This window comes from Kogia breviceps, chromosome 7, assembly GCF_026419965.1.
Source record: "Kogia breviceps isolate mKogBre1 chromosome 7, mKogBre1 haplotype 1, whole genome shotgun sequence".
Classification (NCBI taxonomy): domain Eukaryota; kingdom Metazoa; phylum Chordata; class Mammalia; order Artiodactyla; family Physeteridae; genus Kogia; species Kogia breviceps.
Window position 1 is genome coordinate 18,926,934 of NC_081316.1, and position 140,509 is coordinate 19,067,442.

The 140,509-nt window shown below is 53.3% G+C and overlaps 4 protein-coding genes across 4 annotated transcripts; 1 reads left to right on the forward strand and 3 right to left on the reverse strand.

Moving 5' to 3' along the window:
* Positions 1-21,490: 21,490 nt before the first annotated feature.
* CCND1 (cyclin D1) lies at positions 21,491-33,898 on the forward strand. The gene is made up of 5 exons (XM_059068647.2): positions 21,491-21,862; positions 23,421-23,636; positions 24,160-24,319; positions 27,893-28,041; positions 30,565-33,898. Exons 1-5 carry the CDS (start codon positions 21,665-21,667, stop codon positions 30,727-30,729), a joined length of 888 nt encoding a protein of 295 aa, XP_058924630.1. The 5' UTR covers positions 21,491-21,664; the 3' UTR covers positions 30,730-33,898.
* A 9,115-nt stretch (positions 33,899-43,013) lies between these two features.
* Positions 43,014-50,591, reverse strand: LTO1 (LTO1 maturation factor of ABCE1). The gene is made up of 5 exons (XM_059068651.2): positions 50,405-50,591; positions 48,907-49,012; positions 47,730-47,800; positions 44,551-44,668; positions 43,014-44,264 (listed from the first exon to the last, which is right to left on the reverse strand). The coding sequence occupies exons 1-5, from the start codon at positions 50,452-50,454 to the stop codon at positions 44,196-44,198; spliced, it is 414 nt and encodes a 137-aa protein (XP_058924634.1). The 5' UTR covers positions 50,455-50,591; the 3' UTR covers positions 43,014-44,195.
* Positions 50,592-68,661: 18,070 nt separating this feature from the next.
* Positions 68,662-73,920, reverse strand: FGF19 (fibroblast growth factor 19). The gene is made up of 3 exons (XM_059069197.2): positions 73,668-73,920; positions 73,144-73,247; positions 68,662-70,247 (listed from the first exon to the last, which is right to left on the reverse strand). The coding sequence occupies exons 1-3, from the start codon at positions 73,906-73,908 to the stop codon at positions 69,933-69,935; spliced, it is 660 nt and encodes a 219-aa protein (XP_058925180.1). The 5' UTR covers positions 73,909-73,920; the 3' UTR covers positions 68,662-69,932.
* A 53,244-nt stretch (positions 73,921-127,164) lies between these two features.
* Positions 127,165-128,905, reverse strand: FGF4 (fibroblast growth factor 4). Its single transcript, XM_059068226.1, has 3 exons — positions 128,566-128,905; positions 127,849-127,952; positions 127,165-127,341 (listed from the first exon to the last, which is right to left on the reverse strand). The coding sequence occupies exons 1-3, from the start codon at positions 128,903-128,905 to the stop codon at positions 127,165-127,167; spliced, it is 621 nt and encodes a 206-aa protein (XP_058924209.1).
* Between the last annotated feature and the right edge of the window lie 11,604 nt (positions 128,906-140,509).

Genomic DNA, 140,509 nt, shown 5'->3' on the forward strand with positions numbered 1-140,509 from the left:
CCTGGATCCAGTTCATGGTGGAACACGTGTGCATGCTGGGAGACACGTGGCACTTCAGACTCAGATAGAAATCCCAGCGTGACTGGCTCCAGGATGGGGAGCAAGGCGGGGGACCAGGCGGCACCCCCAAAGAAGGGAGGTGGCGATGGAGCAGCCTGGAGTGCCAGGCGTCTTTCCCCTTTCAGTGTCAGCAGAGCGGTGACTCTCAGCCACCCCAGTTTCTGCAAAGTCAGGAAGCAAAGGACAGCAGCGAGGGGTGCTTCAGGGCTCTGCAAGCCCTGACCATGGCGTTCATTGTCTGAATGCATCACCGACGTGTTCATGCCCCCTGCCAGCGGAGGGCTGGGCACCGAGACCCCGAGCAGGGCTACCTCCTCCAGGGTTCCCTCAGGGAGGCCACCCGGCTTCAGAGGAACCAGAAAAGAAGTCAGACACAGAAAGTCTCTGTTTAAGAGCTCAGGGCCCTTGGCGTCACTTCACCACGGGAGCGTGGACCTGGGCAGGGAGGGTGCGGTAGCCCAGTGGGCAAGGAACAGAGAGAGGAGCCTGGGGGAGCCTGTCCAGTTCATCATGAGCAGATGGCCTGGGGCACCTTCTTGGATGCATGGACCATCCACGACTTTTCTGGGAGGTTTTTAAGATTTGTATTCACTCCTGAGACCATGTCCTCCACGAATCACATCCACAGGGAATCATCTAGAACGCTCCGATTTCAGGGCTCAGATGTGCATTTCTCATTCCTCGGGGGTGAAAAGATCACGAGGGCAGGGGCTCCCTGTAGGGAGTGGTCTGGCTGAGGTCTCCTTTCCATCCTTGAACCCTTCAGCCAAGGAGTTCTCTGACCAAACAGGGCTTCTCTCTGCCTTCAGCCGTGTCCTTGGTGGTCAGCGTTCCCTCGGGGCCAGGGTGGAGCAGAAATGAGGCAAGGTGTCTGGGGTCCGAAGAACTGGCTTTGAACTAGAACCCTGTCCCTTCTGAGCTCCACGTGTCTGAGACTCGCTGCTCCCCCCAACCCCCAGGGGACGTGGCCTAAGGCTGGTGACCCTGCAGGCTGGGAGACTTGTTGGCAGACTATTAAATTCAGTGGACCCCTTCTCAGAGTAATACTTATAAATGCAAAAGATAAAATGATAGGATGACAAAGGAAACTGCTCCAAAATCAGTTCATCAAATACTTTTTAAAAATTAATTTGTGATATAGAAACTGCCCTGCTTTACTGACACATAAAATAAACCCAGCAGTAAGTCTAGAAATTTCCATGGTTTTGGAGGGTGGATCAAGGCAAACATTTCTAGATTCATGCAAAAACCGTGATGCGATTTGAAACATCCATGTTCCGCTGGCGGCAAACCACTCGCTCTGTGGCTACCACTGTCTTTGGAATGCCCAACTGCAGCTGGAGGTTGGTGAAAATAAATGTGTAACTGGGACTTTCCCGGCGGTCCAGTGGTTAGGACTCTGTGCTTCCACTGCAGGAAGCGTGGGTTTCATCCCTGATCAGGGAACTAAGATCCCACAACACAAGTGGCACAGAGAGAGAAAAAAAAAAAAAATTAACATGTAACTTTTTCCATCCAAGCTCACAGACCCCGGATGAGGGACCTCTGACCCACAGGGACTGAGTTGCTCTTCACGGGATGGGAAACAGATGTCTTGCTGTCATCGTATTGGCCCGTCGTGTTGCCAAAACGATCATCATTTCACACGCCCTGGCGCCCAGGTTAAGCTTCTTTACCAGCAGGAAAGACACACTGGCACAGAAGTTTCCTCCACAGGACTGAGCTTTGATTTTGTTTAGCATCATGAGAATGGTTCCGCTTGAGGAATGTGGGGTCCCTTTAATTGACAGCAACTAGCAGAGGCCAGCTTGACACATAGAGGACGTTAGCTCCTAGGCAAGGGCACAAAATGAATGAATGAATGAGACGCCGGCCTCCTCAAGAAAGTTCTGGGGTCAGGGGGAGACTCCCCTGGCGGTCCAATGGTTAGGACTCCGCACTTCCACTGCAGGGGGCACAAGTTCAGTCCCTGGTTGGGGAACTCAGATCCCGCATGCTGTGTGGCAAAAAAAGAAGGTTCTTGGTTTACCGTTTAAGGGGTTCGATCCTCCCAGCTGGACTAGAGAACTAAAGAAGAGGCAGCCCACCCGGGCTGGGAGCCTGGCCTTGTATCGCAGAGTCAGAATCCCACCCCCACCAATAGGACTTCCTGCCTTCAGTCCTGTCCACCCCCTAAGAACTTTGCTCTACACGAGGACCTTGGGCATCCCCTCAGCATCCCTGAAATAAATCCCAAACTCCCTGGCCCGACTCCTTGCTTCTCTACTCTGGCCCCACCCACTCCTTGAAGTCACCCTTCTTGCTTCCGGCACCCCTACCCTCCCCACCTTTCCCCAGGGAACTCCACCCTCCTGTAAGTTCCAACCGCTCTCACTCGCAGGGACGTCCGTGCGCCCCGAAACCTGACTGCCCTCTCTTCTGTATGTGCCCTCTGACTCTAGATTGTTGCCCATTGTTTTGTGATGGGTTTCTATAGGAGTCAAGTGCCCACCTGGTTGGATGCTCCAGGCGGGGAAAAGGCGGTGGTACCCTGCCCAACACAGGGCAGGATACAGGAAGATGCAAGAATGTGCTCAGGTGAGTGACTGACCCAGGTTGCTGGGGGACCATGGCAGAAGGCACAGGAGAGACTGGAAAGGAGCGGGGGCGTCAGAGGGGGCCCCTGAACAAGGCGAGAGAGGGCAGCAAACACACACACACCCCTCTGAGGTCTCAGACCAGGGAATAGGGGGTCCCTGAGGGTGGACCTGCCATTCTTGGGTAAGCCCTCCTTACCTTGAAACCTGCAAAGCTATAAAAACCATAAGATACAACAAAAAAGCATCCCCACCACACACAGCCTCAGACAATTTTAAAAAAAAGAAAAAATCTTTGAATTTTCGACTGCATCTTTTCCAGAGGGCAGGGTGAGGGCCAGCAGCAGGTCCGGCCTGCCTGCAAATGGAAACTTTGCCGAGGAGAGGACGCTGTGGTCTGGTGACCCAAACAAGCCCATTTGCAAATTGGCAGGTGGAAGTGACCCCGTGGAGATAAACGGCTTGATCTGGGAGCATGTGAAAAAGTTGTTGAGATGTTTTTATTGAGTGCAAAAGCAAGAGAGGGGAAAAAAATCGTTAATAAACATTTTCCTGAATTAAGTTAGGCACAATGGTAGCATTTTAATAAAGCGACAACTTCCAGTGAGGTTTTTAAAACAGAGTTTTACAAGCTGTTTTTTCTTCCCTTTTTTTTTTTTTTTCTTTCTTGTTTTAAACCGTGCTCAGTGAAAAGCGTTCTAAATTACTGTTAATCACATTATTTTCAATTCTTGAACCGCGATTTTTTCCCTGTGCCTGGGGAGGCTCCATCTCCGAATTTACAGACGGGCCAGTTCCCCAAAGGGCAGCTGCTGCAATTCAACTCTAAGATTCCTTAATGTGAGTCTGCAGAAGCCATTTAACGATAAGCACATTCCCAAGGGCCCCAGAAGGCCTTTGATGGAAGGTCTAACGCTATGAGCGCTGGTGATTACTCAGAGGCCGGTCTCCACATCTCTCCCCCACGCTTAAGGCAAAAATGAGAAGATGAAGTGAGGAAAGACCCTTTTGTAGCAATAAACCACTTGAGACTAAGAGGCAGGCTATGGACTGAACTTTTATGTCCCCCTGAAATTCATATGTTGCAGCCCTAGGGAGATGTAAGTTAGCTGTATCTGCGTCACACAAGAGAGAATTTGGGAAGTTTAGACAGTTCTGCGATGGGAGAGAGGCCACTGGTCCTTGGGCCATCTGGTTCGCCGACAAGCTGCCCTCACTGGCCCTTTGAAGATGGAGCTGCATCCTGCCGAGCCAGCTGTGGGCCACCGGGATCCTTTGCCCCGAGTACACCCCCAAACTCCCTCTCCTCCGTCCCCCACCCTGGCACCCAGGTGCCACCCGGCCAGGTGGTGAGCTGCCACTTTTCTGAATGCCGTGGGGAACAGGGCAAGGGTCTTCCCCACTCTTGGAAAGCCCCCCCCCCTTTAAGTACAGCCCCATCTTGTCTACCGGGGCCAGCTGCCTGCAGTTCTGGCTGCTGTTTCCAGCCCCTCATGCAAACCCTGGCCTCCCCTGCCCTTGAGCCAATTCAACACTGTTCTAAAACCAGAGCAAATCAACCCTCCCCGGTGGGTGGAGAGGCCCCCATCTCCCTATCTCAAGGATTTGCTTGCCCTCTGGAAGGAGACGTAGGGAAGGGAAGGAAAGCTTTCGTTCCTTTGGATTCTTCTAGAACAGCAGGAACACAGATTATTATCACAATACACTAACCTCCCATATACGTTTGTCCACCTGCCTGAATCATGGAAAATTCATATCCTTCAAGGAATAAATAGTTCTTCTATTCAATAGACTATTATAAATATATATATATATATTTATATATATATATATATATGGGGTGGGGAATAAATTAGGAGTTTAGGATTAGCAGACACAAATTACTGTGTACAAAACAGGTAAACAAGGATACGAAAAACTATATATATATATAAAACGGAATCACTTTGCTGTAGACCAGAAACTAATACAACATTGTAAATCAACTATGCTTCAATAAAAAATAAATATATATATATGGTGTACACTATATAAGTATGACACAAATAGAGTTTTGAATCAAACGGAAAAGAACAGTGAAAATGTATAAGCTAGCCTCAATCATAAACATAGACCCAGAAATCCAAACAGTAAGGAAACCTAGCAAAATCCAATGAAGCCTGGAGTTTAGTTAACAGCAACGTCCCAATGTCGGTTTCTTGGCTTTGATGCACCAGCCGTAGTTATGTAAGATGTTAATAACAAGGACATTTCATGAGGGATATACGGAAACTCCCTTGCTATCTAAATTATTCCTAAATAAAAAGTGTATTTTTAAAGTCCCAAATACGAGCAGAGACTCTCAGCACTTAAAAGAAGGAAGTGTCTACAGCAGCCAAGTAGGGTTTATCCCATGCATAAGTTGGTGGCGATAAAGTAGGAAAATGATTTACCATATTAGCACAAGAAACAGTACAATGTGATTTAATTATCTCAGTAGACATCAAGGAGCCATTTGAAAAAAATCCCTATCTAAAAATTCGTATAACTAAACAAATTTTGTATTCTACACATGATGAAAATTGTGGATTTAAAACCAAAAACCAATATTACTTAAGAAATAAGTCACGAGCGTTAAAAATCATAATCATTCTGTGATGCATCCCATCCAGTCATCAATCCTAATTTTAAATAAAACTAGAAATATTGGCGAAAGCTATTTGATAAGGAAAAGAATAACATACAAATGCAGGAAGAGAAGACATACAACATCAGCTGTGCTGTGGTCATGAATATAAACCTAGGAAAGCAACCAGAAGTGCTAGTAAATTCACTCTGGAAGTTATGGTACATAAGGAAACAATGTTTACCAACTGTGTCTTATACGAGTATCAGGCAACCAGAAAGTGCATGTAAGATAAAAGAGATTTCAAAAGCAATTTCAAAAATCAAATAATTGAGTATCCATTTACCTGGGACCACAAAACACATGATAAGACCCTAATAGGAGAAAAAAAAAAAGGAAGGCAAAAAAGTAGAACTTTATTCTGCTCTTGAGGAAGAAGAAACAGAATAAAGGTGACGGACTAGCGGGCTAGAGCCAAATGTTAAATATTCAGGAAATTCACAAGCCATTTGACAAATCTCGTAGAGCTTGAAATCAGCCACGCCAGCCACACTGAGAGTATTTACCCCACAGGGGTCAGCAAGAACCACGAATCCGGGCTTTCCTTCCTGCAGAGCCGGTTTCCTGCACACCATCAAATTTCATAAAGGTCAAAGGTTTCTTACTGGTACTCTTAGCAATGTGATAAATTGTAAAATTCCAAAATTCCAGTGGAAGAGTGTATGTGCGCCTGTGAGCATGTATGCGTATACGTACATGTGCAAGGGTACGTACACTTGAAAAAATTAAAGTTAAAAAAATTTGAACTTGTATATAAACACAGAAAAGTCCGAAAAGATCTACAAAAAATATTATCAGTGCTATCCGGGTGGTGAGATTGCAGGTCCTTATATTTTTCTTATGTTTGTTTATTTTTATTTTCCATAACATATATTGCTTGTATGATGAGAAAACACACATTTTCAGTTTTTTCAGATTTGTTTTAACAAGCTAGAAGAAAATAGAATAGCATTTTTTCCCATCCATGTAAAGGAAACAAATTCTGACTAAAGAAATGGAAACATCTCATTGAAGACAAGAATGGAGGGTTTGAATATGTTAAAACAAACAAACAAACAATTTAAACCTCTCATAATCATATGTGTGATAAAATTTTTAAAAGAGCAGCAGCATTGGGAAAATGTGTACTGAACAAATAAAAAGTTAAGTCTCCATGTATATAAGGTATCGGTATAAAATATACAAGATGGATATCCAGTTTCAACGTAATAAGTGATCAGAGAAAAAAAAGAAGTTAAATTTATATGCCAGAAAATTTAGGTAACACATTGTCACATGGGAAAACGCAAAGCTTCTTCACTAGCAATTAAAGAAATAAAACTCTAAACAATACAAAAGGATTATTATACCCCTGTGAATCCAGCCAAAAGAACCAAAATGATAAGACTCTGTGTTGGAGGAGTTGAGGGAAAAGAGTACCTTTCTACTGCCTGCCATAATCTGGTTGTGTCTGGCAAGTATTCCGACAGCGCTTTTTGTCTTATTGAGAAAAAGAGACCAACTATTTATATTCTTTTATATCAGGTTGGAAAACATGTTCTGAGGCAGTGTTTCTGAAGAAAATTTCTGGAACCCTGTCAAACAAGCATGTTTCTACACTGCAGGACTTTTCAGTGCCTTTACACACAAGTGTGTACCACAAATCTCCAAGAGTATGTAGCATTTACCCAGTTCATCGGTCCCCAGAATCTTCCTTGTGGTAACTTTCCTAACATCCCCCAGAGCACTAGGGTACTGGAAATCAGTCTGAAAATAAGAGAAGTATTTTGTATAACGATTTTATTTATAAAAGTGAAAACTTTGAAAGAACCTGAATTTACTCCAGCATAGGAAACGTTGTCCGATTCAGCTGTATTTAGTAAGAAATCATCTGAGTGGAAGTTGCCTATCATCTGCCACACAGACAAGCAGCCTTTTTCAACTTCTAATTGAAATCATTGAGAAAGACTTGAACAGCACTAGAGCCCTGCGGCTTGTCACTAAAGCCCCATTTCCTCAGTTGCCATTGCTCTGGGGTCCCTGTTTCGTTGGGAAAACCAACCGGACTCCATTATCATCTTGTCCAGAGATGTTATCAAAAATCACATGTCCTGCTGCGGGCAAACCGGAAGGTATACTTAGCGCTAGATGTGTACGTATCTTGGTTAGCCTTCAGAAAGGGGAAGAAACAGAAGCCTGCTTCCCCATCGATGGTGTCAGTTCAGCCAGCTGACCCCTGATTAGATCTTTGTTTGAGTTAGGATCGGAAATTAGCACTGTATAAACTCATTCACGTCTTATTCGGTCTCATATTCTGCTGATTTGTTTGCCTTCGGTTTCCTAGAAAGCATTCCTGTTTGAAAATATCCACATGGAGGGAAAAAGGGAATTCACCCTACTTCGGTCACTGGCAGGGGTGGGGTTTGAGCCAAAGAAATGTAAGTGTAAAACCAGGGCATGGAAGACTCACCCACATATCACATATGTTCACAAGGCAATGGTGGTGAATGCAGCCCAGGGGACCCTGCAGGGACCGAGAGGGTGGACACCCATGGCTGTGGATAGTGATTCTTCCACACTACCCCCAATCTTCACTCCATCTCCCCCTCCCACCCATCCATCCCTCACCCCGTCCAACCACTTCCATCCCATGCCTCCCAATTTTCCCACAACATTTAACACACACAAACACACACTTAAAATGTATCTGTCTTCTCAGTAGCCTGACCTTGTGTATTCAGGAAGCAAGAGAAAGGTACCAAAGTGGTCATTAGCCAGAAAGGACCCATGTGTTCTGGCGACATTCAAATGACCTTGGCCATCAGGAAGACCTCTTGGGGCAAACCCCAGCCTGAAATGACCTGAAGGCCATCACTCTTCAGGCCAAAGACACATCTTTTCGCCTTCATCCCTTCATTCCTCATTCCTTGGTCCAACACATCAGTGCAAAGCCCCTCAGCGTGCATGACCCTAGGACAGGGTACGTTTTACGCTTCCCCTCCTGCCTTCAAAAGTTCACGGTCTAGGACATGGAGAACCTCAAAGACCCACATCCTGCAAAAATCAAGCCCGCCATCAGCGTGCGTTTAGAGCAACATGGCGCATACGAGACCAAGGACTTTTATTTCCAGATTTCCAAGGCAGCCACGAAAGGGCCAGTTTCCACTGCCTGTGGAGGCTCAGCCTTCCCGGCCTGTCCCAGCCACACAGGAGCCGAGTGCGTGTGCCACCAGCTTTGATGGCTGCCCGTGGGGGCCGTACTCCACGTCTAGTCACCAGCAGAGGTTTGCGAGTTTATCACATTAACTGTGTCTGACCCCCCAAATCCAAATTACAGGCCAAAGCCACCAAATTGTCTCCAATCAGAGGCCTCTTGCTCAAGGCCCTCACAAGCACCAATTCCCCTTAATCAGGACCCTGGGGGTGGGCCAGGCACTCTGCAACAAGCAGCACACTCATTTTTCCAACTTTGCAAAGCTCCTCGGCAGTCTCCCTCTAATTTTCCTGTTCGTGTTCTTTTGAGGAGGTTTTGTGCATGGCAAGCCAGAGTCCGACGGCAGACAGAACAAGAACAGCAACAGCAAAATGCCAAGCTGAGAGCCCTGGAGGGCCGCCAGCCCAGGCTCCATCCCAAGAGGTCCCCTGCGAGCTCCGCGTTCACGTGTCCCTCGTTGCCTCTGATCACGAGAAGCTTGAATCTATGAGCTCTGGCTGTTTGAGTGATTTCCAAAGAGTTACCTTTGCGGGCAGACCCCCTCCCTGCCTGCATCCCACCCCTGCATCAAAACTCGAAGTGAGTTTTCCAAGCTCTAAAGACTTCCAAAGAGACGGCTTCCCTGGGAGGCCAAACTGGGGTCCCTTTTCCCCCTGAGCTCCTGGGAAGTCCGGGGTGGTGGTGGGACGCGTTGGATGGTTATAGACTCTAAAGGAAATAACACTTTAGCCCAGCAATGTGGGCGGCCCCCTCTGCGTGAGAAGTGCCCGCGGTCGGAGGTAGCCATGCAGTTGACCGCACAACAGGCTTTGTGAAGGGGTTGCACGGCATTTGGGTCTTGCATGAAGGCCAAGCTGTAATGCACTTGGGGTGGGGGGACGCCACTGCAAAGGAGGCTGAATGCCAAGGGCAGAAATAGGGGAGTGGTGCACACGTGAAGGTTTTACAGGAGGAAAGAGAGGTAAGGGAGGAGAAGTTGACTTGGGCAAGGAGGGTCTTGGAATGCCAGGCTAGTGATTTGAGAATGTCTTCAGGGGGCCTTGGGGAGCCACTGAGGGTACCTGAGCTTGGAGTGGCATCATGAGATCGAGTCCTCAGGTGCGGCCCATAGGGTGAGTGGGAAAGGGAAGCAGTTACATCCACAGTGGTGTAACAGTCCTAACTTCAAGTCAGGTGATGATGGCAGTATCAACGAGTATCTTATTCACAGTGGTGGTTCCACTCGATGACGCAGCTTTACGGTAAGCCTTCAAGTCGGGTAGTGTCAGTCCTCAAACTCTGTTCTCCTTTAATATTGTGTTGCCTTTTGCCTCTCCATATAAAATTTAGAATCAGTTCGTCAAAATCTACAAGATAACTTGCTGTGGTTTTGATCAGATAGCACTCTATAGACCAAGTTGGGAAGAACTGACATCTTGACAAGATTGAGTCTTCCTATCTGTGAACGTGGAATTTATTTATTTTGCTCTTTGAGTTTGTTCATCAGAGTTTTGTAGTTCTCCTCAGATAGATCTTGCACAAATTTTGTTAGATTTATACCTAAGTATTTTATGTGGGGGAGGAGTGGGAGTGAGAATGTAAACAATATTGTTTTTCTAATTTCAAATTCTGTTCATTGCTGGTACATAGGTAGGCACGACTGACTCTTGTATATTAACCTTGGATCCTGCAACCTTGCTATATGCCTTTACCTTTTAATGTCCCAAGCTGGAAGTTTCACTCATCACTCTTACTCACAGCCTATTGGCTAGGACTAGTCACATGGCCATACAGCAGCAAGGGAGGCTGGGAAATGTAGTCTTTAGGTGAATAGTAGGTACCTAGTTAAAAATTCCATTTCTGTAGGGAATGGATCTCAGAGGACACAGTGATACCTGCCCCACAGCCTCCTCCCCCAGCAGTCTCTCCTTGAGTGATTCTGTCTATACAATGTCTATTTGTATACAATCCAGGGGTGGGACACTCTAGGTCTAGCCCCCTTCAAGGTCCCTTTATTTGTCCTAGTAGACAGCAGGCAACTGCTGGATCAGCACACACATGTGCCTCCCAAGGACCACAGAATTCTCAGGGATAATGTGGTCCAAGTCCACATCAAGGAGAAGACAGCTACCCCGATTGTTTCTTATTCACACTCTCAGCACCAGCCTTGCTGGTCACAGAGGAGAGATCATTTTGCACGTTAGGCTCTATCTGTTGGTCCCTCTTTACGTTTCCTCCTGCTTTCAGCCGATGCCCTGCATCTTAGGAGGCAAGGTCTGGGCCTCGTCCGCTCCGAAATGGTCACTACCCTGTGATGTTCACACTGGCTATGTGTTTACGAGCGTTGTTTCCCCTGGGACCCATTCAACTCTGCTTTAAAACACCAGCCTCCCACCCCTTTGTCTGCTGGAGTCATGTGAGAATTTAGGCTCCTCCTGAACTTGTACCTGGGATGCTCCTTCATGATGGGGAGGACCCCATGTGGCTACTGCCTGATGAACCACAGGGGGTCTGGCTTAGGTGTCCCAAGGACAGCAGGGGACCTGGGGGCCTGGAAAATGCCCTTGTATCTTTTGGAGTTGTCTCCGGTTGGCTTCTTTTTTCTGGTTTTAAGATAATATTTGTTCATAAGAGGTACAGTATATGGAAAGCACGTGATAGAATACAGAAGGAAGGGGAAAAAATCAGCCCTGTCACCTCCCCAAGGCCCAGCTCCTTCCATTTTGTCATATGTCCTTCAAATCAACTACTTAAGTCCTACAGTTGAGCTAATGCAGTACTGTACGTTTGTATCTTGCTTTGTTTCATTCTCTGAATACACCGTCCCTTATTATTGGGATGTTAATAATCCATTAATTAGTCCTTAATAATCCCTTAATAATCTACTGTCCCTTTTTATTGGACATGAGCTTGTTTCTAGGGTGACTCTTGTAAGTTTCATATTTGGGAGCGATGTCATAGGTCTTCATGCAAGCTGCAAATGTCCTCAGTCAAGGTGCCCTCCTCATCCTAGTTTTTGGTCTAACGCAACCGAAACCAATGCTGATGGATTTAAGCAGAAAAGGAAAACCAGGTGGAGAAAACAGGCAGCAACAAGGGAGGTAAGGCAGCGTGAATCCCAACCAGACCATGCTCCGATCCTGTCTCAGGAGGGGCCCATACCGTCCCCAACACCAGACCTGCAGCCAGCACGACTGCCATAGCCCAGACCCTGTCACCAGAGCCTGTGACCTCAGACATTGCTACCCCTGAGCCTGGATGCCCTGCCGGTCCCACAGAAGGGATTTTCTACCTCCTCTGATCCTGACCATCACCAGTCCCCAATGCAGCTCATTATCGCCTCTGTGGCAGAGGAGACAAAGCAAAGGGCCACTGCGTGGACACACTCCAACTCCCTCACCACGCGGGGTGCGGTGATAAGCTTTCTGTTCCAAGGTGAGTCAGCTGCCCTGGGGGCTCTGCAGGCCCAGACCTACCAGTCAAAAGAGAGAATAATCTTGGACATGCTTCCAGACTTTTCCCCTTCCTCCCTCTCAAGTTTGGAAGCTTGTTTAGGATTATTCTCTCTTTTGACAGGTGGAACCCCCTGGGTTACTACTGGGATGTTAAAGGTACGGGTTTATTGGGTAAAAGTCAGAGCTGACACACCCCGGATACCTTTCCAGGGTCTTGAGGAACGCCCCACCCTCACCCTGACCTTCACTGTGCATATGCCTAATTAGGACACGTAGCCATCCTATTGAGTTTCTTTCTTTCTTTCTTTCTTTCTTTCTTTCTTTCTTTCTTTCTTTCTTTCTTTCTTTCTTTCTTTCTTTCTTTCTTTCACATCTTTATATTGAGTTTCTTAATGTCATGCAAAAAAGGCATTTCTGGTGCATATTTGCTTATGGTTCCATGCTTTAGGACCTCCCTGTGGACGCTGTAGGAGAAAAGGTGAAAGAGAGAGGGCAAGAGAAAGAAGGGCAAGGCAGGAGGTTTGAAACCACTGAGAAACCCTCTTTAGACACATCCAGGTCTCCTCCTGGGTCCCAGAGAGCAAAAAACCCCAAGAGTGACCCTCCACCTGATTGCATAGTAAAGGTGATCCCTGCCACACAGAGAAATGAAAACATAAATGTTCAGGACAGCATTATTCTCACAGTCCAAACACGGAAGCAGCCCAGATGGATACATCAGATGTGGTACATCCATACAGTGAACTATCACTCAGCCACAGAAAGGAACGAAGTACTGATGTGCGCCACAAAACATAGATGAACCTTGGAAACGTCACGCTAAATGAAGGAAGACACAAAAGAACCCATATTGGAGGATTCCATCTACAGGAAACATCCAAAATGGCGAATCCACAGACACAGCGAACAGATTAGGTTTCCTGGGGATGGGGAAGGGGGTGAGGGGTAGAAGAAAAGGGAGTGTCTGTTAATGGGTTTGGGGTTTCTTTGGGGGTGATGAAAATGTTCTAAAATTAAACAGTGGTGATGGCTGCACAGCTCTGCAAATACACTGAAAATCACTGACTTATACACTTTAAGCGGGTGAACTTCATGATGTGTAACTTATACCTCAATAAAGCTGCTTTTAAAATAGGTGAACGCTGCAATTTCTGGGGGCTTCATGATTCGCCTTTTCCCTTGGGTTTTAGAGTCAGAGCCGGAAGTATCCCAGTTCTACCAGAGCTCATGACGCTGTGGGCCTCGATTTCCTCGTCTGTAAAATGGGGATGGAGTGACAGTCCTCAGAGGTTGCTGTGAAAATGACTTAGTTGTTTTCTATAAAGATGCTGTGCGGCTGTACAGGAAGAGGCCCGCGGGGTGCGTTCCTAACTTTCCTTTCTGCTCCCACCTTCCAGATTGCTTGACTCCCCCCTCCTCCCCCACTCCCCTGCATCGCAATCACACCTTCCTTGCCATCTTCCCTATCTTTCATCTCCTCTTTCCAAACAGCCTCTTTCTATGACCTTGACACTTACGTGGGAATGTGCTGGTGGGTGGATTCTGAGCTTGGCCTCATCAGCCAGTAAGGGAAAAGGCAGAAGGAAGGGGTGGGTGAGGCTAGATTCCTCTTCCCAGAGAGCTACTCTGACCTCACCCTCGTGGCCCCCTGACCCTGCTCTCTGCCCTCTGTGACCCTCAGTGGCTCCCTTCCTGCTGTCGTAATCCCAGTCTGGGAAGCGACAAAGGATCCCGAGACCTATTGTTTTCAATACCTCTAAAAGCACAGAGGAAACCACACATTCACCCAGGACAAAGCAATAAAAAGAAACTCTCAGATATTTTCCTCTATGTCTGGAAGGATATCAACTCGGCGTAACCACTTTGCTAATCTCACGTTGATTGAGCTTATTGGCAGTTACAGAAGATTTTGATTGAAAAACATGGGGAGATGAGTTGGTTGTGACTTAATGAAGGGGCTCCTTTTCATGCCTACAGTTTCCAGACTTATTGTGAGTCTTGGCTAATATGGCCTCACTCCCTGTGTGCCTGGATTTACCTACCCTAACTCGTTTAGCCTCTGTGAAAACTCTGTGAGGTCAACACTATCCTTACAGGGCATTAATTCCCTGGCGGTCCAGTGGTTAGGACTCCGTGCTTTCACTGCCGAGGACGCGGGTTCAATCCCTGGTTAGGGAACTAAGATCCTGCAAGCTGAAAAACAAAACAAAACAAAACAAAAACAAACAAACAAACAGAAACACTATCCTTATAGCCAGCCCTCGTATCCATGGGTTCCCCATCGTGGATTCAATCAGCCACGGGTCAAAAAATATTCCAAAAAAATTAAAATTCCAGAAAGTTCCAAAAAGCAAAGCTTGAATTTGCCTCCAGACAGCAACTATTACATAGCACTGACAGTGTTGTCGGTATTATACGTAATCTAGAGATGATTTAAAGTATACAGGAGGATGTGTGTAGGTTATAGGCAGACACTACACTTTTATAAATAAGGGACTTGAGCACCTTTGGATTGTAGCATCTGAGGGGGTCCTGGAACCAGTCCCCCATGGATACTGAGGATGACTGTATCTCCATTTTCCCCCAACCTGCTTTAAAGCATTCAGATTCTTTGCTTTTCAGTCAAGTGCATGCCCTGCACTTTCTCCTTTCAGGGTGTCACTTATGCTGTTCAAACATCTAGAACATTCTCTCCTCCCTCTTTGCCTTCCTCATTCTTGGGTGAAGCCTTTCTCTTTACCCCTCCTTAAAATTCTAATTGCAATCGTGCTGCTTGTGATTTTGCCCTGTCTACCTCTGGAAAGGAGTGAACAGGACAGGGATAGTGGTTGCCTGCAGAAGGCACCTGCCGACTTGGCCATGAACTTGCATTAAAAAAAAAAAAAAAAATGTCCAGGCATTATTCCTCAGGTCCCCAGTGGAAAGCCCTGGAAGACAGAGACCATAACTCAGTCATATTTGAGCCCTGTCCCCCTGCCCCTAAATATCTAACAAGGCCTGACACAAAGCAAGACCTTATTTGATTGTTTATTTTATACTTTAAGACCCGTATCATCTTTGTCCCTCTGTAGTGGGCTGAACGGTGGTCCCCAAGAGACATGGTCACCTCCTGACCGCCAGAGCCTGGGAATTTGACCTTATTTGGAAATAAGGTCTTTGCAGATGTAATCAAGTTAAGGATCTTCTTGGATTATCCAGGTGCGCCCTAAATCGGATGACGGGTGTCCTTATAAGAGACAGAAGAGGACAAGACACACAGAGAAGAGACGGTCCTGTGAAGACAGGGGCAGACACTGGAGTGATATGGCCACGAGTCAAGGGACATGGGAGCCCCAGCAGCTGGAAGAGGCAGGAAGGGTTCTCCCCAGGATCCTGCAGAGGGAACAGAGCCCTGCCAACGTCCTGATCTTGGACTCTGGCCTCCAGAACTGTGGGAGAATCCATTTCTGTTGTCTTAAGCCCCCCAGCTTGTGGTCCTCTGTTACAGCAGCCTTAGGAAACTCATACACCTCCTGACTCGCCAAAGGCCAAAGAAGGGTTGAGGCTTACGTTGGAGGGAGGAGCTCACCCATCTCACTCCACAGGAGCTCCTGGAACATTTTTTTGCCTGTTGGCCAAGCTGCCAGCACTAGTTGCGTTTTGCCCAGAAGCCTCCCAGATGATGCTTCCAGCTTCCTCTTTGGGTTAGAAAGGTGATTAGACAACTTGGTCCAAAGGAGCAAAGGAGAGTGGATGACCAGAGTCCTGGGGGCACCTGGATGCCCTCCAGACTGGTGGTCCAGGAGCCCTCTCTCCCCAGCAATCTCCAGCTGTAGCTAAATGTTTAAACCAGCCTCCCCCTGCCCTTCCCTCCTTGCAGGGACCCTGAGGGCAGACTGTGCCCTGGCCATGGACTGACACCGTCAGTGGCTTCGGGCTCTGCTTCTTGACACTCCTGCCCCTTTGCCTCTGCCAGTGTCACTGACCCGCTCGTTTGGTCAGTTTCACTTGTGATCGCCTCCCCCTTCTGTGAACAGGGCGACAGGCCCTGGGCCCCCCGCCATCCAGAGACCTGGGCAGGGCCTCAGGCTGTCCCCTTCCCTTGACACCCCAGAAGTCCTTCCTTTTGTTTCTGACCCTCATCCTTGCCTTGACACTTGTGCCCTTAATTAATGCTCTTCCTTTTTTAATCAACCTTTTTACTCCTTTTGCATGTTGAGAAGGAAGAAGGGAAGCTTAACGTGGTTAAACTTTTTTTTTTAATGCATGTTCTAGGATTTAAACCTCATGTCCACAGACAGCTCAGGAGAAGTCACCAAATAAAAGTGAATTTATAGACTATAAGGCCATTTTTAAATCCTCTTTCTGAATATAAACTGAAATGTTTAATTAATTCCACATACAGCATGCATCCCTCCACACAAGAACAAATACATGAATAACGCCTCACACACATTACCGTAATTACTCATCTCCACAGCCTTAGGAGATACGCAGTCATACCCGCTTTTCCAGGTGGGAGAGAGATTTGTCCATGGTTGCATGGCTACTGGCAGATGTAGGTCTGTGTGTGATACTCTTGTGCAGCCTCACAAATATGCTTGCAAACTTCCTGGCATCTTGAAAAGTGGTTTGGTATTGCATGAATCCTTGAAAAGTAGATTATTATCCTGATTTTAGAAAAAGACACCTCAGGATTTTTAAAAATAGTATAAGCAGCTTTATGGACGTTTCCTATGCTCTAAGGACGTCGTGGATTCTGTTTCCCAGTCTCACAGGGTATTGCACTGAGCCACCTACTGCTTTGGAATAATCAGAAAAAGGAGAAGAAAGCTATTAGCCGGCTGCAGCTCCTCCTTTTCGCTGTCACTGCTGGGAAGGCAGAAAGGTCATCGGTCCGGTTCGGTCACGTTCCTGAGATGGACAGTCGCCCCATTGAGATACCAGCGGGGCCTGAGCACCCTTCCTGCCTGTCTTTACAAATGAGTGTGTCATTACTCCAGCAGTACTTCTCCTTATTACGTAAAAGAGCAAAACCTCTATCTGTGCACCAGGAGTGGGCAGGTCGGGCGCACTCTGGGAGGTCCGCACGCGCTCCGAAGCTGGGGAGTGCTCGTCGCCTCTGAGCTTTACGGTAAGCGCGGCGCGCAGAGCGACCACGTGGCGGCTGAACCCAGGCCGGGCGGGAATGCGCGGAATGCGCGGCGCGGCTCCCGAGCCGAGGCTCAGGTTCCCGCGGCGCGCGCGCTCTCGCCTCCCCTCTCTCCCCAGCGGGGCCGCACCCCAGTCCCCAGCCCCGTGTCCCCGGACTCCCAGGGCAGGCGATCCTAGTTCAAGCACCCCGGCGGGGCGTGGGGACAGACCGCGGCCTGTCGGGCCCCTAGCACCCCGCACGCCCAGAACTCCCCAGCGGGTCCAAACCCGTGTCCGGCCGCCAGCCCCGACGGCGCGAGGCCGAGGGACCCAAGGGAAGGCGTGCAGGGCGTTAAATACGCAACCCCTCTCCCCGCACCTGGAACCTTACCCCGACCCCCACGGCAAGAGTCAAGGACCCTGGAACTCATAGACTGCCCGCAACTAAGACCACGGTCGTCCCCACACCCATCCCCAAGGCCAATTTGAAGGATGGAAACGTTTTCGGGCATTTCAAAGGCGCAAAGAAGCGGGCTGGAACGAACGAGGGCTCGGGGTCCTCTCCGCAGGCACTCTCCGGAAAAGGGCGAGGATGGGGGCTGGGGGGGCAGTGACAAGTCCTGGAGGCGACGGAAGGGGTACAGCGTGACCCAACTAGGGTCTTAGCGAGGGTCCTCCTGGGGGAAGGTTTCCGAAGGGGCCTCCGCAGCGGCGCCCCGCTCCCAGGGCAGAGGCGGGGGGGGGGGGCGTCTGCTCAACCACGGGTAGTCTTGGCCACGGGAGACGCGGGAGGGGTATGGCCTCCTAGGTCATTATCCCCACCTCCCGCCCGATTCCTTCGTCTTGGTTGGAGGTGGTTATCTATCTAATGAGCCTGGGCGCCCACTCCGCGGCCCTTAGTTAGAGACCGCGCAGGGGCCTGAGCCAAGAGGCCAGGCAATTCCTAGTGGACTTTCATATTGCTCAGGGCAGCAGGCGATGCGTTTTGAGGGGCGGAGGTCAAGGAGTTAGAATCTTCTTTCATCCCCAAGAGTGCACCTTCTCCCTTGGGATCCCAGCGGCGTTGCGGGAGGCAGCACCCTCCCCCCCACCCCCGCACACACACCTGTTGGGGTTTGCTTTCATCTCCCGCGCACACCTAGCCCACGGCCTTAAGAGCTGGGGGATGGGTGTCCCACCCTCGCAACCTGCCCGACCCAAGACTGGTGCGCAGGGGTCTGTGTGTGGCTGAAATTAATTGATCAGAGGCGGAAACGCACGTTCGGGGCTTGAGACGGTGGGAGATGCGCTGCCCCTTTTCCCTGCGTGTGCGTGTCCCGGGTGGGCCCGGGGCCAGAGTTTGCTCTCGGGCTCGTTCCGCAGCTTTGGGGGGCCGGGGATCCGCGCCGGGTACCCGGGGCGGAGCTACCTCAGTACGTGGACCGCCACACGCCCCCCGAAAGCGAGCAGTGTGGGGGAAGTGGAGCCCGAGCGCCCCCGGAACCCCGCGGTCCGCATTCGGAAGCGTTTTCCAGAACGACTTAAGGGCTTAACAATGGAAAACTCGCGGAGCTGGAGCCAAGTCCTTTCAAGTCGCCGCCAGGTATGCGGCTGCAGGTGACCCCACCTGCATGCGCGCGCCCGCCCGCCGCCCAGTCCTCTCGGGGGAGGGCGGGTGCCGGAGGTCGAAGCCCGTGGAAGGTCTCCACTGGGCCCCGTACCCCCTCCCCAAAGCCCCCGGCCGGGCGGCGCGCAGCCGCGGTGCGTCCCGAGGTCGGCGCCGCGGCGCGCGGGTTCCTGAATGAACGCGCTCCCTTCCCCCGCCTTGAATGAAGGTTCCCACAGCCAGGGACGGTGGCAAACGCGCCTGCCGCGGAATTCGCCCTTTGGGGCCGGCGATCCTCCCCGGCCGCGGTCACCTCAGCGGGGGACCAGGGGGTGAGGAAAGTGGGAAGATGATATAAGTTACTTTTGGATTTTCTTTCCAACCAGCGTGGTCTCCTTTCCGATTGGACCACTGGCCCTTTGTTCCACAGGGTCCCCAAGAAATAGCGCAGAGCACTTTAAATGAGCCCAGAACGTGCAGTTCCTGCTTCGCGGTGGGTATTTTAAAGGCCGTGAAAAATTAAAACTTAAACAGTAAAGTTTTTAAAAGTTGCTTTTCTCTCTGAAAAAAATAATTAAAATCAAAACTCTTCCCCCGCTCTCCTGGAAGCAGCCGCTCTCCAGGGCCCCGAGGCTGTTGGCCCGCTCTGAGTCTCCGGGGAACGCAGATCTGGGCTCCCTGAGGTGGGGGCTGGGCGGCTAGCGCTCCCCGCCGGGCCCCAAATTCCAGCGCCTCCCCCGCGGGTTCCTGGACGGCTCTTCACGCTCGCCGGCCGGGCTTGCACTTTTGCGCCCGTCCCTGAGCGGGGAAATCAACGGAGTTCCTCGTCGAGATCTGCCCGGTCCGCCTAGTAACAGCGCCGCGCCCCCATTGGCTCATGCTAATTCCAGTTTCCTCTGTCTTTCTCCCGGGTTAGGGGGAAGCTCCCTCCTGGACCCAGAACCCGTTCTGCCGGAGTGGGCGATCCTCTTTATGACCCGATGCCCCTCGACGTCGCCAGCCTGCCTCGGGCCGGGCCCGGGCGCACGCGGGGCTCGGGTCCCCTAGCCCCCCGGGACAGAAGCAGCCCGGTGGTAGCACGCAGCCCCATAAATCATCCGGGCGGCCGCCCGGTCGGGATTTTATGAATGAAAAAGCAGCCCGGCTGCCCTCGTGCGCGGGCTGATGCTCCGAGGCTCCGGCGTGCCGGGGGCCAACGCGAGCGTGGGTGCCCAGGGAGGGGGACACGGCGGTGGGTGCTCCCTGGTCGGGCCACCCACTGCTCCCGAGGCGTGAGCCGGGGGTAATTACCCTCCTGGACCCGGAATATTAGTAACCCTAAATCTCGGCGGGGGAGGGGGCGCGGGAAGAATCAGCCCTGAAGAGGGTGGGGGGGGGAGGTCCTTGTCCTGTGGCGTGCGCCCTTGCGAAGGGAAGGGGGCTTTTTAATCCGTTTTCTTTGAGCCTTTAACATTAGAGTATATGGTGGTTTGATGACACTAAACTATATTCAGAGGGAAGTTAATGAACAGTTTTCTTAATTGGGGGCAGGTAGAGTAAAAACTATTTTAAAAAGTATGTTAACACTGAGCAAAATGTCCTTTTATGTTAAAAATAAGCACCAAAGAGACTGAATCTTTAATTCAAAAAGAAGTTTTATATATTCTTTTATATGTCGTACAAGTGTGCGATAATATTGGGGACTCTCTTATAGCCACGAACATATATAGGTTTTGTTTAAAATCATCAGATCAATACACCCATTTCTTTAACTTGTAATTGCTCTGACTGTTGCCAGCCCCCGCCATCCCCCTCAGGCTCACGAATGCAGCCCCAGGGCAAGTTCTAAAGGTGAAGAGACGTCCACACCCCCAGCAAAACCAATTAGGAAGCTTCCGGTGGTCTTGTCCCAGGCGGAGAGGCGACTAATATTTCCAGCGATTTAACTTAATTTTTAATTTTAAAAAATGAGATAGGACAGAGACCACTATTTTGCAGCCTTCCTTTCAGGGTGTTTTTCTAGCTGCCGGGACAGGGCGGGGGTGGGGGGGATTGGGGACCCCCGCAAGAATGAACTGGCTAAGGTAGGAAGACAGCCCGCAGATTCCCCCAGGCGAGGAGGACAGGATGAAGGAAATGCTGGCCACCATCTTGGGCTGCTGCTGGAATTTTCGGGCATTTATTTTATTTTATTTTATTTTTTGAGCGAGCGCATGCTAGGCTGAAAGCCCTTTAACATTTTCGGGTTACCCCCTCGGGCATTTGCAGCGACCCCCCCCCCCCCGTGTGCGGGAATGAAGCCTCCACCAGGGTTGCCGGCTCTGCCCTGAGTCCCTGAATGTTAAATGGTTCCTGAAATTTACACGTGTTAATGAAAATGAAAGAAGATGTAGACGCTAAGATTCCTAGGCTGCCTCTCCGCCCGTGGGTGCCCTCGTGGCGTTCTCGGAAATGCGCCCATTCTCCCGGCTCAGATATAGGGTGTCACCGAACTCCAGAGTCCCCCCTCCATGCGGTCTCCCCAGGCTGCGTGTGGCCTGCCCGCCCTCCTAGCTGTCCCCCTCTGCAGAGCCACCTTCACCCAACCCCCCCAAATCCTGAGGGACCCACTCGGGGACGACAGGCCCCCCTGCACCCCTCTTCCCCGGCGGGGAGAAAGGCAGCCTCGGGACGATTTGCATTTCTATGAAAACCGGGCTTCGGGGGCAACTCCGCGCGGTGCCGGCGCGGCGCCTCCGGGATGGCTTTTGGGCTCTGCCCCTCGCCGCTCCCCGGCGCTCGGCGCCCGCGCCCCCTCCCCCTGCTCCCGCCCCCCCCCCCTTCCCGCTCCCATTCTCTGCCCGGCTTTGATCTCTGCTTAACAACAGTAACGTCACACGGACTACAGGGGAGTTTTGTTGGAAGTTGCAAAGTCCTAGAGCCTCCAGAGGGCTGTCGGCGCAGTAGCAGCTAGCAGCAGCGTCCGCGCGCTCCGGCGAGGGGCACAGCAGGAGCTAGAGCCGAGCGCGGACCCAGCCCCGGACCCACCGCCGCCCCAGGCCGCCTAGCCGAGCCCCAGCCATGGCACACCAGCTCCTGTGCTGCGAGATGGAGACCATCCGCCGGGCGTACCCCGATGCCAACCTCCTCAACGACCGGGTGCTGCGGGCCATGCTCAAGGCGGAGGAGACCTGCGCGCCCTCGGTATCCTACTTCAAGTGTGTGCAGAAGGAGATCCTGCCGTCCATGCGGAAGATCGTAGCCACCTGGATGCTGGAGGTGCGGGGCTCCGGGCGGCTCTCTTAGCACTTTGCTGCGACTTGTTGCGCAAACCCACTTTTCTTTGCCACTCATCGCCCTCCCTTCTCTCCCACCCCAACTTTTGAAGTTTGCCAGAGTGTTGCTAGGAATCGTAGTTCCGAAAATATATAGATATTCTGGGTATTTTTTGAACGAGGAGGGGGTGGGGGTGGGGTCATTGGATATTCCCTTGGGGGGCAGCGGTCGAGGAGGGGTACCTCGGGGGAAAGCCACGGCCGGGGCACCCCAGTTGGCTTCAGGGCTGGGGCCCGCAGGCTGGGCGCCCTTTGCGGCCCCCGCCTGGACCGCCACTGCTCAGCCCCCGCCTGCGCCAGAGCCCCGCTGCGCCTTTTCTCCCGGCCGCGCGGCCGCTGAGCCGCCAGCTCCAGAGGGAGGGGGCATAGATTTGATTTTTAAATTAATATCCATGGACACGTATGCAAGGGCCGCTCGTGCCAGTATTATGCGCCATCTTTGTTCTTTTATTGCAAAGCAAAAGTGTTTATTAATAATTGGGGGCAGGGTGGGGGTGGGGAGCGGCCGGCGAGGCGCTTGGGGCCGCCGCGAGGGGCCGTGCGGCCACCGGGAACCGGCGGGAGGGGCGAGGGGCCAGAGCTCGGGCAGTTGTGAGGGGACCCCGCTCGGGAGAGGGGGCCCCTTTGTTCAAGCAGTGAGTCCCGGGGCGCCCCGCACGGCCAGCTTGGGCCGGAGAGCACGCCGGGCTGCAAGGTCGCGTGGCCCCCGAGACGCTGGGGATTGAGCCTCATCTGCAGGGGTCTCAGCTTGGGGGACCTGTCCGGAGCGAGCCGGGGTCCAGGGGCACGTTTTCAGGCCTTCAGTGGGCTCCTGAGTGCACCGCAAGTATTTTAAAATAATTTTTAAAAGTGCGGCGTGGTGCCCTTGCGAGAGGGAAACAGCGCCCGCGCCCAGGGGGAAGGGGGGCCCTCGAGTTTGAATTCCTGGGGCTCTCCCTTGAGCCTGCAACGAGCTCCCGACCCCCGGCCTGGGTAAAGGACCGCCTGAGGGTCATTTTCAGGGGTTTTTTATGTACCCAGTTAATTTTTTTATATTTTTAAATATTTTTTGAAAAGATGACGTCTGGGGAAATGCGGCGCGGCGGCCTGGGACGCCACCTTTGTGTCTCGCAGGCGCTGCGAGCGCGGCGCCCATCCCCGCGGCCCGCCCCGCGGCCCTGCACCCCATTTGGTGCCGACCCCAGGCCTGGAGGGGTCCGGAGCACCCAGGCGGGCCGGGGTCCGCCGCCCGCGCGCCGCACACGCTGGCCAGCCGTGCCAGCTCCCGCCCGCACCGTGCCAGCCTTGCCGGGACTTTCCCTTTCAGTTTCGGGTGGGTGGGTTCGGGGGACTCTCGGGGAAGGGGGCGCGGCGGCGGCAGCTTCTGCCGCCCCCTGCCCTGCCCTTCCTCGAGCTCAGGGCCCCGCGGCCCTGGCGCGAGCCGGGTGGGGGGCGCGAGGTCTCTTGCAGAGGGGGCCGGGCGCTCGCGGTGGCGGCGGTCACGGCCCCCGGTGCCCCGGCAGGTCTGCGAGGAGCAAAAGTGCGAGGAGGAGGTCTTCCCGCTGGCCATGAACTACCTGGACCGCTTCCTGTCGCTGGAGCCCGTGAAAAAGAGCCGCCTGCAGCTGCTGGGGGCCACCTGCATGTTCGTCGCCTCGAAGATGAAGGAGACCATCCCGCTGACGGCCGAGAAGCTGTGCATCTACACTGACAACTCCATTCGTCCCGACGAGCTGCTGGTAACCCTGCGACCCCCACCGCCCCCGGATGCCCCGTTAGCCGTGGGACCCCGCGGGTGGGGGAGGTGCAGAGAGTCAGGGACCCCTGCGGGCCGCGGAGAGACCCTCTGCCCCCGGGGAGGGCGACCACACCGGTGGGGCCCCTCTCGAGGAGCGGACGGGTCCCCCGCCGCCCCACCTCACACTTTCTCTCCCTCCGACTCCCACCGCCTCGGCGCCCCTAGCGCCGCGAAAAGTGGGCGGCGCGCGCCCTCTAGCGGCGGCGGCGGCGAGGGGCCCGCGCGAACGACCAGACCTCGCGTTCCAGGTGTCGCGGGCTTCTGGTCTCCACCCGCGGAGGGTGGGCTTAATCAGGAACGGGAGCCTTTGCGAGCGGCACCTTCTCTGTTTGGATGTGGGGTTGCGCGTTGTCCCCCCAACTTCCCGGACCCTCCAACAAGCCCCATTCCTTCTCCTCGCCCCCTGTTGCATTGGGGTCCGCGCCTGCGCCTCTCTTTAAGCACGTGTCCCTCCATTTCCGCAGCAAATGGAGCTGGTCTTAGTGAACAAACTCAAGTGGAACCTGGCTGCCACGACCCCGCACGACTTCATTGAACACTTCCTCTCCAAAATGCCGGTGGTCGAGGAGAACAAACAGATCATCCGCAAACACGCGCAGACCTTCGTTGCCCTCTGTGCCACAGGTAGGGTGCTGGCCGGGCCTCTGGGTGCCCCTGTAGGAGCTTCTTGCCCTCTGCCTCGGTTTCCCCATCCGAGGACATGGTCCCCAGGCTCCTCCGCTCTCGGAAGCTTTCCTCTTTCCCTGTTCCGGGGAGCAGAGGGCTGGGCTTCTTGTCGGGGCTCCAGGGAGGGGGTGTGGGCTTCTGGGCCCGGGCAGCTGAGGCTGGGTGGCAGCCTGCCTGTGTCCAGCTGATGTGGTTTCTGCTCCCCACGCCAGGCGGGGGTCACTACATGCTGAAAGGGGTTGACTTTGGCAGTCCAGCATGTCTCCTCCCGCCCCCCCCCAGTCCTTCCCGTGTCCTCAAGGAGCCTGAGCTGCGGGGGCCCCCTCCTGGCCTCTCCCGGGCTGGGCCACCTGCCAGGGGCGCCTACAGGGGTGGGGAGCGCCGGCCGGCAGTGCCTGGACCACGTGCTCTGGGCGGCCAGCAGCGGCCCTCGTGCGGGGGCGGCCAGCAGAGGCGCTTGGCCGCCTGAGGCCCCGCCAGGGGCGCCGCAGGGCGGCTCAGCTCACCGCCCTGGGAGTGGCTTCCTAGGGGCCTGGGCTTGGGCTGCTGTGGTTGGCGGCGGCAGCAGGCCCTCCGTCCCTCCCCCGGCACCGCTCTGGACCGTCCCTGGGGGCCCCTCCCTGGCACAGCCCTCTCCGCAGCCCCCAGGCGGCCAGTCACTCAGAACCCAGTGAGACACACGGTGCTGCCTCCTGCTCGTCCCAGCCCTGCCCCTGAGCCCCTGCGACCTCTTCCTCCCCTCCCATCCCATGAGCTGGGCCCAGGACCCCTGGAGACCCTGATCGGAGGACCCTTGCCCCCATCCTGCCCAGCTCTGCCAAGGGCCACCTCTACCCCTGGCCAGGCCTCAGCCATCAAATCTGCCTGGGGCTCACTTGGCGCGACCTGAGGGCGACAGGGCACCAAAGGGGGGAGTTGGCATCCTTCACCCCCACCCCCCAGCCTGCCACCTCGTGTCACTCTCCTGATGTCTGGGCGCTCTGGTGGCTGGGAGTTCTGGGTTAGGAGAGCTGGGAAGATTCTGCTGGCCTCCCCACCCTCCTTTGCCTGCGCAAGGCGTGAACCCTTTTTCTGAGTCCTTCCAAGCAAGCCATGGGGTGGGGGGCAGACGAGAGGCCCAGATGAATCTGAGGGGTCAGGGCGCCCCCTCGCCAGGCATTCCTGCCCCGCAGCACCCGCCCTTGGGCGGGGATGGGGCGGCTCTCAGCCTCATCCCCTCAGCCTCCAGGGGCCAGCCCAGCAAGCAGGCAGGGAGGCATTCTCTGGCTGGGACGCCGCTGAGAAGAGAAGCCTCCAGGGACTTCCCGGCAGCCTTTTATGGAGCTGAAAGTTGTTCAGAGAAACGGCGAAGTCTCCCGCAGATAATGCAAAGAACACTTCCTGTGTGCACTCCCCCCCCAGGGTGGCTGGGGCAGCCTGGACCTCCCCCTCTCCCAGGACCCCAGGAAACGGGGTGTGTAGCCTGTGTGGGGTGCTGGTAGCACAGGAGCCGGGTGCAGAGGCTGTGAATGTGCTTGGTGCTGGCTGTCTAGCTACTGAGACTGTCCAGCACCCCCGGCCCGGGCACATCTCAGGTGAAGGTGGAGGCATGGCCGGGGGTGACCCAGCTTTTCACGTGCGTTCGCTTCGGTGGGCCCCAGTGGGGGACAGGCAGGCCAGAGGAAGGAGGGGAGCAGCACCCCACCACGACCGGGTCCTGGTCCGTTGGAACCTGACACGCAGCAGTGTCCTTAGTCACAACGGGGCCTCTCCAGATGAGAGCGACCTATTACAGCCTAAACACAAACGGATTTTGTGAAGTGGAGGCCTGAGTAAAAGTCCCGGGAGATATTTTGCCCTCCGTGTAGCAAGGGCCCCTTTGAAAGGTGCGGGGGGGGGGGGGGCAGCGGGGGAAGGGTGGCCTCTGCTCTCCCTGGTCCCTGCAGACCTGGGTTCCCAGGTGTGCATGGGGGCGGGAGGGGGCACGTCACCCATGCACAGAGTTGGGTTTTGCTCTGTTTTTAACCTGCGTACGGACGTGTGCACGCAGTAGAGCGTTTCTTGTGCCGCGGCCGGTGAGTTACCTCTCTGGGGGTGGCACGTAACTGAGCTGAACGAAGGGGCCTGAGCAGGGTCAGTGGAGTGGTGCAGCTCCGAGGCCCACCCTGGCCGTGGCCCGCTGGGCTCTTTGCAGCCGGGAGGTGAATAGGAACAGCTGTTGGAGCTTCCAAGTTGAAATATGCGAGCTTCTCATCTAAGCCCATAAACCTGCCAAGGTGCGCGCACACGTGCGTGTGTGCGCGCGCACAGAGCCCGTGTGTGGTTATTCGCTCCCTGTTGGACCGGGGTCTCGAGCTGCAGCCAGTCAGAACCTGTGCTCTGGCCGCGGCGATTTCTGTGCGGTTCTGATTGGCCTCAATGAAAACCTCCCATCCCGGGCTCCTGGCTCTCAGACTGGGTGGAACTTCTCCCGTTTTAAGGGGAGAGAGGGCGCGCCTTGTGAGGGGCTTTCTTTTTTAAGTGGTCGGAGCGTCCAGCAGCAGCTTTGTCGCCCCTTCAGTGTGGCTGCCTGGCTGCCTTTCTTCCTTCCCACCCCTCCGCTGGCTCTCGCACAAGAACAAATACGTGAATAACACGCCTCACACACATTACCGTAATTACTCATCTCCGTTGAATGAGAGGCCCTGGCTGTTTATTCTCAGGGATGAAGTCTCAGGCCAGTAGGAGGGGCGGGGGGTGCCCCGGCCCCCGGGGGCCGCACTCCCTTTGTGCCCAGTCCCCTCCCACTCAGCTCACTTGTCCAGTTCCAGGGCACAGGATGAGGTGATAGGGGAGCCGGGTTTCTAGGGCCCGGCTCCACACTGAGAGGCCCCCTGGTTCAGATGCTGAAATCGATGGCCTCCCCTGCCAGGAGTTTCTTGTTGGGAGCGACAGAAAGGCAGCCTACAGGCGCTGGGTCACCTCTTCAGTGTCCTTACGTCCATGACGAGTGCGCCGCCAGGAGGGAAACCAGAAGTTCCCATGTCAGTGAGCTGCCAGGAGGTGACCCTGGAGCCCACCTGCCCAGAGGTGCAGGGTTTCCCAGCAGTTTGCGGAGAGCTGCCAAGGACGGGCAGATGAAGTAACGCTATAGCCCTGCCGTGTCCCTGGAGGCAGATGAAGTGGGGCTAAGCATCTGAGGGCAGTGGGGGGCTTTCCTGGGCCCATCTTCCCGTGTGCCAGACGGCCACTCCGTCTGGGACCTGGCAGTGCAGGTACTTGGGGTTAGTGTTGTAGGGGGCGTGTCCTTTCCTCGGGCTTTTGTGAATAAGTGATACATTCACAGGCTCACGTGCTAAGAGAAGGGAGTCAGCGATGACCCCTCTGCAGAGGCCACTGTGCCTCCTCCTCCCCCCCCCCCACCACCCCGTTGTCTCTGCTCTCATTGGCGCCCACTTCCTGACCACCCCCTCAAGATCAGCCATCTGTGGGGCAGGGGCTCAGGGGGGTCCAGGTCACAGGGTCCTGCTGCGTCCCCACTCAATACCCCTTTGCCTCCCTCCCTCTCCACAGATGTGAAGTTCATTTCCAACCCGCCCTCCATGGTGGCTGCCGGGAGCGTGGTGGCCGCGGTGCAAGGCCTGCACCTGGGAAGCGCCAACAGCTTCCTGTCCTATCACCGCCTGACGCGGTTCCTCTCCAAAGTGATCAGGTGTGACCCGGTAAGTGACCGCTCTGGCGCTGGCTGGGGGGGCCTGTCCGGCACCGGGTACTAGAAGCATCCAGGGCCTGGGGGTCCCGAGCTGCAGTCGTCTGGTGGGAAGTGGCAGGGGCTGGGGCCACGTGGGGGACAGGCAGCCACCTGCGTCCAGAGGCACAGGACCTGGCCGTGGCCCAGGCACACGCTGCCCGGGGGCCACTCCACCCCGTCTCCTGGGGGGCTCCTGTGGGAGGAGAAACACCTCCCAGAACTTGCCGATGAGCGGGAGGGTCCTCCCAGGCTTCTGGTGGCCCCAGGGGCGCCCAGGAGCCTAAACCCCTCCTGGGGTCGTGGCGGGGGGCCGTCAGGAAGAGGGGCCACACAGCAGGTCGGGTCAATGATCCGTGCCCTAATGGTGAGTGGGGTGAGGCCCGGTCGAGCTTTGTCTGGGCGACAGCATGAACGCCCGATAAATGGCCGCTTTACAAGGGCCCCTGTGAGGTCTCCCATCCACAATGGGCCTGGTACAGACAACTTGTTTTTATGACCACCTTTGAGAGGCTGCTGCTTTGGAAGCCGGAGTCCATTGTATCTTTTTACTTTAAAATGCCATTGTCTTATTCCCCATTCTTTCCTTTTCTTTTCTCAAAGAATTAAAGTAACAGTTACAAGGGTTTGGGGCTTCACCAAATTAGACCAGCGGGGTTGGTCACTGCCAGGCCCACTAGTGTCCCGAGTAGGAGCCAGTGACCACCTTGACCCCGATCCCCGGTCCAGGTCTGGCTCTGGCTCCGCTCGCTTCTCGAGCGCCCAGGAGGCTCGGGGAGGAAAGCTGGGTGTGAGATGGATGCCTGCCTGTCCTCTGCCAACGGTGCTTGGCCGCCAGCCCGCGTGACCCCCAGAGGAGGATGCCTTCTTGTTTGTAGGCACGGGCAGCTCGGTGGCCCCCTGGGAGGGGGAGGCATCCTCGCCTGGCTGCCAGGGCCAGCGCCATCCCCCAGCTAGAAATGCCACAGACAGCGCTGTCTACAGACAGTGGTAGGAAGTCGCTGTGTGATCCCTTATCTGAATAGAGATTATTTTAATTAGATCTGAAGCAAAATGCCTTACGGCTGAGGGATGGTGGAGCAATCCTTTGAGGCTGAAATTCCTTAGTCTGGTGACCAGGTGACAAACGTCGCTGAGCTCAGACGCAGCAGATCCTGGGCTGGGGAGGCCCCGGGGCTTGGCCGGGTCTGCCCTTCCCTAGAGCTGGCCCCTGTGGTCACTGTCTGCTCCTCGCAGGGTGAGACTGCAGTGCCAAGCAGGCTGCCGGGAGGAGGGAGCGTGGGCCGTGGAACTGGTGGATGCGCCGGGGCCTGCAGAGAGGGGAGGCCCCTCCTGTAGGCCTCTGCTCTCCGCTCCACAGCGCGGCCCCCCAAGTTACAGGGGCCAGCCACCCCCGGGGGGCTGCCTTCAGTGGGTGGGTGGAGGCTCTCGGGCCTCAGTAGGCCATGGTGGGTGTTTGGATCAGAGCCTAGGGGGCCGTCAGGAGTCTTGGGCCTCAGTTTCCTCCTCTGTAAAATGGGGCCTTTGGCACCTTCCCTACCTCCTCCTTTGCCGTGATGAATACTGAAAGGGTGGGTAGGAAAGCCCTCCCGCCCCATAAGCCCTGTCCCCTTGGGAGATCTCCAGGGATTCACTCAGAAGCCCTCTTGGCCTGGCTTCACTTCTTTGGGGCGGGGCACACCGTTTGCAGCCCCGTCTAGGAGGAAGTTAGCAGCGCCTTCCCCGTTCTGACTCTCGTTCCTGTGGGAAAGGCATGGGTCTGTTTCCCAGGCTGCCCTGGAGCCTTTCCCTGGTTCTAGAACAGAAGCCCCGTGTGGCATCCCGGGAGTTGGGACAGCCTCTCTGTTCAGATCCGGGAGCCGCGGCTGCCCGGCTGCGGGCGGCACCTTCGAGCTGCTGGGAGATTTGCCCGCGGTGGGACCAGGAGAGGCCCCCGGCCCCCGGGGTTCCTCCTCTCCATTGAACACGCGGGGTGGTCGCTGCAGGAGTTGTGTCTCCCAGGACGCAGGCCTGAACGGGAGAGGACAGGGATAAAGGCCCCAGGGCCGCCCAGCATTCATCCTCGGTCAAGCACGGCCTAACGCTTCTGACGGCCATTCATCACGGAATGCTGGGTTCACTGTGAGGGCTGACACGGCAGAGGTTAAGGCGGAAAAGCGGGGCTCAGGGGGCCTCCCCATCCTGGATCAGATGGCGCTGAATTCGCTGAGGGCAGCAGTGGGGCTGGTGGGACCCTGGGGCCAGAGATGAGAGCCCTGGTGAGGAGTTCCAGCGAGCGGCCGGGCAGGCAGGGGAGCCGGGGCAGGTGGGCTCACCGTGGCCTGGGTGACGGGGGGCGTTTCAGGCCGGGAGGCCGGCTGGCAGGCACACAGGGTCCACACTGTCGATCCTGGGCTCTGGGCAGCGGCTTCCCGGTTTGGGGGAGGCAGCGTTTCAGGTGAGCCCTGGGAAGGGGCCCCTCACTGCGGACCCCCTTCTGAGGACCCGTCTCACGCAGGACTGCCTCCGCGCCTGCCAGGAGCAGATCGAAGCCCTCCTGGAGTCCAGCCTGCGCCAGGCCCAGCAGCAGAACTTGGACCCCAAGGCCGCGGAGGAGGAGGAGGAGGAGGAGGAGGTGGACCTGGCCTGCACTCCCACCGACGTGCGTGACGTGGACATTTGAGGGCGCCGCGGTGGGGGAGGGGCCGGCCCGGGCTCTGCGGACAGAGCCGCTCAGGCCCGGCCGCCGTCGGAAGGCAGCCCTCCCCTCAGCGTCTTGGTGTTTTCCTTTGCTCTTTCTCCCTTCTGTCTCTGAGTTAAGCAAAAGAAAAGAAACGTCCCCGAAAACCTATCTTTAAGAAAAAAGAAAAAAAAAAAAAAAAAAAGGAGAGGAAAAAATAGAATTTGCATAACCCTGAGCTGGAGGGGGGAGGAGGGTTGTGCTACAAAAATAGAGGATTTATACCCCATAATCAACTAGTTTTTATATTCATGTGTTTGTGTCTCTGTGTTATAAGGATAGGCATTAACACAAGGAGCGAGTCTGCAGGGGAGGATTAGATTTGATTCTTTATGTGTTTCAAACAAACAAACAAAAAGCATAAAAACGTTTTAAAAAATATAGGAAAAAGTCCACAACCCATTTTTAAAGTAGAAGAGGGTTTTAGATAGAACTCTACCCGTGTGCTTTTCCTAAGGGCACAGCTTTAAAGCGGTTCTAGGCATCCTGTATCTCGCTTATGCATGTAGTCACTTTATAAGTCATTTGTTTATTTTATTTCGTAGGTAGGCATGTAACCTTCACCTTGTCAATGGCTGATGTAACCTCTCGGCTAGGGTAGCGTAGAGTTCGGCATTTTCAAGGCCTGATCCTCTTTCTGCCTGTGGACCAACCACCTGAGGGGTTTGTCGGGCGCCAGCCTGCGCCTCGGTGACGGAAGGCCACCTCCGACTCCTAGCGTCCGCTACTAGAAAGAGAAACCGCAATAGTGACCTAATATATTCTATTTTTATAATCTTCATATTTTTGTAGTTACCTGTTTATGAGGTGCTGGTTTTTCACCCAACAGATCTGCAGCCTGCTCACATCCAGGTGAAATCTACAGCTGTTTTTTTGTTTTTTGTTCCTTCTCAATATTCCAAAACCATTCCATTTCAAAGCACTTTCAGTCTCTAGGTGACATCTCTGTGTATGTTGTGTGTGGAGGGGGCGGGGAACGGTTTCTTAATGGAATGGTTTGGGAATATTCCAGTACTTGGGTGCAGACAGGATGGCGAGGCAGGTGCTTGTCAATATGGTGTTAGCGAAAGGGAGATGATGTTTTGGAGGGCTAGGTTCCGGTCAAGGAGAAGAAAATGTGCATTCATTCTCACACTGCCAGGATGATGTGTTCCTTTCCTTTTCTGTAGAGAAGTTGAAGTTTAGGAATCCTTCAGTGCCAACTGGTGTTTGAAAGTAGGGGCCTTAAAGGTTTACCTAGAGAACAAGCAGTTTCAGAGTTATCTTTAGATGTTTTGCAACGGAAGGTTTTTAAACACTAAAATATATAATTTATAGTTAAGGCTAAAAAGAATATTTATTGCAGAGGATGTTCGTAAGGCCAGTATGATTTATAAAGTAATGCAATCTCCCCTTGATTTACACACACACACACACACACACACACACACTTTTCTGCCTTAGATGTTGCAGGTGTAGGACAGTTTGTTAAAGTTAGGTCCTTTTATAAGAGAGGGAAAAAAATCCCGAGAAAAAAACACAAAGACATGGATTTGGCTAATTTGGCCTGATTGGCTTTTCGCAGAGTGAGCCAACTGGAGAGGTGTCAGAGTTATAAGCACAAATTGGGATGCTGGAAACAAGTTCAGTTCCAAGTTCAGTTCCAATACGTTCTCATCCCCGAACCCTCCTTTCAAAAAAGAAATTTAGCAACCGCTAGATAATTTGCACATCTTGGCTATGTACCTTTTTGTAATTATTCTGTAGGGAGTGTTGAAGGGAGCGAGGAGGTGAGGGAGGAAGTGTGCGGAGGGGAGGTGGGCGGGGACCACGTGAGGGACAGGCTGCGGCTCCATTTTCTTTATTCGCTGCTACCGATGACTTCCCAGTACAGTTTGGAAACAGATGCATATCGCTTCTCTTATCTTTCACATTGTTTTGCTGCTATTGGAGAATCAGTTGGTTTTTTTTTGTTTTACAATGTCATATACTGCCATGTTCTAGTTTGAGTTTTCTCATAGAAAAAATGTATTACGGATGCCTTTTTTTTTTTTTTTTTGGTAGTGTTGTTGGGTTTTTTTCAGTTTTTTTTTTTATGTGATCAATTTTGACTTAATGTGATTACTGCTCTATTCCAAAAAGGTTCCTGTTTCACAATACCTCAAGCTTCACTTAGCCATTTGCAGACCAGGTGGTCAGGCTCTGTCTGCTGCTTCGGCAGACAGACACGCGGACGAGATCCCAAAAAGGACCTGGTGGGGATCCCCACCCCGCCAGGCCGCATTCACGAGGACCCCCGGGCATCTCTGGAGACAGGCCATGTCCGTTTCCTTTGCCCTGCGCCTGTTATGCTGGACTCTCCATCTGACCTGGGATTTACCATCATCGTAGTTTTTACAGCCCATATCGTTCTTTGCGTATAGCTATGAAAGTTGCATTATTATTATTATTATTATTATTATTGTAACAAGTATGTCTTAATGTGCCACTGTGGTGCTGTGCTGTAGGACTCTGTCATTTGGCAGGATTGGAATCGCTTCTGGCCTGTGTCACAGTTTGGGGTGTGTTGTATCTGTTGTTAGTGTTCTGTTTGTTGTTCTGGTCATTATAGCAAAAATGCTCCTTTCAAGAGACTTCGAATCTCAATGAAGCCAGCCAGCAGTGCTGTGTGCCCACGAGCCGCCTAACACGCTGCCGAACCAAAAGGATTTGGATTTGCACCGTCCGCCCGCGGTGGCCCCAGGCGGGGCAGCCCGTGCGCGTCAAGGCCATTGGCAGGTGCAAACCCGCCCCGCCCCGCCCCCGCGGGAACACTGCTTCCGCTTTACCTCAACCATTCTGGCTGCGGCGTCTCTGTCTGAACCAAACGGGGTCCGTGAGGGACGGTCTGTCCGCCGTGGGGGGGTGAGATGTGTGCGCTCAAAGGCCAAAGGCCAGTGGCAGGTCCGGGAGCATGGGGAGTCTGTCCCGTGGCCAGCGAGTGGGAGGGTCCGGGCGGGCAGGCACTCGGGGGTCTGTGTGTGTTTCTGGTTGCACACCACGGTGTTTCCCAGCACAGATATGTAACCGGCACGTTTCCAGCAGGAAACAAGACAAACGTGAAAAGTCTAGAAATAAAATTGGTAAAACCCCAGTGCAGTGCCCGCTTGTCTGTTTCCTGGGGCGGGCAGGGAGCCAGGGCCACGCGCCCCAAGTTCCTTGGATGGGGGTGGCAGGCGGGTAGGGGGCCCGCCTCGGCCCTGCGGACACCGGGGCCAGGCCATCCTCTGTCATGGGGGTCTGCCCTGGGCACCGCGGGCTGTGGGGCGGCATCCGCGGCCTCCACCCGCTAGATGACAGGACCGACCCCGGTCGTGACAACAAAAATGCCTCCAGATGTGGCCAGCGGTCCCCTGGTGATGCAGAAGGAGGGTGTGATGCCCTCCCAGCCGGGAGGAAATCCGGACCAGAGGTCTGTAGTGGGAGAGGGCCGCGTGGACCCCCCCAGAGTTTGAGGACGGGCTTGCAGGCGGCCCCGACCACCTCAGACTACGGCTCTGGTCCCGGTGACATGACCCCCGTTGATCAGCCGCCTCCCAGCCCATGTCTGGCCAGTTCGCCCTCCCAGGTTATTTGCAGATGGGAAAGTAAATAAATGCGTTAACCTTCTTCTGGCGCAAACGGCTGTTTTTTGCTCTGTGGGTGAATCATGGCCCCAGGGTGCCCTGAGCTCGGGGCAGGGGGCAACAACGCCAGTGCCCGGGCAGCGGTCCAGTGACCTTTCACACAGGCCCCGGTGACCTGGGAGGCCTGGTGGACACCTGTGACGTCCACCTTTGGGCTCCAGATGCCTGCGAACTGGCCGCATTCCCAACGCCTGTGGAGGTGGGAAGTGAATCTTGGTCCCAGCTCTGCGGGGCCAGGGCCTGTTCCCAGAGCCTGGGGGTCCCCAAGGTGCCCTCACCCCCCAGCTGAGCATTCAGCGAGCGCTCCAGAGCCAGGAGGAGACCTGGGTCACACGCCAAGGATGGCACCACTTGCCAGGTCTGTTCACCGCAGCCCTAACGAAGTGCCTGCCGTGTGCCAGCCCGCCCAGGGGGCGTCCGCGGGGTCGGTGGGGCCTGTAGCTTCTGGGAGGAGGTGCGTTGTGCAGGTGCCGGAACTGCTGCCTCCCTGACCCAGTCCCTCGCCGGCTGGGTGGGGACGTGAGGCAAGGCCCCCGCCCCCGGGGTCTACAGGGTGCTCTGAAAGGGGGTCCCGTACAGCAGGGGACCGAGGGAACGTCGGAGCCTCGGGAGGTGCCCTGAAGCCCGGGGCCTGCGCTGCACCACCACGGTGGCTCAGCCCCAGGGACTCGCTAGTCTGTGTCAGCACCAGGGCCCAATGACTTTGAGGACCACGGGCGTACAGAGGGGCCCAAGCGAGGCTCCGACGCCGCGAGCGCCTCGGGGTGTCTTGAAGAGTGGGGGTGGGTGGGCAACACTCTGATCGCATTAAGTTCCAGCGAGAACCCGGGCAGGGGAAGCCGGGGGGCCGGCCTGCACTCCACAGGGAGCTGGACGCACGGGACGCCAGACCTGCGGGGCTGTTTGATGGTTTCTAACGTTGCAGGTGGAAAATCTATCTGTGGGCTGACAGGTCGGACAGTGGAAAGGAAGAGGGCATGACGGGGAGGTGGCCTTGTGAGGCACAGGGGGAGGAGGGGAGGCGGCCAGGGGCGCAGACGGGACCCAACGTACACAGAGGGTTTGGGCCAAGTGAGGAGGGGCCCGGAGCCCCCCAGGGCCGTCTCCCCAGCCGTGAGGCCCCCGGAGGAGGGGCAGCAGGCCCCTCTCAGTTATGCTGCGGGCCCAGACCTCTCCGACCGCCCACGTCAGCTCAGGCAGCCCCTCACGGGGACACCACCCCCCGCCCCGTGGAGGTCTGGCTGCCCTGTGCATATATCAGGAAAACAAAAACTGGCCTTTGGAGACAAAGCCTTCCAGCGTCCGCTCCACTGTCCCCTCCGGAAGCCCGAACGCCTGCTCTCACTCCAGCCCACGGCCACTCACCTGGGGCCTCCCTGCCTCCTGGCCAGTCTCCCTGCCCCAGGCAGGTCCACCACCCCCCTCTGCCAGAACCTCCTGGGGCTTCTAGCTCCTTCCGGCTCCATCCGCGGTCCTGGGACCTGGCCCATCTCTCCAGCCTCACCCCCGCCTACACCCCCCAGCCTGAGACTCCTCATTGCCCGAAGTTTCTGCCCAGGGGACCGCAGGACACACCAGACTACTTCCGGCCTCCAGTTTTGTGCTGGAGTGCCCACGCCCTGCTCTCCCCCAGGCTCACATAAGACTCTCTGCGGTGTTCTCCACCCTGCCCCAGACAGGTGGCTCTGGGGGTCCCAGGAACCATTACATGTGGTGTTTCCCCTCCGGGCTGTGAGCCCGTGAGGACAGCTGTCTGGCTGGTCCTTCGCTGCCCACGCCACGCACCCCACCTGCACGCAGCGGGTGCTGAGCAGCAGGGCCGCGTGCGGGCTGCGGGCTCTGTGAGCTGCCGAGGGCTGGGCCCTGCCTGACCGGGTGCGGTAGACAGACCCTGAGTTGTGAGGACTCGGGGGCCGGGGGGCTCCCCAGGGGCCGGGAGCACCTCATCGCCCGGACGAGGCCCGATAAGCCCCGGGACACAGCCTGGGCACTAAGGGGAGTCGGTTCCCTGCCGGAGCCCCAGATCCGAGGGGCCCCAGGGCAGGCGTGTTTGCAGAGGTGGGTACTTCCGGGACCCTGGGCGCCAGGCTCCCCACCTTCCCTCTGAGGCGTCCCTGCTGGAAGCCCGGCAGCAGCAGGGCTTGGCTGTCCCACCACGAGGCCAATCCCAACTCCGGGGGGGGCAGCCGCATGGGGCGTGTGTCCCGCACACTGGGCTGGCCTCTGCCCGTGCACGGGGCTCTGTCAGCCCAGGAATGCCTTTGATCCGGAGTTTATGCAGAGGGGACGCAAGCCCCCGGCCTCTAATCCGTTCCCACAGTCGCCCTGCCCACCGGCCCCTGCCCTGAGCCACACCTCGGCCCAGCAGACAATAGCCACGGCCGGTGGGCGGGCAGAGTCGGGACAGGGCCGGAGGCCCACATCCGGGGGCATTGTCACCACCACTCAGGCGCACAGGAGGATGGGGACGCTCTTGGCTCGAGGGCTGCCGTCGTCGGCCCAGAGCCTATCAAAGACGGCAGCGTCTGTTAATCCTTTCAAGTTTCAACTAGCAGCGAGACAGCCTCCCCAGGGCGGTCCCTCTAGAGCAGACCCGTCTAGCTGGAGGGTCGACCCACATTCTGGACCCCAAGCCCACCGAGCACGCCGGGCGGTGTTCCTTCGCTGGTGCCATCACAGGAGGACAATAGCTCAAGTTCACCCAGCACGTTCTGGGGGCCAGGCATTGTGCTAAGGGCCAAACACACCATTTCTCCCTGAATCTTTTTGTTGTTGTTGTTTTGTTTTGTTTTTACGGCTGTGCCGCAGGGCATGCGGAATCTTAGTTCCCTGACCAGGGATCGAACCCGCGCCCCCTGCATTGGGAGTGCAGAGTCTTAACCGCTGGACGGCCAGGGAAGTCCTCTCCCTAAATCTTGAAACAGCCCCCAGGGGTTGGTGACAGGCAGGGGACACACAGGCAAGGGGGCCCTGTGGAGCCCACGTTCCTCTCACAGGTACAAGTATTGCCATCTTCCAGGTCAAGGGTGGGCAGGCTTCTCACGGATTAGGGAGTGTTTGGGGCTTTGCTGGCCGTGGTCTCCATCCAGCCCCTCTGCTGCACTGCGTGGAGCAGGCAGCCTCGGAGGACAGTACAGCGGCAACGAGCACAGCCAGGAGGGATCTGGGCTGAGGGTGGAGAGCGCCGACTCCTGTTGGGAACGAGTAAACCGGGGCCCAGAGAGGTGAAGTAACCGAGCCAGGATCGCGTGGCGGGGAACTGACCGCGCCAGGCCAGTGGCCGAGTTTGTGTCTCTGGGGCCTGCCCCCCCCGGCAGTCAGCTTGGCTGCCTTGCTGAGAACGAGGTCTTCAAAAATGGGCTTGAAGAAAACGCACCAAGTCTTCCTCTGAGTATTTTCACCCAACGGTCAGTGTGTGCACTCGGGGCGGCCCGGCTTTGCCAGGAGGCTCAGGGGTCGAGGTCAGGTCCACCCACGTCCAAGACTTCAAGTCAGCGGTCCCTGCGGCCAGGGCAGCAGGTCTTGGTCAGCCGGCCTGGAGAAGGGAGGCCAGGCATGCTGGCAGTGTCGTCTGACGTGGTCAGTCGTTGTTTGAAAAACACTCTCTCACGCATGAGCCCGTTTTAGAGGAAGAGACCGAGGAGTTGGATCTCAGCTCTGCAACTTTCAGGCTGTGCGGCTTCGCCTTCTGGGCCCCAACCTCCTCAGGCATAAAATGGGGATAGTCACGTCTATAAGAAGGGCGGCTCCAAGAGGGCGTCCGAGCATCTGTGACACACCCAGCACGGAAGGGGGGCTCAGTCGATCTGTTCAGTGACCGCCTCCTGGGGTGACGCGAGGACCGTCCATGAGGCATTGAGCACAGTGCCTGGTGCACAGGCAGCGCTCAGTAAACGTCACCACACTGTCAGTGCGACCACCACCATCCCATGCCTCGTCCAGGTGTGCAAGGAGGCCCCCTGGTCCCCGGGGGGTGGTCGGGGCCATCCTTATGTCCCTCCTCTGGCAGTTCTTGGTCTTTGGGCCCCCCACCTGGTGTTGACAGCACCCAGATTTCACTCGGTGGGAACCACCGTTCTCAGCTCTGTGGCTCAGGGGGGACTGACCCCACCCCCAGCTCCAGGACAGGCGCCAATGGGCTCAAAGCCAACAGCACATCTGCCCCCCAGGACGAGTGGCAGGTTCAAGGGTGGATGTGAACTCTAACAGCCAACGAGACTCAGGGAGACACTTTCTGGAGCTTCTGGAAAAGGGAGAACTCCACTCTGTTCCTGAGGACTCCTGGGGGCTGGCACAGCCCTTCTGCCCTGATAGGGGCGTCCGTCCGCGGTGCCGCGGCCACAGGATGGAGGCCGAGCGTGAAGCCGGCCGTGCAGGAGAGCAAGGGGGGACCAGGTCTCCAGACGAGCTGCTGGAGACTACCCGTCACTGCCCCTTACTGTTTGAGTCCATTTGATATGAGTTTCCTAGCAGTTTCAAAGCTTCTTAACTATCACACCGTAGGTGTGTTTTCTACCTCTTCTAGATGTAACATGTATTATTGATATAAACAACAGGGGCTGAGACCAGGGGAGAGCTTCGAGCCAGCCTTCACCGGCAGACCCTGTCTCGGCCCCTGTACAGAGCCAGCGGGGGCCCCCCAAAGGCAGCAGCCTCTCGAGGGAGGGAGCCGGGGCCTCCTGTGCCTTGAGGCGACGGCGTCTTTCTGGGGTGTAGGTACCACCTGCCCCTCAGAGCAGCTGAGACCAGGGAGCTGACGCAAATGCCTTAAGAAGGAAGCTCCCCACACATCAGGCCAGGAGGAAGGGTCTGGACATCACCACGTCCTGCCTCTTCACTCAGCAGAGGACCAAACGACAGCCCAGACCTCGTTATCAGTGTCCTGGGGCTGCTGCTGTAACAAGCCATCAGAGTGGGTGGCTACATCCACAGAAATTTATTCTCTCACAGTCCTGGAGGCCGGGGCCGCGCTCCCTGCCCCAGATCTCATGGCTGCTGGAAACCCCCGGCGTCCCTTGGCTTACAGACGCCTCCCTCCGTTCTCAGCCTCTGCTCTCGCACGGCTGTCTCTCCTCCATGTCTCTCTTTACGTGGCATTCTCCTCTTCAAGGACACGGTCGTGTGAGACGTAGGGCCCCCTACTCTAGTACAACCCACCATAACGTACACCTGAGTCACAGCTGCCAAAACCCTATTTCCAAAGAAGGTCACATTCACAGGTACCAGGGGCTGGGACTTCGTCCCATCTTTGAGGGGACATGGTTCAACTCAACAGACGTGTCTGAGCTCTCAGAGCTGGGGAACCTGTTCGTGGAGCGCCCTGGGATTTCAGGGGCACATGCCCGCCAAAATTCATGGAAGTTCAATAAATCCTTGCTGAAAGGACGGAGACAGCCCGCCACTAAGTCTTCAGCTCCGTGGCCGTTTACTTGGGGTGTGGGGTCCCCTGGTCCATCACACTCCTGAGTGGGTAGAAACAGGACCATATTCAGGTATCGCTCCAACCCTAGTGACCCAAGGCCCACCTAATCTGGCAAAGGGCACCAGGGAGATGGGGCCGAAGCGCTGTCTCCACGGGGGCCCCCAAGGGACACACCAGCAAGGGGCTCAATGTCAGGTGAGGAGTTTAATCAGCCATCAGAGCTATGGAGAAGTTCACAGGCAAGGAGTGACTGTCCTTCTTGGGACACTGAAGCCCCCCTGAGCCCCTAAGTCCTGGTGGCTTGCATGGGCCCATCCCTCTGGGGGCCTGGCCCAGCACCAGCATGACTCTCGTGTCCTGTGAGAACTGAACGCAGTGCCCGCTCTTCTCTGATGGATCATCCTCGCTTGGGGACACGTTTCCTGGGCCGCAGACCGGTTCCTCACTTCACTCACTAAGGAATGGAATAACTGTGGAGTTAGGACGACCTCACCTGGTACTTACAGGTTTTGGTCTCTCCAAATTACGCTGTGTTTTCAGGTAGGGTGGAAGAGACATTCTCCACTGTGCTGAGCTCAAATGAAAGCTCACAAAGCGAGTCATGCCAAGGTCACCTCCTCCAGGAAGGCTTCCTGCCCACCTTCCCACTCCCTTGTCCCCCAGGCAGAGCTGAACGCCCCCCACCCCGCCTCCAGGCTCCCCATCCATCCCTCAGTGAGCTCCGCTCAGAGGGTCGAGGGCAGCTGATGGCCCACGCGGTCCCTGCCTCTCCTACTGCAGCCGGCGCAGGTCCCTTCCCGTAAAGCCGACGGTCAGCTAGACGCAAGACTGGTCACACAGACAGGCTGTGAATTATCAGGAAAATGAGACTCTGTTCTGGCTAAGAATAATTTAAGCAAACCCCTTGACCCCCGCCGTGCTTAGGCCTGAGGTCAGCCACTTACCGCGACCCTGGCACATCACTCAGCTCAACTGGGAGCCCCAGGCCCCCATCTGCCGGGGTGAGGGGGGCAGGCAGCGACCCCACCTCGTAGGCTTTGTGGACAACTTCAGTGACCCAAGGAAGGTCAAGGCAGCCACAAGCAGCCACTTGGTAAATAAGACTTCTTACCCCTTCCTCCAAATCACTTCATTCTTTTCTCACCACTGGGTAGAGAAAAACAACAAGCTGAACGTGAAGTGGGAGTAAGCGTCCGGGCCTGGGGTCTGGCCTGTGGGTGGGTGTTTCCCACCACCCAACACGGTGCCTCTGAGAGCACAGTTCCAACGCGGTAAGTGCAGGTGGAGGGCTGATTAGCCTGCTTATTCTCAATTACTAATGTTCTAAAAAATAAAATGAAGTAACTTCAACTTTCTTTTTAAAATAAAATTTATTTATTTACCTATTTATTTTTGGCTGCGTTGGGTCTTCGTTGCGGTGCGCAGGCTTCTCTTTGCGGTGGCTTCTCTTGTTGCGGAGCACGGGCCCTAGGCACGCGGGCTTCAGTAGTTGTGGCTCGCGGGCTCTAAAGCACAGGCTCAGCAGCTGTGGCTCACGGGCTTAGTTGCTCCGCGGCATGTGGATCTTCCCGGACCAGGGCTCGAACCCGTGTCCCCTGCATTGGCAGGCGGATTCTTAACCACTGTGCCACCAGGGAAGCCCCAAAGTAACTTCAACTTTTAAGTGAAATGGCCTCTTCTCTCCCAAGTCTATCCAGGCAGACTGACAGGGTGGCTATCACAGGCCACCCTGTATTCACCCTATGGCTGAATTATGTCCCCACCAAAATTCATGTTGGAGTCCTGCCCCTCAGAACCTAGAATGTGACTATAGTTGGAGATGAGGCCTTTCAGGAGGTCATCAAGGTGGGCCCCAGCCCAACAGGGCTGGAGTCCTTAAAGCAACACCGACACACACAGAGACGACTGTGTGAGGACACAGGGAGAAGACGGCCATCTACACACCAAGGAGAGGCCTCCGGAGGAACCGGCCGTGCTCACACCTGGATCTCAGGATTCCAGCCTCCAGGACAGGGAGACAGTGAATACCTGTTGTTTAAGGCACCCGCTGTGCAGCATTCGCTATGGCAGCCCTGGCTGACTAACAATGTGGCACAAAGTATGCTGGGAGTTTCCCACAGGGAAAAGCAAGTAGGCCAGAACCATGGGAAATCTACGAGCCCCTGGAAAGGGGCGAAATCCAACAACGGTTAATATCCAAGAGGACCAGGTGTAGCTGGACAGGGAGGGATGGGATGGGATGGGATGGGATGGGGGAGAGGGCAAGCAGGATACGTTTGCCTGCAAACAATGGAAGCCCTACCAAAGTGGCCTTGAACTAGGGCATTCGTCAGCTCCTATAACCGAGCCCGGCAAGCGGAGCGCCTCTCGGGGTTCAGTCAGCACAGCTGCTCGGCAATGTCCTCGGGCTGGGTCCTCTGGCTGGGCTCTGCCACGCCCAGGTCTGGCTTCATCCGTAGCTGCTTGCAAGCTGCCTGTCATAACTCCAGGTGTCGCATCCCCACAGGACAACTTCCAAAAGAGACCATCTCTCTCAAGAGTGACGTGACCTTTCCCAGAAGCCCTCGGGTGTCCTCCACCGGATCATCAGCCAGAAGAGCAAGCTCCCCGGACCCCATCGCTGGAGGTGGCATCACAGGAACAGAGCGGTTGTGACACGAACAGGGGCTCTGTCTGTACTGTAATCCAGAACATCTGTCTTGGGTGACCAAGGGGTCCTGGAAACTGGGTCTCATCCTCCAAGAAGGAGCCAGGCTGGCACAGGTCAAGTCCGGTGTCCAGGGTCCCTGAAGATGATCGATGAGGCAGCTCGGCCCCGCGGGATGGGGGAAAGGAAGTGGCTGCCGGCTGCTCTTGACACCTGGCATGGGAGAGGCTGAGAGGAGAGAGATGGAAAGGGTGGGGGCGAGTGAGGTTTGGGGCAGGAGAGGTCAGTGATAAACGCACGCGGTGGCTGGCCAGGGGCAGCAGGACCCGACCCTTTCCTGAACATCACGGGGCGCCGTCCTGTCGCGGTAGCTGCCTCCATGCATATTAATGAAACACGCAGACACAAACACAACAGAAGGCTGTTTGGTGCGACCCTGGTACCTCAACCCCAAATATCACGGAGAAAGGAATGAATTTGCTAGATGTTGCATCAAAAATGGTCCCAGACAGCCTTTTGCTTTAAAATATACGCTTTATTTTTTTTTAATCATAAAAATAATACATTATCCAAATAGATTGCTTAGGAAGCACAAAAATGCACCCAGGAAAAAGACAACAAAAGCACCCCCATCCCACCAGCCCGAGATAAGTGCTGCTGGTGCCTGTGACGAAGGCGCACCCGAGGCCGTGCACCGCGTACAGATGACGCCTTTTAAGTCCGGGCAGAAGACAGAAGAACTCACACTAGAAGGAAAGCTGCAGTAAGGCTCCAAAGTTTCTGCACATAGGACGGTGGCCTTAAGGGCCTCCTCCCCTTGACCATTTTTGAGGCTGCAGAGCCCCACCCACCCAGGGACACAGGAAAAGCTCGTCCCGGCTTCCTGGGGACAGGGCTGGCCTCTGCTCCTCTCAGCCAGACGCCCACGTCCATGGCCACATGAGTTGCCCCAGGGCTCCATGGGGCGTAGCGGGGACCTGCAGGCAGGGGCCCCGAGCCTGTGGGCGCGCCGTGCGTTCCAGAGCGGCACCAGGAGACGGGGCTAGAGTCCCAGCTCTGCCGCCCACTGCCCTTGGACCAGGCAGTCTCTTGGGCCTCAGCTTCCTCGTCTATAAAATGGGAATAACGCCTACCTCATGGGCTCCTGAAGGGACTAAATAAAACATGAGAAGCAGGTCACAGCACTGGCACATCTCAAGGGTCAAGAAATGTCACAGTACCCATCACTCCTTCCCATTAACCTGCTTCGTGTCAACCCTGTGGCTCTCATTTTTTTTAAAAAACTGTCCCTCTGAGCGCTGACCAAAGCCCGGGGCATAAAGGGGAGGTTTATCCTATCCAGAGCCAACCCGAGTCTATATCCAGCCAGGCCTGCCAGGTGACGAGAACCCGTGAGCCAGGGGCCTGGACCCTGGACCAGAGAAGGGCAGCCCGGTGAGGGCTCTGCCAGGGCCGCGTTCACGCTGCAGGGCAGACAGGGCCCAACAAAGGACGGGCCCATGTTGGGGGGCCCCGTGAGCGGCACAGAGGCCATCCAGCAGCCCTCGGGGGAAGGCAGCCCTGTCAGCAGCCAAGCTGGAACCCTCCCTGCAAAGCAATGAATCCCCCATCATTGTTTTGCCTTTAATCACATTTTTAAACACTTAACATATGAACATCTGTTCCCTGATGTTTCGTCTCTGTGGGTCTGTCATCCTCAAAATGAAAGTCCGGAATCTCCTGCACTAATTTTAAAGTCGGGCTGGACGTTTAGTAATGAACAAAGCTGAAAACACAAAAGAAAAGAAAGTGGTTTTTTAAATTAGAGCAGAACTCTCTCTCTCTCTCTAGTTGCAGCTCTACTTCTCTAGGTCACCACCCTTCAAGAAGTTCTCACACCTGTTCCCTAGATGGTCCTCGGTTTGCTTACATCGACATACACAAGGATTTGCTTTACTGACCATTTATATGTTACCGGTGGCCCCCAAACAATGAGCAAACTGAGCCCCCAGGGCTGCCCAGCTACATCTGAGCAAGGCACCCCGACCAAAAAAAACACACAGGACACAAACCTGCTTAAATTTCCCTCTAATTCTGTCTAAGTCTTCATGAAGTTTATCATAAGTAGGGTCATCATAAGGGAATTTCTGAATCATTCTAATCAACGATTCTAAGACCTTCATCTTTTTGCTGTAAAACACAGAAATAAAGATTTTTAGTCCTTTGCACACAACAGGCTCGGCTTACTAACAGCGATGCCGCTCGATGGCTTCAAAGTGGTGGTGCTGACTCCATCTGTCATCACACTGAACAACCTTTACTCAGCTGGCGACGTGAGCCTGCCCACACCCGCATCCGGACATCAAGAGCGAACCCACCTTACAGGGACGGCTCCATCCGGACCCAGCGGCCAAGGCAACGCCAACCAGCTCGGCGACCCGCCGGTCCCCAGGTCTGACCCCAGGACAGACAGAAGCAGACGGGAAAGAGTGCCGGGCACAGCCTTGCCTGCTCCGGACCTGGGGATCTGCCAGGATCCGCAATCTTCACGCTCACCGCCTCTGGGAGTTTCACAGCAGGTAAACCGGGCAGCCCCTGCCGTCCATAGGGCAGAAACCAGTGGCTGGTGTTTGAGTTCGCCCCCTCTCCCAGGAAGACGAGGAGCTCAGCTGGTGGGCGGCCTGGAGCACAACCGCCCCAGGGCGCTCAGGTACTCACTTCTCTGAGCCTCAGCGGCCTCATCTGTAAAATGGGGCCTTAACGGCCACACCTCCCAGGCTCTCAAGAGGATAAAGCCCAGAACGTGCTGCAGAGCAGGGGCTCGGTAAACGTCAGTCTCCTCGCTTCATCCCCTGACCACATCTGATGCCCAGGGTGTCAGGAGCATGCCAGATATCTGACCCCTGGCAATCCTGAAGGACTCGTCCTTAGGATGAAGCGACAGCCATTCAAAGTGATCAGGACCTGCTCACATCTGCGGTTTTTAAACCAGTTTAGAAGAATTATGATGGCCACCTCTTGGAGAAAATACAAAACTGCCAAAGGTCAGAGTGAGTTAATTAAAGCAACAAAGCACTTGGTTTCCAGGGAGTTGGAAGGCAGATGCCAACATGAGGGAAATGGCTGTACCTGCCACGATACAACGACTACCAGCCACTCCCAACTCTGCAAGCAGCAACAGGTCATTCCTGCCTTCCCCGGTCAGTGAAGCTACTCCAGACACACCCAGCCCGTCGCACGGTCAAAGCCAGTGCATGCCTGGAGGGTGTGACCCACTGGCGGCTGGTGTGAGGGAAAAAGCCTTCTCGAGACTGCGGAAGGGGCAGAGGATCGTCTCAGGGTGGGTCAGAAAGCTACGGTCACCTGACGGAAAGGTCGCCATCCTTCAGGCTGAGATACAGCGCTCCACACAGCTTCTCTGGTGTTAAAATTCCCTTAGCTCACTGAATGATAACACACACGGCAGGTGTTTCTCTTTTAACATCCTTACTTGAAACATAAAGAAGCAGATCCTCTGCCCGCCTTCTACCATTTTTTAAAAAACTGTAGACTTAGAAAATCCAAAAACCATTGCTCTAAGATAAAGGTTTTAGGTTGTGTTTCAAAGGGCTCCCTGGGCTCTGCTGGTGGGGTAGGGATGGCGGGGCGGCGGACAGACCGGGGACGAGGCTTTAGGAAGGGAGGGAACCCCTGCCCTGGGGTGCAGGTTGCCAGACCCCGGGTGCGAGACCTTTCACACCCAGTGCAGGGCCCTCCGTGAGCCGCAGATCCCGGTGTGGGGAGGAGAGGCTGCTGGAGCATTCCAAGTCCGTGCACCCCACCCCGCCTTCGTGGACCGGGAGTGGGGAGCCACGCTCCGCTCCTACCACCACCCAGCGGCGCCCGGGGCTGCCAACCACTGTCCCAACCTGACCGCCAGCTACCCGCCCGCTCCCACTGAATCTTCAGAGGAAAATCTCCCCAAGATGGCCCTCGGCTGATGGACGAATCCAGTCAACTCCCACATGCTCAGTGACGGGACAAGTCAGAGAGCAGGCGAGCCCACAAGCACCCAGACTCTGTCTTGAGCAGCCCTGACATTTCAATATGGCTGTGGCCCAAGTTCTAGAAATTCAAAATATTCCAAATAAGATGACAGGTCACGTGGACAGGGGAATGCCAGCTTCCCTGCTCTGTTATCCACTCTCCTGGCACCCCTCCCAGGCCAGGCAAAGCCACCAGACATCAAGATGATGCAGAGCAGCCGCCGAAGCCCAGTGTTGGCTCCCATGAGCAGCAGGACGGCCTTTCACATAAGGGTGCGTTTCCAGCTTAAGAGTGAAGACCGGGGGTGGGGACAGGGTCCCAGGGCTTCAGGAAGCAGCACCCAGCAAGAGCACGCTCCAAAAACTACAGATGGGCTTCCCTCGTGGCGCAGTGGGACACGGGTTCGAGCCCTGGTCCGGGAAGATCCCACATGCCGTGGAACAACTAAGCCCGTGCTCCGCAGCAGCTGAGCCTGCGTTCTGGAGCCTGTGAGCCACAACTGTTGGGCCTGTGTGCCACAACTGCTGAAGCCTGTGCGCCTAGAGCCCATGCTACAGAACAAGAGAAGCCACTGCAACGAGAAGCCACCACACTGCAACGAAGAGTAGCCCCCGCTCGTCGCAACTAGAGAAAGCCCGCGTGCAGCAACGAAGACCCAACGCAGCCAAAAATAAATAAATTATTTTTAAAAAGGCTACAAACACTACAAATAACAGCTCATGGTTACTTAGTGCTTCCAGGTACCTGACACCTGTGAAACACATGAAATGGGTCATTTCATTAGCAGACCTTTCAGCTACATTAAAAAACCCAGTGACAAGGGAGTCACAATTTCTGAGCCCTGATCATACCAAGAATGTTCTGCTCTGTTTGTCAGAAGCTCAGAGGAAAGATGAATGAGAAGGTAATATCATTTTCATCATGGTTTGACTGGCAGGGTAACTAAAGGCCACTTAGCGCCCTAAGGTCTCCAGGGAAAAGGCAGGGGGATCCGAGGACCCTTGGGAAGTAATAACAACGGATGTTCACCCAACACCAGAAATGCGCCCGGCGCTTTCTGGTTACTCTTTCCTGTAAACCTCATGCCAACATTTCAGGTTCGGCCTGGTTATTTCTCCATTTTACAGATGAGGAGACTGAGACACTAACCACCCAAGGTCAGAGTGAGCTGTGAAACCGGAACGTCCCGTCCAGCCACCACAGAAGAAAGAAGGCTCTGCTTTACCTGTCTTTCTCAGTGGCGCAGCCATGCAGGAGACATCTCCAAGCAAAGGCAAAACCTTGGTAGCACCCGATCTGTGAATTTACAGAAGAGTAAAATGACTAACCAACAGCTATACTTGATCTAAATATCAAGCTCTCAAAACAAAAAGGGGGGTGGGGGCCCAGAGGGCAGTGGTGCTTCTTCTCTTGCTGTTCTGCAAGCACCCATTGGGCACCAGGCTACAGAAGTTGGAGGTCAAGTCACCAGCGGGGCAGCCGGCCCCCAAGGTGGCCCCACTGGACCCCACCTCCCCATCCCCTGGTATTCCTGCCCTGTGCGGCCCCCTGACTGGATCGGGGTGACCTTGATGAACAGGAGAACACACAGGAAGAGGCAGTACATGACCTCTGAATCTAGGCACTAACAGTGTCGCCTCTGCCCTGCCGACGTGGGTCACCCGCACAGTGTCATGGGGACACTCAAGCAGCCCTTTGGAGAGGTCCACACGGTGAGGACAGCCACGTGAGCAGACATCTGAGAAGTGGCTCCTCCAGCCCCAGCAAGCTTTCAGCTGACTGCAGGCTGGCTGACTCTTAACTCCAGCATCCAGAGACCCCGAGCCAGAACCAGCCGGCTCAGCTGCTCCTGGACCATAGACCCTCAGAATCCGTGTGAGATAATAAACAATGGTTGTCTTAAGCCTACGTGTCTTGTGCTGATTCGTTTTGCAGCAACAGACACCTAATACGGTCCTGACAGCCTCAGACGTTACTGTTTAGGGCCAGTTACCTCAATAAGTGAGGGCCAATCTAGGTCGAAGGGCAGGAGGAAAGGAAAATCAGGGATTTTATGGAATTCCAACAGAAACAGAAATGGCGTGTTCTCACGTGACCCAGGGCGCTCACTCTCTGGGGGAGGATTCAGCTGGCTCAAGACACAGGGCAGCACCGTGACACTCGACGTCAACTGAGGTGAGGGGGGCCTTGCTTTCTCTTTCTCCAGCCCACCTGACTTCATCACCTCCACACAGCAACACCCTCTGCGGGTTCTGTTCCGAGACGATTTCTCCGTCAACGTTCTGTCTAGCCTACTGCCGTGTGAAGAGGCCTGAAGTGGTGGCTCGATCATACTGATCATCAAGGCAAATTGTCAACGGGAAGAGAAAAGGAGTCCTTTCTAAGTGGGGGGTCCCACTTACCTCAGATCCGATTTTAGCTCCATGTAACGTGCCATACTGTCTTCCTTCAATCATACCCAAACTACTTCCTTCTTCATAGCCTTTCTGATAACCTTCCCCGTGAAACCTGCAACAGAGAAGAGGAAGCGTGAGCAAATAAACAGGAGAAAGAGCATTCCTCCTGCAAAAACTTTCCTCTTCCACATTACCCAGACCAAGCAAGACAGACCTAGTACTGTAGGAAAAGAACAAAATTTAAGCCAGAAAACTTAAGTTCCAATCTCAGCTCCACCCCTCCCTAAGTCTCTCCGTCTGGCAAGTCGCTGTAATTCTGGAAGCCCAATGTACCTCTTCTACAAAGAGGAAGGTGGGCTAAATCGGTGATTCCCGAACCTGGCAGAATATCAGAAACACACAGGAAAATGTCAAAGATACAAATTCAGGGGCCTCACCCCTCGTATTCAGTAAGTCTGGAGTATGGCCCAGGAATCTGCTTTGCAAAATCTCCCCGGTAATTCGTCTGCAGCCAGGTCATCGAGCCCCAGTTCTGAGTCTGTAAGCTACACTGCTTGGTCAAGTGCTTCAAAAACACCAAAAACTCTGCAACATGTACCGGGCTTTCCATCACATCTCAGGAGACTAGCAAGGAGAAACGCCATCAGATGATCAAAAAATGTACCGTAACCGTGGCGCCTGCAGTAGCATAAAGGTTCTGACTTTGAAGGCCCAGCAGTGCAATTGGCACCATCATAACCTGCAGTCACCAAAGTGAAAGGGGTGTGCTGGAGCGCCCAAGTGAGGCCGAGGGGATAGCTCCCACTTACTGGCTGTGTGGCCCTGGGAGTGACCTTGCCTCCTCATCTGAAAGACAGGGTGAAGGATAGGATCCACTTCACAAATAGGGATAAAATAAATAACGGGATACGACGCTTAGCTCAGCGTCCAATTCACAGCAAGCTCCAAATAAACGTGAGCGACTGTTTACTGTTCACTCTTTCTTAACTGACATCTATTGGTGTCTCAAGTGGGCAGGGCACTGGAAGACAGGCACAAAGCAACCAACAGCTTCCTCGTCCCGTCCCCCCGGCCCCGAGTCACAGCCCTAGGCGCTCCCCGGGGGCTGAGGAGGAAAAAGGATGACGCCTGACACATTTAAGGGCATGTCCGTGAATGCTGCCGTATGCCCTACCACTGAGGAACAAGAAAAAGGGGCTGCGCCCAGATGGCAAAGGTCCGTCCCACCCGAGGAAGGGGCGTCCCTGGAGAAAGACAGTCACCAGGCCGAGCAGATGCGTGAGGCAGCCCCGAACGGGGAAGACGGGTCTAGAAGAGCAGCTGGGCACATAGCGCTCGCCCGAGAGACCGATGAACAAAGGAGAAACACCAGCATCTCGAACCGTCCCGCGCCAGCCGCCTTCTGAGCCATAGCGCGTTCCCCCCAGGGCCCGGGTGGCCGCCGCAACCCAGCGGCTAGAAGCAGACCTGCTCGGATGGGGGCCCGGCTCAGCCCCCTACCCACCTCTCATCCGCCATCACGATGCCGTCGAACATGTCCTGAGTCCCGGCCATGGCGGCAGCCGGCCCGCCTCCAACCCCAGGCCCTCGAGCTCCGGCGCCAAGCGCTGCGGCCGCAGACCCAGGAGCTCGGGCACGGACGAACCGCTTCTGAAAAGGCGAAGTCCACTTCCGGGGGCGGCCCCGCGGGGCAGGCCGGGTAAGGACGGCACGCAGGAGGGCTCAGCACGCGCAGGCGCGGGGCCAAGCCGCGTGCGCGGCGGCGGCGCTGGGCGGAGCTGGGCCAGGACGCGGCCCCGCCCCGAGGCCTCTTCGACTGGGTCCCGGGCTCCCGCCAGGGGTCAGCTGCTCTCCACCGGGAGCATCCAGCTGGCTGCCGGGAGGGGGGCGGGTGACCAGTGACCTCATTGTCACAAAACCAGGCAGATGCAACCGAACTGCCAAAAGCGGCTTGGAAGGAATCAGGGAAAAAAACTGGAAAAGTTACCAAAGAACCAACGCTTCCGGAGCCTCTGCCAGTGCGGTTTTGAGGGGAAATTTTCCATGAAGGGCAATTCCCGGGCTGGAGGCACGGCCCAGAGGAGAGTGGCCCGGTCCCCCATCGACCCCGACCCAAAGCCAGGGGCCACCCTCCAGGACGACGTCACATTTGAGACCCCGCCTACAATTCCATTAAATCCATGTTAACAGTAATCCAGGGACTGCAGGCCTTTGTCCAAGAAACGCAGGGCTGATCAGACCCCAGGGAAAGTGAAACAGCAGCAGGTGACAGGGAAACAGCCTGATCGTCTTAACACTCGCTGGGAAAGGCATTATACATGTTGAAACTTGATTGAAACTCTATAGTTTTTTTAAAACTGGAAATAAAAGTTTTTGTGTTTTTATTCTTGCAGTTGTTTGATTGTAAAGCAAAAGCAGAGTAATTCATAATTCACGTAGAGAGTCAAGAATCAGCACAGAAGGGTTCATGATTAAGAGCCACCTGTGCCCTCACTCCAGCTGGAGGCATCCCTGCCTCTTGAAAAAATTGCTTCTAGCTTTAGTCCTCCCATTTGTCATTGCCATGACAGATACTTCCTGAGCACGATTTTTTTTTTTTTCTTTTTTCCCGGTACGCGGGCCTCTCACTGGTGTGGCCTCTCTCGTTGCGGAGCACAGGCTCCGGACGCACAGGCTCAGCGGCCATGGCTCACGGGCCCAGCCGCTCCGCGGCACGTGGGATCTTCCCGGACCGAGGCACGAACCCGCGTCCCCTGCATCGGCAGGAGGACTCTCAACCACTGCGCCACCAGGGAAGCCCCTGAGCACGATTTTTTAAAGGTACTTCAAACTATCAGCCACAAAAGAACGTAGATATGAAATACCAAAAGCATTCCCATTAAAATCGGGAGTAAAACGAGAATGCCTTTATCACGTGCCCATTGAACGCATCTAGGAGGCCTAACCAACGCAATAAAATTGAGCAAAAAGTCTATCCAAAAAAAAAAAAAACAATCCAACAAACTACTCTTATTTGTAGGTGTGATGGTCCATCTAGAAATCCCCAGATAAGCATTTAAGACACTCTCAGAATTCGTAGTAGAGTTCAGCAAGTAGCTATATACATGAAGAATCGCCAAAAAAATCATTTGCTTTCTATTATTCTAACACTAATTGGTAGTAGCCTGAGCAGGGATGACTGGGGAAATCCACTTTACCAAGGTCACAGTAAATTTCTTAGAAATAACAAGATTTGAGCAGGACCTATACAAAGAAAACTACAGCTATACCACCACCCTAGATGGGAAGAAATGCAATACCAATCAGTTTCCACATGATCTGGGGAGAATGTGTCAAATTCTAAATTTCATCTGGATGAATAAATTGATAAGAATAACTAAGATGTTTTTGAAAGAGAATGATATGGAGGGCTTGCCATACCAGATTTGAAATGATAGAAGTCTCCATAAAAATATTGTAGCATATTGGTTCAAGAATAGACAGATGAATGAAATAAAGATGGAATGGCCTGGAAGAAGACTCTAGGAAATGTAAAACCTTTCCACATGATAAAAACACCACAAATTAATGAGGAAAGGGGATATGCATCAATCACTAAAATGGGAAAATTTGTGGTTTGGGAAAAGTCTAGTTCCATTTATATCTCATACCATTCATCAAAGTAGTTCCAAATGAATAAAGACTTTTTTAAAAAGACATTTAAAAATTTAGGTGGAACATTCAGGTAAGCGTGGAGATGCATTTTTTAAAATATTTATTTATTTATTTGGTTGTGCCGGGTCTTAGTTGCAGCAAGTGGGCTCCTTAGTTGTGGCAGGTACGTGGGATCTAGTTCCCCGACCAGGGACCAAACCCGGGACCCCTGCATTGGGGGCACGGAGTCTTATCCACTGTACCACCAGGGAAGTCCCTGGAGATGCATTTTTAACACATGAAAAGCCACAGAGGACATCACGAAGGAAAAACCAATGCAAATGTGGTAATGAACAAAATTAAGAACTAAAGAACAATCTGGGGATATATTGGTAATAAATTTTATAACTAAAGGAATAATATTTCTGGTTTATAAAGAACTTATTCAAATGCATAAGAAATAAATGCATCTTAACCGGAAAAAATGGGCCAAGGAATTGAATATATAATTCACAGAAAAGAACAACAGCTGACTAGCAAACAAAATTATAGCAAAGGCAGAATTACTAGTAGTAAAAGAATGAGAAGCAAAAGAAAAAGTTGAATCTTTTACCTTTTTAAAATTGTAAAAAAAAAAAAAATCATCTTTTTTAGAACGAAGATACTCTCAATGCCCATGGATGCCTAAGTTAAAGCTACCTTTTGGTCCAGCAGTTTGAAAAGATAGGAAGGGCATTTAAAATGTTTTTTACCCTTCCACCTAGTAATTTCACTTCTAGGACTTCAGTTCAAGGAAATAAACAGAGAAAAGTGAAATTTTTTTATACAACACTGTCCATTGCAGCATGATAGCATGATCTGTAAAAGCCAGAAAGAGAAACCAGCTTATGATGACAAAAGGGAGGCTAATGATACATATATGGTAGGATATTCATACGGAAGACTCTTAAGCAACCGCCAAAAATAATATTTGAAACAAGAGTAATGTCACAGAGAATGCTCGTGATGTTTAAGGAAAGAGAAAAAAACTCTAGTACACCTGAAACTAACATGATACTGTAAATCAACTATACTTCAATAAAAAAATTAAAATTAAAAAATAGAAACAAAAGGGGAAAAAAAGAAAAAACTCTACATACATATATTCCAATTCCATCGACATTAAACAATTAGGCTTTTAAAAAGACTAAAGTAAGCACACCAAAATGTTAACAGTGATTATATCTAGATTTTGGAATTACAGTAATTTTTAAATTTCCTTTTTTATTTTTTCTAAGTACTCCATGTTCGCACAGTGAACACGAGTGACTTCTATAAGAATAAAAACGTTCAAAAAATATATTTTGGAAAGATGAAATGAAATAGACTTTGTATTATTTGTCCTTTAAATATCTTTTCATTTTTAGCTTTTTTTTCTTTTTTTTGTAAGCAAATGAAATCACAAAACATTTGGGATGTAGGAAAAAGAGCAAAACAAGAAAGCAAATAAATCCACTCTCCCACCACTCTGGCCACCAATTCATTTTTGCTAATTTTGTTACATTTTTTCCTTTGAATTTCCACACAAAATAATCTTCATATATATACAACTTTATATCCTTCCCATACCCACTTCACACTGTATTACAAACATGTCCCAAGTGAGGGAACTGTTCTCTATTATGACATACATAAAATACATGTCCTGACCATAAACCTTATCAGCTGAAAGAAAATAAAACAAGCTATATTTTTTGGCATAGGGAAACAGATATGTGATGAGAGAAAAAAAAAGAGACCAATCACAACATAAAATTCGTGGGTATAAAGATTTGTACAGAAGACCACGAGTCAACCTCAAGCTTTTTAAAAAAGAGTGCAAAGCTTTGAAAGATTATATGCATTACAAATATCAACATTATTCATTTCACATTATTAGTTTGAAAATTAAAGCTTTAGAGGGTTCCCAAGCTGTGTTCCTAAAATATTGTTTTGAACACAGATTGTCTTAACATTGAAGGATAAGAGTTTGATTACATTATCTTGGATCTTCAATATTGTATTCAGAAATTGCTTCCTTTTGCAATGAGGGCCAGACTTTAAAACTAGGGCTTTGAAGGTAGAAAAAGGCAAAGTTTTAAAGTTCAAATATAATTTATTTCAAAAGCCTTAAGTAAGTTTCAAATTTGGTGCCCATGTTAGCAACTGAACCCATAAAAAGTAGGCAGGGGACTTCCTGGTGGCACAGTTGTTGTGCCACAACTACTGAGCCTGCCTGCCACAACTACTGAAGTGCTCTGCAGCAAGAGAAGCCACTGCAATGAGAAGCCTGTGCACCGCAACAAAGACCCAACACAGCCAAAAATAAATAATAATAAATAAATTTTAAAATATATATATCAACTAAAAATTTTTTTAAGTAGGCAGGAAAAATCTGAATTAATCTCTCTCCTTGTTATGTTAGTTTTTGAGAAAACTTTGTGATATTTCCTTGTGTTTATCTTAGGAACTGAAATTTCTCCACCTAATTGAATGGAATAAGAAATGATTTGTATGGGTACAATGAAAACTATCTAAAAAAGTTTTCAAAGGTATAGAGCTTTCTAAGCTTCAATTTTTAGTTCCCTCTTGAAGCTGCCTTGATTGCACTTATTCTAGTGGTTTCAAAACACTAATATTAAATACTTAATTTATAACAAAAGATACAAAGGAGATGGCATAACCAACTCCCAGGAATCTACCATATTAACAAATAAAACATAGTTTTAAAAATAGAAATATTTTGGGCTTCCCTGGTGGCGCAGTGGTTAAGAATCCTCCTGCCAATGCAGGGGACACGGGTTTGAGCCCTGGTCCTGGAAGATCCCACATGCCGCGGAGCAACCAAGCCCGTGCGCCACAACTACTGAGCCTGAGCTCTAGAGCCCGCGAGCCACAACTACGGAGCCCACGCACCACAACTACTGAAGCCTGCGCACATAGAGCCCATGCTCTGCAATAAGAGAAGCCACCACAATGAGAAGCCCGCGCACGGCAACGAAGAGTAGCCCCCGCTCACCGCAACTAGAGAAAGCCCGCGCATAGCAACGAAGACCCAACACAACCAAAAATAAATAAATAAATTTATATTAAAAAGATACGCTTGCAGGTTTCTTCTTCAGCCACCATAGGAGCAAATGACACATTTTGTGTTTAACTTGCTTTTTTTGTCCTAATAAAATGGCTGTGTTTCCAGGTTAAGCACTGTACAGCTATAGATCAATTTTTGTTTGGTTAGTTTTGGAGGCTGCCTAGTATTTCATGTGAATATAAAATTTTAAAAAAAATCAATTCCAATAAATCAGCATTTTCCAATAAGCTTTGATGAAGTTTGTTTTTCATTTTAGTTATATCCACCTGGTTCTCTTTGAGCTTGAGCAAGAATATGCAAACAGATCTATTTTTAAAACATTTTTATTGAAGTATAGTTGATTTACAATATTGTGTTAATTTGGACCCAACACAGCCAAAAATAAATAAATTCATTAATTAATTTTTAAAAATAGAAATGTTTTTAATGGAAAAGAATAGGAAAATAATATATATATGTATAACTGAGTCATTTTGCTGTACAGAAGAAATTAACACAATATTGTAAATCAACTATACTTCAATCAAATTTTTTTTAAATAGGAAAAAAAAGCTTATTGGAAAGTGCTGACTTATTGGAATTGATTATTTTTAAATTTTATATTCACATGAAATACTAGGCAGCCTCCAAAACTAACCAAACAAAAATTGATCTATAGCTGTACAGTGCTTAACCTGGAAACACAGTCATTTTATTAGGACAAAAAAAGCAAGTTAAACACAAAATGTGTCATTTGCTCCTATGGTGGCTGAAGAAGAAACCTGCAAGCGTATTTTTTTAATATAAATTTATTTAATTATTTTTGGTTGTGTTGGGTCTTCGTTGCTGTGAGCGGACTTTCTCTAGTTACAGCGAGCGGGGGCTACTCTTCGTTGCGGTGCGAAGGCTTCTCACTGCGGTGGCTTCTCTTGTTGCGGAGCACGGGCTCTAGGCACACAGGCTTCAGTGGTTGTGGCACATGGGCTGAGCTGTCCCGCAGCATGTAGGATCTTCCCGGACCAGGGCTTGAACCTGTGTCCCCTGCACTGGCAGGCAGATTCTTAACCACTGCGCCACCAGGGAAGTCCCCTGCAAGCTTACTGACTGGTTTTATTATATGTTCAAAAATAATCTGCAGGAGGGACTTCCCTGGTGGTCCAGTGGTTAGGACTCTGTGCTTCCACTGCAGGGGGCACAGGTTCGATCCCTGATTGGAGAACTAAGATCCTGCATGCCTCGTGGGGCCAAAAATAAGTAAAGAAAATAAATTAAGAACTACTTTAAAAAATAATAATGATCTGTAGGAACAGGGTCCCTTTCCTAGTGTAGATGAACTCTATCCAAGTCCTAGAGTTACAGAGCCCCTCTCTGGGGGATAGGATTGATGAGATTATAAGTAAGCTTTATTTTCTCCTTTATATGTTTTTATGAGGTTTTTTTTTTTTAATCACAAAGTAATATCACTTTTCATAATCAGGGGGAAAAGAAGGATTTCAGTTTCTTAAAAGGAAGTCATTAAATGACAATTCATTTCCAGGAAACAAACCTCCGTCTTGTTCTCTATTCATCATACATAAGTGAAAACACAGTTGGAAAAGAGGAGTGCTTTTCAGGCTTTCATCCAAGTTTGACCCCCTGGGGCAGGGGGCAGAGAATCCAATGGTTGAGGCCCTTGCAGGCTTTCTGCTGGATTCTCTTCTGCCCCTTCCCTGCAGGAGGCGCTCTGGAGCCTGCCTGCAAAGGGCCATTTTCCACCTGCCTCCCCAGGAACCCTCAGCAGCCACAAAGCAAAAGACCTGGGGTAGGGGTGGGGGCCTGAGCTGTGACTAGTGACCATGAACAGGGGTCCTCTGAACACCCACCTGCTACAGAAGGGCCCTGGCCAGCAGGGGTGAGCCTCTGCCCCGCCACCCCCAAGGCAGCAGGGATCCCTGGGAGGCTGAACGGCCTAGGCCAGTGCTGTGTGGGACAAGCTCTGAGATGCGGGTCATACTGTGTGACCCCGGCCCCCCAGCTTCTAATCACCCATCTTTCTGGCTTGGCTCCGGGATCCACAGGGACAGAACCATGGCTTCCCAATGCAGGAAGGAGAAACAGTGGTGGCCGCCACTGCCTTTCTGGAAAGGAGAGTCCTCCGAGCAGGCAGGGCCAGACTCCCTGCCTCCTTAAAGCCCGGGCCAGTCTCAGGGGAGTCACATGCTGATAGAGAAGCAGAGAGATTTGGGGAAAGTAGCTCAAAGATGTGGCAACAAGCCCTCCAGTGAGCGGGGCGTGGAAGTCTAAGAGGAGACTTACTTTCCACTCTTAACCCTTGTGTTAGTCAAGCTGGGCTAGGCTGGGCTGCGAAAACAAAGAAACACTGCCGTTGCTGTGGCTTAACCCGGGAAGGGTTATTTCCCACTTATGCAGACTCCAGTATGCGCCAGGCAGCGGTTTCTCCAAAACCGTGATTTTCAAAGTAAATAAAGTTTGAAAAGACAATATGAACGTTTGGGTGTTAGCAGATACCAAAACTGCAGAGCTTACTTTGCACAGGGTCTAGCACAGAGTAGATGCCCAAAAGATGGCTGTGGAATAAATAAGTGAGGGCATGCGGGCGGCTGAGAGGTACCCCCTCAGCTTTGGAGGGAGGAGGGGCCAGAGGCCACCATGGCTGTGTTTGTCCACGGCCTGCCCGGTCATCCCAAAAGAGATAAAGGGTTTTCTTTATCAGAGCTCAAAGATCTTTTACCAGGATGGGAGCCAGCCCTTCAGAGCTATACTACACCTGTGGTTGAGGAAGTAGAGCCCCAGACCAAGCCATGACCGGTCCAGGCCTGGCATGGTCTTCCAGAGAGGGGGTGTCCTGCCGAGGCCACGTGATGGACGAAGGCACAAGCCAGCTCTGCTCCGATCCCTAGCATAGGGGGCGTGTAAGACTCATGACCCCTCCCCCTCATTTGTAGAGACGTGGACGGATCTAGAGATTGTCATACAGAGTGAAGTAAGTCAGAAAGAGAAAAACAAATATCGTATGTTAATGCATATATGTGGAACCTAGAAAAATGGTACAGATGAACCGGTTTGCAGGGCAGAAATAGAGACACAGATGTAGAGAACAAACTTATGGACACCAAGGGGGGGAGGGGGGTGAACTGGGAGATTGGGATTGACATATATACACTAATATGTATAAAACAGATACATAATGAGAACCTGCTGTATAAAAAATAAATAAAATTTTTTTAAAAAAAGAAAAAGACACATGACCCCCCTGTGGAGGCTCTCTAAGGTCTCCACAGGGCTGACACCCGTTCCTTTCTTCAAAGGGGCCTCAGCTCTGAGCCTCCAGTGTCCGCCTCCAGGGGCTGTGGTCCCCCCTGGCTGGGGACCCCTCTCTGGACTTTTCCTCTACTGCACCAGCAGCCCTTCCCCCTCCACGCACCCCCCACCCCATTCCTCCCCAGCTGGAGGGTGGCATCCGGAAGAACCCCAGTCAGGCCCAGAGTGCGGTCTTGGGCAGCAAAGGGTGGGCAGTGCCCTCAACAGCCTTCCCTTCCCTCCCTTGCTTGGTGGCTGGTTCTGGTCCTGGAAACCAGCTTTTGCGGCATCTGAAATGCGGTCTCACCCACTGGGCATTAGTGGAATTCCCCTGGCCATGCCTCAGTTTGCCCATCTGTAAAATGGGAGGAATACTGATATCCACCTCGCAGGTTGATAAGAAGAAGATGAGTAGCTGGCACGCGGGCAATAGAATAAATTCATAACTATTATAAATACAATACATTTTAAATGTCGGGCTGCAGAAGGGATGGAGCCTTCCTCTCCTCTCGCACTCTCCCCGGGTCCACGATCCGAGGTTCTCCCGCCTCCCACGGGGGTCGTCTGCGAAAGAGGGCGGGTGGGCGGCGGCTGATCAACCAACCACAGGACGAGACAGAGGATGGGGAGCACGGGAGCCGCGAACACGCACCTCCGGGTCTCCAGCCGGCGCGGGGCAATTCGCACACCCGCCACCGGGGGGCGCCATTGCGCTTCGGACCGGCTCCCGCCCCACTCGGGCCGCCGCCGCCCCGCAGCCAGGGCTCAGGCACCCCCTCCCCGCTGCCCTCCTACGGGTTCTGGAACATTCTTCTCCGGAGCTTCCATTTCACCAGCCGGGACACCAAAACGACGATAAGGACCCACTGTGTGTCAGAGCCTCTTCGTAGGTCACCACTGTCGTTCTTAAAAGCAGCCTTGGAGATGGACTTTATCAGCATAACTCACAGAGGCTCTGGAAGGGTACGCGGCTTCTAAGAGGCAAACGTCACAGCCCGTTCACCGGGCAGACACCTCTGTTACAACCCAACTCAGCCCCTGCCTACCCATCCCCCACCAGGGACTGATCAGGGGGCCTTGGTCCACCGCCCCTGTCGGCTCGGAGCCCTCGGATCACATATGGGAGAAAATGTGGGCCAGTGACAGGTTACCCAGTTCTGATGGGAGAAGCGGGGTTACGGAGCCCCGCCTTCCAGGTCCCCCAGGGGTGCACTCATGTCCTGGAGCTTTGCCCCGCCAGGCGGCTTGAGTCTGGGCCCAGCTACCCGCCAAGGTCTCAGACTCCTTCATGGGGGGCTGGTGTTGGGGTCCAGGCTTCAGTATCAGTCACTCTACCTGGGGCCCAGGGGCTGTGGGCAGAACAGCTGACAAAGAGGTGACCCCCACCAGCCCTCGTGTATGGGGAAGCCCAGGCGGGTTGGCGTCTGCCGCGCTGTGGGCGTGGTACCGTCACCACCTGATCTCAGTCTCCCGTAAAGTAAATTGAGGTCGGAGGTGCTGATGAGTCCGAGTCTGTGCCCAAGTGTGTGTTAAAATTGCCCCTGGGTAGATACATTGAGAATGCAGTCTGGCAGCCTCTGGAAATGTTTGTAATGTGCGTGCCCTTTTATGCAATTCCTCGTGTGTCTGTCCATCTGTCGTGGGTTGAATGACGGCTCCAAGAAGATATGTTTAAGTGCTAACCCCAGAAGTTGTGCATGTGACCTTAGTTGGAAAAAGTGTCTTTGCAGATATAAGAATCTTGAGGTGAGAACACCCTGGACTATCCACATGGCCCTAAATCCAATGACAAGTGTTACATTGTAACACAGAAGAGGAGACACACAGAGGAGAAGATGAGGCAGAGGCTGGAGCGATGTGGCCACAAGCCCAGGGACACCTGAAGCCCCCAGAAGCTGGAAGAGGTAAGAAGGATCCTCCCCGAGAGCTCAGGAGGAAGCGGGGCCCTGCGGGCACCTTGATCTCAGACCTCTGGCCTCCAGAACTGGGAGAGGACAAATCGGCATTGTTTTAATCTCCTGGCTTGTGGTCATTTGTTACGGCAGCTCCAGGAAATGAACACAGCACCCTGGAAGATGCTTGCTGATGAGCACGGAGAGACACATTCAAGGATATCTCTAGAGTACTGCTGATAAGAGGAAAGGAAAGCATCTCAGCATCCGTGTGCCTCCACAGCCCGTGGTGTTGAGAGCAGTTCACGCGTAGGACGGAATCCTGTGTAGGAGGAAGCAGGCTAGTTTAGTTGCCGTGGTCAGGAAGGTCTGCCATAAAGTGAGAGGGTGCAGTCACTCCAGGCAGAGCCTAAGGGTGAGTGGTCAGGTTGGAGGAGGAGCCGTCAGGAGGCCAGAGAGGCTGGTAGAGGGATGGAGTGGGATGGAGAGAGGGGAGAGGGGAGAGGGGAGGGCAGGGAGAGGAGAGCAGTGCGGCGGGGGATTACGGGGGCTTGGGACCAACAACGGATGTAGCAATGCACACAGCCCGGAATGGGTGGGACAGTGAGCGGGGGTGGTGGGGGGGAGGAAGATGGACTTCTTTTTGCCCATGGAATTTGCTTTTTCCGTGCATCTTTATTAGTGTAATTAAATACACACCTTTTTAAAAAAATTTTTTTTTCCATATTTTTTTCACACACCTTTTTAAAAGGAATCTCATGTGGAAGCCAGGGACCCAAGCCTGCTCCCCCATTTTACAGGCGGGAAGGTGGAGGCCCAGAAAGGACCAGGCTCTGCTGCTGGTGTCATAGCTGTGGCCAGTGAGGACTCCTCACCAGGCTCCCCACTCCCCCTCTTAGCTGTCCATCAGCCCCCCACCCACCTGGCCTGGAGGGGGTGCGTGTTTGGCGGACAGCACTCCTGTAATGATGGCCCCCGCATTCTCTTCTGCACCCCGAGGCAGATGGAGCTTCCCAGGGACCTGCAGGACCCCAGGACTCTGAATGCCCCCCCGTGACTCACCCTCCAAGTTATACTTCTTCCTTTGGCCAAAAGGACCCCTCCTCACCTAGGTTTTCCCTCCATCACCCACGAGCAAGTGCCTCCAGGACGCAAGATGCTGAGTGAGACCCGGATCCTGCCTCCCCGCGAGCTCCTGGTCCATAGCCTGTGGTTCTGTGAGTGATACAGGCTGACATCACATCAGTGAGTCTGTGGGTATCCTGGGGCTGGGGGTACAGCGGGAAATGAACATTAAAACCTGCCTCATGGGGCTTAGGTGCTAAGAAAATGGGCTAAGTCCAGGTTAAATGCTCTCATCTGGACTTCATTCTCAGCAACGTATGTGGAGATATTTATTAGCTTGCTAAGTGTGCCGTAGTAAAATGATCCCAGAGATCTCACTCCTGGGCATACATCTGGAGAAAACTCTAATTTGAAAAGACACACGCACCCCAATGTTCACAGCAGAACTATTCACAATATAGCCAAGACATGGAAGCAACCTAAGGGCCCATCAACAGAGGAATGGATAAGGAAGATGTGATATATATATATATATATATAATGATGGAATATTATTATATTCGGCCATAAAAAAATGAAAGCATGCCATTTGCAGCAACATGGGTAGACCTAGAGATTTTCATACTAAGCAAAGTAAGTCAGAAAGAAAAAGCCAAATACCATATGGTATCACTTATATCTGGAATCTAAAATATGATACAAATGAACTTTACAAACCAGAAATAGTCTCACAGACATAGAAAACAAACTTATGATTACCAAAGGGGAAAAGGGGGATTAATTAGGAGTTCGGGATTAACATACACACACTATTATATATAAAATAGGTAAACAACAAGGATCTACTGTATAGCACAGGGAACTATGCTCAACATCTTGTGATAACCTATCATGGAAAAGCCTCTAAAAATGAATAGATAGCTATGTATGTATGTATAACTGAATCACTTTGCTGTACACCTGAAACTAACACAACATTGTAAATCAACTATATTTCAATAAAAATTTTTAAATGGGAGGCTTAAACAACAGAAGCCAATTGTCTCTGTTCTGGAGGCGGCAGGTCCAAGGTTTGATTCCTGCTGAGGCCTCTCTCCGTGGCTGGCAGCCGGCGTCTCCCATTTCCTCGTGTGGCATTTCCTCTGCGTGCAGAGATATATGTACAGGATATATATATCCTACAGTTATGTGCTTCCTGTACTTCCTTCCAGAGATGTCCCCTGCACACATAAGCCTCTGGGAAGGATGGCAGTTGGTGACATTTGCCTTAAACTCTAGATGGGAGGAGGAGAAGGCAAGGAGGAAACTTAAAGTTGTTAAGGAAGTTAAGAGGGAGGAAGGAAGGAAGGCGGGAAGGAAGTTTGGATGGATGGATGGATGGACGGATGGACGGATGGAAGGAGGGAAGGAAGAGGAGGGGGAGGAAGAGGAAAGATTGAGTTCTGTCTTAGTCCAGCAGGGCTGCCATATAACAGAATTTCAAAGACCAGGTGGCTCCAGAATGAAGGAGAAATAGACATTCTCAGATGAAGGAAAACTAAGAGAATTTGTTGACAGCAACCCTACCAATAAAGAATGGCTAAAGGAAGCTCTCTGGAGAGAAAGAAAGTAGAAGAAGGCTTGGAACTTCAGAGAGGAAAGCGCATCGGACTGGTCACACACACCGGGGCTAAATACACGAGACTATCTTTATCATGCGTTCTTTAAGATCCTATTTGGTCTGTGTTTTATTTCCGTCCTACCCCTAAAACACAGACCTACTAGAGCATGGACTTGAGGATATGGGGAGGGGGAAGGGTAAGCGGTGACAAAGTGAGAGAGTGGCATGGACGTATATACACTACCAAACGTAAAACAGAGAGCTAGTGGGAAGCAGCCTCATAGCACAGGGAGATCAGCTCGGTGCTTTGTGACCACCTAGAGGGGTGGGATAGGGAGGGTGGGAGGGAGACGCAAGAGGGAGGGGATATGGGAGCATATGTGTATGTATAACTGATTCACTTTGTTGTAAAGCAGAAACTAACACACCATTGTAAAGCAACTCTACGCCAATAAAGGTGTTAAAAAAATAAAAAATAAAGAGAAAGATCCTGTTCAGTGAATCAAAAACAGTAACATCTGACGTGGGACTCAACTTTTGCAGAGGGAAGACTTAAGACGATTTTACTTGGAAAGTGGGTGGGGGAGCAAAAGATGGAAGGAAAAGGAAGGTTCCTCTCCTCCACACTCAGAGTGTTAAGGGTCTGGTATCAGTAGGCAGTGAGGACTTGTGTGTGTGTGTGTGTGTGTGTGTGTGTGTGTGTGTGTGTGTGTGTGTGTGTGTGTTGGGACACCCAGAGCACAGCCGCTGAGAAAACTCTCTGTCCCCCAGTCCCCCTCCCGCCCCTCTCTCTCCCCTCCCCCACCTCTCCCTCCCCTTCTCGGTCTCTCTCCACCTTTCTCCCTGTCTTTGTCTCTCCCCACAGTTGCAAAAGATACACCTCCCCTCCCCATTCCCGGAGTTGAGCCTCCTCTCGGGTGCCTTGATAGTGGGGGAGGGCAGTCTGGTAGCGCAGGTAGGCTGTCCTGTCCTCTGTAACTAACTGGGGGGAAGCAGCTTCTGCATCCTGGGTGGCCCTATCCTCACCCACCTCTTAGACCTCCCAGTCTTTTGGATCCTTTCTAGGTGGCATGTCCTGATCCAGAAGAGGGAAGCTCACTCAATCTAGCCCTAAATGGTGAATGTAGGCATTTAGAGGGAATTCTTCTCCCCCTGGGTTTTCCTCTAGGGAACCAACCCCCCTCAATCCCAGAGCTTTGCGGGGCTGACTCTTCCAGGTGCTGGAGGAAGTGACATGGAGCTGACCCAGTCAGAGCATCCTGGCCCCGGCTGTGGAATGAAGATGGGACGTGCTACGGGTCCCCCAGACCTGATTCTGGGACTCCTGCTGGAGCTGTTGGTAGGAGAGAACTGTGTGTGACCCCTGCCGAGGCTGCAGGAGGACAGAAAAGAAGCCAAAGCTGCTGGGGACCTTCTTGTCATCACGAACAGGAAAGTGCCCGGAAACAGAGACAGAGACGCACAGAGACGCTGACGCCTGATGCTGGGTCTGGGCCCAGGCCCAGCATGCCACAGGCCTTGAGGGGGTGTAGGGATTCTCACTTTACAGACGGGAACGAACCCGAAGAAAGAATGGGATTCTCCCAAGGCTTCCCTGCCCCTGGGGTCTTTCGAATTCTGCTTCTGGGCTCTGACCACTGGACAGGCTTGTCCAAATGAGCCATTTTCTGCCCCTGGTCCTCCCTCCTTATTGGACCCCCATGTCAATGGTGTGGAGCTAAAGCAAGGGCTGCCAGATAAAATACAGGACACCAGTCACATGTGAATTTCAGATGAACAATGAATAATTTTTTAGTATGTCTCAAATATTGCACGGGACATACTTAATACTAAAAAAAACCAAAGCGTTGCTTATCTGAGATTCAAATTTAACTGGGCATGCTGAATTTTATTTGCTAAATTTGACAACACTATCTAAGGTAGGAAGGGAAAGACAGCAAGAGGGCAAGGCTACCTTCCTAGGGAGGTAAGGCAGGTGAGTGGATGCTAAGAGACAGACTCAAAAAAATATTCTTCCCTATCTCCTGCCAGAGTGCCCACATCTTCCATAGAGACAGTCATCATGACTCTTTGGTCACCAGGTCAAGTGAAAATGTGACCTGGAGGGAAAGCATATCAACCATCAACACTCTAGTGTGAATTAGTTTACAAGGTTGTGCATTTACTCATTGCCAGCTATGCTGTAGGGAGGAGGTTCCAGGGACGGAGGCTTTTCATTTTCCTTGTTTCCCTGTGGTCCTCAACCTGGGCTGCAGAGGAGAACCGCAGAGGAGTTTTAAAATTCCTACTGTCCATGAGAACAGACTGGTGGTTGCCAAGGGGGAGGGGCTTGGGGAGGGTCGGGGTGGGGGGAGTTCGGGGTTAGCAGATGTAAGCTATTATATACAGGATGGATAAACAACAAGGTCCTACTGTATAGCACAGGGAACTATGTTCAGTGTCCTATGGTAAACCATAATGGAAAAGAATATTTAAAAAATTCCACTTTGCTGTACAGCAGAAATTAACACAACATTGTAAATCAAGTATACTCCAGTTAAAAAAAAAATCCCTATGTCCAGGCCACACTCATTCCAATTAAACGAGGATCTCCAGGGCTGGGGTCTAGTTATAGCCCAGGGGATTCCAATATGCATCCTGTCAACTGAAAAAATGCACTACCTTAAAGTTGAAAATTATGTTTTATTCTGCGGCCTTTCTGAGGGCTTGAGCCTCTCAGATAGCTTTGAGGGACTGCTCCAAACACGCCCCGGCAAAAAAACCACAAAACCCAGGTAGTCACATCAAAGCCTTAGACATCAAAATACTACTGTTACTTAAAGAAAAACCAGACATGTCAAGTTAATGAATTTAGTGCAACATTTCTCTGTGCGGGGAGATGGAAGAGTCTGGGCTGATTGAAATCATTCCTTTGATGTGCACCTTAGCTCTCTAGGGCCCGCTTCCGGCTTTTCTCCATCCCGAATCCCCTTAGGGAGCACAGTCTGGGGAGGAGGCGACTGCAGTGTCTGAGGGCTTGATGGCCGCAACATCCTTTGTTTACTGATATGGCAGACGACATTTTTCATCCACAGCCAAATCTGAGAACCAGTGGAAATAATGGTTCAGGGTGGAGAGTTCTAGCCCTTGTGAGGGCTGATGTCGCTGGCAGCCCAGCATGTAACGGGATCTTGCAGACAAAATTCTACTGGATTTCCCCAACAGTTCTGCAAGGCAGACATTGTTCATCTCACCGTCAGCACCAGGGTGCAGACTCAGAGAGGCTACAGGACTGACTCAAGGTCACGCAGCAGGTTAATGGCCTGAGGATTCCTTGCTGGGTTGGCCTGACCCCATAGCCCTTCCCCCAGGCTGCCTCTGGGCTGTGCAACTTTGGATGCGTGCCTTGCCCTCTCTGGTCCTGGCACTTCCTCATCTGTAAAACAGGGCTAGAGGATGCTCTGTCAGCAAGCATCATGCAGTTGTGCCTGCCCAGGAAGGCTGGGGCGTTAAACAGTGAGGGGGCCTCTTGATGTGCAAATCGCAGGGGTCAATTCTGAGCGCCTTGGGTGTGACATCTGTGTGAAAGGTGGTTTAAAGGGTGGGGACCCCTTGCTGGTGGGGTAGGAGGTGCCCGGTGAAATGGTTTTCATAGACTTTAACAATGATCTCAATCATCTTAAGGGCCCCACCTAAGCACCCAGTAATCCCCTGCTGAGCGAGTGAAGAAGACACATGCCCACTCCAGGCAGTGTGCTACAGCTCCATTCTCATCCCACCCTCGGCCCATTTTACAGATGAGGAAATTGAGACTCAGCTAAGAACGAACAGCCCCCGGCAGTCTGTTGCCCAGCCTTCAAAACTTATCCACGCTGCATTTGTGACCTGGACAGCTTGAGGAGCAAACATTTGTGGTTTTTATGTTGTCAGAGAACAGGTTGTTTTTGCTTGGCAGTTGGTGAGGGGGCTGTATTTTTTATTTTGTAATAATTACAGATTCACCGTAAGCTGCAAAGTCGGTACAAAGAGGTCCCGTGTCCCCATTGCCTAGCTTTCCCCAAGGGCTGCTTCTTGAGTAACCTTGGTGCTACATCAAAAGCAGGGAATTGAGGTCAGTCAAAGACGAGTGTAGTTTTGGCATTTTATCATGCGTGTAGATTTGATGCCACCACCATCAGGGAGATAGGGAGATACAAAGCTGTCCCAGCACCACCTTTACATTCACACCACCCCTGACCCCTGGTAGCCCGTCAGTCTTGACTTTTTTTTTTTTTGTGGTACACGGGCCTCACTATTGTGGCCTCTTCCGTTGCGGAGCACAGGCTCCGGACGCACAGGCTCAGTGGCCATGGCTCACGGGCCCAGCCGCTCCACGGCATGTGGGATCTTCCCGGACTGGGGCACGAACCCGTGTCCCCTGCATCGGCAGGCGGATTCTCAACCACTGCGCCACCAGGGAAGCCCAGTCTTGACTTTTAATGCACATTTCAGCAGCTGAATCCATGTATCTGTACTTGCATTTAGGAGGTAGGTCCTGAATTAGTTGCCCCATGGAGACCGTCCCCCACCCCCCTTCTTCCTTGGTAACAGACACCCCCCACCCCGTTTGATCAGAATGGCAGTGTGCCCCACCTAACACTGCTTTCCCAGCCTGCCTTGCAGCTGGGGGTGGCCCTGGGATGTAAGTGGAATCTGCTGGAAATTTCTAAGAAAGCTTTGGCTTTGCACATGAGGCCAAGGCAGCAGAGTCCTTGTCCCCGGCTGGAGAACAGACAAAAGTTTCAGCTGAAGGCACACAGCCTTGCTGAGACCACAAAGCCACATGACAGAGACACCATGAGGGTCACAGAAAACAGCCTGGGTTATTGCTGGGCCGTGAATAGACATTACCACCTGCTTTGTTACTGGACAAAAGAAACCCTGTATGTGTAGGCCAGTGGTTCCCAATCAGGGGGTGATTTTGTCCCCCAAGGACACGCAGCAACTTTTGGACATTTCTGGTTGTCACGATGGAGGGTAGGGGAGGTTACTGATGTGTTGTTGAGTAGAGGATGGGGAGGCTGCTCATCATCCTAGAACATTCAGGAACACGTGCCCCCAAATATCAGAGTCCCAGACAGAGCCAACACACAGCCAAGTGCCTCCTCCCCTCCCCCGGCTTCCTCCCAAATATCCCAGTTCCACAAATATTCCCAACAATTTTTGATACAAAGTCTGCTTTAATGTAGAAAAAAACCATCGTGTACATACATAAATACCATTTGGGGGTATAAATAAAGTAAGAAAATAAAGAGATGTACATATCAAACACAATAAATTACTCATAAATATCACAGTGGAAACCAAGTGCTGGGGAAAGGACCTGATCTCCACGCGGCTTTTACAAGTTACTGGAGAGATGGGGGGCTTTCAGATCTTCCTTTTTCTGGCTTTGAGATGAAATGTTTGGGTTTACCTAAGGTGTGAGGCTGCTGAGTCCCAATTCACAGAATGACCCCACACCAGGGACCACGGGCTGGAAAAAGCGAAGCAGCTGCCGGAAGACAGCATTTTGCCCTTTTCAGGCCAACATCCCAGAGTGTGAGGAGGGAGTCAGCCCCCAAAGTGAGGGGAGAGCGAGGGATGAGGGGGGCAGTGGGGTTCCATCTCTAGGGGGCCTCGAGTGAAATCCACACAACCAGAGATCCCATTCCCTGGAAACCCCAGCGGCTGTGACAGGGACGGGCTGCTGGGACCAGCACTTTAGGGGGTAGGGAAGGAGGGGGGTAGACTGCCTTATCTGCCCTGGGCAGCTTGCGAAGGGGTCCCGTGGAGATTACCCATCCCAGAACCAGCCATAAGCAGGGAGTTCTCAAGATTTACACCCAGGCTGGAGGGGGCCTCTGCGCTCTCCCTGCTCCTGAAGCCTGGTGGGCAGTGCCTGCGCCCAGTTACTTCTCTGCCGGAGGGGCTTGGGGAGGGCCAGTGGGCCTCCTTGGCGTTGAGATCTGGAACAATTTTCACATGCCATAATGTCAAATTTACCTGGGGTTTCACCAAGGTGATCACCTGTACGTGAGTCAAAAATGACTGCTTTTCCTCTGGCTGCCCCTGCTAGAAAGGATGGGAGAGAACTGCAGAGAATGTCAACTTGGCATAAGAACGTTAGTGAGCTCCCCACCAGTGGAGGTATTCAAGCAGAACCAGGGCAGCACAGCGACTTGTCCAGCAGGGTTGGGGGGCTGGGGTAGGTAGCAGCTGGACGGGTAGGATGGAAGGCTTACAATTTTATGATCATACAAGTCTGTCCACTAGAAACTGGCACAGCCAATGTAAAACTTGGTCTATGTACAAGTTCTAAATGTTTCTTCCTAAAGCTAAATAGAACCTGGACTCAGGATCATACTTGTAGAAAACCCAGTCCGCAAGCACCACAGGCCTGGGGTCCTGGTCTCCAGGGGCTGGGGGTGGGGTGGGAGGAGGACAGAGCCTCTAGTTACTTATAGAAGCTGGGACTCTTCACCACTCCCAGTTTGGTGGCGAGCCCAAACGGGTCCATGCTATCTGTTTTCAGGGGCAAAGCAAACAAATCGGGCTTCAAGTGGTCCTGGATTTCATCGGGCTCTGTTGGGATGGTGGACAACATCGGGAGGAAGTGAGACAACGGCAGAAAACCCTTGCTTTTGAACAGCTGCCTCTGCCGGGCGCTGCTCAGGGAGACCGGGAGGTGGTGTTTCTTGGACCAGTACACGTTGTAGCCGTCCGGACGGATTTCCTCCTCAAAAGCACAATCCTCGGCCGAGTACTGACTCTGCAGAGCAAAGAGGCAGCTTGTAAGCGTCAGTGGGTGCCCAGCAGGGTGTGACACCGGCAGAGGTGGTAGAGAGACCAGAGCCAGGTGAGCATGCGTGCTACATACCGCCACTTGGGTCCACACCATTAGCCGTGTGTGTGTGTGTGTGTGTGTGTGTGTGTGTGTGTGTGTGTCTGTGTGTGTATCTGTGTGTGTGTGTGTGTACAGAGTTAAAGGTTATATAAAGCTTATAAACTATGAAGGTGTAAAAAGCACATATTTATATATATATGCTTATATGTATTTAGTATAATGTACATATACTTATATAAAGTATATAGCATGTGTTATAGTAATATACTCATTAACCATATTATTTTGTATTAATATATAATTATATAGTATTAGATGTGTATTAAATATAACGTTAAACATATATACTAAACATATACTTTATATATAAATATATAGGTACTTATATATATTTAGTATAATGTTATATACACATATACGAAGTAGAAAGCTTTTTGTTATATTAATATACTCATTACACATACATCACATTGTATTAGTAGGTAAATATTTAATAAATTATATCATATTAAATGCATGTTAAATATAACATTAAACCTATATACTAAACATATATTATACATATATATGTACCTTATTTACCTTTATACTTTGTAACCTTCAACTATACACACAGACTTCATGTGTTTTATGTATATTCTCAATATCTATATATACCTTACATAGATCCTTTATCTCGTTCACTAAATCACGTCACTTTTTAAACTTAGTCTTGGTCTGAGCAAAATATCCATAAAATCACAGCCATGACAGGCACACATGCTTCCCATCCCCTTACATTATAATTATTGCCATGAAAAAGCCCCTTGTATTCCACTGGCACACTGGGAGACATTGCTAAGCTAGGTTATCCTTTTTGGATCAGTCTTTTAATTAAGAATCAGGACTAATCCAATCTGGGGCCCAGATGAAAGAACCTATTCCCCATTTAGGCCCAAATGACTGCGGTTCTGAGCCTTTTTTTGTCTGGTGCCCTGGTAAGAGAAACCTCAGCCCTCTGGCTCCTTTATTCAGTAGCTGGGGCCCTCCAGGCAGCCTGCCAGGATCGGGGAGATAAAGGCAGCCCCCTCCCCCCAGGCCAGGAAGAAGCCGCCACCCCGTGGGTGGCCAGAAGGAAGGAAAGCAGTCCCTGGTTCCAGAACTCAGAGAATGAGCAAGTCGTGTCCCAAACTGGAGAGGGTCATTACATCTTGGGGACACAGAGGACAGCCAAAGGCGGGGAGCCAGGAGGGCTGGGGCCATAAACTACGCTGGGAGGCACCCAGTCTCATTTCTGCCCAAGCCTACAAAGGTCGCTGAACTGCAGGTGGGTGAGCGCTGTGCTTAGATAAGGCCCTGATAAGGCCTGCATCTAGGGAAGCAACCCATGCGGAGGAATAAGGCCACCAGACCGCCGGGGAAATGCAAATTGGTAAACAAGGGAATTGAAACCAAATGGAGCAGCTCCTTCACTCTGCTGATTCTTTGGGAGAAATTAGCATCTCATTTGCCATAGAGAAAATGAAATGATTTCCAGTTTCTAGAAGAATGTGGAATTTGTGTTTTTTTGTGTTTTTTTTTTTTTTTTTTTAATCCTCAAGTTTTGCTAAATCGTGACCACGGGATCGAGAGGCAGAACAGGATTTTAGGTGAGGAGACCCTCACCCCGCAGTTTGGACTGGAATGGTGGGTTAGACCCATCCGCCCCTGCCGCTCTCCCTCCAGCGGCGCCCTCACCCCACCCCCATAAGTAAACGTCACAAAAGTGGCAACTGCGGGTTTGGAGTCGCTTTGGGTATCAGCTTTCTTTGCCTCCATTCTTGTCCTTTCACGCAGGACTGCCATAAAGCCTGCAATAGGCAGGTTTATTTATCTATGGATAAACAATAAACGGGCACCAGAACCAGAAAATTGGGGGGACACAAAAAAAGATTTGCGCTGCGGAAAGGCGGGCATCTGCATCCGTCTCTTCTGGATGGTGGGGCATCCCTTGAGGAGTGGTCCCCTCCCTACCCCCCTGGCCCCTGCCCCTCCATCCCAGCCCCCGGCCCAGCGGGGCTGCATTGAGGCCCCACGCCAGGCCGGGACCTCACACAGCCTCCTCTGCGCGCCCGGGGGCGCGGGCTCCCTTTGAACTCTCCGCCTTTGTTCCGGCGACCAGAGACCCGGCATCTGCTCACTTCCTGCCCTGAGACCTCTGTGGTTACCTGGGCCTTCCCAGCCTGCCCCCCGCCACCCAAAAAAGCCTTTGCAGTTCAGGTGAGCCCGACCGGAGGATGAGCACGGCCACTGCAATATTACCCTAACGCGGCTGCAAAAATCAGTTTTTCCAGTGGATAAAAATTCAATGTAAAAAAACTCTTCGATCCCAAGTGCGGTTTTTCTTCTGACTTATTTGAAGGTTGACTTAAAAAAAAAAAACACAACCCAAGTTGTGGATATACCCTTCTTTCTTTCCTCCCCACCCCCTTCTTTTAAAATAATGCAGGGAGAGGGGGAGGGGGCCCGAGCACCACACAAGCACAGGCAGAAGCGGAAAAGGCCCGAGGGGGGGTGTCTTTCCCCGTTTAACGTCAAAGAGCCGAGAAATGGGTTTCCTTCGTCCGACTGGACCCGCTTTTGGTTCAAGTGGAAATGCAAAGGCGGGTCTCAAGCATTCTCCAGCCATAAACTTCCATATTAGAAAGTCGGACATTAGCTTAGTGCGGCCCTTGCAGCCTTCCCCTCCGAGCTCCATGGGGACCCCGGCGGAGGAAGCAAGGAAACCCTGGCTCTGATCCAGCGCGCCCCCCTCGCCCGCAGGCCCGCGCCCCAGCGCGTCCTGCCGGCTGGAGACACCTACCAGCCCTTGCATTTTGCCGTCGGCGCCCATGCAGAGGTACAGGACGCTGCGCTCGCCCTTGATGGCCACGGTACTGAGAGCGACTGCCCTGATCTCCATCAAACCTGGGCAGGAAGACAGCACAAAACTGCAGCCAGAGCCCGCGGGGCCCACAACACGTGGAAATGGTTGGTGAGTGCGCGGGCCCGTGCCCCCCCCCCCCCACATCCCCCAGTTCCTCTCGATGTCTGGGGGCCCGGGGAGGGAGTGGAACGCCTTTAGTGCCAAGACCTGGGGTTCCCGGGAGTGGTGGTGGGGTCCGCAGGAGCCGAGGGGGGAAGGGGAGGGTAACGCGTGGGTGCAGTAAGTCCATGCACCCATTCCCCCCTCCGCCAGATCCTCCCGCTGTCGGGGGGTCCGGGGAGGGAGTGGAACGCCTTAGTGCCAAAACCTGGGGTTCCCGGGAGTGGGGAGCTCGCGGGAGCCGAAGGAGGTAAAGGGAAGAAGGGGAGGCGTGACGGGTGGGGGACCCGGCGGGCACTCACTGTGCGCGCTCTGACCCGGCGCGCAGTCCACGGCCCCGTCTGAGTGGATGCGCAGGAAGCAGCTGGAGAGGCCCTGGGGGCCCGCTGTGTACAGGTGCCGCAGGCGGACGGACTCGCCCCAGCCGTAGTGCACGTGCGGCCCGGCGTCCGAGAAGGCTAAGGGGCGCCCGGCTGCAGCCAGCCAGAGGCCGGCCAGGACCAGGGCGCGGGCCACGGCGCACCGGCTCGGAGCGCTCCGCATGGCACCTCCCTCGGGCTTGGGGCTCGGGGCTCAGATCGAGCGGTGAGGGTGCGGGAGGCCGGGCGGCAGCCGGGAGGGCCTGCGAAGCTGAGCGTGCGGAGGCGGGGTGGGCGCGGCCCTCGAGACAGGAGGCAGCCGTGTGCTCCGGGAACGTGGGCGTTCGGCTCTCCAGCTCCGACGGCGCGGCGGCTCGAGGCCGGCGACCTTATATAGCGCGTCTCACCCGCGACACCAAGCATTTCTTATCGTGATTGCATCAGCCCTCCGCCCCCCACACACACCCACTCACACCCCGCCCCCGACTCAGCCTCTCCCTGGGCCCCGCCCGGGTGACCCCGCCCAGGCCGCCCAGATCTGGGGGAGGAGGAGGCCCCGCTTCGCCGGAGACTTAGGGGGAGCTCCTCCCCGCGGCGCGGGGGCGAGGCCTGCGGCCAGGTCGCTCTCGGCTGGGCGACGTTGGTTTTGCAAAGAAATCAAGGAGACAACGGAGCCCAGCCCCCAGGCCACGGGCTACCCGGGGAATGCGCCGGTCGCGGGGCGCTAGCAGGGGTGCGGAGCAGAATCCCGGGATCAAAGATCGGGGGGCGGGGGGGGATGGCGCTGAGCTTCCCGTCCTTTACTCCCGGTCGGAAAAGCCTCGCCTCGGCTTTGGGGTCCTCTCCCCGAGAAGTCCACATCCATTACTTCCCGCCAGGGTCCCAACCCTCAAAGCTCCAGAGCTAAAGCCGTCCACTAGAATTTTCCCTGCAGCTCAGACCCTCTCACGTTCTCCGGCTTTCTGTTCTCGCGATCCCTGCCCGCACCGACCCCCGCCTCCCCCGCGCTTTTACCCCAGTAAATTGTCCCCCGACTGGGGACCGGGCGCGACCTCCGCTCTCAGAGGAACAATGGGGTCGCGCGGGCGAGCGCTAGATGGCGCTTCAGCCCCGGGTTCGGCCCGGCTTGGCTCCGCGCCCCGTCGCCGTCCCGCCTCCTCCCGGCCCGGCCCGCGGCAGTCCCCGGAGATGGAGCCTGGAAGGGCCATCGTGGTGAAGGCGCCTTTCGCGGGCAGGGTGGGCTCGCAAGCTGCGGATCGGGAAAGTGACTCTCCAGGGTGCACGGCGCAGGGAGGCTCCTTTTTTTCTGAGGGGCCTTTTGCCGTAGGTCCGGTCCTTGGGTCCCTGAGCGCTTCTGCAGGGCCAGGGTGTGCTGTTTGCGGGGGTGGGGACAGGCACCAGCTGGGGAAGTTGGGGCCACTCAATGCAGTGGCTCCCGCAAACTGGATGGCTGTTCTGATGGGGCTCGTAAAAAGAAGACCGCGTCCAGAGAATGCCCGGCGGGAAAAAGAGGGGTCCTCCTAGGGGGCTTATGGCTCAACACATTCTTTCTCACTGTTCCTCCAACCCCTCCGCCCCCATCTCTGGGTGAGGGGCCCCAGGAGGCTGGTTTTGGGGAAAAGCCACACTGGCTGAGCTCAGGGGCGACGGGAGGGCAAACAGGGGAGACAAGGGAGAAAGCAATGCCAGGCCTAATGAATTTCAATGAGCAAAGGCCATGTTCATACCCCAGTCGGTGACTGGCGTTAATGACGGAGCGTGCAGAAAATGTCACCAGGAAAGTCTTTACAAAAAGACATCATCTCGAAAGCTTTATAGGCCGGGGACCCCCACGCTGAGTGTCTTGGTTCAGAAAGCCGCGGCTTCTGTTAAATCTAATTACTTCCCCCCTGTGGCTTTAAATCGACAGCGGCTCCTATTAAACTTAATTACCCTCCCCTGCAGCTTTCGCTTTAAAGATCCTGGATAAATGCAGGGCATTGAGGAGGATGACAGAGGCTACACTGGGAGCCGTGCCCCACATTGGGCTGGGGGAGGACAGGGTGGCCTCTGCTTCCACCCACACCGCTCCGCTGCCCCTCCTAAGGCTGTGGTGGGAAAAGAGAGGCCACCGTGATCCGGGAGCTCGGGAAGCTGGGAAAGTGGCAGCTTCCTACGCCCAGGCCCTGTTCTAAGCGTGTGATGGGTGCTCACCCCGCCTCCCCCGGTATTCTGCCCTCCCCCACTGAACAGAGAGGGGGCCCCAGAAAAGTGTCACAGTGACCCAAGGCTGCACAGCCTGTAAGTGGTGAACCTGGAATTTGAACCCAGGCCGTCGGGCTTGTAAATCTAGGCCAAGCTGCATCTCAGGGAGACAGTGTGGCCTCCTAGCAGGGGCGCGGGTCCCAGGGTCAGACCCTCTGCAGCACAGGTCACGCCCCGCTGCTCCCTGGACAGGTCATGAACCTGCTGGGCCTCTTGCCTCCTCCTGCCTGCTTTCAGCCTTGTCCTGGGTCCTACGGGAGAGTGGACAGATAGTGCCTAGGATATAGTTCATGGAGACGGACAGCCATCGCCTGAGGAGCTGCTGTGTACGTGACATTTCATGGTCAGAGCAATGGTCTGCGAGTTTCGGTGGTTAATCAGTGCTACACGTGAGGAAACTGAGGCTTACAGACTCGGCCAGACCTCCAGCCAGGGTATGCACCCAGGCGGTGGGGCGCAGAGTCTGGGCTGCTTCGCTGGTCCCCTGGCTCCGTGTGGTGGCCGGAAGCCAAAAAGGGCCGAGGAGAGGCGGCGCTGGCCAGCAGGGGGCGCTGCCGCTAACGGTGGGGCCCTCCAGGTGAGAGCGGTGATGGCCCAGGAGGTGAGGACCAACCAGCTCCCGAGCTGCTCACGGCAGACCCCCAGACCCCGACCCCTGCAACCCCCAGTGTGCTGGGTGGGGCTGATTTCCAGCGTTCGGGCTGCATTTGATTTGGTCCAGGTGGCTGGGCCATCTGACTCACCCTGGTGAGTGGAGCGGGCATGCAAGCAAGGCCCAATCATCTCCACGCTCTCCCAACCCACGCAGGGCCCCAGGGGTCTCCGGCCCAGATGGCCAGAAGGGCTTGGCGTGGCGGCTTTGTTCTGGATCTGATGTTAGCTGGGATCTTTTTTAACTGCCCTAAACCCTTCTCCTGGGGTCTCCCTCCTGCATCTGAGCTTGTTCGTGTTGTTCCTCTGATCGTGGTCAGTTTCCATTGTTTCTAAACCCACATCCCAACAGCTAAGAAAATCTCTTTAGCTTGACTTCCAGGCTTTGCATTGTGGAAGTAATCCCTTTTCTTTTCACTTTACAGTTAGAAATTTACGTTACAATGTCAAAACTGCCTTCTTAAACACACAAGCAATTCTCTGGGCCCATCCCAAATCCCCCACCCACGCCCCTTAGTTGAGAAGTACTTTGTAATTACAGAAACTTCTGGGTGTTGGTAAAAATCTTCATCAGAAAAAAAGAAGAACTTTGGGGACAGAAAGGATGGTGAAGACTTGGATGGGGGTGGCAGGGGCCGGGGACAAGCCACACAGCGAGTTCTTGGCCTCGCGGAGACTGGTACTCGGGGTGGGAGGGGGGGCACCTGAGTCTCAGCCTCATATTTTTGCTAGAATCTACTAGAACATGCATCCTTTTCCCCAAAGCGTTCTGCTTCACCAAAGCCCTTCCCCCCCGCCCCCATTAGGATCCTTATTCTAGAAACAGGGCATCCTGCTAACCTAGAAAAGGGAAGTCTTCTCTGAGCCTCAGTTTCCGTATTTGTGAAACAGAAAAAGGAAAGTTTTTAAACTCCAAAAGAGTTCATGTGAGAATTAACTCACATTAGAGATAAAAGATATCTCTATCAAACACGGGATCCATATTTACACAGAGACCGCCTGTCAAATGTAGGTGTATAACAGACGGGCTATATTTGCTACATTTATTATTTATTTTATTTTTATTTTAAAATTAATTAATTAATTATTTGGGGGGACTGTGTTGGGTCTTCGCTGATGCGCGCGGGCTTTCTTTAGTTGCGGCGAGCGGGGGCTGTTCTTCGTTGCGGTGCATGGACTGATCACCGTGGTGGCTTCTTTTGTTGTGGAGCACGGGCTCTGGGTGCGCGGGCTTCAGGAGTTGTGGCACATGGGGTCGGTAGTTGTGGCGCACGGGCTCGGTAGTTGTGGCGCATGGGCTTAGATCTTCCCCGACCGGGGATCGAACCTGTGTCCTCTGCATTGACAGGCGGATTCTTAACCATTGCGCCACCAGGGAAGTCCCTATTATTTCTTTTAAAATGTAATGGTACTGAAGAATTGAAATAAAAATATTATTTTAAAAAATCCCCGCAAAAAAGTAATGGTAATATTAAAGAAAAGACCAGTCTAACCTACAGTGACAAAACCTGGCCGGTGGTTGCCAAAGGCGGGAGAGGGGGTGGGGATCTACTGGAAAGGCCCAGAGGATGCTCTCTGGGATGATGGGAATGTTCTTTTTCTTGATTGCTATGAATAACAGGCAATGACATTTGTCCAAACTCCTTGAATGGTGCCCTTGAAATTAGGCGGCATTTTATTGTAAATTATGCCTCAGTAAAGTTGATTTTGAACATTTTCAGTGCAAAAGTCGTCCTTGTTCCTGGTTGAAAATTTGGAAAATACAGGAAAGCACAAAGGACAATTCTGAAACCTGGAATATCATGACTGCATTATAAGTCACTCTTTCTATTTGGGTGAATTTCTTCCTCAGACTTTTGAAAGTGTGTTCACATTTTTTTTTTAAGTATTTGAATTGTATCCTCCTGTTGCCCCACTTACTGTAAACATTTCCCGTGGCATTAAATGTCCTGCAGGCGGCCTCTCTCGGTGCCAGCAGACCTGAGTGGTGTACCATGGGGTGTGCAGTCTGTCCCCTGTTGCTATATATTTATCTTGTTTCCAATTTCCCCGTCCACATCAACCAGGGGAGGACATCTGTGGAGGCACATCTCACACCTGCCCACTCTCGGAAGGGGAATTACTGGGCCCCTGGTCTCTCTTCCCATGTGCGTTCCATCAGCGTGAGGCCGCTAGATCAGGGCAGGCTGCAGCGGCGTTCTCCTGGAATTCAGGAGCTACCCTGTCCTGTCTACCCTGAGGGAGGTACAGCTTCCTCCAGACATCATCGGGCGAGTCTGACACGGTGTTTAAGTTACGGCCACCACCAGCCATCACCCAGGTGGCAACAGCAGCTGGGACTGGCAGCCTCTCCTGCTGTTGATTCAGACACCCACCCCACCGACCCCCCCAGGGCCTGAGACCAACCCCCCACCCCCAGTTGGCCAGCTCCTCCCCCACCCCCATCGGACAGGGCCTGGGTGTGGTTGTGCGTGACTTTTGTCATTTGTGATGATAGGAGCTGGCAAGTTTTTCCTGGGGTTGATTCCTGCCCATGAATTCTGTTTTCCTCCTGCCTCCCCATCATCAAAACAGAAATACGTTCCAACGGAAAAGATTTGGACCCATCAGTGTAGCAATGTAAGAATGCAGCAACGGCGTAAATGTGACCCAGCGAAAGAAAACAAAAAGTAGCTTGATGAGAAAACATTAACTGTGCTGGTAGTGATGTCCTTCAGATAAAATATTGAAATTGGAAAGTACTAGGAGCCCAGACCTGCGATTGCCAACCCAGCCTCCACCAATTGGCTGTTCCTCGAACTTGATACACAAAGTGGGCTCACTTTGCTGTATGCATGTTATGTACCAGACGCTGTGCTGGTCATGATGATTATGATGGATGGGGATGGGGGTGGCTGACGCTTGTTAAGCCCTTAGTACGTGCCGAGAAGTGTGCTATAGGCACTTCATGTTTTTACATTCAATGTTCACAGCACCGATTATATTTTTATTGAAGTGTAGTTGATTTACAAGGTTGTGTTAGTTTCAGATGTACAGCAAAGTGATTCAGTTATACATATATCCATTCTTTTTCAGATTCTTTTCCCATATAGGTTATTACAGAGTATTGAATAGAGTTCCCTGTGCTATGCAGTAGGTCCTTATTGATTTCTCTATTTTATATATAGTAGTGTGTATATGTTAATCCCAAACTCCTAATTTATCCCTACCTCCCACCTCCTCCCCAAACTAACCATAAGTTTGTTTTCTATGCCTGTAAGTCTGTTTCTGTTTTGTTAACAAGTTCATTTGTATCATTTTTTTTTAGATTCCACATATAAGTGATATCATATGATATTTGTCTTTCTCTGTCTGACTTACTTCACTTAGTATGATCATCTCTAGTTCCATCCATGTTGCTGCAAATGGCATTATTTCATTCTTTTTATGGCTGAGTAATATTCCATTGTGTGTGTGTGTGTGTGTGTGTGTGTGTGTGTGTGTGTATATCTCACATCTTCTTTACCCATTTATCTGTCAATTGACACTTAGGTTGCTTCCATGTCTTGGCGCTTGTGAATACACAGCACCCATTTTATTTTTATTTATTTATTTGGCCATGCCTTGGGGCCTGCGGGATCTTAGTTCCCTGACCAGAGATCATACCCACTCCCCCTGCAGTGGAAGTGCAGAGTCTTAACCAGTGGACCGCCAGGGAAGTCCCAGCACCCATTTTAAAGATGCAGAAAGTGAGGCTCAGAAACTGTACTCTGCCCAGAGGCACAAAGCTAATAAAAGCAGAATTGGCGTTTGAATCCAGTTCTGTCTGAATTCAAGTCATAAAACTCTTAATTATTGCACTATATTTAGAAAAAAAAAAAAGAAGAAGAAGGAAAGAAGGGAAAACCAAAACAGACTCTCTCAGAAAGTTGAGAGGCCCGCCCAAATTCAGAGGCTCAGCCGGGGCCAGGACCCTGCCTTCTGATTTCTAAGCCCCATCACCTGCCTGGGTATTTTCCTGGAGTGGTCATCTGAGCCCCTGGGTTGATTCCCTGTAATACAGCAAAAGAGATTCTCCTCCCCCCCCCCTCCCCCCCCCGCTTCAGAGCAGCCCTGGTTCAGTCACACCTGTGTTATTTCTCGGTGCCATTATTGCTCTGTCATCTGTCTCCTCCTGGACACATCTCCGCGGAGGTGGGGGATGCGTCTGCGCGGTTGACAGCCGAACCCTCAGTGCCTCATGCAGATCCTGACACGTAGCGGGTGGCCAAGAAATATTGCGCGAATCATGTAAAGGAACCAGGAGGTGTGGATGTGGCCGTGAATTCACTGGGTTCGACACTTTGTCTATCCTTTCCTTGTTCATTCCAGCCATCCTTCCTTACACCTTTCCCTGGCTTTCATTAGCGTATTGACTTTTTGTTGATCTGCCAACCTTTCTGAGCACTTCTGATGGGTCAGACCTCATGTGCCAGAGCCACTTCCTGCCCTATGGTTCGCCAGAGGCAGGGCTCCTCCCCCGCAGCTGGGGGGTGTACTTGAGGCATCCAGAGATGCAGGCAGGGAGGCCCCACGCGGGTGTGGTTGGCATTTCAGTTGCAGGATGCTTTGGGCCAGCCGGGTAGCATAAATGTGAACTTCTCCAGAAGTCTGGAACAGGATAGCCCCCTGTACCGTAATTACGTTTCAGGGAGCACTGCTGGACTCTGAGATGCCCGCTGTCATTTTCATCGTGACCCTTACAATGCTGGAATTCCTCTTGGAGTGAAGTTGATAAAGAGAGAAACCCACCAGCATTGGGGGAGGAGGGGCAGCGACTTTCACCCACGATCAGATCCGGTTCCTTTGCCTCAGCTCACGTGTAAGACCTCATCTCTGCTCTGCAGTCAAGGCCGTTATCACACAGAATTCCTGCAGCAGCACTGAGAGCCAGCTGTTGACCCATTTGACAGATGAGAGACTGAGGCTCAAAGCCAGGCTGGCAGTAAAGACCCGCTGATGTGTAAGGGAATGGCGAGCAGCTTCCAGGAAAGGAACCGAATGAGGTCACCCAGGGAACAGGGCTCAGGGGTGGTCTCCTCCCACCTGCCCCGGGCAGAGTCCATCAGGAAGGACAGGTAGGTGTTCCCCAAGGCTGAGCTTCTATGGACATTGAACGTGCTGTTCCAGCTCATTTGAAATGGATAGGCTCAGAATTCTGGGCCTGGACAGGACCTTCAAAGACGATTTCCTAGAAGCCCCTCATCCCTAAATGAACAAAATAAGAACCAGGGAGGGAGGGACTTCCCTGGCAGTCCAGTGGTTAAGATTTCACCTTCCAATGCAAGGGGTGCGGGTTCGATCCCTGGTTGGGGAGCTAAGATCCCACATGCCTCACAGCCAAAAAAACAAAACATAAAACAGAAGCAAAAATTCAATAAAGACTTTAAAAAATGGTCCACATCAAGAACCAGGGAGGGGAAAGGATGGGCCCAAAGACATCCAGCCTGTGAGCAGCAGAGAGGGGACAGGAACACACTCTATTGTAACGACATTCCTTCCGTCCCAAAACACACACACACACACACACACACACACACACACACACACACGCACACACACTGTCCAGTGCAACATTGGATTTGTGATAAAGCCATTTGAAAAAGAAACCCCCCTACACTCTGAAAGTCCCTTATTAAAAACACCTGCCCAATTATATATCCAGAGAAAACCATACTTCGAAAAGGTACATGCACCCCAATGTTCATAGCAGCACTATTTACAATAGCCAGGACGTGGAAGCAACCTAAGTGTCCATCGACAGATTAATGGATAAAGATGTGATATATATTATATATACACAATGGAATATTACTCAGCCATTAAAAATGAAATAATGCCATTTGCAGCAACGTGGGTGGACTAGAGATTATCATACTAAGCGAAGTAAGTCAGAAAGAGAAAGACAAATATCATATGATATCACTTATATGTAGAATCTAAAAAATGATACAAATGAGGGAATTCCCTGGCGGTCCAGGGGTTAGGGCTTGGTGCTTTCACTTCTGGGGCCCGGGTTCAATCCCTGATCGGGGAACTAAAATCCTGCAAGCTGCGCTGCACAGCCAAAAAAAAAAAAAAAAAAGATACAAATGAACTTATTTACAAAAGACTCACAGACTTAGAAAACAAACTGATGGTTACCAAAGGGGAAAGGGGGGGTATAAATTAGGAGTTTGGGATTAATAGATATACACTACTATATATATTGATAAAACAGATAATCGTCAAGGACCTATTGTATAGCACAGGGACCTCTACTCAATACTCTGTAATAAGCTACATGGGAAAAGAATCTGAAAAATAATGGATATATGTATATGTATAAATAAATCACTTTGCTGTATACCTGAAGCTAACATGTTACAAGTCAACTATACTCCAATAGAAAATAAAAGTTATTTAGAAATAAAAAAATTTGTTTACATCTTAAAAAAAAATGTCAAGAGAAAGTAAACCTCTATAAAGGACATTACCGGGACCCTTAGAGAAATGTAAATGCAGACTGTCTGCTGGTTAACAGTCTGTGGTGGTTAAATTTCCTGGGTTTCTCCTTGTCTCGTGGTTCTGTAGAAAATGTCCTTGCTTGTGAAGTATTTAGAAACAAAACTGTCATACCCACAACTTTCAAATGGTTCCGAAAAACACATATGTAGGCAAGAGTAAGGATGCAAACGTGGCAAATGTGGCAAGTGTTGGTGATGCGGGGGAAGGGAGTATGGGGGTTTCTTATGCTGTTCTAGAAACTTCTCTGGAGGTTTGGACTGTTTCAAAATAAAAAATAGACATATATACACTAATATGTATCAAATAGATAACTAATAACCTGCTGTATAAAAAATAAATAAAATAAAATGCAAAAAAGGAAAAAAAAAATAGAGGAGAAAGCCCCACCCACCTGCCTGGTACCCGCGCGTGGCTTATTGTAGAGCCAGTGGCTGGTGCATCGGGAGGGATTTCCAGCCCCAAACCAGGTTCTCAGGTTTGTTCCTGTTGAAGCACAGGAAGAGCGCCGTGGGTTCATCAAGATCGCTGTCATCACCACATTTTTTGGAGCAGGAAACTGAGGCCCGGGAGGCCATGGGGCCGACCCACGGTGCCGCAGTGCAGCACCAAGTACGGTGTAGAGAAGTCGGGCTATTTGGGGCCTTCCAGGGGCGTGTCTCCTGGATAAACGGGAGTCCCGTTTTCTCCCTGATGTCACAGGATATATTTTCCGAGGCAGCCATTCCCTAGGGAATGACCCCAAAAGCTGTCCATTCCCTCAGGAGCTCTTCCCCCACCCCCTCCCTGCCAGTAGACAGTGGCTCAGTTCTCTCTTCAATCGGTAGCTTCCTGTCGGTCATAAGCAACTGCCATTTTTAAAAGTGGGAGATCATGTTTACAGACTTGGGGGCTGGGTCTCGTTCCACATGGGGGTGTCAGCCTCCTCTTTGAAGGGTTACCTGAGAAGCAAACCCGGGCCCAGGGCACACAGGGCACAGCCGTTTTAGGAATCAGAAGACGGTGAGAGGTCCAAATTGGGCCGACCGTTCCAGAGCCTTCTCCACCGTGCAGTGGAGTGCCAGCTCTGGGTCAGACACTGCGTGCGTGCACGTGCGTACCCGTGAACGTGCACGTGTGCGTGCGCGTGTGTGAGCGTGTGCATGTGTGTGTACCTGCGTGCGTGTGCGTGTGGGTGTGTGCCTCTGGCCTGTGCCTCTGGCCATGGCAGCCCTGAGGGTGCTGTCCCCATTCACAGCTGAGGAAATGAAGCTCAGACGGGACCCTTGCCTCCTTTACAGAACTGACCATAATCGTCATCAAATGAGTTTTCTGCCATTGCTTCCGTATGTCCCTCCGTCCAGCGTCTGTAAGCTCCATGGCGGGGCTGTGGAGATCTTGGTCAGTACCGTACCCCCAGGGCCCAGCATGGCCCTGGCATGTACCTGGCCTGATAAACGTCTGTTAAGTGAAAGAGGAGAGAGGGAGGCGGGTGAGGAGGAGGACGGATGAGAGCGGCGTCCTCAGCTCCCAGGCCTCCAGCCCTGCCTTTCTGGCAGGTCAGCAGAGACCAGAGGTATTTCTGTTTTGAGGCATTTAAACAGATGCTCCCAGCTCAGTTCTGGCTAGGGTTTCTGGCTGCACATACCACAGATCAAGGGGGTTGGAGATTCCTTCCAAAGGCTCCCGCTGTGTGCTGGGGACCAGCACTGGACCTGGTTTCCCCATCTAGGAAATGGGACAAGACCCAGCTGCAGTGGACGCGTGAGAACGGAGGGGCTGCTGGTGGCTCCCAGGGCCCCAGGGCGGGCCGGGCCACCAGGTCTGGGATGCAGGCACTGGGCACGTCTGGAGGGCTGGTCTCGTCGGCCCCAATCCAGACCTTTTGCTGCACTTAGGCTGCGACAAGAAGGGACCTTTTTCCAAAGTCCCATCCAGGGCTGCTCTGGACCTGGATGCTGCTAAGCAGCAGCCTGCCTCCTACCAGGTCACATGAGATGTTTCCGAGGGGTGGCCCTTGGCCTCCCATCCCCTTTGACTACAAGTCGCTGCAGCCCCCGACGGCCATTTCCAGGCACTTCTGCCGTGCCAGGCCCTACCGAGACCCCGGGTCCTCACTCTTACTTGAGGACACGGGTATCCCTGCCGGGGCCATGCCACTTCTAAGCAGCAGCCCGGGTCTCCGCATCAGTGTCCTGGGGCGCCCGTAACTTGTGTGGCTTTACACACACAAGTCTGTTCTCCCACCGTCTGGGGACCAGAAGCCCCAGATCCAGATGTGAGCAGGGCTGCGAGAGTCTGAGGGAGGGTCCTTCCTACCTCTTCTAACTTTGGGGGCTCCAGGCATCCCTGGGCCTGTGGCCGCCTTTCTCCGTCCTCTGCCTTTGTCCTCACGTGGCTTCTGTCTCCTCTTTTCTCTGTCTCAAAGGCCCCTCTCCCTCTCTCCTGTAAGGACACTTGTCCCTGGATTTAGGGCCCACCTGGATAATCCAGGATGATCCCATTTCAAGATCTTTAATTACACCTGCAAAGACCCTTTTTCTAAGGAAGTTCACATCCACAGCTTGCAGCTGGACATTCCCTTGGGGGACACCATTCAGCCCCCCATCAGCAGGCCCCTTGGTCAATGCTGTCCCAAGTGTCCCACTACAGCACAATGACCCCCAACCGAGACGGCTCCTCCTTTGCCCCGAGAGACAGGCAGTGGGTAGCTGGTCTCAGAGTGTCCTCCAGCAGAGACAGGGGACACACACACACCTGTGTGAGTGCACCGGGGGTGGGTCAAGGGGGCCTGCTGGAGAAGACATGCAGAGAGCCAGCAGACACGCCCCCAAGACTGGGGGCTGATCCTCCCGGCGGAGGGCCAGCGATGCTTCTCGACACTAATTCACTAAGGGGCTCCCCTCCAGCCACCCTGGGGGCCGATGGGCTCATCGGCCTGGCTTCCCTCTGGCCTGGCAGGTTCAAAATGCACCCTCCCGGACGTCCCTGGTGGTCCAGTGGTAAAGAATCCGCCTTTCAATGCAGGGGACACGGGTTCGATCCCTGGTCAGGGAACTAAGATCCCACATGCCGTGCAGCGCGGCCAAAAAAAAAAAAAAACAGTGAAAAAAAAAAAGCACCCTCCCCAGACCCCCTCCACCCCTGGCTCCAGCACACGGCTGGCATAGTCCCACCAGGCCAAACCCCACGACTGGAAGCTGGGCCTGGGCTTCCCATAGCAGGCGAGGCCTGGGGAGAGAATCCATGAGCCTGAAACAGTGGGGAGAGCTACATGCTCGATGTTAAGGAAGCAGTTAGGTGAGCAAGGGAGCCCCCAGCTGAAATCGTCACCATGGGATGCTGAGCGCGCAAAGCAAGGCGTCGGCTGGATGCAAAGCAACGCTCTGCTTTTGTAAAAGCCAGAAGGAAAGAAAAAAAAAGAACGAAAACATCGAGGTACATTAAAAGAAATAATGCACCCATTTTATTTCTATTTGCATACGTCTCTGCTTTTCCCTACGTTTTCTACAGTGGAATTGGATCTTCTCTATAATCGCAACACAGAAGCTATTGAATGGGCTGTTTCTGAGATGTTCACTCGGGCCGGCAGACAAAGGATTCCTGTGGCGTGGTTGAGTGACTCCGATCCGTGAGCGACCACATGCGGGGACGTCCGTGCGGCTTCAGTGGTCAAAGGTGTGCAGACGGCGCTGTCTTACACGTCCCCAAGTGTTACCTTCCTCCCAAACAATCCCTGGGCTCCAGCACAATGGCCTTGCTGCTCTGGCCCCACCAGCCGGAACCTTCCCCAGGTTTCCTTCGAGGGTCAGAGGAGCTGCCCTTTCTCGATGGAATCTGCTCCTGCCCGAGGCTCTGAGCTCCTCCAGAGCCAGGCTCTCCGGGCCACTTTTAACTTTGTCAAATGCTTTCGCAACGATGCCTCCTCCAAAGGGCTCCATGAAATTCTCGGAGACCTGTCACACCCAGCAAGTCGGGAGTGCTTTGATTTACGGGACAGATGCTTGCCAACTGCCACTTGGAGAGTCTGAGGGAGGCGGGGAGGAATTAAATAAGAAGAGGGGTGTCAGCTCCCAAAAGGTGGCATATCTCTGCTCTAATTCCTTGACGCCCAGTGTGGTTCAGAGGTCAGGGCTGTTAATGGGCAGGGAACAAATTGGGGGCTGCCACCTGTGGCTCTTCCAAATGGGGAGGGGGCACCCCCTTTACAGTTCAAGGGCCGGTTTACTCCAAGGTCGGCAAAGCCCAGGTGCTCCAGGCTCTGACATTGACCTGCTTTGGGATGCTCCCCCACCTCTCTGAGCTTCAGTGTCCTCACTGGGAATCAAGGCTGCTCTGAACAGGAAATGAAATGATGCCTGGAAACACCGTACACAGTGCTTGGCACACAGTTGGTGCTGCTATTTTCTGGTTCTGTCTGCCGTCAACCCAACCAAGCAATTGGAGAAAAAGCATTGCCCTCCCTAAGGGCTTCTTCCATTATGCAGATATTTCTAGGAAGGGAGGATTGGAAAGATACCCAGGCCTTAGGAGGCTTTGTTTATCAGCTTCCTGGTCTCTGTGAGTCGGGGGCCCTGGCACAAGGCCAGGTTGCACAGTGATATGCCTTATATGTGGAATGCCTTATATGCCTTATATGTGGAATCTATATGTGGAATCCACTGCTGCACAGTGGCCCAGGTTGTGCACTGCACAACTCCACAGATCCTGGGGTGATGCAATATGGCAGCGCTATCTGGATGACTGTGCTCAGCACAGGGGTGGGGGGTGGGGAAGAGAAGAGACGCCAGAAGACCTTCTACCCCAACAAAACACGACACAACGTGACTTCTTTATTAGTGTGTTCATTTACCTAGTATGCTTCCCCTGCTCATGGCTCACGAGCGCAGGGCCCTTGTCCACCGGAATATCGCTGTTTCTGCAGCACCTAGCATCCTCTTGGCACATCGTAGCTGCTTAGGAGATATTTGTGGCATGAATGAAGTCAGGGATGGGGTGGGGGGTGAAGGTGGGAAAAAGGGAAATTTACAAGCTAGCCCAACGTTCTGAGAAGCCATGGGTGGGCCACTTTCATTCTGCGTGCCCCCCACCCCAGTCCTCCCACGTAAGGTTTGAAGAAGCCGGGGGTTCGGAGCATGGATCAGGCGGGCTGTCAGAGACAACACAGCCACTGGCCTGTCTCTGGCCAGGAGGAAAGCAGTAAGATGGTGGCCTTGCTTTCCACCTGTGCCTGGGTTCTAAGTAGCTGAGGGAAGACCGTGTGACCCTAAACACTGACCCTCATTGCAGAAGTGTATGTATGGGGGGCTTCCAACTCAGGGCAAACACAAGCCCAGCATGGCAGGGAAACAAACCAGAGGAAATAGTCCAGTAGCACCGGCACTGGGTTGGGGAGGCCGGCGGTGGTCTCTGTCTGCCCTCTTCTCTTTCGTTTTTACCAATTCCCAAATTTTCCCTAAAGACCATGCACTACTTCTATAATGTTTTTTAAAAGACCTGGTTGGAAAGGAGGGAAAGATCATAGAAATGGGTAAAAATGGATATTCGGGTAAATTTGTTCTAGTCTTATTCACCATAGTAAGAAATGGAAACCAACCTCAATGTCCAACCCCTGGGGATGGTTTGGACCTCACAGCATGGGCGGCCGTGCCAGTCGCGAGCAAGGTGGGTTTGCAGAAGGCCACGGCACTTAATAATCCCAGGCTTCTGAACGACACCCGCATATGAGCCCGTTCTGATTATAAAGCAAACATGCCCATGGGAACCTAATTAAACAATAGAGAGGGCGTAAAATGAAGCATAAACGTAGTTCCCCTCCCACGCCCAGCAGTCTGACTTGCTAACAGATTTTGACAGAGACGTCGCCTTTCTGAAATGTTCTCTGCACACACAAGCGCTTATAGGGGAGCCTTTGGTTTTGCGTGGGCACACGCTGACCCCACGGCCACTTTTCAAAGATCTCTACATAGATGCTGAGCAAAACGTTGACTTAAAACACAGTTGGCGGGACTTCCCTGGCGGTCCAGTGGTTAAGACTCTGTGTTTCCACTGCAGGGGGCGCGGGTTCCGTCCCCGTCAGGGACCTAAGATCCTGCATGCCGCAAGGCACGGCCACAAAAAAAGGAAAAAGGTAAAAAAGAAAAACCAGTTGGCGTCATTCGGTAGTGTGGAAGCTCCAAGTGCGCTACAACCCGCAGTCCCGATGCCTGGCGCCATCGCCCTCCCACCGTCCCTTCTGAGCGGCTACGTTCCTCGAGCTGCAGCCTGAAATGGTCCAGATGTCTCTCTACAGGGAGACGGATGAATGGAGTGTAGTACAGTCGCACCGTGGGATGTCACACAGCAAAGGAGGATGAATGACCGCAAGTTCATATGGGGCCACAGGAGCAAAACTCACAAACGTAACAAAGAGGGAGAAGGCAGAGCACAGGGCAGCTGGCCTTAAGAGGTGTGTCCAGCTTACAGCAAGGAAGTTATTCTGGAAAAAGCGGAAGAGTGGTTACGTCGGGGAGAGGAGTCTGGGCTGGGCCAGCCAGAGGGCAGGAGGGAGGTTTCTGGGTGCTGAGGGTCTGCCTCTTGCCTGGGTGTTGGTTCTGTGGGTCTTTGCCTTAAAACTAGTAGTGAATCTGTTTCTGTTTCATAGATAAGTTCATTTATGCGGTATTTTAGATTCCGCATATAAGGCATATCACATGGTATTTATCTTTCTGTTTCTGACTTACTTCACTTAGTATGATCATCTCTAGGTCCATCCATGTTGCTGCAAATGGCATTATTTCATTCTTTTTTACAGCTGAGTAATATTCCATTGTATATATGTACCATGTCTTCTTTATCCCGTTCATCTGTCGATGGACACTTAGGTTGCTTCCATGTTTTGGCTATTGTAAATAGTGCTGCTGTGAACATTGGGGTGTCAGGTGGGAGAGGGATAAATTAGGAGTTTGGGATTGGCAGATATAAACTACTATATATAAAATAGATAAACGACAAGGTCCTACTATATAGCCCAGGGAACTACATTCAATATCCTATAATAAACCATAATGGAAAAGAACATCAAAAAGAATACATGTATGTATATGTATATATGTACATATATATATATATAATGTATGACTGAATCACTTGGCTGTACATCAGAAACTAACACAACATTGTAAATCAACTACACTTCAATTTTAAAAACTATTAGTGAAACTCTACTTTGTCTTTTATGCACTTTTTAGCATGTATGCTATTTTCCACAATAACAAGAAGAAGAAAGCAAAAGGCCCCAAGGAGAGACTCCAAATAGTAGCAGGCTTATCTTTTGAAGGTGAGATTCTGGGTAATTTCCACTTTCATGTTAATAAAATCATAACCATTCACTGAGTCCCTGACATCTGTCATCTAATTTAATCCTCACAACAATTTTGAAACTAGTTTTATGACCCCCCTTTCACACCTAAAGGACCTGAAGCACAGAGAGGTCAGCGGTGTTACACGGAGAGGTGGGATTCTCGCTCCCATCCTTCTGGGGGGCCAGGCACTTGGATGGCTTTACTTCAAAAATGACCGTAGGTGACTTCTGTCAACACCGCCAGAAAAGCTGGGCAGGAGGAAGGGCCACCGTGGCCCGGCCGAGCTGGGGCTCCAGGTGGCTGGACCTGGGCTTCCCTGGCTGCCCCGGTCTGGGGGCCAAATGGCGGGGCCACAGGGGCTAAGGGCTGTCCAGGGGTTGCTCCCTTTCTCGGTGCTACAGGCAGGTTGTAAAGCACTTTGGGGGCCAATTGGCACCAGGGCAAGGAATTGCACCCTTGAGGTGGTTTGTGACCCCATAAATTGCCCCAAGGTGGGAGGCAGCTGGGAGCAATGCAGCCAGTTCGCTGGGGGCTGTGACTCTTGAAGTGCAGCATTCCACAGGGCCCCGGCCCTCCGGCTCCTCCAGGAGAGACCCTGGAGCAAAGGTGAATGCGGATCAGCCCCCAGGGAAGGAGAATGGGAGCGCCTCGAGGCGCAGGCTGCCGAGGGTGGGCTTGTGGACCGGGAGCCTCCTGGGGGGCCTCCCAGGTGCCCAAGCTGAGGTTCCTTTAGGCACAGAGGTCAGAGGGGCCACCCCAAGCCACCATGCCTTCCAGGTGTGGACAAGCCCACCGGGAGCATTGGCTATGTTAACAAACAGGCACCTGCCCTGCCTGTCCGTGGAGTGCACGGAAATACCACCAGTGTCCGACTCAGTGCCCGAGCACCCGCTGTGTGCTGCGTCCCGGCCATCCTGACGTTTAAGGAATGGAGGGAGCCTTGCAAGCTCCTGTTTCCAAGGGGGAAACTGATGCCCAGAGAGCAAGCCTGGCTCACGGAGCCCAGCAGGGCTTGGGACCCAAGGCCGCCCTGCTCCTACCACAGCCAGTGCCCCCACTAGCCTGTAAGATGTTCTTGCAACTGAAAGAAAGGTATCCTTGTTGCACAGACGCAGCCCCACACTAGGCATCCAGCTGGGTGGCAGACCGGACTTCAGGCTGGACGAAGCCTTGTGCAGTGCACAACCCGCACAACTGTACAAGGCAGACCTGCCTGGCCTTGTGTGCAAGGTTGTACACTCGTGCGAGTTTGTGTGTGTGTGCGCGTGTATATGTGTGTGTGTGTGTGCACACTTCTCTGGACAGCCTGCTTGTCACTTTCATCAGATACTCAAAGGGGTCTGTGACCTCATAAATGAAGAAATATCTCCAGGGGCTTCCCTGGTGGCGCAGTGGTTGAGAGTCCGCCTGCCGATGCAGGGGACGCAGGTTCGTGCTCCGGTCCGGGAGGATCCCACATGCCGCGGAGCGGCTGGGCCCGTGAGCCATGGCCACTGAGCCTGCGCGTCCAGAGCCTGTGCTCCGCAAAGGGAGAGGCCGCGACAGTGAGAGGCCTGCGTACTGCAAAAAAAAAAGAAAGAAAGATCTCCAGAACACTGGGGCCCCCCAGCTGGCAGCTCCCTGAGCCCCACTTAAGCTCAACAAGGCTTCCCCAGCACAGTGTGCCAGGCCTGCCTCAGGCTGCAGACTCCCTGGGAGCTGATTCTTCCTTCCCCATCTGTTGAAAGAACAATGTACCATGTGTCATATAACCCTCAGAGCGACCCTGAAAAACCTCAGGTTCTGGGGTTACCCTCATTTTGGAGACAGGAGACTGAGGCTCGGAAGAGTGTGCGAACTTGCCCAGGCCCGAGCGGCAGGTGAGAGGTGGTGACAGCACCTGGCTTCTGCCTCGCATCCATAACCAAGGCCGCTGTGGCCCAGGCTGGGGTGCATGTCTGCCTGAGTCTCTGTACCCTGGGAACAAACACCTGCAGAGGCTCAAGAGGACACAGTGCCCAGCAAAACGCCGGCTGCAGCAAGAAGGCCAGAAGGCTCCAGCCCATGGAGGTCCCCCGCATGCCGCTTCCCTGAGCCCCTCCTGCTTGGCCGTTTATACTCAGGCCCTCGGGTCTGAATCACCAGGGTCAGGTTTAAGAGCTGAAGGTCAGAGGTTGCCCAGGCACCCATGCCAGGCCAGAGGGCTGACCTTTATGTGACCAAGTCGAAGGTCCCTGGGACCCAAAGAGGGGCTTCAGACCCTTGGCCGCCATGGGAAATGCTGCTTGGGGGTTGATCCTAATCACCCCTAATTTAGGGGCCAAATGGCCAATTAAGGGCCCGTTTGAGAGTCAGGGAAGCAGAAGATGAATGGAGCAGACAGATGAAGCGCAGCTGAAGCCCCGCCATCAGAGCTGGTCACGGGGTGCAGCCCAGGAGGGAGGGCAGGGCCTCCTCTCCTGGCATCAGGGGATCCTGGAGACCTGTTGTCCCCCCACCCACGGCTGCCGAGGGCCCCGTGGGCCACCAGAGTCCCGACAGCAGATTCCCGTGAGGCTCACTGCCAAGTGAGCCCCCTGCAGCCGCTTGGCTCCGGTGGTCCCCTCGCTGTCCGCTCACTGCGGTCTGAACGCCCACCCGGTGTCTCAGCGGCGCCCAGGCGGCCAGGTGCCGGGACTCTCCGTCTGGACAAAGCAGAGTCCCCGCCCTTGTGGGGCATCCGCTCTCACATGCACGTGAGCATGCGCGTGCGTGCGAGCATGAATGTGCGTGAGCGCGCACAGGCGCTCGTGTATGAGAGGATCCACGCGTGTGAGTGCGGGTTTGTGCGCGATTGTGCAGTGCACGTATGTGTGGGTGCGCGTGAGTGTGCAAGAGGCTGAATGGGAGGGTGTGGGTGCGAATGGGTGCGCCCACGTGCGCGTGTGTGGCCCCGGTGAACCCAAGAAACAAACAAGAAATACACGATCAGTGGAAACATCAGATGGTGCGGCCCCCTGAACTGGGTGGCTTCTCGCAACTGACTCTTGGCTGGAAATCCCGTGCCCAGGAACCGGGGACTCTGTGGCATCTGTTCCTGTGGCCCACTGGGCTCCCCGAGGTGGCTTCCACGCACAGGAGGCTGGGAGGCGCCCGTGGCCACCCTCGAGACCGGGTCCAGGTGCCTCAGCCCCGACGCGGCCCCCCTCCAGCTGCCTCCCCTCTGGGGCCTCAGCCTGCCTCCGCTTCTCCCCCCAGCAGCAAAGGCTCCTTGGACCTGGGACCTCACGTCCTGGGTGCTCAGGGCAGGGATGTGGGCCTCACTTCTGCAGGGCACTGTGGGCATCTTCGAAAAAAATCCACCCAAGCGGGGTGTTCCATCTACACCACAGTCCTGGGGCCCCTGGCGATGGGACACTTGTGCAGAAAGCTGGAGGAGAGGAGGGGATGAGCCCCCCAGGTACCCAGGGTGCCCGGTCCAGGGAAGCCCAAAGGTCCAGGATGGGAAGGAGCCGGGGAGTGAAGCGTGGGGGTGAGGGAGGGGGTCTCAGAGGGTCAAGTTCAGGAGGTAGCCAGCCCAGCCCCCCGGAGGGAATCCACAGGGAGTAAGTTCAGGTGGACGGGGCGGAGTCGGGGGTCTGGGGCAGAGGTCCAGCAAGCTGAGGGCTGAGAAGGGGCCACTGCATGTTCTGTAAACGCGGAGAAGCACAGGCAGCTACAGGAGGGGGTCCAGGGGCTAGTTTGTGCTTAACGTGGGGCACCTCAGAGCACACCTGCTGCTCCAGATGAAGGAGAAAGCTGGGTGCGGGAGATGGGGGGCAGGGAGGGAGCTGTGTCCTGGAGCCATCGGGAGGGAGGACGGGACAGGACAGGTGAGGGAAGGAGCTGCCACTGAGAGTGGCTGGGGCAGGTTGAGAGGCCTAGGGTCTGGGCCCAGAGGGAGGGACGGAGGGGCGTGGCCGTACACGGGTTCTCTTCCGAGGGCTCAGTGTTCTCCTTGAAATAGCACTCACGGCTATTATGTGAGACTGAGGAAAGGAGGCATGATGGGAAAGGCTCTTCTAGAAGGTTCTAGAGACCAGACAATTGGGCTCAGAGAGGTTGGGTCACTTGCCCAGGGTCACACAGCAAGGACGGTGTGTGGATTGGGTATCACTCTCCCGGCCTGGGGACTGTCCCTGGAGAGCTTGGGAGTGGAGCCTCAGAGGGATCGTGGCAGCCCCCCCGCCTCCCCCCAGCCCCTCCTCACCGTGTCCTTGCTCTTGGCGGGATCCCCGGCCTCCTCACCATCCACTGGGGCAGGGATGGGGACAAGTCCTGGCCATGGACCACACCACTCCCCGCCCCCTACCGCCAGCACCAGCCAAGCATGGAGGAAAGGGCAGACCCCAGCCCAGGAGTGGAAGATTCTGGGCACGCATCAGGTGAGGTGTCCTATGCCCCCCACTTCCTACAGATGCCAGCTGGCAGGCCCCTCCTTCATGTGCCAGGGGTCTTGGGGGCAGAAGCCACAAGGTATTCACCCAACCCGGCTTAGCCTGGTGCCGGGCTGTGCGCACAGTGCACTGGGTGCTTCCTGGTGAATGAACAGATGGATGGGACCGGGAGAGGGAGGGCTTGGCATCGAGGGGGGAGGGGCAGGCCCGAGCCCTGCCACACTGCAGCTGTGTAACTTGTCTCTGGTGACCAACTGTCCAGAGGGACTGAGGGGGTCCCCAGGACACGGACTCCGTTGCTAAGACCAGGACGAGTTAGTCACCCTATTGGTGACATCGCCAGGGAGCCGCGGTCCTCTCCTGTCCTGAACCAGGGCTGTGCCTGTGAGCCTCATACGCCTGCAGAGAGAGGGAGACCCTAAGTCCATCTCTATCCAAATAGGGGGGACCCCTCAGTCAACACTTAAACCCCAGCTTGGCCAGGAAATGCCGCCCCTGCCCCCCAAACACACCCACTCTTGAGCCTCAGATGAAGGCATTATTCTTCTACTTCTGTGGCAGGTGTCCCCCAACCCACCTTGCTGACAGGGGTCTCAAGGTAAAGTCCCAAGAATGGCCTTCAGTTCTGGCCGCTGGATGTGGGAGAAGGAGGCCAGGGCCCAGCCCCACATTCCAAGGACTCGGGGACCAGTGGGGTCCCCCATCCCTGCCTGTGGCTTTGTGGCCATGGGGTCTTATCAGTTGCTCCGTAATTGAAAGTGATTTGGTTTTGGCTGAAAGTAATTAGTTTTCAGGCTGATTTGATTATCTCCTGGGGGGGCTTCCTACCTGTCCCCCCAGGCTGCTCCCCATTACCATCAATTACCATAAAGATCCTCTTCAAAGGGCAGGCCCCTCCCGCCTGAGCCCCCACAGGCTGCAATAAACTTTCTGATGTTAAATGATGGCTGAAGTGTCAGACACAGGTGATGGGGAGCTGGGCCCAGGCCTCAGTGGCTTATCAGGGTGAGATGCCTGCTAATTGGGAACCCTGGCTCTCTGTGGGGTTTTCTACAGTCCTGCCCAGTCTCCACCCCGAGACTCTACAGGCAGCACCAAGATGACTGACCACCGTCCCCTACATTAGGCTCCTAAAGTGGGCAGGTCCTTAGAAATGGTCTCCGGAATCTTCTCAACAACCCGTGAGGCAGGGTAATTTGTACCCATTTCACAGGTAAGCAAACCGAGGCTCAGAGAGGTGAGAAGACCTGCCCAGGTCACCCAGAGAGGAAGTGGACGATAACAGGATTGAGAGCTGGGCCCGAAAACCCCCCATGCCATCACGAGACCATGAAAAAGTGAACTTCCAGGTGTGGTCCCAGTGGTTTCAGCCTTGGAGTGTTCATGGGACACCTACCGAGGGGACTCAGGCCCACGGCTCACCGGCCAGATCTGATAGTCCCAGCACCTCGCACAAACGTCTGGGCTCCAAAGAGCAGCAAAGCGTAAGAGTCTGAAGCAGGTGGGCCTCCGTTAACCAGACATGTCAGGAGTGTCCAGGACCCCCAGAGGATGGTGGCGTCGGTCCTCTCCTGTCCTGGGGCACGGCAGGCAGGCAGGCATCTAGGCGCTGGGAGGAGCTGCGTCTGTGCTGGGGGACAGCAGTGTCCAGGCCCTGCCAGCCAGTCCCCGCCCCACCCTCTCCGTGGCTGGCAGTGGATGGGTGATGACGTCCTGTGACTTCTCCCAGCTTTTCCAAGGCATTCTGCAGAAGCTGGAGGCCCCAGGCCGTTTAAATGTACAAACCCCAAAAATCTATCAGGAAAAAGAGAAGACAGAAAAGCTACCCTCTTTCTCCCATGGCCCCCCGAGGCCGCCCTCCACTACAGCAGTGGCTGTTTGGGTGGTACCAGGCAGAGAAGAATAAGGACCTTTCATAGCAGCACTGGCGGACCGCAAGCACGGTGGAGGAATGCAGAAGACGGTGACCTTTTGCAGAAATCCTCCCTTCCCGGCCCGCCCAAGACTCTGCTGGCTTTTCCTGGGGCTTTTCCAGGAGTTCCCTTGGATCCACTTCCTTCCCTCCATTTGGAACATCTGGGAGGGAGAGGCCTCTGTCTGGGGACCCCCAGACAGGGGCGCAGGCCAGGGACCCTCTCAGGTTTCCCCCCTTGACAGTGAATCAAGCCAACATCCGATGTCAGCTTCTCACCTGGGGTGTAGATGTCCTCCTGGCAGACCAGGCAAGACCTGCTTCTGCTGCCCACTTCCTCCCCCATCCAAAAGGAGTGTTCATGGGTGGGGGGTTTAGTTGGTGATGGGACAAAAGGGAACCAAATACACTTAGAGGTGATGTCCGATGCAGGATGAAATCACGGTTTCTTTGATTTCTTGACCAAACTCTTGGGATATTTATGGGATGGTTGATGTTTTGGTGATCTCTTACTATATAACAAACCACCCCAAAGCTTAGGGACTTAAAACATTCTCCATGTATTTGTTCGCTATCCTGAAATCTGGGCAGGGCTGGGATGGCTCCTGTCCGCTCCACGAGATGGGCCGGGCCACTCTCATGGGTGCCTCCATCTGGGTACTGGCAGGCTTCCCACTTTGTCAAAAGTATGCTCCACCACCACCTAACAGACATTGGGGAGCCCCAGAGGCTGTGCTCCCCCACTGCACTGCCCTTACATGGAGGGAGGGAGTTAGCATGAGGCTTACACAGAGAGGCCCACTATTGTCGGCTCTTGACCCCAGTGTGAAGGTCCAAAAGGCCAAAAGTAAGTGGGGCTTATGAGAATCAACGCCTCTCACCTTGGCTGCAAGGGTAGGAGGAGCCAGGGTGGGCAGATGTGGGAGGGGTCCCAATTCTAGCACCATCCATTTTCTGAAAGGTGGGTTGAATCCCTGCCTCAGGCTCTGCATTGATGAGGCTAATGTTTCTGCTCTGTTTTTTAAAGTATCCAAAATCACCAGGGCTTAAGTCAGAAGTTTGTTTCCATCTCACAGGACCATCTGAGGCAGGATGGCGGGACCGCTCAGTGGCCCAGGCCCCTTCCACCTTATCACTCCCCCAGCCTCAGACATTGCATCCTCATCTGTGTGTTGCAAGACAGTTCAGCCACTCAACCACATTTCAAGCAGTAGGATGCACAAATGGGAGCAAGGCCATCGCGAGAACATCTCCTGCTCCTTGATGATACAATGTAGAAGTTATCACTGTTCCTGGCCCTCTGGTCAAAACTCAGCCTCATGGTCATATATATAACTATACAGGAGGTTGGAAGATATAACCTTCACTCTGGGTGGCCTGGCGCCCAGCTCAAAGTGGGGACATCTATCCCTTTACAACAGAGGTGTATTTTGAATTACAGACCCCTTTAGCACCTGACAGATACCATGGACCCCTTCTCTGAATAATATTTTTAAATGTTTAACATAAATGACATAGACTGAAATTGGTAACCAATTATACTAAAATGCAGTTATCAAAAATATTTGAAATATACATTTGTGACATAGTAAAATCCATGTTACATTATTGATACATTCAATAGCAAGATCTAGTGGTGGGTCTCAGAAACAACATTTTGAAGCGGTAATGTGGATAACTGACGTTTCAAGATAATGCACCAACTACAATGTGACATGAAAAGGTCTCATGATAGCAGTAAGTGGTATTAACATATGGTGGTTTCCCACGTTCATAAATGAAGACACTGCTAAATTTCATTATGTTTAGCAAGAATCAATATGTCATCTTTTTCTCTTCCCAGGTCACAAGCCCCTTGAATTCCACCTACAGGTTCCCAAGGGAAGATCAGATGCTGGGGGACAGAGGACTCACCGTGGTTCACAGGGAGGTTCGAATGAGGACCCATCAGCTCTGCTCAGCCCTGGGATCTCAGAAGCCTTCTTAGTCCTGCAGGGCCTAGGCCAACCCTGGCTGGCTCATCACAGTCCTGGAGGCCAGAAGTTCAAAATCAAGGTATCGGCAAGGCCATGCTCTCTCTCGAGGCTCTCGGGGAAGGCACTTCCTTGCCTCTTCCAGCTCCTGGCGGTTTTGCCAGCAATCCTAGGCGTTCCTTGGCTTGCAGCTGCGTCATCTCAGTCTCTGCCTCTGTCATCACGTGGTGCTCTCCCAGTGTGTCTGAGTCTCTCTTTCCTCTTATAAGGACGCCAGTCATTGTACTAGAGCCACCCTACTCCACGATGACTTCAGTTTACTGCTTACATCTGCAAAGACCCCGTTTCCAAATAAGGTCGCATAAGGTCCCGGGCTTAGGACTCAAGCCTATCTTTTGGGGGACATAATTCAGTCCACAACGCCTGCCACGGACAGTTACAGAGGATCAGAGGAGTCAGGGTCTCCAGAGAGCTGCCTCATCTTACGGGGGGTTGAGGACTGCGGCCCAGAGCAGGGAAAGGACTGGTCCAAGCTTCCGAAACGAGTCAGTGGAAGAGTCTTCACTGCCTCATCCCCTGCAAGGTCTGTGAGGACAGAAATCTTTGCTAAGTCATTGCACTACCCCAGCACCTAGCACATGCCTGGGACGTAATTAGTGCCCAGTAATACTATTTGATGAATGAATGGATATCAGGTCCCTGACACACAGGCCAGTGTTCTTTTCACTGTCCCATGGCTGTTGACCTCATGTTATAACCAGCAGGTATTAACTACTATAATGCCAGTTTCTGTAACAAACTCCTAAATTTCGGAGGTTGAACATAAGAAAAGTTTATTTCTTTTTCCCCCGGCTGTCTACAGTACAGACTCCCCTGTGGGGATGCTACCTGATGACTCAGGGACCCAGGTTCCTTCAGCTCTGGGCACCACCCTCCTAGGAGAGGGATTAGCAAACTTTTTCTGTAAAGGATAGAGAGTAAATATTTTTGGCTAAATGAGCTGTGTTGTCTCTGTCTAAATTCTCAAGCCTGTGATGCATCAGGACAACAGCCATGGATGATACATAAACCAGTAGGCGTGGCTAGATGTGGCTGGTGGCAGACCAGAGCTGGGCACAGGCCAGAGTTTGCCAACCCCTGTCTTAGGGCCTCAGAGTGCTTTACTTTGAACAGGAAGAAAGGAAAAGAGGGTAGAGAAGGAACACCTGTTTCTTTTTTTTTTTTTTTTTTTTCTTTGTGGTACCCAGGCCTCTCACTGTTGTGGCCTCTCCCGTTGCGGAGCACAGGCTCCGGAAGCACAGGCTCAGTGGCCATGGCTCACGGGCCTAGCTGCTCTGCGGCATGTGGGATCTTCCCAGGCCGGGGCACGAACCCATGTCCCCTGCATCGGCAGGTGGACTCGCAACCATTGCGCCACCAGGGAAGCCCTCTTTTTTTTTTTTGGAACACCTGTTTCTTGATCATTGTGGCTTTTCCACTCACATTCATTGGCAAGAAGTATTCCCAGGGCTCCATCTAGATCTAGGAGAGGCTGGGAAATATGCTTGTGAGGGGACAGCAGCTAACCAGCTACAACTCTACACTGGAAAATGTAGCAGTCAGGAAATCCTGGGTTATGCTGCAGTAACAAACATCCCCCAAATCTCAGGTGCTTAAAAGAACAAACTGATCTTTCAAGGCCTGTGTCCTTCCACCGTTGGTAGGGGACTACTTATTCGTTGCTCAGAGACCCAGACTGTTGGAGGGTCCCCCCCGCATCCATGCGCCTCCATGATTACAGAGGCAGGGGCACTGTGAATCACTGGTTCTTAAAGCTTCTGCCTAGAGTGGCCGTTTTCTTGGACAGAGCAAGTCACGTGGCTACATCTGGGTTCAGATGTTACCAGGTTCCCAGAATGAGTGAAATGAGCAGCTCAGTCATGAGCACAGCGGGAGCCTGAATCTGCATGGGCATTGGGCTAGTCTAACACCAAACCCAGCAGCCACCAGGCTCTAGGAGGAACAGCCCAGGCTTCCTTGTCCTTGTCGTCAGAGATCTAGCTCTGACTGAGCTTCCAACGTGGGAAGAGCCACCAGAGGGAAGGCTGCTGGGAGCTGAAGACCCCAAATGTGGACAGGTGGAAGTCCCACCCAGGGCAATTTGGACTTCATCCTGGAAAGAAGGCAGCCCCCAAGGGATAGACACTGGGGAGAGGCATGACTGATTTTAAGAAGACACACTAGCCCTGTGACCAATGTCAAGGGTGAATTAGTTAGAATCTTTTCAGTCATAAGTGAAGGAAAACTCAACCCAAACCTTCAGGTCTGGTGTGTTCCAGGAGTTCAAGGGTATCCCTAAGACCTTATTTGTTTCTCTCAGTCTCTTGGTTCTGGCTCTTCTAGACTGGTTCCAGGCCCAGATAATCACTTCTAGATGGCACAGGCCCCGACCCCAGCGGACAGGGAGAGAGCACCTCCCCAAGTCCTGGGGTTCCCCCTGTTTCGACAAGCTTGGGTCACATGCCGTCTCTGAACCAATGACTGCTGTTAGGGAACTGGCATGTGCTGGTCGTCCAGGCCTGGATCCCATGATTTACCATGAAACTGAAAGTGGGGTGAAGGGGCAGAGAGTTTCCTTATCACATGAAACCTTAAAACAAAATTTCGCATTTGAAATTGTAGCTGTGCCCCTTTAACTCAGGGTCTCAAGCCTTTCCCTGACATTAGTTTACCGTCTGACATGTGGTACCATCTGATATACTATATGTTTGAAAAAACGTGTTCATTACTTGTCTTCCCCACCAAAATGTCAGCTCCTGGAGGAGCAGAAATTGCTGTCTGTCTATTCACTGCTGCAGTCCCACACGGTAGGTGCTCAGGAAATGACTGTCGAGTGAATGAATGAATGAATGAATGAATAGGAGCCTGCAGGCCCTAGGAGGATGATAACAGTGGCCTTTCCGAGCACAGCCTGGAGGCCTGGAGCTGTGCTAAATGCCGCGGGTCGACTGTCTCATTTAAGCCCCCAGCAGCCCTCCCCAGTTTCCGATGAGGCTCAGAGAGGCACCATCACCTGCTGGAGGACACACAGCATGTGCAGCCAGAGCCGCCTCGATCCCAAGCCCACATTCTCACCCATCACTCGCTGCCTCCACGGGAGCTCAACAGCTAACAGCAGGTGAGGGGTAGGATGGACCCACCCGAGGATTAGCCCCCCAAGAGGACCTTAAAAATGCATGCCCTTCAGGATTCTTAGAGACAGCTGATGGAAGTTTAAACCGGCACCACTGATTTGGAAAAACGATCTGGCGTTATCTGATCCAGGCGAAGGTGTGTGCATCTTTCCACCCGATGACTCAAACCCTAGGTGTTGGTGCCCTGGAGAAATCCATGTCCTGCAGACAGAGTTGCTGAGAAGAGAATAGGATCTGAGCGTGTTCCCCAGCCGCCCCCCCCCCCCCAAGCCACAACGGTGGTTATGTGGTTTGTGCTGTGCTCACTGGGCAGAAGTGAAAAGATGAACCTCCAGCCATCAGCAGGGCTGGATCTCACACACGGAATATCGCGTGAGAAAAGCAAGTCCCCAGATTCTGCATGCTGCTTACTCTAGGGGAGCCATGCCCCCAGCTATCGGCGGTATTTTGCTTGTTAAGCTTGGGGTTGTGTACTTGGGCATCTGCCTTTTTGCAGTTCTTTACACCTACGTGTGTACCACGTGCAATGTCCTGCGTATGGTCACCCGTCAGTATCCGCATGTGCCCAGGCCGCCCCCCGGACAGATACCAAAATCCTTGGATGCTCAAAAGGCCCTTATATAAAATGGCATAGAATTTGCATGTAACCTACACACCTCCTCCCGTATTCTCTAGATTGGGTCCAATACTGAACACACTGTAAATGCTGTATAAATAGTTGCTGGCATGCAGCAAATTCAAGTTGTGCTTTTTGGAACTTTCTGGAATCTTTTTTCTGAATATTTTTGACCCTCCATTGGTTGAATCCATGGAGACAGAACCCGTGATCCAGAAAGCTGACTGTACGTGGAAATGTTCGTGATTGAACAGATTCTGGTGGCACTTGTGGTCAGGCTTGTGTGTAAATCGCACAGGCGCGTGGGTTCCTGCACATGCCTTCGTGTGCACGCACGCATGTACCCTGGCGCTCACACACGTGCAGTCCAGCAGGGCTGCCGGCAGGCCGCAGCGAGTGTCCTAGGTGCTGCTGCCTCTCCATGCGTCCAGGCTTCCTGCTGCCCCCCAGGGATGTCTCAGGTCTCCCAGGCCCCGGGCCTGACGTACCTCGAATCCTTAGGCCGCTTCCCCCGAGAGGGGGTGAGGCCCCTGGGTGGGCTGCTGACTCGGGCCCTGGGCCGGCCGTCTGCAATCGTGAGCTTTGTGACCCTATGAAACAGGGCGGAAAGTGCAGGCCCTGTGTGTCCGCACGGGGGAGACACCGTGAGATGTGGAGAGGATTCAGACGAATAAAATGCCAGGCCAGCTGCCAGGGCACGTGGCCAGATTAGCCTCCCGGCTCCCAGGAGGCTGGACCCAAAGGCAAGTCTGGAGAACGAAGCCACCTGTGAGTGCGGCATCCTGCCCACCAGTGTCCACAGGAACACCTGGGTCTGCCTGACTCCCTGGAAGCCAGCCTCCGAGACGGCTGCCGGTGATCCCACATCCTGGAATCTGTGCTCTTGCAAGGTCTGTACGACCAGTAGAACATGGCAGAAATGACGGTGTATGACTTCCCAGGCAGTACGGCTGCTGCCTTCTCCTGGGTCGCTTGCTCCCCAGGGCAGCTGGCTGCCCTTCTGTGAGGTGACCCAAACAGCCCCACAGAAAGGTCCACGCGGGAGGAACTGAGGCCCTGTGTCCACAGCCATGGGAGTGAACCACCTGGAGGCTCATCGTCCAGCCCCAGTTAAACCTTCAGATGAGACTGTAGCCCCAGCCGACTGCTTGACACCAACATCGGGGGATGCCTTGAGCCAGAGCCATCAACTAAGTTGCTCCCACATTCCCGATGCAGAGCTGCCGTGTGAGGTACTGGACGGTCCTTGCTATTTTCAACCTCTAAGTCCTGGAGGTGGTCTGCTAGGCAACAGTAGATGACTAATACAGACACCCTTTCCGTTTACTGAACACTCACTACATGCAGAATGTTTTCATCCTGCAGGAGTTTCATCTTCACAGAAATCCTGAACGTGGATATAATGGTCCCCATTTCACAGATGAAGAAACCGAGGTTCAGAGAGAAGCAGTGACTTGTCAAAGTCTGCGCCCCGGGCAGGGGCACAGAGCCACACTTCAAACCCAGATCTGTCAACTCTAAAAGCTCTTTCCCTTATGCTCTGTCCCTTCCTTCCTCACTTGCTTTGGAAGCAGAGGGTGCTGTCCATCTACAAAGGTCACTGCCAGATGTCAGGCCTGGGTTTCTGTTGGGACATTTCAGTTGTGCAGAGGATTCTTCAGAGTATCCCATAACAAACCGCTGCAAAATTAAAGGCTTAAAAAATACAGAAACGTCCTCTCTCACAGTTCTGGAGGCCAGTCTGAAATCAAGGTGTCCCAGGGCCGTGCTCCCTCGGAAGGCTCTAGGGCAGTGTATTCTTCCTGTCTCTTCCAGCTTCTGGGGCCTCCAGGTGTCCCTGGGCTTGTGGCCACATCCCTCCAGTCTCTGTCTCCTCCTCACAGGCCTATTCTCTGTGTGTCTGTGTCTTCTTCTCCTTCATATCTCTTGGTCACTGGATTCAGGGCCCACTCTCTACCATGACAATTTCATCTTGGTCCTTACCTTAGTTTCCTCTGCAAAGGCTCTTATTCCAAATAAGGTCACATTCGGAATCTAAAAAAAATGATACAAATAAACTTAGTTACAAAACAGAAATAGGCTCACAGACATAGAAAAGAAACTTATGGTTCCCAAAGGGGAAAAGTGGGGCAGGGATAAATTGGGATTAACAGATACACACTACCATATATAAAATAGATAGGGCTTCCCTGGTGGCGCAGTGGTTGAGAGTCCGCCTGCCAATGCAGGGGACGCGGGTTCGTGCCCCGGTCCGGGAGGATCCCACATGACGCGGAGCGGCTGGGCCCGTGAGCCATGGCCGGTGAGCCTGCGCGTCTGGAGCCTGTGCTCCACAACGGGAGAGGCCACAGCAGTGAGAGGCCCGCGTATCGCAAAAAAAAAAAAAAAAAAAGATAAACAATGAAAACCTACTGTAAAGCACAGGGAACTATATTCAATATCTTATAATAACCTACAATGGAAAAAAATCTGAAAAAGAATATAGATATAGATAGATAGAGATAGATAGATAGATATGTATATAGTTTGCTGTATACCTGAATCATTGTAAATCAACTATACTTCAATTTAAGAGCAAACAAATAAGGTTCCAAGTGGATATGAATTTCGGCGGGGGGACATTATTCAACCTACGGCACAATTTTTTGGTGTTTCGTTGTATGTAAAATGCCAGCGCTTCTCAGTGAACCTGCAAGGTATGTTCTAGCATTATTTGGCACTGAGCGTTGTAAGACGACTCTGGCTCTGGGACCGGGCCCAGCTCTCCCAGCCAGCAGGTGGTGGAGTCGAGCTTTTTGCCCCAGGCATACCACCCCGTGGCCTCACAGGTGAGGCCGGGCATCCCATGCGCTCCCTGTCCAGGCTGTGGCCCGATGGGGTCCTGGCCTTCCCTGGACCTGCAAGAGCTCGAGCTGCAGGTGGCAGCTGGGGGGCCTCTCCAGGTGGGCTCCGAGGCCATCAGAACCTGGTAATGATCAGGGAGCTCTCCTCACAGAGTTCCTTAATGGTCCATTAAAAGCAAGTTGGGACCTCATGATTACAGGGAAAGTTCAACGGGCTTCCTCTTTGAAATACACAAAGCCTGCTCAGGTAATGGGCTTGAGCTGCAGCGTTTGAAGTGGCAGTCCTCCTGGGGAACATCTGGCAGGCTGGGCGGCCCACACTACAAACACTCCGGGCACAGCTGGCCCTCAAAGGCTGCCCGGGCCAGACACTGGGGCCAGGTTCTGCTTTTTTCTTTGGTTCTGACTCGCCCCAAACTCTTGGCTGTTCACTTGTACCTTGCTTTGGTGGGTGGGTGGGTGGGTGAGGGGGGGTGTCTTTCTTTTCATTTTTCCCTGAGCCGAACTTCAGAGAATATTAACACCAAAGAACCAGAGTTGCCTCATTAATTCAGGATTAGCGCTGAGAGAGGCAATTATGGTGGATTCTCACAACGGCTAAAAAAACCTCACAACAGTCGAGACCAGACAACTGCCCAGATCAGAGCCCCATTGCAGGAGTCTAGGCAATATTTTAGGGATCAGCAACCCCCCGTTTTCTAATCATCCATGCATTTAACAAATACTTATGAAGGGCCTACTATGTACCAGGTGATGGGGGAACAGCAAGTGCAAAGGCCCTGGGGTAGAGAGAGCTGGGAGCATTGGAGAGCCAGACGGAAAGGGCAGTGTGGCTGGAGGGTGGTGAGCAAGGGGGTGCAGGCGGGACAGGGGGTCTATGGCAGGGCCCATTCCCCCAGGATGCATGGGTCTTAGTTGGGCACCACTGGAGTTTGTGGGCACCAGAGGAATGACTAAAGTTTTAAGCGCATTACCTGTGAGTGTCTAGTTTCTCAGATGACTTTCCCGGAAAGCACCGTTGGACAGGGACCTCCAAGCAGGGGCCATGTCTGACTCTTGTCCCGACCCCCTCAGCAAGCATCCCCAGGCCTGGCACACAGTGGGGCCTCAGCACTTGTCAGATTAGTCAAGTCCACAGCAAGGGAGCAAGGCAGCAATGGACCCAGAAGTGTTCTCCAAGGTTGTCAGGGGACGAGGATGTGGCTGGTTTGGAGAAGACACAGTGCCTCCCTGGGAGAGCACCCTGGACTCCTCCGCGGTAATGCAGCCAGCATCACCTGTCAGCCCCAGCCGGCACAGACCAGCACTCTGCTGCCACCAAGGAGATCAGAACGGTGCAGGGTCATTGGAGGGAATGGAGCCTGGTGCAGAGAGGCGGAAGCATCTCTGTCGTCCTCCCATCTCTCCCTTCAGCCTCCCTGCCTCATTAAGTCTCCTGGGCTTCCCAGACCCTCACGTGGAGCCTGAGAATACACCCAGCGAGTGTTATGTTAGGTCCAACAGAGGCTTGAGTGAATGAATGAGTGAATGAGTGAATGCTGGTCTACGGAGGAAATTCATCCATCTTCCCTGGCCCTGGAATACCTTCCCCCAGTCTTTCCAAATCCCTCCTTGGCTTCTGGCCCTCCTGGGCAGGAAGGGACGGTGGCTAGGAGATGTGCAGCCCACTTGGACAGGGGAGAGGGTGCGTGCTGAGTCTCCAACATCTGTATCCTAAGATGGGCTGGCACTTCCGAGAAATCTTGAGGCTTTCTTCTTTTTCCATCTCTGAAATGTTTTCTGACTCCCAAAGTTTGCTGTGGACATTTTAGAAATAACTGAGTCAAAGGTGCACACATATACACATACACACACATACACACAAACACACACACACACACAAAATGCCATCTGTGATCCCCCCCAACCCAGAGACGGTCTCCATGAGCCTTTGGGAGTCTGTCCTTCCAGAATTTCTATGCATAATCACATCTATTTATATTTTCCAAACACCTTTCTGTTCAAACCATTGCTAACCTGTTCTTTCACTTAATGTCTGGGGAACACCTTTCTGCATCATTTTAATGTCACAGAATGTCAACTCCGAGGCATTCTCCATCCCCTACAGGTGGGCGCTGAGGTCATTTGTTTCTCTGGATGTAACAATTTTTCTGATTGTGGAAAATACTGGTAACACAAAATTGACAATTTCAACCATTTTAACGTGCATGATGGTAAAGGTATTGAGTCCATTCACAGTGTTGCACAACCACCACCTCTATCTAATTCCAGAACATTCTCACCTCCACAAGAAATCAATAACCCCGCACCCGGTAGCAGTCACTCCCTGCCCTCACCTCACTCAACCCCCAGCAGCCACCTGTCTGCTCTCTGCCTCTTTGGACTGACCTGTTCTGAACGTTTCATAGAGATGGGATCCTACGCCATATGGTCTTTTGTGTCTGGCTTCTCCACATAGCACAGTGTTTTCAAGGTCTATCCATGCTGTAACCTGTGTCAGTGCTTCACTCCTTTTGATGGCTGAGTAATATTCCATTGCATGGATGGACCAGATTTTGTTCCTCTGTCCGTCATTTGGGCATTTGGGCTGTTTCTTGCCTTTGATTACTGTGAGTAGGGCTGGATGAGCATCTGTGTACAGGTTTTCGTGTGGACGTAGGTTTTCATTTCTTTTCTTGTTTTCATTTCATATCCCTGGGAGTGGAATTGCTGGGTCATATGGAAATTCTACCTTTAGCTCACTGAGGAACTGCCAGACTGTCCTCCACAGTGGCTGGCCCGCTGCACATTCCCTGCAGCAAAAGTGTGACAATTTCCATGCCCTGATCATGACCTTGGGCTACCGGCCTGGAGGCTGAGTTGCAGGTTGGGGGAGGGGGGGAACATCTGCTTTCACCGCCACAAGCATGGTGGAGAGCGTCTCCAGAAAGACTGCTCCAAGTCACACACTGTCCTCTCAGGACCCCTCTGGGTGACAGGCATCTTGAGGGGACGTGGATAACCCTGGGGTACCTTGAGCACATCCTGCCCCTCCCGGGGACCTCATTTCAGCCTCTGCGCTGGTGCTGTACGTACGGAGTCTGCCTCGAAAGTCAGTGCTTCCGGGGGAGAAGTTGGAGGCTCGGGGCTCCAGCAGGTGACCCAGCTGGAGTCAGGGAGGCCGGCCGTGGCAGGTCCCCGGGGTGGGGTGGGGGGAGGCCCTCTGGGCCCAGACGTCCTGGGCAAGCCCTGGTCATGCTCAGAACGCCGCTTTCCGTAAGTCACTGGTGTGGAGGCTGGGAGGGGTCCCCAGCCCCTCTGGATGGGGTAGAGGGAGGGAACTGGAGCCGACTGCTGCCAGGGGTGACGTGTGAGGCGTTTCAGCGGACATTTCTCGAGTGTGGTACTCGGAGGATGGGCTAGGATCGTGGGAAAAGAGACGAAGAAGGGGAGTTTGGAGTCCTCCAGACAGGGAGTGAGGTGGAAAGATGCTTCCAGCACATCAGAGAACACCCCCTGTGATGGGGGTGTGGGCAGGCCAGGAGCCGGGGTGCCAGCCCGTGTCTGGGGTTGGGGTGAGACCCCTGAGAGCCCCGGGGATGAGGAGATACATGCGTGACACGCCCAGGAGGACCCATTACAGAGGGACGAGGAAGTCTCCCCCGTGGCCCTGAAGGAGAGCAGACACCAGAAGGGAGGAGAGGAGAGGGACATCTGGGCGGGAGAAGGGCAGGGCAGAGGCCTGGAGGTGGCCTGCGCCAGGGCAGAAGGCCGGGCTCTCTGGGGCCGCGTGTGGGTCCTGGAATGCCGGTCCGAGGCAGGCTTCCGGGCATCCCCTCGCTCTGCGCTGACAGCAGCCTGCCCTGGAAGCTGCGGTACCCGCGGCATGGCCCCGGGGAAGCCAGGGGAGGGGACGGGAGAGGGCCGGCCTGGGTGCCAGGAGCCAGATGACCTTGGCCACCTCTTCCTTCCTTCCTTCATGGCTGTGGCTCCCACCTGGGCCCGAGAGGGTTACTGAAGACTTTGTAGTTCAATAGGCCCTTTCATCTGCAGCCCTTGGAGGGCTTTGCAAGCCTGGCTTCATTAAGGCTCCCAGCACCCCAGCCTCCTAAGTGCTGTTTTGCCGCTGGAGAGCATACAGAACAGAGGGATTAAGTGATTTGTTCGAGATTGCACAGCAGAGCTGGGTAGACTCCTGTCCCTGGCGGGGGGGTGTCGGGGTGTATGGGGGGGTAAGGGTTGGGCACGCCCGGCCTCTGCCAGCAGCCTTCTCTCCTCTTGTTGAGTCTTGTCCCGCTAGGGCCCTGAGCGCTCAGCTGACGGCCCGCGGCCCCTGGACATCCACGCTGTCCCTGCTTGTCCGCAGCTATAGCCCACGGGCGAGCCAGGCAGGGGACCTTTCCCGGATGGGGTGGCCAAAGGCGAGGGTGGATCTCTGGGCCTGGAATCTGCTCCCACAGGGCCTACGGGGCCCCACAGGGCTGCTGCTGGCTCGGGACCTCTGGGCACTGGACCCAGCAGGGGTGAGGGGGCCGGGCAGAGAGGCATGGCTTAGGGGAGGGGAAATTCCTGACGTTCTTTCTTCGGGTCTGTGAGCTCATGAGCAAGTGTGGTGGGTGCATTTTACAGACCGGAAAATAAATCATTCATCGAAAAGGAGAGAAACAAATGCATTTCCAATCTGAACGGTCAGTGGCCATCAAAGTCAAGGACGGGGAGGCGGCCTGGCTGTCTCCACGAGCCGGACCAGCATGGGCTTCGCAAAGAACTAGCTCCCGGCCCGCCTACCTGCCCCACCTACCTCCCAGCTCTCCTCTGGTCCCAGCCACTGACCTGCTGCCTGCGTGACTTCGGGGGCCACCGGGCTGCTCTCTGCTTCCTGTTCCACCACGGCCTGTTCCCAGCCCAACGGCCAGAGGGACCTGCTGACAGTACGATCGCGTCGGGCTCCTGCTCTGCCCTAAATGGCCAGTGTCTCCCACGCCGCTCCGAGTAGAAGCCAACATGTACCTCTGCCCTCGGCTCCCTCACCGGCCCCCGGGCTTCCTCCTCTCGGCTGTGCCCTCGGCCTGGCACGCCCTCCCTTTAGGTCCACCTGCCATGTCAGTGCTCAAAGGCCTTTTCTGTTTCCCCAGCAAGGTCTTTCCCACCACTCGGATGAAAATTGCAGCCTCCGCCCCCAGCCCGTGCACACACTGCGGGCAAGGAAGGGCATTCCCCATGGCCCTTCCTTGCTATGTTATTTTCTAATTTGTCTTGTTTATTGTCTGTCCCCCAAATTAGAAATGTAAGCTCCTGGGGCCAGGAGGCTTGCACCTTCGCTAGAATAGAGCCTGGCATGCAGTGGGCAGCAGGAAATGTTTGCTCGATCCTGAGGGCCCCATGGCCCCTCAGAGGAGTGGGCAGCCCGAAGAGGAGGAGGTCCTCGGGATGTTACACTCAGAATCAGCTGTGGGGCAGTCGGCTCAGAATCATGAATGAGGGAGGTGCCCAGGGAGGGAAGAGAGGGTCAGGGGTGGAGCCAGACCCCGAACACCCCCGGGGCAGGCAGGACCACCCAGAGCCTCACCCTCGGGGCAAGGGAGGGTTGACTGTGGACATGCCTCGGTCACCACCAGTGTTTGGAGGACTGCGGTCCAGGCAAAGAGAAGGAGACTCCAGAAGACAAGATGGCAGAGGGGCAGGAATTAGCTGAGCTTTTGAGCGAAGGTCCCCTACGGCTGAGCCTGGGTGATCCCGGGGCGGGGAGGGGGCACTGAGATGGAGGCAAGCCCTCAGGACGCCTCCACTGGACAGCATCAGACATGTGACCCCAGGGCTTCTGCAACACGGCCCCTTGAGAAACGTGAATTTCTCCCAAGCTACAGTGAGTCGTGAAATGACTTAGTGCACAGCCCCTTGGTCAGGACCACCCCAGAGTGGTACCCCAACAGGTCAGGCAAACCCAAAGCTTGGGCTGGACCCTGCCCATCCCGTCCTGGTCTTGCAGGTCACACTCTCTCCCTGTAAGACCTGCCCTGGAGAAAGGGGTGGGGAAGAGGCCCTAAGGCCCCAGAAAGGAGAGCTGCGAATTCGGGTTGCCAGATTTAGCAAGTAAGAACAAGACATCCAGTTCAGTTTGAATTTCAGATGCAAAGCAAATAATTTGTTAGTATAAGTATTTCCCCAATTCAGCCTGAGTATATCGCATGCACTAAAATGTTTGTTGTTTACCTGAAACTCAGCTTTAACTGGGCATCCTGGATTTTCTCTAACAACGCGGGAGGGGCCGGTACACGAGCCCCCTGAGGCAAGAGATGGAGGTCCTGGAATTCCAAGATTTTCAGGGTCGGAAGCAGGTGGGAGAAACAACCGAGACTCATTTTACAGATGGGGAAACTGAGTCCTGCCTCCCTGCTCTCTGCACACACCCACTGCCTGGACGGAGTGTGGGCCAAGGCCTAGTGTGAACGGGACCAGAGACGGGGGCCCGGGCAGCCCCCAGGGACCCAGCTGCCTCGCCTCACACACCAGCTGGGTGAGAGCTCCCTGGGAGAGGGACTGCTGGCCAGGACCCAATGGCCGGCCACCCACCTGCCGGGCCCTGTCTGTCTGCCCGGCCTTGGCTCCTGGCCCCTGAGCCAGGCTTCAGGGTCCTGCGCCCCTCAAACCCTCTGCCCCTTGCTTGTCAAAGCCCCAGCTTCTGGGGCTCCCAGAGGCTCTGTGTTTGCACATGAATAGCTGGAGATTTCCTGAGACCATCTTGCCCCCAGAAATGCACATTTCTCACCAAAAGGCTCCAAGTCGGGCACTGCTGCAAGTGGCTGATCCTGTCCCCAGGGGTCTGCCTGGCTCAACCTGGGAATCCGCGGGAACCAGGACTGGAGGTCCCCAAATGTCCCCAGGGCCCTGCCTGGGAGCAGATCTTCAGGGCTAGGGGTGAACCATAGACTAGAAAGTGATGTGTCTCTGCGCTCATTCCTTCACTCAACAAACAATGGTCCTGCCCCTGCCGAGGGCTGGGTGCTCTTCCAGATGCTGGGGATGCAGGGACTTGCTCTCATGGGCTCGGAGTCAGGGGCGGGGGGCGGGAGTTGGACACGTGACACATGTTGGTTTGGTTTGCTTGGGGGCTGTCGGGGAACGTCCAGGAGGCTGCTCTAGCTGGGGTCCGGGAGGTGGCTTTCAGATGAAGAGAAACTCACCTGGAAAGCTCTGGGGCAAGGAAACTCCAGGCTGTGGGAGCAAGTGCAAAGGCCCTGGGGCTGGATGGTTTGGAGTGCTGCAGGAAGATGAGGGGCATAGGGTGGAAGGAAGGTGAGGCTGGGGAGGGGGCAGGGACCTTGAGGGATGGGTGACGCTGGCTGGCCGGATCTGCTTTCCTCTGCTTTATCTCTCTGCCCTAAGGGCACACACTGCCCACGTCTGGACTTGCTCCTCTGTCTACTGTGTCTGGGCCATGGCACTGGACGGGGTCAGCCAGGCCAGCCCTCTCTGTCTTCCTCCAGAGCCCAAGAGGCTGGCTCCTGGTCCAGCCAGGCTGGCCGAGGTGGGGATGGGCTTTTGCTTCCCCATCTGTGTTGGATTGAATGGTGCGCCCAAAGAGATATGTCTAAGTCCTAACCCCCAGTCCCCATGAGTGTGAATTTATTTGGAAATAGGGTCTTTGCAGATGTAGTTAAGGTAAAGATATCAAGATGAGATCATCTTGGATTTAGAGTGGACCCTAAATCCAGTGACAAGTGTCTTTACAAGAGGAGAGAAGGGGGAAACCAGAAACAGAGACCGAGGGGAGAAGGCCAGGTGACAAGGGAAGCAGATGCTGGAGGGCCGCAGCCATGGCTCAGGAACACCGCAAGGCCCCAGAAGCTCCAAGAGGCAGAAAGGATCCTGAATTTGGACTCTGGCCTCCAGAACGGGGAGAGAATAAACTGGTATCATCTTAAGCCACCTGGTGTGTCATCATTTGTTACAGCAGCTGGGGACGCTCATACGCCAGCCTTTGACCTCTCTTTGACCTGATCACCGGAGATGAGGCTCAAACACCTGTGACCCTCCTCATCTCTCCAGCCTGGACAATCTCTTGAGCCCTTCACTGGGGAGAAGGGGTTAAGGGGAGTCTAGGGTTAAAGAGATTTGGGGGTCAAGTGGGGCCCCTCCCACCAGCCAGGCGGGTAAATTTAGGCTGACTGTCCTCACCCGTGATGTGAGGTTACCGTAGCACACACTTCACAGGGTCTGCAGGGCCTGCCTCTCTGGAGGACCCCAAAGCAAGGATTTCAGCCAAGCTTCAGGGCTCTGCGATGGATGGCGGGGCTGGGCTCCGGTCATCCCGGGCAGCCCCCCAGGAAGGTGAGTGGGGGCTGTTTGGGTCCATTAACATATTCTGGCGACAAACGCGACCTTAATCACATTAGCTCTGAAGTACAAATCAGGTCCGGCCCTCGAGCTGGTTTCAAAGAGTCAGGGGCTTGGCAGGTTCTGGGTTTTTCTCCAGGCACTGTTTGCTCCTCTCTTGAAATCCACAGGCTCCTGGGCTGGTGTCAAGGAGCTGGGAAGAGGCCAGGGGCCTCCCCAGGAAGTGTGAGTGTGCGTAGGGGGCACGGACCAGACCGACAGGGAGAGAGACCATCTATGCAGCTGGGGCGTGTCTGGGAGCCCGTGGCTTGGCCCTGGAAACTGTGGTCCCACACCTGGATCTGGGCTTCTGCCCTTGGTGTAGATCTGTGTGTCCTTCATCTCGACCTGGAACTTGCAGGTGTATTCATGATGGAAGATGGCCTCACCCGTGTGTCTGGCAGTTGGCAGGCTGTCGGAGGGGAGTAGGCATAACTGGGCTGTGTGCCCCTTCTTCTAGCAAGCTTGTCTGGGACTCTCCCTGGTGAGAGCACAAGATTCCCACGGGCAATAAGAAAAAGCGTGCTCTGATGCCCAAGCAGCTTTCAAGCCTCTACTCACATTGAGTTGGCTATATCCCATTGACCAAAGCAAGTCACATGGCCAAGCCCAGATTCAAGGAGAGATGGATTCCATCCTTTAATGGGAAAACTGAGAAGTCATATTCCAAAGGCAGATGCTACAGGACTGGGAAGCATCTGTGGCTATTGTAGCCATCTACCAGCGTTGCTTTGTTGTTTTTCTTTTTTTAAATTTCCAAGGCATAGACATTCTAAGATTCATCTTAGATTTGTTTATTTATTGTCTTATAACATTATACTTTTCTTGGGCTGAGGGGATTCATTAAGCTTCTTTTGTGTCTGGATATGCAATCCATCAGTGTATTCTGTGGAATACATTCCATATGTGTTACCTCTTTCTTTAGAGCAGAGGGGTTTCTCTTGTTGATAAATTACTCAGATTCATATCCATTATGTGTTTGCTGATTTTGGGGGTCCTCCTTCAGTGTTTCCCAAAGCGTGGGCCATGTATGCCTGCTGGCTTGGAAACGACATTGAGTCATGTTAAATTAGCTGGTGGTGCAGGGATTGCCTTTTCATCCTCCTTCATCCTTCCAGTGGGAAGTCTCAATGCCAGTATACCTCTCAGATCTTTCTAGGACTTGCCAATCCTCACTTTTTAACATGGAGAGAGACAAGACACAGGCTGATGTTCTAGGGAGGACCAGTTCCATCTGGAATTTCATCAGGATTTTACATAGTCTGATCTATGTGTACCGTACTCCTTGTTAATATCAAGGGATAGCAGTTTTCCAATTACAGGATGGATACAGAGTTTCCTTTAAATGCAAACTGAGTGGATTTAAAGGAAAAAATGAAGTAAATAATTGAACAGATTATGCAGAAAAGGCAACCATCAGTCCAGGTGATTATTTACCTTAGTAAATAGTCAGATTTCTTCTGTTTCAAAGATCTGTTCTTAACCATACGTAACCACCTCCAGTCCAATTATCTTCAGAGGTTCAGGTTCCAAGTAGTCATTCAGTTATTCATTCAACAAGTACACAGTGAGGGTCCCCTGTGTGCACAGCCCTCCTTCTGGGATACAGCCCTGACCCAGGAAGGCAATGCCTGACCCAGGATCTCACCACTGAGAGGAGGCAGAAACAAACAAATATGGGCCAAACCAGACAACTACAGTCATTTCAGACACTTACACACAAGGGGAGAGTGACTGGCAGGCCAGCTTATCTGCTGTGATCTGAGAGTGCCGTGGAGCTGGTGCTGAGAGCTGGATGCTGAGAAGAGGTGACAGTCACTCAAGGCCCAGGAGGGGCAGTGTGCAGAGGCCCAGGTGCAGGACAGGACAGAGGCCGGGAGGCTGGAGTGAGGCCGGGAGTGGGGAGTCAGAGCAGAGCAGGGAGAGGCCTGTGAGCTCTTTCTTCTGGATGAGCCTTCAGATCTCTGACTCAGCCATCACCCCTTTCCCCCTGCCAAATCCATCTATTGAACATTTTAGAAAGTAATTGTTCCATGTGCTTTGGACGCATCTCTTCAAGAGATGTCCTTCTTATTTTTGGTCAGTCTCCAGTCATGTCTCCCTCACGCACTGGCCAGGTCTTCCTCCCCAGGCAGCTGAGGGCTCTGGGACATGTGGTCATTTTTCTTTGCCTATTCATGACTTTGTCTTCCCTCAGCCCTTAACTGCTCATGCTGAACAGCAAAGGAAGACAGGGACCGTGGAGGGCCCAGCAGCACCTTCCCGAGGGCAGGAGATGCAGGAAGGCAGAAGGGAGGGCATCCAACCATCCTCTCTCGCGGACTCGGTGCAGAGAGAATCAGTTCCTGGGCCTCTGGTGCAAGTGGCAGCCCTCTGCCAGTTCCTGGGGCCAGAAACAATTCATCCTGTTAAGTGGCCCCCTCCTGGTGCCCAGGGCTCAGAAGGGACTGTTTGCCATCCAGGAGACCCATCAAGGAACACTGGCCTTTGATGCTAGAGGTCCCCCAGGGCATAGGGAAATCCTAGATTCTTCCAGAAGCCTCCCAGACAAGCAAGCAGTGTTCTCCACCCCGGTCCCTACTCCCCCTCCCCACACCCAAGAAGCAAACTGCCCAGGTGGCCAGCTTGCCCTGGATGTCCTGTGGCTCCAGGGAACGAGTGGGTTACAAAGAGAGCTGGGTGTATATGCTTCAATCCATCTTCCCTGCCCCTCTGCCAGGGCCTACTCCTGTTTGTTATCTTGTTCTGTATAATCAACTCCCCCAAAACTCAGTGGTATGAGACAACAACCGTTTTATTGGGCTAGTCAATCCTCCTGAGGAACTTGGACAGGACACACAGGATGGCTTGTCTCCATGGCATGATTTCTGGAGCCTCAGCTTTGAGGACAAACGGCTGGGAGCTGGCATCATTCGGAGGCTTCTTTACATGTCTGGTGCCTGGGCTGGGAAGATCTGAACTCCAGACCTGGCCAGGCCTGTTGCCAGACGGCAAGGACACATGGCCTCTTCATGCAGCTTGGGCTTCCTCTCAATATGGCAGCCTTGGGTGGCTGGGCTTCAAGGTGGTGGCTCAGGACTGTAAGCATGAGAAGTCCAGGGCACAGATGCTGAGTCACCTTTCATGACCCAGCCCCGGAAGGCACAGTGGCACTTCCACTGGTGGGAGCAGTCAGAAGCCCACTCAGTCACAGGAGATGGGTCATAGACCCCCACCTCTCAGTGGGAGGAGAACCCAGAAAGTCACACCTATTTTCAAAACCTTCACAGAACCTCCTCTATCATTTTATCCAAGAGTCTGGACTGCTGCACAGAGAGGCACATGTCGGCAGGTCCTCATGGAGAGGGTGCTCTGGGGTTTGGCTCCAGGTCTGCCCAGAGTCTCTGCTGGTTTTGCCTTTTTTTGCTATTAACAAGGTGTTGTCCAAGCACGGAGTGCCATGCTTGCCTCCATCAGGAGAGGGGATTTTAGGTGGGACAGGGGTGGCATTAAATCACAAGGAATCCCACAGGGAGAAAGTTATTCCCTTTCAGCCATTTTCATTAAGAGGAGAAAGTTTCTGTTTGGTGATAGAAAGCCCTTCACACTTCTCTAACACTTGCAAATCTCCCTTAAAAAAAAAAAAAAAAAAAAAAGAGGGAGCACCCCAGGCTCAGAGCTTTCGGCAGAACACCGCATCCTGCAAGAATTTCTCAGCATCATTTTGTGTTTGTTTTCTTGGGTTACCTTCTGTGTACGGCAAGCGATGATGTTTTTCCATTTCAGCTGGAGTTGTAAAGTTGGTTTTTAAAAATTAATTAATTAATTAATTTGGTTGCACCGGGTCTTAGTTGCGGCAAGCGGGCTCCTTAGTTGCAGCTCACCGGCTCCTCAGTTGTGGCATGAAGTCCCCCCAGTTCACTTTTAAATGCAAGAGATCTGGGGAAAGAAAGACTTGGAAATAAGTGAGCTATCTGCTATTTAAAAAAATAAGATCACGGGACTTTCCTGGTGGCGCAGTGGTTAAGAATCCGCCTGCCAATGCAGGGGACACGGGTTCGAGCCGTGGTCCGGGAAGATCCCACATGCCGCAGAGCAACTAAGCCCGTGCTCCACAACTACTTAGCCTGCACTCTTGAGCCCGTGAGCCACAACTGCTGAGCCCGTGTGCCACAACTACTGAAGCCCACGCGCCTAGAGCCCATGCTCCGCAACAAGAGAAGCCACTGCAATAAGAAGCCAGTGCACCGAAACGAAGAGTAGTCCCCGCTTGCCGCCAACTAGAGAAAGCCCACGCACAGCAACAAAGACAGAATGCAGCCAAAAATAAATTTTAAAAATAAATAAGGTCACGTTATCTAACACCATACACAAAAACAAACTCAAAATGGATGAAAGACTTAAATGTAAGATCTAAAACTATAAAACTCTTGAAGAAAACATAGGGCAAAATCTTCACAATATTGGATTTGGCAGTGACTTCTTGGATATGACACAAAGACACAGACAACAAAAGAAAAAGTCGAAAAAAAAAGGGATAATTGTGGGATTATATGAAATCATGGAACGGAAACTTTTGAAAATTGTAAAATACTATATAGAATTTAAAGAATCTTTCATTCAATAAAAAATAGACAAATTGGACGTCATGAAAATTTAAAAATTTTGTTCATCAAAAGACACTGTCAACAGAGTAAAAAGGTGATCCACAAAATAAGAGAAGATATTTGCAAATCCTCTATCTAAAAAAGGATTAATAGCCAGAATATATAGAGAACTCATAAACTCAATGGGAAACTACATGATGAAAAAATGAGCAAGGGACCTGATAGACATTTCCCCCCAAAAAAGACATACAAATGGCCAATAGGACATGAAAAGATGCTCAACATCACTAATCATTAGGGGAATGCAAATCATAACTACGATGTTCGCACCCATTAGGCAGCTACCATCAAAAAAAAAATGTTGAAAAGGATGTGGAGAAAGTGGAATCCTTGTGCACTGTTGGTGGGAATGTAAAATGTTACAGCTACTATGGAAAACAGTATGAAGGTTCTTCAAAAAATTAAAATAAAACTACCATAGGATCTAGCAATTCTCCTTCTGGGCATATACCCAAAGGAGGTGAAAGCAGGGTCTTGAAGAGATATCATAGCAGCATTATTCACAACAGCCAAAAAAGTGGAAGCCACCCAAGTGGCCGCTGATGTTTGAATGGACAGGCAAAATGGGACTATTACTCCGCCTTGAAAAGGAAGGAGATTCTGACACAGGCGACAACATGGGTGAACCTGGAGGACATGATGCTCAGTGAAATAAGCCAGACACGAAAAGACAAATACTGTGTGATTCCACTTGTAGGAGGTCCCTAGGGGAGATAAATCCATACAGACAGGTGAGAGAGTGGTGGGTGCCAGGGGCTGGGGGAGGGGGATGGGGAGTTAGTGTTTAACGGGGACAGAGCTTCAGTCGCGGAGAGCGTTACAGGGATGGATGGTAATGGTTTCACATTATGAAAGCATTTAATGTCAGTCACCAAGCTGGTACGCTTAAAAATGGTTAAGGTAGCAGGTTTATGTTTTATTTTCCACAGTGAAAAAGAAAGGGGAGGGACTTCCCTGGTGACCCAGTGGTGAGGACTCAGCGCTCTCACTGCCGAGGGCCCGGGTTCGATTCTGGGTCGGGGAACTAAGATCCCGCAAGCCAAGCTTGCTCCATGAGCTGATGTGGACACCAGACAGCCCTTCTGTTAGCCCCCAGGGGCTCCTTCACCAGCTGAAACTGGCTCCTGGTCTCCTGTCCAGAGGGCGGAGTGTGGGCTTGACTCGGGGTGGGGGGCACGCACACTGAACTTGTACGTATGACCCCAGGAAAGGCTCCCCCTGGCCCGACACCTGCGAGGAGCACCTCATAGTTACCCAGGGCCGTCCTGGGTCCTGGGGATGTTTAGATGGTGAGCAAATCCAGACTCAGCCCTGCCCCCAAAGATTCCAGTCTTGGGGAGAGAGAGAAAGCAGGCCCAAGCAAATAATTACATAATTCTTGAATCCGTTCGTAACTGTGGAAAGGTTACGAAGAAGTGCCGGTGTGGTAGATGTTGGTGGTCCCCACCCGGACCCCTTCCCAGGGATGGTGCCGTTATCCCAAAGCTGCTGATGCCTCCTAACCCCCTGCCCCTTACCTTTCCTTGAAAGGCACCACCTTGCCTGTCTGTGCCCGGGAGGGTCCACTGTCCCCTGGGGCAAGCAGGGACCCCATGCTTTCAGGTGGGACATTCACGTCCAGAGCGCCTAGCGGGGTCGGGCGGGCCCGACACCCTGCATTCACATCTGTCTCTTTCCTGGCCTAGTTCTGCTTCCCTCATTTTCTTCCAGGTTTTTCCAAGAGTTCCTCCCATAATGAACCCCTTGCTCAAGAATCTCTGTCCACAGATATAGAGAACAAATGTACGGACACCAAGGGGGGAAAGTGGCAGGGGTGGTGGTGGCGGTGTGATGAATTGGGAGATTGGGACTGACATGTAGACACTCATATGTATAAAACAGGTAACTAATAAGAACCTGCTGTATAAATAATAAATAAAATAAAATTCAAAAGAAAAAGAATCTCTGTCCAGGTTTGGCTTCTGGGGAACCTGACCTAAGACACAAAGGAGCAAGTCGCTGGAAACGTGGCTCCATTTGGGGTGGGAATTGGCCAGGGAAGGTTCTGGGCAATGACGATACCAGCAAACCTATATAAGCGCCTCCTGTATGCCAGGCTTTTTCCTTCCCAACACAGGACAGGTGTACATTTCTTTAGTCCGTATAGCAAATGGCCTTTGAGTTGTCATTTTAATAATAAATCAGAGTTAACGGATGTGCTGGGTCGATTAGTGACCTCCAAATTCATGTCCACCCAGAACTTTCTTGGAAACAGGGTTTTGGCAAATGTAATTATTCAAGTTCAGAGGAGGTCATCCTGGCTTAGAGTGGGCCTGAAATCCAGACACTGATGTTCCTGTAATGAGAGGGACAGAGACACAGAGGAGGCCGTATGAAGTCAAAGGCACACACTGAAGCCATGTGGCCACAAGCCCAGGGACACCTGGAGGCCCCAGAAGCTGAAAGAGGCAGGAAGGACCCTCCCCTGGAGCCTCTGGAGGGAGAGTAGCCCTGCCCACACCTTGATTTCAGACCTCTGGCCTCCACACCATGAGACAAGAAATTTCTGTTGTTTTAGGGCCCCTGTTTTGTGGTCATTTGTTAGGGCCGCCCCAGGACTCGGACACACCTGGGTAAAGAGCTTGGGGGCCAGGAGGGCAGCACGTGCGAAAGCCCGGTGGCCGAACAGATGGTGCCGTTGGGCTCTGACAGCAGCAGTGCGATGGGAGCAGGGCCAAGCACTGGGGTAGGGGTATGGGGAGACAGTGGGGTGGCCGTGGGTGAGAGCAAAGTGGGCCTTTGCAATAGATTGAAGAGGCTGCAAGTTCTGTGCTTTTGTCTCCCCCAGCATCTGAGCTGGTCGGGTGGTTTGCGTGACCAGTGGCAGAAGTGATGTTCTAGAACGTTCCAGGCCAGGCCATAAGAAGCCTTGGGCCTCTCTGAGCACTCTCCCTTGAAGCCTGAGTTGCCAGGGAAGAATTATGACCCTCCCTACCCCAGCTGAGCCCATCCATAGGCTGAGTCCTTGAAAAGCCCATGTAAAGCATGAGTCATCCCACAGGGTCCTGTCCAAATTCCTGACCCACAAAACCGGGACGTTTAATAAAACGGTTGTCTGAAGTCTCGAGTTTTGGGGTAGGTTGTAATGCAGCAGTAAGTGATGAGAAAAGCCTCTGGGACCATGCCGTCGAGGGCTGTGATCTTGACCCCCGTTGCAAAAGGAGGCTGTGGACAGACTTGTCAGGGATCATATGTGTGCGCTGAGAAGGCCCCAGAGAACGGGCCGGTGGAAGTAGATGGAGGTAGGAGGCCAGCTGAGAGGCTGCTGCAGCCACCTGGGCCCACGCAGAGGTGACAGGCACAGAAGTCACTGCCTGGCAGGTGGGGAGATGGTTAGATTTCAGAGCCAGGATGGTGAAACCAACTCTGCTGCGTGGGGGACCGCAGGCCGGTGGGAAGGATGGGGAGGGCGGGGAGGGCATGCCAGGGTTCGGCCTGTGCACCTGTGTAGGAGGAGAGTGAGGCTCGGGGAGGCGCGGTACTGGGGGTGGAGGCTGGGCAGGGCTGCTGTTCAATGGTCCAGCCAGGTGCCCGAGCTCCTGGGTCTCCTCCGGCAGCTCGGCTCCCTGTGCACCCAGCATGTCCCCAGCGAGGACATGGCCCAGCGTGGGCACCCCACCTTCTTTTGGCCACGAGTTTTTTTTTTACGGACGTATAGTTGATTTACGACGTTGTGTTAATTTCTGCTGTACAGCAAAGTGACTCAGTTATACACGTATGGACATCCTTTTTCATATTCTTTTCCATTATGGCTTACCGCAGGATATTGTATATAGATAGTTCCCTGTGCTATACAGTAGGACCTTACTGTTTATCCCACTTTTTTGGGGGGTGGGGTGGGGACTGCACCGCGTGCCTTGCAGGATCTCAGTTCCCTGACCAGGGACTGAACCCGGGCCCATGGCAGTGAAAGTGCGGATCCCTAACCACTGGACTACCAGGGAATTCCCCCTTTTTTTTTTTTTTTTTTTTAAGAAACACTTAGGATTCAGATTCTAAATCAAGAACAATGACAATTTATTCACACTGAAGAAAGACTGAGTGCAGGACCGCTTGCCCCGTCACATTCTAGAACAGACAGGAGTGGACCAGTGCGGGCTCGCGGGTGGGAGGTGGGTTCTCTTCAGAAACAGGGCAAGGCAGCCCTCCCTTCGAGAAGACCCCACCACACCCAGATGAAGGTCTTTGTTCTTTATGACAGCAACTCCTAACACCGGGCCAGAAAATCATGCCATCAGCACCCCGAAGATAAAAAGGATTGTGAGGGTTAAGACTATAATTAAGTCTCTTAGGAGAATAACAATGACAGTAGGTAAGGGTGACTGTTGCACCGTACCGGGCACTCCCACGCATCCTGTCCTCAATCCACACACCGGGCCCCTGAGGCACGGAGAAGTCGCCTGGCCGTCCACGGTTACACAGCCAGCCGGGAGGCAGTGACGTTGGCCCGCAAGCGGGGCCTGTTTGGTCACCAAGGACAGACAGAACTGAGGAGGAGGTGCCCTAGAAGGCAGGAGGATTTTGAGAAACCCCAGCAGGGCCCCCTGCTCTCCTCTGGACCATCTATTTGCAGCCTGGCCGCCAGTGTCCCTTTTCCGCTGTCCCCGGGGCATTGAGACGGACCCCACGGCCCAGCCTCTCTGTCTCCTCCGGCTCGTCACGCATTGTCCTCTCCCTCGGGATGAGGGCCCCACCCGGGCAGGGATCTCTGTTTTCCTCACTGGGGTATCCTGAGCTCTTAGAGCTGCGCCTGGCACACAGTAGGCGTGCAACAAACAAGTGTTAAGTGAATGAATGACTTCTCAGTCCCCCACTTTGGACCCAACATCAGTCTAGAGGCAGGAAGGCCAAGCGGCTCAGCTGCCAGATTCCGCCAACCATGGGTAGGTTCTCGCCTCAGAAGCTGAATGAAGCCTTCCATGTCTGGCCAGGGCAGACATGGACCCGGGGACCCCAGGGGACAGCAGGAGAAAAGGCCAAGGCTGGGCCTTTTCACTCCTTTTCCACCCACAACCCCAAGGAGTATGAAGAACTACCCCGCTGAGCTCCCCTAGGGCTGCAGCAACAAAGGACCACAAACCGAGTGGCTTCCAATAACGAGAGAACGTATTGTCTCCCAGGCCTGGAGGCCAGAAGTCCGAGATCAAGGTGTGGGCAGGTTGGCTGCTTCCGAGGCTGATGGAGAGCCCGGGCCAGGCCTCTGCACACCGGCGGGGGGGTTCCTGTTGTTCCGTGGCATCTCCTTGCTTACAGACGCATCACCCCAGCCCTCCTCCATCCCAGGCCTCCGCCCCGTGGCTATTTCTTTCTTTTTATAAGCACTGCCAGTCACAGAGGACTAGAGTTCACCCTAATGACCTCATTTTAACTCAATTCCCTTGTAAAGACCCTATTTCCAAAGAAAGTCACATTCTAGGTATGGGGTGGGGTGGGGTAGGGCTCCAATGTATCCTTCTTTGGGGCCCACAGGTTAACCCATAACACGGCCCGTGGATGTCTTGGTCCTCCTTAGATCATGGGTGTCCAGAAGAAAGGGATGTCTCAGAGGGCAAAATAAGTACCATTAAGGACCCCGCAGCCCTGATGGCTTTTTCTGGGTCTTTTTGCCAAGTGACTGGATCTATTCTGGAGCGGGGAGGGGAACCCAGATTCTAGGCCCGTTAGGTCAATGCTCAATTTTTTTTTTTTTTTAATTGCCATCGACACTACTAAGACCTCCTATATCCCATCCTATTAGAGACCAGTTGGATATATACAGTAGACACAGCGCTCACGAGACAATCTGTTCCCTTACTGTGATTGACACAATCTGGAAGGCTCTATCCTATATGATCTTATTCCATTTCCTTTTTTGTAAAAGGCTAGTTGGGGTTCTTTGTATTGATTTCAAGACTCATCGGTGGGAGACTCAAAACTATGCTCGAGTCCGTTTTCTTATTTATTTTTTTTTTTTTTGGTGGTACATGGGCCTCTCACTGTTGTGGCCTCTCCCGTTGCAGAGCACAGGCTCCGGAGGCGCAGGCTCAGTGGCCATGGCTCACGGGCCCTCGAGTCCGTTTTCTGATGATCAGCTCTGGGGGCTGCATTCTCCACCCACAGGAAAGTACAAATTGCTTTAGCCTGGACCAGGCCAAGGTGAGGGGCACTGGTTAGTCCCCGGGTGGGAACAGTGTGAATTAGCCCCATCAGGAGAATAAACTGCAAGATTCAGTGTCATCACAGAACGTTGTGACACTCACACCCCCCAGGCCCCGCCCCCGAGGCTCCCGTCTTCAAGGCCACATTTGTGTGGACACAGCTGGCTAAAATCTGTCTCCACGCACCCCCACCCCCACCCAGGCCCGGCCAGGCGAGGCTCAGGGCCTCAAATAGACACTGGGAAACAGGGGGAGGGAGCCCTATCTTGGCATTTCAAGGCAGCTTTCAATCGTTTGCGATACCTTCCCCGATTATGTCCATCAAGTCCAATGGGGTTCTTTTTACACGTGATAAATGTTTTCCATTTATTCTGTATTTCGATGTGCACAGCACATACATCACAATATGGGTCAGCACCTGTATAAAACTACAGACAGATTCTGAAAACAGCAGTTAAGTACAGAAACCTCAAACCCCCATCACAGCAACAGAAACACTTTACAATATTTCAAAGGTTCAATGACATCTCTACAGGCTTCACATCCGATCCGCTGAATATATACACATGGTCAAGGACGGCCAAGTTCTGCCCTTAAGACATCTGAGTTCCTGACAATTGGACTGGGCTCTGAGTGAGACAAGACATCGTCCCATATTTAAGGCATCTGAAACAATCTGGTTTGTTACTAGGTGAAAACAGTAAATACAGCACGGCCACAAATCCCAGCTCCCTATCCCCCCCACCCCCCCACCCCCCGCCCCACTCCCCCCACCCGTAGGCAATCAGCACGGATCTCTGAGCATCGCTCAGTACTCCTGGAGTCTAGGGCGTGGTTTAAAATTTTTTAAAAACATTTTTACTGCCTGGCCTGAACAGCAGTTTGAGATGTAAGGTCCTGTCTTAAGTGGCTTCTTTCTTCTAGGCCTCAGTTTAAGAATAGTATTTTAAGTAGATGATTTGCATTCGAACAAAAGAGTTTTAAAAAGGAATGTGAAAGACAAAAACTCCAATCAGATTTTTCCAGTCTTGCTGTCTGTAGACTCCCATAAAGTTAATTCGGGAGACAGTTCAGAAACATCTTAGGAGAGTATTAAAAGTCTTGAGGAAACATTCGGAGCATTTCTGGTAGCAAGCTAAGGTCATTTTGTATAAACTCGAAAAAGTCATTCATTAAAATTAAATGTTTGCCACCACCTCGGAACTTTTTTTAAACCTCACCGACCCTGCCTCTTCCATCTTTGCTTCCACGACAGGGGTTACATTTGTAAAATATATAAAGAAAAATATAAGGTTACTTGGTGACCATATAGTGTGCACTCTAACAGCTGTCTGCAAATATTTTCACCATGATCGCCCTTACTAAAAGTAAATCACGGGGTAAAGATAGCTCAAACGTGACAAGGTTCGAATGGGGCACACCAACACACTATCTGCAACCCTTTTTGGCTACATATGGAAAAAAAAGCCACTTGGGATGGCCATCTCCTACACCCGGTCTGAGCTTCCTGCAGATTTTGCCAGATGAGTGGTTTAAGGGCTTTCGAGGTAGATGTTAAATCCACTTAATCAGGAATGCAACAGAGAGAAGCAGTGACTTCCTCCACGCAAACTGCCTTAAGTGTTTTTGTACAATGACAAGGACATTTCACCTAAAATGAACAGCTAGTTCGAGCCCCAAGCTTCCCAAACGCAGGGAAGTGTGTGTGGTTTTTGGTTTTTTGGTTTTTAAAAAATATATACATGTACACGCTATTACTTATCAGAAGTCTCCACTATCACAAACTGTCTTTCACCCCCTCAGGTTTTCGCAGTGGTTGTAAATCCACCCAGTCTTGTCCATTTCCAGGCTTCCGGTGCAATCTCAATTCCTCTCCGACGGATTTTACAAAATTGCTGTGTTTTTGCCTTTTCCCCAATGGCCACAGAGAAACACGGGCTACGGCTGATCCAAAAAGGAAAACAGGAGTTTATAAAAGTTGCCCACGGGTCTCCCCCATCTGGTAGGTCGAGGAAGATTGACTGCAGCAAAGTTCAAAGGTCATTCCTGGCAGATCTAAAAACAGAGTGGCGTGGTGGCCTCGACAGTGCGCTTTCTGTACCCGAAGTAAACCGATATGTCCTGAGGAATAGCTTCAGGGCACAAAGGGAGTGGGGCGCTGCAGGATGCTAGGAATGAAGCCAAGACTGGGAGCTTCCTCAACTGGCTTCTAAAGCCCCAGGAAACCTTTCCAGACACAGAGATGCTCACCACCTAACCGCGGGGGACAGTGCAAAGCGGGGTTGATGTCACAGACTGATGTCACCGGTTTTTAATACACGGAATAGCAGCAGTCGCTTGTGACAACTTTTTGACAAGTTAAATAAACCCAAGTGGAAGGGTCTCTACGGTTTTACCAGAAAAGTCAGGGTTTGGTGGTTTTTTTGGTTTGTTTGCTTTTTTCAGAAAAATACACAAAAACACATCCACAGAGCCATAAATAATCTGGTGGCAATATATACACATTTAAATAATTAATTTAAATATCTTACACCTACTCTTGAGTTAAACTGTCCATCCGAAGAAAGTGCACCAAGGTGGCCCTTGGCGCTCCCGTCCTGGGGGCTCTGAGGGTCACAGCCTGGGGAGGAAATGGGTGACCTTCATGGTGGGTGACACCCGGTTCCCCTTCTTGGTCTTCCCGTTCTTACTCAGGGCGATGAACATGCCGGGGTACCTGTAGCACTCGTACGCGTTGTAGTTGTTGGGGAGGAGTATCTCTTTGAACTTGCACTCATCGGTGAAGAAAGGCTGGCAGGGAAGGAGAAGCGGTGTCAGGTGGAGCCATCTCTGGGCCAAGGGAGCCCTGTGGGCCGTGGTCAGGCACTCCTTTCTCTCCCAGTCCCACCCTGGCTGCGAGGCCTCTCCTGGGAAGTCAGGGTGCCAAGACCTTCACAGGGCGATTAGAGGGACCTGGCAGCCAGAAAATGTCGTCACCGCTGTGTCCACCCCGAAGACTGCAGTCCTGCCCGTCGGGACCCCCCACCCCACCCCCAGGGGCTACAGCGAGGGGCTCCCTCCCAATGACACCCTTTGACCGACTGGCAAGCGCCCACTCAAGGATGGCAGGAACGCTCTCCCTGTCTCGGGGCTGTGCCTCTTGTCTGGGCCGGCCCGGGGTCAGCCGCACTGCCTCAGGTCCTTGGAGGGGGTTGTTTCCAATCCTGTGAGCCCACCGCAGTTCCACATCCCGGCGTCGGGTGGCCTGGAAGCGTCACGATGCCGCCCGGCTGCTCGGCCGGGCCCCGCGGCACTCACCGAGCCGTAGAGCTTGCCCTTGCTGCTCATGGCCACGAAGAAGCGGCTGGCCACGCCGAAGACGGTCACCACTCCGCGCTCCACGGGCGAGAGCTCCAGCAGGCCTGGGGGCGGGGCGGGGCGCGGGTCATTCCCGGGCCCGGGACCCTCGGCCCTCGCCGCCCGGCCTGGCCCCCTCCTCCGCCTGCGCGCCTCCGGGACGCCCACTTCCGGGGTGGAGGTGAGCGCAACGGACTCGGGTCACCGGCGCAGGTCGCCCCCGAAGGGACCCCGGAGAGCGGCGGGCTCGCCCCCAGGGCCGCCCCGGCCCGGCGGCAGCGCCCAGTGCGGGACGGCAGGAGACGCGTGGCCCCGGCGGCCCTCGAGGCCGGCCCCAGCGCGGGCGCGCGTCCCGGGCCCCCGCAGGTGCCGGTGGCCGCGCCGCACTCCCGGTACCCACGGGCGAAGGCGCTGGAATCCGTCACCCCGAGCCCGGACTTCTGAAGGCGGGGAGGCGGGGCTCGGCCGCCCGGTTGCGCAAAGCCGGTCGCGGCTGCGACTCCAGGAGCTGAGCGCGTTTGCGTCCCCGGCGTCCCCACGCCAGACGGACCGGAACCCGAGTGCGCCCCGGTTCCCAGAGCCCGCGGGCAGGTGTCAGCCGAGGCCTTCGGGTGCGAGTTGGAAGGGGCGGCCGCTGCCCCCGGCCCCGAGCCTTCCCGCCCGCCCCGCCCCACTCACTGTCACTCGTGTCCGCGTGCACGCCGCCGATGCGGCCGTCCGGGAGCACCTGGAGGTGGAAGCCGATGCCCACGTTGCAGTAGAGCCTCCGCAGCCTCTTGATGCCCAGCAGGTAGTCCCCGGCGCCGCTCTGGACGGCAGCCTCCTTGGGCTGCGCGGCCACCGGCAGGCGCGCCAGCGAGCGCGCCACCAGGCTCTCCCAGCGGCGCTCCAGCTCGGCCTCCAGCGTGCCGTTGGGTGCGGTGGGCGCGGCGGCGGCCCCTCGGCCGGCCCAGGGCGCCAGCACGGCCAGCAGCACCGCGGGGAGCAGCGCGGCCGCGGCCGCCCCGGGCCCCGCCATCCCCGCCCTCGGGCCGTGCGTCCGTGGGCAGGTCGCTGCGCCCGGGAAGCCGGGGGCCGAGCTGCGCCTGTGGGGGCTCGCGGGAGTGCACGGCCTGGGCCGGGGCAGGGAGTGCACGGCCGGGAAGAAGCCGGAGGCGAGCGACGGAGCCCCCAGGCGCCGGGAGCTACCCGGGCTGCATGGAGAGGCGGGCAGTGACGGGAGGGCGCACGGCCGGGACTGGGACCCTGCGGAGCGGTGCGCGCCTCCCTGCGCGCTGGGCCGGCCCGGGCCGAGCCGCTATATATAGCAGATCGTCCCGTCCCGTCCCCCCCCCCCCGCCCACAACACTCCCGCAGGGGGCCGTTTGCGTTCGCCTGGGCGCCCGGGGCGCTGTGGCGCTCGCGGCTGGTCGCAGGCCGCCTGCCAATCAGGGCTGGGGGAGGGGAGGAGGCCGGGGACCAGCGCCGCGAGTGCCACCTGGAGGGTCCCCGGCCCCCACCCCTGGCTTCGCTGGGCCCATGGACCTGTGGGTCCCGACTCTCGCGTCTCCTCCACTCTCGTCTTGCAGCCAAAGTTTTGCTTCTTGCATTTTGTCCCTGCCTGTCCCGTCTCCATGGGGCCCCTTCTCCGCCTCTGTTCCTGCGGCCTGGGTGCCGCCCACACCTGGTACCCTCAGCTCAGAGAAGTCACTCCTTGCGCTTTGCCTTTCAAGGACTCCCCGGAACCTGTTCCTTCGCTGGGACCCTGTGGACCCACCTGGGAACGAGGGGCGGGTAAGGGCAGTGAGCACCAGGAGCGCCTGAGCCTGGAAGGAAGAATCCAGCGCTACAGGGTGGAGGGAGGCAAGGGCCTGGGTTTGGCCACCTGCGCTCTGGGCGATTCAGGGATGGAGCTGTGTATACCAGGTGGGCATCACCTGACCAGGGGGCCTGAGTGGCCGGTGCTAAGAGAAGACAGGGGGTGAGCTGGTGCACCCCGGGAGGCCACGGCACTGCACCCCCTACACACACACCCATGCAAGGACAGGGGCCAGGGCCGTAGGGGACACCCTTTGTCCCCCTCCCCTTTAATTCTGCAGCAGGAATATTCAAGTGCCATAGTCAGAAGCCAACCTAGCAGGGACCCAGGCCAGGCTTTTGGAAGGCTCCCTTCCCCCACCTGCTGTCCCCACCCCCCTCTGTGCCCATTATGGCCTGATGGGGGCGGGGTCCAGCTAGATGCTGGCTCACCTAGGTGTGAAAATTCCTGTTCTCAGTTGTACCTGAGGAGCCTTGCTGTCACCTCCCAGCAGATCCCGCCCAGCCACCGCTGCAGGAGGCCCGGAGCCCACCCTACCCCCTGCGGCCACCAGCCCCTGTGGCCAGAGGCATCATACCCAGGCCTTTTCAGCCTCCCCGCCTCCCACGCCCCCGTTCCTGCCTGAAGAGCCCTTGGACCGACCTCTGAACCCTGCTGGGGCTCATTCAGACCACAGAGGGGACCTAGGAGGTTGGAGGTCTCTGGCTTGAGGCCAGAAAGGGGGCCCCCAGGGCTCAGTGAGTGGCCTTGGCCGGGCCAGCACCGGGTCTCCAGACTTCTCCGTGAGAGCCTTTGCACCCTTTGGGCCTGCAGCCTGACCAAGCGGTGGCCGTCCAGGCCGAGCCTTCCTGGGAGGCCGGGTACCGGCTCAGGGCTGCCAGTCACGGCTCTAAGGTCAGCTCTGCAGCTGCTTGGACCCTGGGCCCCCTCACCCCCATGGGGCACAGGAGACCAGAACCTGCCCCAGCCCTGTGCCTCGCTCTCTGTGTGGCCTGGGCAAGTCCTACCACCTCTGGGCCCCTAAACCCCTATTTGCAAAACTGCTTGGAAGGCGGGCTCCCCTCCTTCCGTCCGGGTCCACGTGGGGACCTCCTCTGGGGCGGTGGGACCCAGGCCCTCTGAGGTCTCCCCCCAGCTCCTGGCAGGGTGTGGCCCCTGTCTTCCCAGCAAGCCCACAGGGAGCTCCCTTTCCATCTCTCCTGTTTGCTGGCAAGTTCAGTGAAGGACCCTGTGCTGGTTCATCTCCCAGAACTGCCGTCCCACCCTCACGGCAGGCGTTCCCAGTGACTGTCCTTTGAAGGGCTGGCAGCCAGCAGGGGTGTTTGGAACTGAGCCCTGGTTCCCCCTTCCCCCTGACTCACCGTGGGTCCCTGAGCCCCTCAGGCCTTGGCCTCCTCAACTGTCCAAAGCAGCCAGCAGAAGCCATGAGGGTTAATCCACCAGGATTGCAGGTGGAGGACGTGACAGGATGGTTATTTTCACCTGACTCCTGCTCTGGCCCCCTCCGCGCCTCCCCCGCATCTCCCAGCTGCTCCCCATCGGCCACTGTCCTCAGGGTCTTGTTTCCGTCTCTCCAGCCTCCGCATTGGAAGATGATGACTTCTCCCCACTCAGGGTTCCCCTCAAATATCAGCCACTCGGGAGACCTGCCGTGACGCCCCGCCCCCCGGCAGTCTCCGCTGCCCAGTCCATCTGGTTCTTGCTTCTTCTCGGCCCTTAAGGAATCTTCCTTTACTTGCTCACCCTCCCTTCCACTAGAAATAGTCCCTGAGGCACCTGAAGAGCCTAGTTTACCAAGAACCTGGGGTGCAGGGGAGCCTGCAGAGTGGAGGTTCTGGGCCCTGTGGTCCCTGCCTCAGCGTCACATTGGGGGTCCATCTCTGTTGGTCATATGATTTTAGCCTTTAGCTTCTGATCATGCTTAGTTTCTCCATCTGTAAGATGGGCATGACAGTTACCCCTTTCAGGGGTCACCAGCCTCGACAACAGGGCGTGGGCCGTAGGAAAAGGCTGAATATAGTCAGCCCTTCAGACCCCAGTCTCCTTGCCCGGCTAACAGTCCATACCCAGAGTGTGTGAAATAACTGACCCACATTTTTATCCTAGGGGAGGCCCTACATCACAACACCAACCGTGACTGGAGGGGTAAAGTGTCAGACGGGAACAAAGGCTCAGAACTGAAACCGGCCAGTCCCCGCCTACAATCTTCTTGTGACCCTTTTTAACCTACAGAAAAATCGCAATGTCATTATCTTCTTGGTTTCTTCTCCTTTGAAAGAGTGACAGAGCTTCTCAAAACAACCAGCCCAGCTGTTAAGAACTTACTTGGCTTCATAGTAATAATAATAATAAAAAGTGCAGCATAAAAATTCAATTCTAGTTCTTAGGGTGGAGTGACAGGGCCCAGCCTGGGGCAGGGCTCCCAGGCTGCAAACTTTGCAAATGGCTCAACGGTTTTCTTGTTGAACTTCCTTTTCTTGGCCTTAGTGAGAAGGCCCTCACAATGGCTTCAAGGAGGAGGGTAAGGCTGGAGGTAGAGACATGTCTACATGGGCTGCAGCAACCCAAGAAACACAATTTCTTTTAGAACCTCCAAAAGAAAGGGGAGATTAAGACAATGTTTTAAAGCTTTTAAAAATTGTGGTTAGGACTTCCCTGGTGGCACAGTGGTTAAGAATCCGCCTGCCAATGGAGGAAACATGGGTTTGAGCCCCGGTCCGGGAAGATCCCACATGCCGCGGAGTAACTAAGCTTGTGCGCCACAACTACTGAGCCTGCGCGCCACAACTACTGAGCCCGCGCGACACAACTACTGAGCCCGCGCACCACAACTACTGAAGCCTGCGCTCTAGAGCCCGCGAGCCACAACTACTGAAGCCCTCACGCTTAGAGCCCGTGCTCCACAACAAGAGAAGCTACAGAAATGAGAAGCCCGCGCGCCACAACAAAGAGTAGCCCCTGCTCACCGCCACTGGAGAAAAGCCCGCGCGCAGCAACAAGGACCCAACGCAGCCAAAAATAAATAAATACATTAAGAAAAAAACAAAAAGAAGAAGAAGAACCACGTGTGCGAAACCACCACCATCATCCACCTCCAGAACTTTTTCTTCTTCCCAAACCGAAACTCTGCTCACCAAACAGTGATTCACCATTCTCCTGTCTCCATGAATTTGATTCCTCTAGGGCCCTCCCATAAGTAGAATCGCACAGTATCTGTCCTTGTGCGTCTGGCTTACTTCACCGAGCATAATGTCCGCAAGGTTTATCCACGTTGTCGCCTGGGTCAGGATTTCCTTCCTTTTGAAAGCTGAACACTACTCCACAGCATGAATGTAGCACGTTTCGTGTATCCGCGTTCTTCAGTTGCTGGACACGTGGGTTGTTTCAGCCTTCTGGCTACTGTCAATCACGCAGCTCAGAACACAGGTATGCAAATACCTGCTCAAGACCTCGCTTTCACTTCTTTTGGGTGTAGACCCAGAAGTGGAATTGCTGGATCACATGGCGATTCGAATTGTTTGAAGATCCTCCATACCGTTTTCCACAGCTTTTTGTTTAGTTTAGTTAGTTAGTTTGTTTGTTTTGGGCCATGCCGCCCAGCTTGCAGGGATCTTAGTTTCCCGACCAGGGATCAAACCTGGGCAATGGCAGTGAAAGCACCGAGTCCTAACCACTGGACCGCCAGGGAATTCCCTGTTGGTTTTTTTTTTTAATAAGATTTAAAAAAATTTTATTTTATTGAAGTCTAGTTGACTTATAGTGTTGTGTTAATTTCTGCTGTAGAGCAAAGTGAGTCAGTTATACATATATACATTCTCATAGCCTTTTTGTCTTTGGTTACCTTGATCACGGGGCATCAAGGGGATGGGATTCGGAGGTGGCTCCGTGCCCACTTGATCCCCACTCTTTGTTTCCCTTCTGTCTCCTCTTCAGCCCTGGGCTAGCCCGGCCAGGTCTGAGTGACAGGCACAGGGCCAGTGTTTACAGCTGGAACTCAACAGAGCAATTCACTGGGCAGACACATGCGTGTGCAGGTCTCTGCACATGTTAGATACTCGAGCCTGGGAAAGCAGGCTTCTGGGGGAATCAAATGAGGTGATAGGTGTTGAGCACTTAGAACGGGCTGACGCACGCCCACCGAGCATCACACAGGGTCTTAGTGGGTTGATAGGAGTGCGGGGCAGGGTGCCAGGTGCCTGGAGCACAGCCCAGCCCTGCCCTCAACCGAGTCCCCTGGGCAATTTGCTCAGCCCCTCAGCATCCAGTGTCCACCTTCACGTGGTCGTGGAGAGAGTCGCAGGAATCAGACTTGTGAAGTGCCGGGCTTGCTGTCTCCACTCTGAGCCACTGGGGACTGCTAGCATCTCTCCAGATAATGTCATGGTTGGGATGTGTCCCCGGCACTGGGTGCTCCAGGAATCCGGCGTGGCTCTGGCGGGCTTTGCACACCTGATGGCCTTTTCTCTTCACCCAGACCTGGAAGGTGGAGCTGGGCTTACGGTCACCATCTCACAGAAGAATCATCCGAAGCTCAGAGCCTTTGATCAACGCACTTAAGGTCACCAAGGTGGCAAATAGCAGAGGCAGAACACACACTAGGGCGCTGGACACCAAACCAGGCTCCGTTTCCACATCTGTAAAACAGAGCTCGTGTCCCCAACTTTGTCAGCCTCATGGGGTGTTAGAGGTCCAAACCAGGCAGGTGAAAATCTTTTGTGACCTCCAGGGTGGAGATCCAGCTCCACATGCTGGCACCATGACCCCGACAGATTTGTTCACTTAGAAAATCATAGAGGGAATTCCCAAGCAGTCCAGTAGTTAAGACTTGGCGCTTTCACTGCCGGGGGCCCGGGTTCAGTTCCGGTCGGGGAACTCAGATACTGCGAGCTGCACGCTGCCGCCAAAAAAAGAAAAAGAAAATCGTAGAACACACAGTCAAGTGCCCAGCTCCCCATCTGTTCCTTTTAATATTTCAGATCAAAAACAGAGCTAGAGAGACCCACCCAGGGGCATTGAATCCAACCCTCTGGTCTCACGGCAGCCAGCAGACGGCCCAACCCCCTGGCTCAGGCCCATCTACTTGGCATTCTAGGTCCCAGGGCTGCCTCCCTGCCTGAGTCACACAGCTGCTGATCTCCCAGAATTTACATCCTGGGGAGGGAGAGACCGCAAACCAGCAAACCAGCAAGAGGCTGCAGCGTGGAGACCGTGGGACACGCTCTGAAGACACACACACGAAGGGTCACTGTAGTTTCCCGGGGTCCTGGGGACGGTACAGCTGAGCCCTACAGGATGAGAAGGAGCCTCCGTGGTGGGGTGCCCCCAGCAGAGGGGTCAAGGGGGCAGGTCCACAGGTGAAGACATCTGGGTGTTCAAGAAGAAAGAGGGAGCCAGTGCTGGGAGAGGTGGGCAGGCCTGTGGACCAGGGTGGGGGGGGGCTTTGGATCCCCTTCCAGGGGTGCCCAGGCCAAGCCTCCGTTCATCCTGCAGGGCGTGGCCGGTGGGCCTGGCGGGCTGAGCACGGGAAAGTCTGGGATGCGGGCATCAGAGGCGTGGTGAGGGCGCGGCTCCCCCGCCCCCAGGCTCAGGGTCCCCCAGCAGCCCTGGCAGCGGGCTGCACCCTCTTCCCCGCAGCCCCCGGGGTCAGCTGTAGCAGGACGCACGGGACTGAGCCGGTCTCAGTGTGAGAAGGCAGGCGAAGACCCTCATCCTCCCCGCTCCCCAGCCCACGAGGGGCCCTGAGCGGCCCTCAGAGGAGTCACGATGGGGGCGCTGGGGGTGGAAGAAAGGTCCTTTGAAGGTCAGCTCAGGCCACCCCACTCCTTCCTCCTTCTCTCCCGCCTCCTCTTCCTCTCACTCCAGCACGCTGGACGGACTCTCTGGGCCCAGGGAAGCTTCTGGACCTCGTGCTCAGGCTGTGTGTGGCATCTGTGCCCCAAACGGGTCTCTTTTCTTTCCCTCTCTGCTCCTCTAGGACAACAAAGCCAGGAAAATCCTCAAAATATCACCTGCCCCTACTCGCCTATCCTGCAGGGCAGTCATCAATCACAGGCCCCAGATCAAGGGGCAGTGACTTCCCAAAGGCTGCTCAGGCGATGGGACGTGTGGGCCAAGCTGGTTCCAGCAGCCGGCCCCTCCTCCGAGGGGCTGTGTGGCTTCCGGCAAGTCACTCACCCTCTCTGAGCCTCTGTTGATTTTTCTGTCCAGTTGAGCCTATAATGGTGCTCACCTGGGAGGGTTTCTGGGAGGACCGAATGAAATGAATGGAGGTGGGCGGGGGGATGGGGGAGCGAGGCGAGGGGTTGCGTTCTCCGAGAAGGTGGGTTTCCACAGCCAGACCCCAGCGTCTCGGGGCCAAAATGGAACGAGCCGTGACCTGGTGTTTTAAGAACCCCTGGTGTCACTTTCCACAGCCCACCTGGTCTTCGGAGGCGGTGGGACACGAGTCTGATGGTGAGGCTGGCGGTACTCTCCCTCCCGCTTCCCTCCTACTCCCTGGGAGAGGGGCATCCAGGGACCAGATTGGGGGGGAAATCTAGGAAAGCCGTCTGTAGTGATACATGGTCAGAGCGTCCTACCTAGTCTGGGCACTTTCGCCCTGGGGGTGGGGGACAGGCTCACGTGATCTTAGGGCAGAAACGAGACTTCAGCTTTGGGGCCGATACCTCCCTGGATCCCTCCCTCAGGTCTCCTTTGCCCCCGGGCACTTCTGAACTCGGTGTGTCACCTGCCTAAGATGCTTCTGGCTGTTTAAGGCCCACGGAGTGTACCCTGAAGGCCTGGATAAGTCTGCCCTCCCCCAAAGCGGCTTTCGATTGACCTCAGTTTGGAAATTATTTTTTTTTCCTTGGGAGACGTGTGTGTTTCTCTGTCCCCAGAGATAGGCAATCGGGGTGAGGACCTCAGTGGGGAAGAGGGCCAGCGTGTCTGGACCTCCCCCGTCAAGCCAGGCAGCCTGCCCAGAGCAGCTTCGCTCAGCCCAGCGAAACACCTTTTTTTCCTTCAGGGAGGCAGGTGTTCACTGGGAACCCCAGCTCCTTTTCTTTTCTGGCCCACTGTCCTCAGGGTCAGTTTCACCCTCATGTGCGGAAATGAGCAGGCTCCCTTGTACTTTTCCAAGTTGAAGTCCAAAATCTGTCCTAATTAGTTGCAAAGAATGTACTCTCTAGTGTGTTTTAAATATTGACGTTTTAAAATAAAATTCTTCTGTTGCTCTTTTTAGTGTGTCCAACGGAGTCTAAAAAAAAAAAATAACAATTTATCTTCCATTTTTTCCATCTTTTATTTTAAAAAAATATTAATGAGCTTTACACTAGCAGCCAAAAATCATACATCCTGGCCTTTTTTCTTTGCATTTATATTTCCCCCACCAGTTTTATCCAAATTTAAGGTAATTTTAACCTTGAAAATCTTTTTTGATCGTGCTATCATGATTCTCTGGAACCAAAATACTTCTGTGAATTGAAATATTTTAAAAATGAGTTTCTTGTGACTTTTATTCTTTCTTTCTTTATGTATGTATTTATGGCTGCGTTGGGTCTTCGTTGCTGCCTGCGGGCTTTTGCTAGCTTCGTTGAGCAGGGGCCACCCTTCGTTGCAGTGCCCGGGCTTCTCAATGCGGAGGCTTCTCATTGCAGTGGCTTCTCTTGTTTCCGAGCGCGGGCCCTAGGCGTGCGGGCTTCAGTAGTTGTGGCGCACGGGCTTAGTTGCTCCGCGGCATGTGGGATCTTCCCAGACCAGGGCCCGAACCTGTGTCCCCTGCATTGGCAGGCGGATTCTTAACCACTGCGCCACCAGGGAAGCCCAAACATTCTTGTTTAGGATTTTGTTTTCATCATAATTATTATCATACATGATCGATCAAAATACGGTGTGTATGATATCAAATAATGGACAAGTAAAAAGCACAAATAAAATTCGTTGGAAATGAATCTTTTAATTTGATAGAAGACAGACTTTGGGTTTTTTTTTTTTCAATTATTTCATATGATCATTATTACTTATTGCTGGAATAACATGGAATTTGGCCTCAATTTCATTCTCCTTTTCCATTTCTGTTGATGTAAAAGCCAGGAAGCCTTATTCACAGAAATGACCCGATGGAATGGAAGGTCTGTTATGGTGATGACGTCACCCGGGGATTTGAACACCTGCCAAACAAAGTATATGTTCAAAATCACATGCTATTTTATCATCAAAAACATTTTTTCTTGCTCTGTCTGCTGACACATCCAGTAGCTCCTAGTCAAATTTGTTGACAGCAAAAACTCAGAAGCTGCCTGAATCAGCAAAGGGTGTATCATCAGTCGTAGGAGTCACACTTCTTCAGCTTCTGGGAAGTGTATCCAGACGTCTTTTCTCCAAGACCTGTGAAAGGGCGATTAATTATGCCAGTCATTCTTTTACTCAGAAGTACACTGTTAAACCTATCACGGAAGGAAAAGAAAAAAAACCGTGGAAGTGGGACCATTGCTGATTTCAGTATGGCTTGGCCAGCACCGGTGATAAAAAGCTTCCAACATATCATATGCTTACATATATTTCTTTCCACACCCAGAAGCTACGGGCTTCATTCACCCAACATGTGGGAAATTTCCACCACATAGCAACGTAATCCGTAAGGTCAGTCCCCTACTGACCTGACTGATGATCAGGTGTGAGATCAGATTATCATCAGAAGACACATCTAACTGCACTGTTTCCATTCAAACAGGTGAGTTCATATGCGTCTCTATAGCAAACCTCCTACTTCGGACTTTTAACTCTGAGAAAGGCCATAGGTGGGCACATCTGTAAATAGAGAGAAAGGGCCAGATCTCTGCCTTGAGCTGGGAGCCTGCTGGTCTCAGGGACCTCTCTGTCAGAAGAAGTGCGTCTTTGTCAACCGTGGGATTAGGGAGACAGGGTCATCGAATGGAATCGCCGTGCCTCTGGCCCTCCGCTGCCCTGGGCAGGCCAAACTGCCTTTCTCCAGCCTTCCTTGACCCTAGCAGGAGGCTGCTTCCAGGTCAGGGAGATCGGGAAGGAGTAACATTTGGTACTTCACCTGGTGCCTTTTTTTGCTGCCCTGAGGCTTCTGCACCAGAAGAGAGCTCCCGGAGCTATAGCTACCCGGAGACGTTTGGCGCAGAAAGCTGAGCCTTTCTTTTTGCAAAGCGGGAGGGAGACCCAGTGAACAGAGAAGGGAGGGGTGCATCCTAGGAGAGCACACGCTTCGCAATGGTCTTCTGCTCTTTCTATTCACCGGGCCAGAGGTGACGGGGGCTTGGGCTGCAGGGGTGGCCCAGGATGGAGAGGAGGAGAAGTTCTGGAAAGGCATTCCTTCCCTTTCTGGCCTGGTTATCCCCTACTCACCTTTCAGACCTCAGCTCGACCTTGACCTTTCAGGGAAGCCTTGCCTGACCTCGCAAGTCCAACCCCCATCACAGGGTGGCCATAGGAAAGTCCATCCTGGGGCTTTGAGAAAAGCGAGGCAGCCTTGACTCTGGCACTGGGATGAAAGGGGCACACCTGGGCCGTTCTGGGCAGACGGGGACTCACACGGACACCTTGCCTGTGTCAGCCCCCATCTTCCACCCACTGAGTCCCCGAGAATGGCCCCTGTCACTGGCTTGCACTCACCACGCTGCCTCCAGGCGGGGACCCTGGTGTCCTTGGGGAGGGCGCAGTGCGCTCACCCTCCCCCCGCCACCCCCACCCCCCCCACCCCGGTGGCTGGCTCCACCTTGGCTGGTTGGGATGCCGGCTACAAGACACCAGTATAAAGGGCTGTACTTGGCCCTGTGAAAGGGACACGGGGGACGGAGGCCAAATCTGGGCAGGATCCTGCCACAAGCCTGGGAGCAAGGAGGCTTGAGGAAGGTGTCCTGGCCACGGGTGGGCTGGTCTGGACCCTGCGCTCTGTCTCACTTGGGGCTACAGTTGGTGCGGCCAGAGCACAGCCTCACTGAGTCAAAAGTGTCCGGAAGTCAGCGCTCGTCCAACCGCTCGAGGCAGTTTTTCCTCTAGCTTCGGCCTCACTGGCTGTGTCTTTGGTACCTACACTGGGGCGCTCACCAGTCCCTACTCGGGGGCACGCGGGGACACGGAGCCCAGCCCCCAGGTGCAGGGACGAGGGACTCCCTCCCCCATCCCCCGCCTCTTCCAGGCTTAGTAAACAGCAGGCAGCATCGCCCGCAGTAGGTAAACCAATGTTTCCCCATCACCGTCGTTACATTACTGCTGCCACTGATGGGGGAGGCCACACAGCCTCCTGTGGTCCATTCTTGGGGGGATGTAAGGACCGTCTGACTCTATCCATCGCTCTGGCCGTGAGACCCTGGGAACACTCTTACCCTCAGCCTTCCCATCTGCAAAATGGGCAACAACGGGGAGGAAGATTTGAGTTAATGCCTAGAGGAACAGGCACTCCATTCGCCTGCGCTCTCCTGAGCCAGTCCTGCCGCTGAGTCACCCCATGGGGCCTTCCCGCAGCTCCAGGCCTGGGATGCTATAACCCTCCAGGGCAGAGCAAAGGCCTTCCCGGGCCCCTGGTCTCAGTGACAAGAGGCCTTTTTCTGCCTCTGCCGCCTGCTCCTTGACACCCCACGCGCCTGCCTCTAAGCCTGAGATGCGCTTCTAAGCCGGGGCAGACCCAGCCTGCTATTCCGGGGTCTTCTTTCAACTATTTTGGCAAAGACCAAATGGCAGCCTCCTTTAAAATAGATGCTCCCGGCCTGGAGGTCATTCCCCGAGAACCAGGTCAGACCAGGCCTGGACTTCTTCCCAGCAGCTCATTCAAGTTAAACCCAGACCCCGGCATGTTGTAGCAGACCCCCCAAGACG

What these genes read in the sequence shown, in the direction of transcription:
- FGF19 (XM_059069197.2), bottom strand. Translation starts at nt 73,908, where the DNA reads ATGCGGAGCGCTCCGAGCCGGTGCGCCGTGGCCCGCGCCCTGGTCCTG. An exon ending in GCCGGGTCAGAGCGCGCACA is followed by an intron (nt 73,248 to 73,667) that starts GTGAGTGCCCGC and finishes CTTCCTGCCCAG; the next exon opens with GTTTGATGGAGATCAGGGCA. An exon ending in ACGGCAAAATGCAAGGGCTG is followed by an intron (nt 70,248 to 73,143) that starts GTAGGTGTCTCC and finishes TTTGCTCTGCAG; the next exon opens with AGTCAGTACTCGGCCGAGGA.
- FGF4 (XM_059068226.1), bottom strand. Translation starts at nt 128,905, where the DNA reads ATGGCGGGGCCCGGGGCGGCCGCGGCCGCGCTGCTCCCCGCGGTGCTG. An exon ending in GCACGCGGACACGAGTGACA is followed by an intron (nt 127,953 to 128,565) that starts GTGAGTGGGGCG and finishes CCCCGCCCCCAG; the next exon opens with GCCTGCTGGAGCTCTCGCCC. An exon ending in AGGGCAAGCTCTACGGCTCG is followed by an intron (nt 127,342 to 127,848) that starts GTGAGTGCCGCG and finishes CTTCCCTGCCAG; the next exon opens with CCTTTCTTCACCGATGAGTG.
- LTO1 (XM_059068651.2), bottom strand. Translation starts at nt 50,454, where the DNA reads ATGGCCGGGACTCAGGACATGTTCGACGGCATCGTGATGGCGGATGAG. An exon ending in ATCGTGATGGCGGATGAGAG is followed by an intron (nt 49,013 to 50,404) that starts GTGGGTAGGGGG and finishes TCTCTGTTGCAG; the next exon opens with GTTTCACGGGGAAGGTTATC. An exon ending in GAGCTAAAATCGGATCTGAG is followed by an intron (nt 47,801 to 48,906) that starts GTAAGTGGGACC and finishes GTAAATTCACAG; the next exon opens with ATCGGGTGCTACCAAGGTTT.
- CCND1 (XM_059068647.2), top strand. Translation starts at nt 21,665, where the DNA reads ATGGCACACCAGCTCCTGTGCTGCGAGATGGAGACCATCCGCCGGGCG. An exon ending in TTCGTCCCGACGAGCTGCTG is followed by an intron (nt 23,637 to 24,159) that starts GTAACCCTGCGA and finishes CCATTTCCGCAG; the next exon opens with CAAATGGAGCTGGTCTTAGT. An exon ending in AAGTGATCAGGTGTGACCCG is followed by an intron (nt 28,042 to 30,564) that starts GTAAGTGACCGC and finishes CGTCTCACGCAG; the next exon opens with GACTGCCTCCGCGCCTGCCA.